Source organism: Lepidochelys kempii, chromosome 21, assembly GCF_965140265.1.
Source record: "Lepidochelys kempii isolate rLepKem1 chromosome 21, rLepKem1.hap2, whole genome shotgun sequence".
NCBI classification, from domain to species: Eukaryota; Metazoa; Chordata; order Testudines; family Cheloniidae; genus Lepidochelys; species Lepidochelys kempii.
Window position 1 is genome coordinate 3,707,233 of NC_133276.1, and position 144,179 is coordinate 3,851,411.

General features: G+C 44.4%; 3 protein-coding genes across 9 annotated transcripts; 1 reads left to right on the forward strand and 2 right to left on the reverse strand.

Moving 5' to 3' along the window:
• Positions 1-1,257: 1,257 nt before the first annotated feature.
• Positions 1,258-52,657, forward strand: LAMB3 (laminin subunit beta 3). 4 transcript variants are annotated; one of them, XM_073319942.1, is made up of 24 exons: positions 1,258-1,324; positions 3,535-3,604; positions 4,525-4,589; positions 5,426-5,580; positions 24,146-24,260; positions 25,190-25,263; positions 25,964-26,155; positions 27,305-27,368; positions 27,893-28,074; positions 29,337-29,457; positions 32,847-33,035; positions 33,153-33,308; positions 34,555-34,751; positions 37,662-37,773; positions 38,165-38,537; positions 39,247-39,407; positions 41,135-41,343; positions 43,128-43,331; positions 44,180-44,324; positions 46,949-47,156; positions 48,471-48,612; positions 49,055-49,231; positions 50,210-50,363; positions 51,843-52,657. In XM_073319942.1, exons 3-24 carry the CDS (start codon positions 4,541-4,543, stop codon positions 51,974-51,976), a joined length of 3,513 nt encoding a protein of 1,170 aa, XP_073176043.1. In that variant the 5' UTR covers positions 1,258-1,324; positions 3,535-3,604; positions 4,525-4,540; the 3' UTR covers positions 51,977-52,657. The 4 variants fall into 4 exon arrangements, with proteins under 4 accessions (XP_073176043.1, XP_073176045.1, XP_073176042.1 ...); XM_073319944.1 differs by lacking the exon at positions 1,258-1,324 and having other exon boundaries at positions 3,478-3,550; XM_073319941.1 differs by lacking the exon at positions 1,258-1,324 and having other exon boundaries at positions 3,522-3,604.
• CAMK1G (calcium/calmodulin dependent protein kinase IG) lies at positions 52,626-119,454 on the reverse strand. Of its 4 annotated transcripts, none has more exons than XM_073319948.1 (14): positions 119,365-119,454; positions 85,744-85,838; positions 75,853-75,970; positions 63,674-63,802; positions 62,372-62,446; positions 60,579-60,717; positions 59,095-59,218; positions 57,867-57,942; positions 57,257-57,369; positions 56,647-56,725; positions 56,170-56,257; positions 55,033-55,448; positions 54,372-54,500; positions 52,626-53,247 (listed from the first exon to the last, which is right to left on the reverse strand). In XM_073319948.1, exons 3-13 carry the CDS (start codon positions 75,942-75,944, stop codon positions 54,410-54,412), a joined length of 1,422 nt encoding a protein of 473 aa, XP_073176049.1. In that variant the 5' UTR covers positions 75,945-75,970; positions 85,744-85,838; positions 119,365-119,454; the 3' UTR covers positions 52,626-53,247; positions 54,372-54,409. The 4 variants fall into 4 exon arrangements, with proteins under 4 accessions (XP_073176049.1, XP_073176050.1, XP_073176048.1 ...); XM_073319949.1 differs by having other exon boundaries at positions 75,853-75,993; XM_073319947.1 differs by lacking the exon at positions 119,365-119,454 and adding an exon at positions 79,952-80,067 and having other exon boundaries at positions 52,626-53,214; positions 85,744-85,813.
• LOC140901204 (olfactory receptor class A-like protein 1) lies at positions 101,436-102,389 on the reverse strand. Its single transcript, XM_073319618.1, has one exon. It carries the CDS (start codon positions 102,387-102,389, stop codon positions 101,436-101,438), a length of 954 nt encoding a protein of 317 aa, XP_073175719.1.
• Positions 119,455-144,179: the final 24,725 nt, after the last annotated feature.

A 144,179-nucleotide genomic window follows, 5' to 3' on the forward strand; every position in this document is an offset into this window, starting at 1 on the left:
CCAATCCCCTCCTATGCCCATGGATGCTCCCTCTTAATTAATAAATAAATAAAAACTGCACTACTGTGCTGCAATTCTGTCTGTTTTAGGTACTTTTATGCTCCCCCAATCTTTAATATGTTTTATTCCCTGCTATGGAAGATTATTTGCAGTGTTGTGCAAGGAGGGTTGGCCCCAGGATATGAGAAAGACAAGGCAGGTGAGGTAGTATCTTTATATAGGACCAACTCTGTTGGTGACAGAGCCAAGCTTTCGAGCTACAAAGCTTGTCTCTTTCACCAACAGCAGTTAGTCCAATAAAAGGTATCATCTCACCCACCTTATTTCACGAGTATTTAACAGGCAGGCCTGTTATTCCCCTTTTACAGATGAGGGCACAGCGAGTAAGTGACTTCTTCCACATTGCACACGTCTGCGGTAGAGCGGGGAGTTGAACTCCGTTCTCCTGACTCCCAGGTTGGATCTCTCATCCCTGGACCATCCTACACCTGAAACCCTAGTTCTGTTACACTGGCAGATGATGTTCTACCTTCCTGAAATCAGGCTATTCCTCACTTTTGCTCCTGCTTCAGCCTGTAGAGCCTGACTAACCAGGTGATTGTTTACTTCCTGTCTGTGTTCTCCAGGGGCAGAAGGTGGAGAGTGGAATAAAACATTTTTTGGGTAGACTTTGAGCTGCTTTTGGGTCTGTCTACGTTTCTCTGCTCCACCCTGTCTGTGCCACAGAATTGCGACACTGCCTTTTATGGTAGGCTGGGATTTCGCATCCTCTTATCAGATTGTGAATCACCCTGGTATGTGGCATCTAATGCTCAGGATCCCCGGATGTAATGGGGAGAGCACACAGGACACTTGGACGCTTTTTGAGCAGTGCTGTCCAAGCTGTCTAGTGAGTTGCCACCGAGGTAACCAATCTGGCTTTGGAAGGGGCCGTTAGAGGAAACCCCTAGGAAAATGAGTACAAGACTTAGATTGCAAGCTCCTTGGGGCAGGGACTGTCTTTTTGTTCTGTGTTTGTACAGTGCTTAGCACAATGGGATTCGGGTGCTATGATAACACAAATAATAATAATAACTTCTGTCACAATTTACTTGGGAGATTAAGGCCCGGATCCAGCTCCCACCAAAACAGATCAGAACAGGCCCAAAGTACTTCACATCAGTGGTGCTCAGACATATGTGGTTCCCTGGCATCTCAAATGTTAATGAATTTATTTTCAGAACTTCCCTGTGATAGACTATTATCCCCATTCCATGGATGGAAAACTGAGGCAAAAGAAGATTCAGTGACTTGCCACAGGTCACGCGGGCAGTGTGTGGCACAGGTAGGAGTTGAACCCACCTGTCTCAAGTACAGTGCCTTGACCACAAGACCACCTTTTGATATATGGGCTAGGCATTCAGAATGAGGGGCATTGCATTTTGTCACAGGCACGGGCAGCCAGACTGGTTCTATCATATGCAGTGGTTGTCCGGGGCAGTGACAGATTTGGAGTCAGATCGGATGCAGTCTTCCTCAAGGTTTGCAGTGTTCAGCTCTACAGTTTGGACCAGTCTCTGATTTCTAAGCCTCCTTTCGGTCCATTAGTCAGTGTTGGCCCTGACGCACACGGTACTGCTTTTATTTAGGTACCGATGCTCTGAAGTCCTGTCTCAGCTTAGTTGTGGGGGCATTTATCACCAGGAGACACGGGGACACAGTTGGTACTTTGCGTTGTCAGGCCCCTGTTATCATCTGGGGCCTGCTGAAGGGTGTTATATGAGTGCAAAGTGTTGTTATTACCATGGATGGATTTGCTTGGGAGGGTTTGGATCTGGAGTTTGGGGGTTGGTCCCACGGCTAGGCGAGGCCGCTCCACATGCAGTGTTCCACAAAGCTGCCAGTGTTCAGATGCTGAGTTTACACCTGGGAGGAATGTTTAGTCACTTGGTTTTGACATGCTGTGAACTGCTGGCTGCGGGGTGAGGCTTTGCTGGGTGAAGATTCCAGAGTGGAAAATGTGGCATTACACCATTGTTAATCGGCCTCTGAACAGCCCGTCCAATGCAGGCACGCCCAGGGCTGCTGCCTGCCCACACAGCATACTTGGCACACCTAAATCTCTGAGCTAAGGTTTCAGATGTTGTAGCCTTAGGGGACAGATTCTCCTTCATTGTTCCCTCTACACTGAGGGCAAACTCCTCAGCCAGAGCAAACTGGTATAGCCGCAGCGAAGCCAATGGAGCGACGCCAGCATACACCAGCTGAGGATCTGGATCTAAGAGTCAAAATAATTTTTTAACAGCTAGTGTTCTGGTGCAACAGCTTTAGCAGCTGGAGACCAGGTGTTTATTGGGGTGGTTGTTTCAGTGAGGTTAAGGGCCTCATCTGAGTTCCATCAATATTCATGGGGCTTGGCTCTCACCCTAAAAGGAGGGTGTCAGAAGAGAGAATTCAGAGGAACAGCCGTGTTAGTCTGTATTCGCAAAAAGAAAAGGAGTACTTGTGGCACCTTAGAGACTAACCAATTTATTTGAGCATGAGCTTTCGTGAGCTACAGCTCACTTCATCATCTGATGAAGTGAGCTGTAGCTCACGAAAGCTCATGCTCAAATAAATTGGTTAGTCTCTAAGGTGCCACAAGTACTCCTTTTCTTTTTGAGAAGAGAGAATGACATGGCTCTGGGGGATTGGCAAACCAACACACAGCTTTCTGCCTCTCTGCATCTGTTCAAATGCAGCATGCAGAGGCAGTGCCTGAAAGCGGCTACTCTCCAAGCAGCAGGGTGGCTTCTTGTGTGCAATGAGTTGGTGAGTCTCAATCCAACTCTGATTGAATTAGTATTTGTGCAACACTGGGCAGTGTTATCAGAGCAGCTCAGAACTAAATGAGGCCTTCGGTGCTATCCCACACCCTTCAACAGCAATTTGAAAATCAAAGGCTGTGATACTGGTATCAGTGTAAATCAGGAGTGACTCTGCTCATCTAAATCTGGTGTAAATGAGACCAGAATTGGATCCAAAACAGGGAAGGATGTGGTTGAGGGACTAGACTGGGCTTTGGGAGATCTGGGTTCTAATCCTGGTGTGTTAGATGCTGAGCTCCTTTGGAAATCTGGCCACTTATTTAGGTGGCTAAATGGGAACTGAGCTACTTTGAAAACATGGCCCTTAATTACTCTGTGCCTCAAATCCTCATCTGTAAAATGGGGCTGACGATGATAACCCCCAAACTCTTGTCAGGATATGTGCCCTCCAGGTAAACATCCAAGCTGCTCAGAATCATTCTGGATTATAGTTATCTACATGAACATTAGTTGTGAAACTGTGTCACTGTCCTCAGATGTTCCTAAAGCTGAAGTGTATATTCATAGATCTGAGTCCACTTGCTGGCTAAGTGTAGGGCTTTTCACATGCATTACAGTACAGAAGGACTTCTGTCTCAGGCTGTGCATGCTGTCTAGGGAGTGTGTAATGAGTTACACAGTAAATGGGTGTGTACGTCTGAAGATTCCTGAATCACCTCCCTTTATCATTGCTGCACCCATCCCACAGGAACTTCCTTCCTCAGGTGAGGCTGCATTTAAAAGCAGAGAGTGAAAGGAGACAGCCCATGAGGATTCAGGTGAGAATTCATATCAGCTGCTCAATAACGGGGGAAGAGGAAAGAAAAGTCTAGTCCCTGAACCAGGTATGTACAGCACTGCACAGTGAGCCCTACCAGTGCTGTGTGTTACACAGGGAAAATGGCAGCACAGGGAGGGGATTTCTTGTCGAGATCGGAGGGCTGGCAGGCATTTCCTGCAGGCACCGAGAACATTTATGTGATTAAGTTACACAAATGGAAAGTGTTTGTATAGTGCATGTACTTTGCTGCACTTTTTAAACGTTGCAAAACCTGTAGAAGACTTTGAACCTCCAGCAACGAGGGTAAGTTCTGAGCTGGAATAAAGCCTGAAAAGGAAGGGACAAAGGGTGGGACTTCAAACATAACTACATTGTAGGCAGGTGAAGAAGTGTCCTTGCTCGAGTATATTCATTGGTTAAAATGTGTCTACTTGCTGTGTATTTGGGACCTGATTTTCAGAGGTGCTGTGCACAAACAACTCGCATTAAAGTCCATCAGACAGCGGGTTCTTGGCACCTCTGAAAAAGCAGGCTGTTAGACATGAAAGCAGAATCCTAGCAGAGTAAATTGTTCTGTTCTATACCTATTGGTCACTTTAGAGAATAAAATAAAGATGCAAACATACAGCCAGTTACTTCATTGAAGAGCTTTTCACCTGTTGTTCATGAACAGGTATTGATACTAAAAGGTTAAAAACAAAAGTGGGGGCTTGTCCATTTGTTTTAAATGTTAAATATACACTCTAGACAATCCAGAGAGCTGATTCTCCTCTCTCACTTGCGCTTGTTGAACTCTGTTGAAGTGAAGGAAGTTATCTTATCATAAAACGGGAAGGGAGGGAGATAAAAAGATGGTGATTTGTGCTTTAGTGTGTCGTTTTCTGTACCGTTTCATTCATGCTGCAAATTCTGTCTCAGGTGAGTCCTCAGAAGTATGGAATCTCCCCCCCGGCCCATTGTATGGACATGTTTCATTCTCCTGGGTAAGCTTTACCATCCTATCTGTGCCTCTAAAGGGGCCTTGAGGAGACCTCAGTTAATATCTGCCCTTGTGTATTAGTGGTTTTGCTGTGCTTTAGTGAAAGTGGCCAGGAAATTTGGATGGGGCATGAGCCACGTTACCCTTAGCTCCTATAAAAACTGTTGTACAGTCAAGTGGGTTGTAAATGCTACCTGCATTTCCTGCAAAGGTAATTAGTACAGAGGGTGATCCATGGGGTCTTCTGTGAGAAATGATTTTAGTCTTTCACGAGCGGCTAAAACTTTAGTGTACTTGCCTCTGAGAGTCATGAGATGCTGTTAGGTTATGAACTATGTATTTTCTGTTATTACTTGCATTGCCTTAGCACCTAGGAGCTCTGGTCATGGACCAAGAATCTCACGGTGCAAGGTGCTGTACAAACACAGAACAAAAAGACAGACCTGTCCCAAAGAGTTAGCGATAATAGCTAGAGCACAAGGAAACGATGAGACTCCATTGGTCAGCATGACAGGCAGGGGTCTCGGCACACCAGCAGCCGAACCGATGTCAAGTTTTTTGGAGACATCTTGGCAAAGGAGAGCTCTAAGGAGGGATTGTTACTAAGGACCAATTATTTAAAACCCATTTTCCTTATGTACAACTCAGAGTTTTCACCACTTGGGCTGAGTGTTTTCATCTTACCTTTACACTCAGCTTGGACTCATGTAGTTCATCCATTCATTCCTCTCCCTTACCTCGGAGGATGCCACTTAGCCAGGCCAGTTACTGCCACCAGCAATGGTGATTTTGTGGGATAGCATATAACATTATTAAAGGCTTGTTCTTGTGTTGTTTTAGCTTTGCCACGACTCCTGGATGCACAGGGCTCCTGTTCCTATGGTGCCTGCTACCCACCTGCGGGAGACCTGCTGGTAGGAAGAATCCATCACTTGAAAGCCTCGTCGACATGTGGCCTTGTGAAGCCTGAGACCTACTGCACATCGTATGAGGAAGTACGTTCAATTCAGATATCTCTGCATTCACAGATATTCCCTAGGGAAGCTAACTATACTCCTGTTTTCCCCCCTCTGAGCATTGCTGCATTCTGTCTAGCTTAGGTGCTACTTAAATGCTGCCCGAGCATCTCATATTCTTTAATGTATTTATCCTTCCAGGCAGGGCAGTGCTAATATCCCTGTTTTAGAAGCTGGGGATCAGAGGCACGGAGAGACTATGGGTTGCCGAAAGTCACACAGGGAGTCTGACAGAGCTGAGAGCTGAGCACAGGTCTCCCAAGTCCAAGGCCACTGTTCTAATCCTGCCTTGAGGTGATTGCCCTTGGAAAGTTCTGAGCAGCGACAGGTGCCGGGAAAGAGGGCCTTTCATAACAGGGTGAAGCACAGTCCAGCTAGCGCTAAGAGGCATCCTGAACTAAACAGTATTTTATTTCATGGGCACTTTAAAAACGGTACAGTGAGGCCAGTTCCCCAGCCATCTGGACAAATGCTGGGATAATAAACCCCCAAAACAACTCTAGCTGCTAACTCTAGCTAACAGCACAGAATGTGACATTTCCCCACTAAAAGCCAGAGCTGAGTCAGCCCTTTCAACCATTTAAGTCTGGTCTACACACAGTCTTTGTACTGGTATAACCATTTCAGTTTGGAGTGTGATGTTTTTACTGATATGTTCTGTACACCCCCTAGGATGGATGCAGCTATCCCGGTGAAAGGGTGTCTTATACGTGTATATCCTACTTCCCTTCCTGTATGGGAACTAGACCAGGATAAGCACTTTTATATGGGTATAACTGTGTCCAAAATAGGGGCGTTGGGCCGAGTTGGCTGTGCAGTATAGTTACAGCAGTACAACTTGTATGTGTAGGCAAGGCCCGGTACAGCGGGTTTGATTCATATAAGGTATATTTGAACTTCTGGATTTGTTAGAACCCAAAAGCTCAAAGTGAAATTCAAAGTAGAAATTGTCCTAAGCAGCAATTGTCCTACAGAAAACCCACTGAGTTTCAAACCACTGAGTTTCCTTGGGGTTTTACATGGCACTGAATCAGCTCAGACTTACTCAAAGATTGTCAGCTCTCTATCCTAGGTCAACTCAAAGATATCTCCCTCGGCTCAGCTGAATTCAGCTCAGCCATGATGGACCAAAGAACTTCACTAACCTAGACTAAGTTTGGGTTTTTTAACAATCTCCCAAACCAAGTGAGTTGCTGGTTTCTTTGTGGGGTTAATTTCCTTAGCACAGCCATTTCCTAGATCCTTGTAGTGATTTCTAATCTCAATAACTGCCATCTATGGAAGCGCAGATAGGAGCGGGTTTAGCTGAGGCGTGGAAATTGAGGTCTGTGAAAGAAGGTGTGGCTCATAAAGGAGGGATGCTTAAGAGGTAATGATGGACCTTTATTGGCCAGTATTTTGCACACTACTTTTACAGCTCCACTGAGTCAGATTTATACTGGCATTAATTTCTGGAAAATGACAGGAAATGCATGGGTGTTACTGGTTAGCAACCATGTTTGTGTGTGCAAAGATCTACACACTTCTGTGGGTGTTTGAAATTATCCAACTACTTTCCATAGTTTGGACGTAATAGAGCCTGGATCTGAACTCCTCTTGTCTATAATCTAGCCTAATCTCTGACCTGAACACTTGTACCTGGTGCAGTATCTAAAGCTTTAAACAGATCTTTTTGCGGGACTGATGGGTTTTTGTGTGTGTCCCGATACCTTTACACCGAATTGCTTTGCTGCTGTGAATGAAGCAGACTTCTTTACTTAAAAAACCCTACTGTCTGTCACCTTGACTCTCGGACAATACAAATAGTGCATTTTTTTCTGGTTTTGTCTTACAGGGTTTATTTTTCCCAATTCCCATTAATACACAGTGGATGCATTGTGTACCTCACACCAGTCCAGGTTATTAACTATAAATGTCATGTTCTCAGCTGTGTCATTGTTGACTGCAGTCTGATTCCACAATATTAGGGTGAAGCCCCATACAAGCCTCCTACCCTTGTGCTCTTCTCGTGGCATTTGGGGGCCCAGAGGGAACAGGAAGTATCTAAAATCTTATGATCTGACCGACCCGGGAAGTCCAGAATGAGCATCTAAGCTATGGATGCTCATCTGACCAAACCCAACTACCATTTGACAGATTCAGGTTGGTGTCTGAGGCTCATCCTCAGTGGAGGCTCTTAGGGCCAGATAGCTGGGCAGACGGTCCCAACAAGATGCTCTTGTAAAAGGGACGTTTTCTTTGGGGAGGAATGGGGCAACAGTTAGCTGTGGGCATTTCTGCCTGAACTCTATCTCGGACAATGATGTTACTGTGGAAGAGACAGCATGGGCTCATGGTGCCTCTCCTCATGTAACCGAGACCACTGACTTAAAGTAAACAGAAGAGATGGGTGAGGCCTTGGGAATTCAAGGCTTTGCAAAGATTGCAAACTTTGTCATGAGATTTAATCCCCTGGTTTTAATAAATGAGGGGGAAATGTTCAAAAGCAGAAATGGGAGTTAAGGGGCCAACTCTCATTGGCTGTCAGTGGCATCTAACTGCCCTTGTGCCTTTGAAACCTCCCCCTGAATACACAGTGTGTTCTTTTAGCTCAAGAGAAGCCTGTCTTTTCTACTAGGGAATAAGGATCCTCCGAAAGCTAAGCTAATTGGGCCCAAGTTGGTGATCTGCATATGGTAGATATAATGGGCTTAATCTCTCACTTAAACCAGTATAACAACATTGACTTATCTAGGGATGTGGTACATTTTCCATTGCCTGCAGTTTTTAAGTCTTTCTGAAAGATATGCTGTAGTTCAAACAGAAGATATGGGCTTGATGCAAAGATTATTGGGTGAGATTCTTTTCCGACTAGATGACCCTTGTGGCCATTTATGAATCTATTATTTCAATCCCTATGTTCCCTCATCCCACCTGGTTTAAAAGAGAGCAGAATCAGACCCATGGTACAATAACAATAATCTGAACAGTACAGTTCTCTGCTGTCTGGAACTGCAGTTCAAACTGAGCCAGCCCTAGGACCCTATTCCATGAAGCCCTGAGTGGCCTTAGCTCTTGTGGAAATGTAGAGATGGCCAGGACGCACCCAGCACCATGTAGAATCAAGTCCTTGGTTTGGGACAACTGAGGTGGAGGTACAGTTTAGAGGAGAGTCCATCTGTTTTGTGTCTGTGATTCTGTTTTCCTGTCATCTGCACATGCTTGATCCTTTCCCTTACTGAATGGATAGGCTCATTGTCACCTAAAATACACTCCTGCTCCTTTTTCTTAACTGTAGTGACCAATGAGTGTTATGAATTATTCAGCTTTTGCTAGAAGGACCACTCTCCATTCACTCTTTATTCCCTAATCTTTCCCCTCTTGAAATGCCTCTACAGTCAGAGTATCCTGAGATAAGATGAATCTATGCAGTGAATTCCCCCCGAAGTACAAAAGCTTGTTTTATTTATTCCCATTTTATTCCCTTGCACGCTCTTTAGACTGTGCTACGTGACTTGTTCCGTGCCAAATAGCTGCAGATTTAGAGTCCATTTTGCAACCTCAGCAGTGGTCATGTAATGAGGGGTTACTCTCATTCTGTCTCTCCTGAGCCTGCCTTCTGGCCAGTGTGTACTGTCTGATTTTGGTGCCAGTTTGAATTGTCCCAAAGTGCGCTCTTTTGCAATCCCAGTTGATCTCTTGATGCTGGCGTTACCCCAACCCCCTGGTCCACGGTCTGCTTCCAGTGCTCTGAGTGTGATTCCCTCTAACCTTTATACTTCATACCCACTGGCTGTTAGGCAGGGCCTGAAACTCAGGCATAGAGCAAAATCCAGTAGGGATGATGCCATATATAGCAAAGAAGGGTCAATAGCTTTTAGAAAAGTGAGACAGGAGGGAAATCTGACAAAACACAGAGTTCACTGGAAAAATACTTACAATTTGGGAGAGTTTAGTCGACAGAGGAAGTAAAAGCGAGAGAGAATGAATTCAAACAAATCATTGTTAAGGGAAGGTTGGTGTTGGTGAAAGGAGACCAGGGTGTGATGCAGTAGCCATTGATGTCCATGGGAAGAATCCTATTGACTTGCTTGGGATTTGGATTAGGTCCCTATATCGTTTATTTATTTAAATATCCAGCACAGTATTTCACAGGGGGGAAAGGGTGTGTCCTCGACTCGTGTTAGCTAACATGTGGTAACTAACATGAGGTAAACTCCTGGTGAAGACAGCAGATCGTATTTTAACTTGTGCCAGCAAATCGTGGTAAAGACTAAGGGGGAGCTGAGGGTTTGCCTTGAACTGCCAACGTGTCCAAACTACCAGTTGCCTTGTCTTCACTAGGAAAAAAGGTGTGTTCTTACTGTATGTTTGCTAAAACAAAGTAAAATCCTAGCGGAGATAAGAGGTCTCTCTCTAACACCCTCCCCCTCTCCCAGCCTCACTTAGATGCCTGCTCCTCACCTGGGACACCACTTCTGTGAGTGATGCAGGGAGGGCAGTCTCCATGGTGCATTCACTCCTTGGCCTGTGTGCACAGAGCCAGTTCTGATTCAAACACCTGGTGGAAATTGTGGCCCTCTTGAAATCCATGGTAGTTTTGCCATCGATTTTCAATAGGGCCCAGATTTCACCCCTGTTGACAAGGGCTCTCATCCAGCCATGTGGCTAAGCACATGAATAGTCCCATTGACCTCAACAGGCTTAAGAACATAAGAACATCGACACTGGCTCAGACCCAAGTCCATCTAGCCCAGTATCCTGTCTTCTGATAGTGGCCAGTGCCAGGTGCCCTGGAGGGAATGAATAGCACAGTGATCACCAAGTGATCCATCCCCTGTTGCCCATTCCCAGCTTCTGGCAAACAGAGGCTAGGGACACCATCGCTGTCCATCCTGGCTAATAGCCACTGATGGACCTATCCTCCATGAACTTATCTCGTTCTTTTTTGAACCCCGTTATAGTTTTGGCCTTCACAACATCTTCTGGCAAGAGGTTCCACAGATTGACTCTGCGTTGTCACGGGGTGGTCCCCTGAGGGGCCTTTCCAGCCTTGGCAACTCATCACAACAAAGCCAGGTCTCCTTCCCCACCACTGTATTTTACTGCATTCTTACTACATGTGTGGGTGGGGAGGGGAGGAGGGCTGGTGGGTTCTGTACGTATGTTTGCCTGTTGTTCAGTTGGTAGTCAGTTCATGTAATCTGGGGGGGATTTGAGTGACGGGGGGCTCAGTTAGCTCCTGAGTCCACATACCCTGTTACAAGGCTTTAGATCCTTTCCCAGAGTCATGTATTCCTATGAAAATTGGCTGAGCAAAAATGGCTAGCTTGGCTCAACAGCATGTGTTGATGATATATTTGCCCTACGTTCCCTGTGTCTTCAGTTCTCTCCCTTTCTGGTCACAGAACCTACATACCATATTAAGTCCAAAATCTCAATTCCCCCCCCTCCAAATAGCCTTTATTTATATTTGTTATTTGTAGTTGGTGGCAGCAAGAGGCCTCAGTCAAATCAGGGCCCCATAGTGAGAGACAGTCCTTGCCCCTAAGAGCTTGCCGTCTAACTAAACAGGACGGGCAAAGCGTCACACAAAGGAAGTAGTACCTGAGACACAGAGAGATCGTGACGTGTCTCAGGCCTGTGGTCACACGGTGAGTCAATGGCAGAGGCAGATGTTGAACTCAGACCTTTCAGAGTTGTACACAAATAGCAGGTAGGTACCTAATTCCCAGTGATTTTGAATGGGAGTTAGGTGCCTAGCTAGTTTCTTTTTTGTCTTTGAAAATCTCCCCCTTAATCATGAGATCACCCATTCTTGGGAGCCTGGGGCAGTGCGGCAGGCACCTTGCTGCATCCTTTGATATGAAAGCAGAGGCAGAGCTGGTGGGGCACTGGGCTCCCGGTGCTCCGCTTGAAATCGTTGGGACTTTCCTGAATGGCAACAGAGTACGCTAGGCCCCAAAGCATAGCCTGGGTTTAGCCATAGCTCTGAGTTTGCTGCTCGCTCTGTGTTAGCTGGTTACTGCAGCACCCCAAGTGCCTTGCCCATCATTGCAAAAGCCTTTTGAAATGCACCCAAAGTCTGATTGAAACAAATTACGCTTCCACGTTCGTGAGGCGCTGTGCGGGGTCTCAGCTTTTCACAGCGAGGCAGCTAATCTGTGAGGATTACAGGTGACCCTGCCACCCTAACTTTCTCAAGAGGTTTATCGTATGAAAGACCTTGAATATTAAAACCTTGTTTGCATAAGGTCAAGGATAGTTCTTTCATTATCTCACTGGACAGTCAGTACGTAACGGCCACGAAGAGTGAGAAGGCATCTTTATCATCCTGAGATACGGAGTGATAACAGGACTGTGTAATGTGGGCACGGCAGGTGAGGAGGTGTGAAGTGATATCTGTGATGAGATACACCTAATCCCCAAAATGCAGGGCGAGGGGACTGTAATACAGGGGAGAATCCTTGAATGACAAATGAGAGCTCTACATTGGCAATCTGGTGAGATGCTGCTGCACCTCGTCCACCAGTCTTTGGTTTATTCATAGCACCTATCATGTTAGTATCTAGGCACTGGAACATTTTGCCTCCTGCCAAATAGACAGAAGAATATCAGTAAAAGGGAATGTCCCACTGATCCCCATGCTGGTCATCTTGTTGTTACCATCTGATGGCTGCTCAAGTATGCAGGCTTGCATATCTGAACTGAGTGTAGATCTCAGTACAGTTTCTGTATCACAGGAACCCCAATTAGCCAAGGACTGAATGGGGTGTAGAAAGTACACTCCTCTGTCTCACCCCAACAGCTCACTTCCCAGAGGCCACCAAACAGCCATCTGATGGTACTATAACCCTTGGACAAATTAGAACGAGCAACCTCATGGGGAAAGACTCAGCATCCCTTTCCCAGTCCCAGGAGTCACCAAGCTCCTTTTCATTTGTGACCCAAAGCAGGATTAAACTCAGCTCTTCTCTGGGGAAAGGTCATTTCTAAGGCATTGCTTTGTAATGCCTTGGACATAGAAGGTGTCTATAGCCATCACTGCATTCTTATTTCTGTCCTTCTGAGGGTAAAAACCTAGCATTGTGGGATTGGTTTGCCAGAAAACATTGCTATGGGAATTGCAGTGGCTAACCTTTTCTTATTCTTCCACTGATTCACACTGTGTTTGGTTCCGTCCTACAAAGGATACATCTCAACCTGTATGGGTCACGCAATGGGAAAACGCATTCCTATTGGTTTTCTCTGTTCTCTGTTTATGCTCACCTTAGCTGTGCTGAGCTGCAGAAAAGCTAACCATTACATATGCTTCTAGACAGCACAGCACCCTGCTTTATGAACTAATTACAGCAGAGTACCATACATCAGCTTAACACCCTAACAAGATACTTTGGCGTGTGCGGATAAACAGCACCGTATGGTTCCTCCAGATTGTTGTGCTAGCAGATTTTAAATCATGTCTTGCTGAGGGGACTGAACTGACTCTAAGCAAGCAAAACAGGGGCCCACATGTTTGCTTTTCAGAAAGGCTGATGAACTGAGTGTTGCCTAACTAGGCCCAGGCACTTCTTATACCTATGAGATACCTGTCCAGCAGGTGCCCCTGGTAGTTTGCAGAGTATTTTACCTTTGATTCCAGTCATGCAATGTCTACCTGCTGACCTCCAACAGAGAGCAGGAAAGGGGCCAGAAGTTCATTAGCAGGCCTTTAGCATTGTTTAGTCAAGGATTGCCAACAGTTGCCCCAGGGCAGTGAGGCAGGAGAATCAGGGGCATTTACTGATTATGGTAGAAATGAAAATTTATTGCAATAAGAGATGAGAAATGAGCATCTTACTAGGGGCCTTGTTGGAGAGGTAACATGGTCCTGGTGGTTAGAGCACGAGCCTAGGACCTGAGTTCAGGTCCCTGCTATACCACAGATTTCTGTGAGACCTTAGGCACATCACTTAGCCTCTCTGTCTTACTTCCCAACCCTGGCCTACCTCACAGGGGAATTGCTCAGATACTAGTGATGGGCCCATGTAAATACCTAAGGTGGATAGACAGTGGCCTCTCCCTTCATTATTGAAACTTATTGGAAAGTATGTGAGTGTTACACACCCAGATCGTGGGGTGAATATATCCTGCCACTTTAGTGTTTTGCACATGCATTTTCAATTATATCTAGCTACTCTTTATAACCAAAGACGTGAGCCTCTGTTTATCATAGTTAGTGTAACTGTAGGAGCTAATCTCATCCTGATTTATTCACACTTTTGCCTTGTTAGCATCCAGTTAAGTTCCAGTTTCACAGGTTAAGGTTTCACAAACAGATATCTCCTTCTGCCTGTTTTAAATGTGCTTCCCTTTTAAATGGAAATGATTCCCTTGGTTAGTTTTGATACCTGTTTGAAGGGAAACCTCATGGGTGTTCTTACTTGATTTTCGTTTATTTACTCCACCCCGCTTTCATCCTTGAAACCAATGGAAGGAATCATTCCTGGGGTAAAGTGTTATTCCCTAGGAAGAAGGGTATCAGGTCTGGCATGAGGTGATTAGAAATGTATGCATCACATGTCTGTTCTTGCTGCGAACAGGCTTCATGCTGTCCCCAGATACCGCATGGGTGTTTGCCATTAGACATGTTTCTTGATTAGAAATGGTTATGATAAACCTCCACTGTGGAGCTGTGTGTTTACTGTGAGAAAGCAGGAAGGAAGTCATGCTAAAATATATAGAGATGATTAAGCTCCCAGGAGGAATGTATAACCCATTTCCTGAAATGATTGTGCTCTTGTCCTTGAGTGACATCTGGTTAAACTGCCAAACCCTCACTATGACAATGAATCAGATCCCAAATGAAATCGGCTCAGAGCAGCCTAACACTCTTGTCACAGCAGCGGGAGCCACGGTCTTATTGGCATATTTATTTGGGGAAAGGCACAGTGAAATACCTTTAGACAACACCGAGGCAAGGGTGGTTCCACTGGGAACGAGCAAAGCAGATTCCTTGATTTAAGTGGTACCTTGGTCTGAATTATTGTCCAGCAGTGGAATCAGCTTATCCACAAACTACGTGGAGCACAAGAAGCAGTAGTGCAAGTTTCCTGCACTATCCCGGAAAGCCTGCCTCAGGTGTGACACTGATGGGGAAAGACTAGGCATCAGAGAGGAGTTTAGTGTCTATGGCCCATTCCATCCCTGGCCTCTGCTTTGGTTGCCAACAAAGAAGAAGAGCTCTGTGTAAGCTCGAAAGCTGGTCTCTCTCGCCAACAGAAGTTGGTCTAATAAAAGTTAACTTACCAGTCCCACCTTGCCAACAAAGAATCAATCACAAGCTCCCTAATGGATTTGACTCAGGTTACCAGACAGCAATGATTTTTAGCCAGTACCAGCCTCAGAAGACAAATGACTTAGCTCAACTCAGTAGCTCCGTATAGAATAACAAAACTCTTTTCTCTTGTTCAGGTTACTAGGGAAACTCCATAAGGAGTGAGAGTGAGTGTTGCTTGGTTTCGGGTGTCATTACAGAGCCCAGAGTTTGTCAGGTTTGCTGGAAAGCTTGCCAAAACCTCGGCAAATGTAAGCCTAATTTGTAACAAGCCTGGGCAGAATTATGGCTTCAGATGGAATCATGGGGCAGGTTGGTCTTTTTTGCAAGGGACTGACCAAAAGCACAGCCTGGTATCCAGTTGTTCCAAACTTTGGGGTTTGGATAAAACAGGTCCCAGATCTGATTCGCCCTGGATTTTGATGTCACTTTGCCTATTTAGAGATAGGGCAAAGCTGAAATCCTTTATAGATTCATAGAATCATAGAAGATTAGGGTTGGCAGAGACCTCAGGAGGTCATCTAGTCCAACTCCCTGCTCAAAGCAAGACCAACCCCAACTAAATCATCCCAGTCAGGTGTTTGTCAAGTTGGGCCTTAAAAACCTCGAAGGATGGAGATTCCACCACCTCCCTAGGTAACCTATTCCGGTGCTTCACCACCCTTCTAGTAAAATAGTTTTTCCTAATATCCAACCTAGACCTCCCCCACTGCAACTTGAGACCATTGCTCCTTGTTCTGTCATCTGTGTTCTCCATCCTCTTTGGAACCCCCTTCAGGTAGCTGAAGGCTGCTATCAAATCCCCACTCACTCTTCTCTTCTGCAGATTAAATAAGCCCAGTTCCCTCAGCCTCTCCTCATAAGTCATGTGCTCCAGCCCCCTAATCATTTTCATTGCCCTCTGTTGTACTCTCTGCAATTTGTCCACATCCCTTCTGTAGTCAGGGGCCCAAAACTGGACACAATACTCCAGGTGTGGCCTCACCAGTGCTGAATAGAGGGGAATAATCACTTCCCTCGATCTGCTGCCAGTGCTCCTACTAACACAGCCCAATATGTCGTTAGCCTTCTTGGCAACAAGGGCACACTGCTGACTCATATGCAGCTTCTTGTCCTCTGTAATGCCCAGGTCTTTTCTGCAGAACTGCTGCTTAGCCAGTTGGTCCCCAGCCTGTAGCGGTGCCTGGGATTCTTCCATCCTAAGTGCAGGACTCTGCACTTGTCCTTGTTGAACTTCATCAGATTTCTTTTGGCCCAATCCTCCAATTTGTCTCGGTCACTCTGGACCCTATCCCTACCCTCCAGCATATCTACCTCTCCCCCCAGCTTAGTGTCATCTGTGAACTTGCTGAGGGTGCAATCCATCCCATTATCCAGATCATTAATGAAGATGTTGAACAAAACCGGCCCCAGAACAGACCCTTGGGCACCCCCTTGATAACGGCTGCCAACTAGATAGTGAGCCGTTGATCACTACCCATTGAGCCTGACGATCTAGTCAGCTTTCCATCCACCTTATAGTCCATTCATCCAGCCCATACCTCTTTAACTTGCTTACAAGAATACTGTGGGAGACCATATCAAAAGCTTTGCTAAAGTCAAGATATATCACATCCTCGCTTTCCCCATATCCACAGAGCCAGTTATCTCATCATAGAAGGCAATCAGGTTGGTCAGGCATTCCTCTCCCCCTATCCCTTTTCAGACTTTGGGGCCTAGATAAAATCAAACTGGGATCTAAATCACCTGTGGTTTTGCTAAACCCGACCCTATTCACCTTGCCTTACCTCTGGTTCTCACTTGAAATGATGTGAAATGTAACAATTTGGGTTGAGTTTCACGTTCAGCTGCCTATTTGAATCCTTGGAGCTGGAACACGGACAGCATATCGGCCAATATTTCTTCAGTGCTTTTTGTTGAAAAGCTTAGGTCATCTGTGGTTTGATGGGGTGCTTTATAGGTGTAATGAGACTGTCCAGCCTGGCATAATTTATCCATATATTTGTTGTTAATGGGGAATTAAAGTACATTGACCTAATATATTATGTAACCCAGCTTTACTGGCAGCCCTTGTCCTGACATGATTTATTCTGGCTACTGCTATTGTTCCTGACAGGCCTACACGTTTTAAAAAAAAATCACTTCAATCTTTCAGCTTCTCCCCAGATAAAGCTCAGAGCGGCTGTTCCCATAATAGACCTCCTGCAAGGCCTCAATGGGGGAAGAGGGGAAGCTGGATTTTGGCAGCCAAACTGACAATGATGTCTCTAGAAATGGAGTCAAAAACGTGACCATAAAGTCAAGAGGAATCATGGGCCTCCATACTATGGCCAGAGGGGGCTGGCGGGGGAGGAAGTTTTCCCTTTTTGCTGAGAGATTGTTTCATGATTTCTGTGTGTATATAAAGTCTGCTGCAGTTTCCACGGTAAACATCTGATGAAGTGAGCTGTAGCTCACGAAAGCTCATGCTCAAATAAATTGGTTAGTCTCTAAGGTGCCACAAGTACTCCTTTTCTTTTTGCGAATACAGACTAACACGGCTGTTCCTCTGAAAGCTGAGAGATCAGTAATTCTAGTTTATATTGGTTACTGCACCAGGAGGTTCTATTTTTAGGGGCTGTAAGCCAGTCTTACATTGGCAGCTGGAGCTATTTAAAATATTTCTGGTTGGTCCGTCAGCTTACAATTCTCTAAGTGATAACCTCTCCTCACCCCGACCCCACAGCGCGAGGATAAGCAGCAGCTGGTTTGCAAGGTCACTGGAGAATGAGACCAAAGTGGAGGTGGGCGAGGATTGCAACAGCTTAGTTTTGCCTCTGTATGAAGGAGTTACTGCTTTGGACACTCTCACAAAGCACAAAAGCATGGAAATACTTATACTCACTTATAACATGTGCAAACCAGCCACACACACCCAATCTCTGACACCTGGCTCCCCAACTCTATGTTCTTACTTGAGTGCATACAATCTATCTACAGGTATCTAATCTCTCATCTAATGTCGGGCAAATTTTCCCTTGGTCTCCTTTTGTGAGCATAACTTGTGCCTACATTTGTATGCTCCCAATTCAGTTGTAATTATGAATCTGAGAACCTGCCCAATTTTAACTTAGAGGTGCAACTTCTCAGATTCAAACCCTCAGTTCAACTTTTGCCTGCATCCACAAGCCTGGTTATGTCCCAACACCACTTTGTGCCTAAGGTCTCATCTGTGAAATGTGATATTATTATTTGCCTACCTGAAATTGCTTTTTGGGGAGGTTAAATTAATTAATGTTTATAAAGGGGTTTGAATTTCTAAAGCACTTTTTAGCCCAGGATCGCAAAGCACTTTTTAGCCCAGGATCGCACTGTTATATAGTCTAGAACCTACTTGTTATATTACATTAGCACATAGTGGTTGTAACTAAGATTGGGGCCTCCGGTGTTGGAGACTGTACATGCACAAAGCAGAAGACAGTTTCTGTCACAAAGAGCTTGCAATCTGAGTAGACAGAACAGAAAGTTAGGAAGGTGAAGTGACTTGTCCAAGATCACACGGCAGGTCGCTGGCAGAGCTTGGAACAGAATCTTTATCTCCTTCTTCCAGTCTAGTTCCCTATCCAGTTGACCACACAGCGTGGGAAAATGCACCCTAAATGAATCTATATTGAAAGCCATGACAGTGCAGTGAAAGAGAAGTAGACAGAAAAAGAAGGATTTTTCTTGGTAAACCTCCTTTTAATCAACAGTTCTATTGTGGTATCTGGTAATTCCGTCTATCCTGGGGAACTTTGAGACACATAGTTTCTGCTTTCAGCCCAAGTCTCTATAATGGCAAAATGCTCTTCTTGTGCAATGCAAAAGTTTCCCAATTTGTCCCGAGCCAGTGAAATGTGGTCTCGCTTCCAAAGTTAATTTTAGCTTTCCAAAAAAATAGTTTTTTTTAAAAAAGGCGAGTGAGATTTCAACACTCCTGGCTGCTGCTTCATGTAATGGTTATTTCAGTCTCCAAGTGCGGACGTGTTCAGTCTGGCTGGGAGGCACGGGGCACTCAGCCAAAGTGGCTTGATGTTGCTTTCAGCCAATGCCAGCCTCCACTAGGATTGCAGCAGGCAGACCTTTCACACAGTAACAGAGTCATGTTGAGCAAAAACAGGTGGGATTTAAAGAGCTCAGGTCACTGGAGCACCAAGGGAAGGGCTGGGGGAGTCTTTGCCAGTAAATGGAAACAGAAGCTTTGCTTAGGAAACAGCTTCCAGATGATTCCTGACCTGAGCTTCAGTGGTTTCAGTCTGACCCAGACATTTTTATCACAGCTTGCTGTGGAGCTGTGTTTTAAAAAACAATTAAAGTTTGATTCCCAAAACCGGGCACTGTGTTTTAGCTGCTAGGAGTTACTTGTGCCTAAGTCTGTGTGACACAGTCTTAACAGAGCTGAGTGCATCATTCCCAATGAATAGTTTATCTGATGAATTTCCCCTCCCTTTCCCCTCGGACTCTCTGTGATCACATCAGAAATGTTCTCACATTGAATCTTGATTGGAAATCGTTCACTAATTTTTGCAGATATCCCTGGTCTGTAGGTTCTTGGTGAGAAGTACGTTATGAGTAATCAGAATCTGAAAGCTGAATTCTTTTATTGGACACGTGGTATTTCTCTGTTCCCTGACTGGGTGAGCATAACTCTTACTACCAGGGAACTCTCATGATTATGCATTTTAAGGTTGCTTTACTCTTGTTAATTATGTTTATTAGGGTTGTGCCTGCTGACCAACCAAGACTGTCCTGTACAAAAACAGAATAGCACGGTCCCTGTTCCAAAGAGCATCTAATCCACATAGACCAGACAGACCTGGGGTGGGGGAAGGGGTATAACACACAAGTAGAGCAAACAATGGGATGGTGGCAAATGGCATCTCCAGTTCCACAACCTCTTTCAGGGTGAGTTTCACTAGGAGGAGATCGTCTAAATGGAAAGAAAAGTGAAGGGAGAGGGGATGCCGGGGGAGGTGGGTAAAGAGCACAGCACAGGGGAGAAGAGGGTCAAGTATGGAGAAAACTAATGGGAAAAGATTGTGAGGGAAATGGAGGGCGAGGGTTGGAGAAAACAGCCAATCGGAATCAGGCAGAGAGAGCTCCATCAAAACTGTAGAAACTTCTCCGAAGGTCCTTGCTTTGGCTGCTTCTGGCAGCTGCTCTGACGGACTGGCATCTCTGGCTGGTTCCACTGTGCTGTTTTCCCTTCAAGGTGTGAGGTAGGAGGGCAACAGCTGGGTCCCCATTTACCCAGAGCACGGGGCATCTCTCTGATACAGTTCTCGGTCAAGGGGTGCTGGGGACAAGGATGTCTCTGGCCGACCACCATTTTACTCCCTCCTTCCAGGGCAGCAGTCCCTGCTTTCACTGCTTCTGCAGCTGCTCTGAGTAGATGCACCTTTCTGTGCTGTTTTACAATATTAGTTTAAAATTGGCTGTTTCTACAAATATTCCTGCAAGCAAACTCCTGTGCTAGGATATTTGCAGAAAGTGAACACAAAGGATGCAAACACAGCTGAAGTGAATCCATTTAAAAATAGGAATGAATATTCACAGAACCATCTTTTGCAATATCCACGTAGCTCTCTTGTCTTAGTGGAACCCAGATCTACCTGCAACTCACTTGGTTTTGGACTTTATTACAAATTAAAATCAAGCCACATGCTATATTCAGATCTGGTGTAAGTGGCTACAGCTCCATTAATCTGGAGGTTCATTGTCTTCAGCAGAGTTGTGTCAGGTCTTAATTTGACCTCAGCTTTGTGAAACTTTCAAGCAAATCTGGGCCCAGTGTTGAATAAATCTAGGGCTGATTTCTGGTTTTTCATTCAAAACCATGCTAGGCTTCATGTGTTTCCTGATAAACTCAGGCAACGAATGACAGATTTGGGTAAGGATTTTCCTTTGAGTTTTGGGCGTTGTTTATACCCCAAACTTAGGGATAAGTCAAATCCCTCTATGGGATAGGGAGGAGAGGAAGGAAGGTCCAGCAGTTACGACACTAGCCTGGAACTTTTGCTGCCACAGACCCCATCGCTTCGTCTCTCTGGGCCTTGTTCCTCACCAGTAAAATGTAGACAATAGCATTGACCTACCACGGCGAGGCTCTATATGCAAAGATTCCAGGATTGTCAGTCGGTCTGTGTGTTACTCTGAAGCCGAGAATGTTTATTGAGTCAGTGTGAAGCAATGGACTAGCTACAAGCATAGCTGAGAGCTCTCTAATAGAAGAGTCTCATTTTGCCTGCTCCCTATCAGCTGTAATGCCTGCCAGCCATTGTCCCCTCCCTGCCACCAGGCCTGTCCATGATGCCCTTTCTACATCAGTCCTCGCACCTCTGTTAATCAAGGCATTTATACCATGCATGTTACCACAGTATCTCAGCCACATTCTGTCAACCACGTTAACATCCATCTCAGCTGGGATATCCACCTATAACTGTATTACCCCCTCTATAAAGTATTTCCTCCTGTGCAAACCGATTCCCCGCATCAGCCCTGCTGCTGCTCTTGTTATCCTATTTCCTGGTGCCCTATCACTCCCCTCCATCAAATTCTACTGCATGGATTACTCCACCAAATTCTACTGCATACACATACAACCAAGCCGAAGCGTGCTCCACCCAAAAGGCTTTCCAAAAGTAACGGCGTTAGCTCTGCCCGATCGCTCTTACCCTGCATATTTGTGTGCCCCCGAAAGTCCCTGTTTCTCCCCACCTCTAGAAACCAGCCTGTAATGGATCCTTTGTACATACCCCACATTGCCTGACTGCTGTGTCAGTTTGCTTCTTGAATTACACTCTCAAGGGATGAACTTTGCTCCGCTTGACTTTCCACCCAGTAACCTTTCACCCACTAAGCTGTTTGCACTCTGCTCCGCTGACAGGGAGAGGGAGAAGAAAGGCTGGGCTAAGCTGTAGCATTTTAGATAAAGGCCTTTCTGTTCACCCAGACAGACAGCCCCACTGGATGATGTGGAAAAGGCTCACTGACCCTGAGAGCTTGGGTCTAGAGTTGGTGGAATTTCTTGAACAACAAGTTTTGTAGTTGAAAAATGGGGTTTTGTTGCAAACAAAAGTTTTGCCACACACACAAAAAAGTTTTTAGTTAAAATATTTGGGATTTTGTCAAACCCAAAAAACTGGTTTTCAGTTACCAAAAAATCCCCACATTTGGGGGCGGGGGAGGGAAAATACATAGTTTCCTGACCAGCTTGAGTGACACACATTCATCACCAACATCATGACACCATTTAAATGCCCGCTGACACTCAGGCTAAGATTTGTGTTTGCATTTGCCACACACCAGAACCCAGAGGTGTTAAGTTGAGACTTGAACTACTGTTTCCTGGGTATAAAACATCAAAATAAACACCCTGCACCCCTCTCCTGCACATGCCTCAAATCTGTCAAAACAAATTCAAATCATGCCAGTCACAAGGAGGCCCAGTGGTGCTGTGGCAACATGCAGAATAGGATTCTGGAGTTTGTATGAGCCAAGGCTCCAGAGAGGGTTGCCAGTTTTGGTTGTATGTATTCCTGGAAATTTCATCACATGACATAATCTTTAATTAAAGCTTAATCTTTAATTCCTGGAGACTCCAGGAAAATCCTGGAGAGTTGGCAACGCTAACTCCAGAGCTTGCAGGACTGAATAGATCCGCGACATCTGTTCACCCGCAGTGTGCTTCATTCCTGTATTCCATTCCACAACATCCCCTCCACCACCCAGGCGGGTTGATTGTTCATGGAACGCGGAAAGCAGAGAGCAGGAGTATGACTAGTTGCTTTAGAGTGACCAGATGTCCCAATTTTATAGGGACAGTCTTGATATTTGGGGCCTTGTCTTATATGGGCACCTATTACACTTGTTCTGTGGTCACCCTGAGTTCCTTACTGAGAATTCTGCTTAACACACGGCACGTCCCTCAGACCATCCAGTGCAGCCATCAGCTATGGGCAAGGCCCAAAGGCTTCTATCGCCGTGGAAGACCACAGAACGGTCTCTTCTCTGTACTGAAGAGCTCATTGCTAAACAAGGACATACTGGGCTTCATTTCCTGGTGCGAAGCAGCTGCATTGCTTGTGTAGTTGCGCCCTAAATCCAGCTGACCCACTCCCAGGAAGATTGCCCTAAGTGGTGATTCTCTGGTGACACAGAGCTGCTGTAGGGATTCTTATGCTACTCTCCTTCCAGGCTGCAGGTGCGGCTGGAGGAAAGGAGTGGCTGGGACAGCCCAGTGCCATGCTGATGATTGTTGGCATTTTGTGCAAGTTAGAGCAACCTTTAGGCTCAGTGCAGGGGGAACAGCCCCCAAGATCAGGGGAGAGCCAGGTGAGCTTTAACCATCGGCCTCTCCAGATACAAATTCCATCAAAAAGCTGGCAAGCCACGAGGCAGGCATGACTAAGTGTAACTCGGGCTACTCAGGTTATAAACTCTTTGGGGCAGGGATTGTCATGTCTGCTGGTTTGTGTGTGTGTGTGTCTGTATAGTGGCCAGAACTATGGAGCCCTGGTCCCTGATTGGGGGTCTCCAGGCCCAACCACCATACAAATAAATAACTGGAAAAGTTGAGTCCCTTCCTCCCTCCTGACTTCATGGGATTTACAGTCTCATTTCTGGGCCGAACTCTTGGACGTATCGCCAGAGCAAACCTCCAACACCTTTTGGAGATGGCTGAGAACTGCCAGCCATTACAGAAGCCATTGCATCAACGTGCTGCACAGCTGCTCTGAAAATCAGGCCCAAGATGGGCTCCCAACAACAACAAACACACCCCAAATTAGCAGCTGCTTTTGAAAACTTTGGCCCAAATGTCCAAAAAATCACACAGGTTGTTTATTAAGTGTGCAGAAAGCTGTCTTCTTGAGTGTGGCCATTTATCGGAATCTTATGCACCAGTTTTCAAGCTTGGGTGGTTTGTTTGAGTCTCAGTGCAATAGCCTCATGGTGCAATGCTGGAAAACCCTGTGTTTTCCCTTAATGGTTTGGTGGTGGCCAGCAATCTGAGCAAAGAGATGGTGCTTATTCATTTATATTTTCTTAGTCCCTGATGTAATAGAACATATGGATTTATCTCATGTCTTCCTGCCAGTGCGGTTATAGGAATAGCCCAGAGTACTGCAAAATCCAGAGATTTTGCAACAGAATTGAGTTTCCACTTGCTACAGAGTTTGCGGGGCCGGGCCCATAGTCAGGATCTGATGTTTGCCCTCCTTTTCCTTTCAGTGGAGGATGAAATGCTGCCGATGCGATTCCCGACTGCCTCATGCTTACAACAGTCACCGGGTGGAGAACATGCTTTCCTCCAAAGGACACATGCGCTGGTGGCAGTCCCAGAATGGTAGGTATTGGATTCACTTCCAAGCTGCTAGGATCCATCCCAGAAGCTGCAGCTGGCTTTCACAGAGACCTTAAGGGTGTGATCACTGATATCCTGGGAAGATATAGCTAGCATTGCTCGCTTTATAAATGACAGGCAGTTTATTAGCATAATTACAAGTCTCCATTACGGATGCCTTAAAAGATTTCAGGGAATAAACCCTGGCATATGGTCTGCTAGGACCATATCTATAGCTCTCTATACAGCTGGTAAGAAAGTGGGGTTGGGAAACCAGCTTCAAGTCCCTGCTCTGGGGTATTGTCTGTTCTGGTGGGTCTCTGTGGCTCTCCACTCCTCTGAAATTACATCCTGCACCTGAGAAATCTTCCCAACAAAATGTTAATCCAAACTGATACATTTCTACAAAAAGTTTCTGTTTTGACAAATTGGCATCTGCTGATTAAAAAAAAATTAATCAGAAAATCCCCGACCAGCTCTAATCACAACAGTGAAACTCCTCACACTCACCTTTGGTATAAAGAATCCCAGTGAAATCCATGGATCTTTGTTGATTTTCACCAGCTGAGGATCTGGCTCCATGAAGTTCAGCTCTGGTTGTGGATTTGGATCTGGACCTGAACATTCCCAAAGTGGTGGTTTGGCTCTGGGCTCCAGTGGGAACCCATCGCTGATACAAACAGGACAAGAGCCATTTAGAAAGCACCAGCTTTTCACCAGAAGGATGCCAGTGGATTTCCCAGGGGCCCCCATGGTTAATAATGATGGAAATGACAGGGTGAGGATTGTGGATTCAGCAAACAGGGTTTTGGTTTTGGCAGGTTACAAGCAAAGAGGAAAATGAATGACTTGACTCTGATGGGTAAAGGTTTTGTTTTTCTAAACTTCCTGAGGTCTGCAGCTCTGAAAACTGGCCTTTTGTGTCTCCTCAGATGTGAATCAGGTCTCCTTGCAGCTGGATCTCGACAAAAAGTTCCAGCTCAGCAGCATCTTGCTGGACTTCAGGGTATGTGAGCAGCTTGCATTTTAGTTACTGGGTTGTAAACTGTGCTGGGAGGAGCCCATGGGCCCTTGCAAGCAGAGGAGAATGTAAACCTATAGCCCCCTCCAGGCTCCAGATGAGACAAACAGGCAAACAAATGTCTTCTCCTGGGCACGAAGGCACCAGTATATATTCTGCTCCTTTCAGAGCTCGGTTTATTATTGCTTTAAAAAGTGTATTTGGAAACGGAGTGTGAAAACACACAGATGTGCGCACACACCTCTCTTTCTCTCTCCTTTCTTCCACTGTATTTGTATGATTGGTTCCTTGATTCGTCCATAAAGAATTGGCTGTTTTCTAGAGGTGACTCAGTGATCTGCGGCCTGTGCATCCCTATTGGTTCCTGACCAGGACAGCCAACCAGCCAGGAGGGAGGCCAGGAGCACAGGGAGAGGGGTTGAGTTGGAGCAGGCTTCAGGGGAAGCAGGCTCTGGCTAGTGGCAGAGGATAGAGAGGGAGCTGGCCCACGTGGGGAAGGCTTTGTAGAAAGAAGTAGGGCTGTGAGGGGATGAGTTCTGTTGTGGGGAGGGAAAGGGAGATGCGTGGAGAATCGGGGCACTGCACGTAGGAGAGGGGTCTGAGGAATTAAAAATGGGCTTCTTGCTCTGTGTGTGCTCAGCACTTCTGCGATCTCATCCTCCCCCTGCCCCCCACCCCTTTCCAGGCGCCTCTGCCCGTGGGGATGCTTATTGAGCGCTCCACCAACTTTGGCGAGACCTGGACGATCTATCAGTACCTGGCCTCTGACTGCGCCGCTACCTTTCCACGGATCCCCCAAGGCTCCCCCCAGAGCTGGCAGGACGTGCGCTGTCAGGAACTGCAGAGCCACCAGGGGCACCCTCTGCATGGGGGGAAGGTACGTTGTCTGAGATACTCGCTGCCTTAGGCCCACGTGGAGGGCCATGTTAGCAACCTGCCAGGACCCAGAAGGCCATAAAATAGAGCAGACTGCAGCCACCTCATCCTGAATATGGAGGAGCTTCCCATGAAAACTAGTGCTCCCAGAATGTGATGCTCTGTCTTGGTCCAAGCAACAAGCCTTTGAGAGCACCGCATACTGGGAAGTGTAGATTCTCTGGGCTGCACCTTCATATTCAACATGAGCACAGTATGGGCTGATTATGGAAACCTCTGGTTGCTTATGGCCCATGGACTGGAATTGGCCACCCCGGCATTTCATAGATTCACAGGTCAGAAGGGGCCACCACGATCAGCTTGTCAGAGTGCCAGAATAGCACTGGCCATAGAATTTTCCCCAGTAATCCCTGCCGTGGAGGGAGTTGTTCTTCCCCGTTGGGTTAAGAGGAAAGCTGGGAGATCTGAAAAGGACGGGAGAAGCTAGGGAGGGACACAATGCCCATTGCAGGCTGTTGAACCAAATGCAGCTCTGTGATTAACAAACTGAAGAGCTCACCTCCACTTTCTATATCTTCTTCAGCCGTTAATAAAACACAGGAATGTTGTTGCCCTATTTACATGCTCTGGGGGTCTAGCCAAATGGTTGTTCAACTTTCTTATTGTGGAGACACAGAGCAAACTGAGCTGTGTGGCCATCTATTGTTTCAACACCTAGTTAGCTTCCCCATTTTTGCCTTCTCAACTGCCCAGTAGCACCCTTTTCTTCCCAGTAGCATTCTCAGCCCATAGTCTATAGTTTGATACTGGCATCACCCAGATGCAGCAAGAGAGACCTTTCTGCTGATGTTCTGCAGGGTGTGAGACTGGCTAGTGAGCGTAGGGAGTGTCCCATGGGAAGATTCATGTTCCTTCAAGTATAAAAGCACCAAATGACTTGTGAGCAGCTGGGCATTTTGGTGGAATTGTTGCTGATTCCTCAGCAATGTTAATCTGCCCTTCAGCATGGTGCTCAGGAACTGCTACTCTCCAGAGGAGGCAGCTCCAGAGCGGGCATTTCATTGTTTAGATGGTTGGGAGATGAAAAGAAAGACCCATATTTTTTTTCCTTTAACCATCTTAATTGTTGCTTCTCTGTTCTTCTCCTCAGGTCAAATTCAACCCCCTTGACCTGGCATCCGGCATCACCACATCTCACAGCCAAAGCATCAGTCGTATGCACATCTCCTCATTTATACCTGGAGGAGGGGGGTTTCCCAGGGTTGCTTGCGCATCTTCCAGCTACAGATTTGCAAAGGAGGAGATTGTAGGTGCTCAGCACCAGCTGGAGGCTGCTGGACCCTGGAGATGAGCCAGCCTTTGCAATGACATGGCACTGTGAGGTGCTTTGTTTCTGAAGCATCTTTTAATCCTAGTGGTAGGTGCTGTGTTGGCACCTCTAAACAATGAACCCACAGAGCAGGGACAGTCCCCACAGCAGCGGTCTCACTCTTCTTCCCACCCCCGCAATGTCCCACAGAAATGCTTCAGACCTGCCAAAGAGAGAGACGTACATCCCATGGGTGGGAGAATACTTCAGTCTTCTCTGCTCCTTGATCTCTATCCTGATGCTGCCAACAACGGGGCCCAGCTAATGCCGGTTGTGGCACTGGTTCTCTCTGCCACATGTGCTTCCCTGCCCTGCTGGCCTGTGACTTCATTGCTGCTTCCTCCTCATTTGTCCTCTTCTCCCGTACAGACCTGGGAGAATTCACCAACCTGAGAGTCAACTTCACCCAGCTACCTCGCCTCCCACAGCAGGGCTACCGCTCACCCAGTGCCTTCTATGCTGTGACAGAAATGCAAGTGCAGGGAAGCTGCTTCTGCCATGGACACGCAGACCGCTGTACTCCCTCCAGAGACCCCAATGCCGTGATGCAGGTGAGAGCACAAGGGAAAACCAGGGGACAAGTGCTTTGCTGTGTCAGTTCTCAGCACCATCCCTGAGTTCTAGCTTTAACACCAGGCTCCTGTCCCAGTCCTGGCCTCCTGTCCCTCCACTGGTACTAGGGACGGTCAGCGGTGCTTCAGCAGCACGATCAGCCCTTAGGAGGGAGGGAGCACTGCACGTTGCTTAACACAGGCCCCATGCCAATTGAGGGACAGTGCTGATCCATTTTGCCTGAGCTAGGAGGATGCGGGGAGTGATACAGGATCCAAGGAGAACAGAGCTCTTTTGCTTGCTCAGGTCTGGCAATCATCTTGGCTCAGTTTTCCCAGGGCAAAGCACACAGTGTGTAATGTTTTAATGCACAAAGAGGAAGGTGGAAATGTCTACGAAGTGGTGCTTGTTGATTGCACGGATTCTTACTCAGGGCAAATCCACGCTACAAAATTAAGTGGACCTAAGTTACATTGACTTACAGCCACCGCAGTAATTAAACTGATTTTGCATGTCCACACTATGCTCCTTGCATCGGCGATGCGCGTCCTCAACAGGAGCGCTTGCACTGATTTCACTGTCATTGTGGGGCATTGTCGGATGGCTTCTGAAAGGCAGCAAGTTGATGTAACAACCCAGCGTCTACACTGACACTGCATCGACCTAATGATGTCAACCTAAGCGCTACACCTCTCACAGAGGTGGAGATAAGTCGGGGTAGTGGGCGAGTTACATCGGCGGGAGCGACTTTTTAGTGTAGACACTTACAGAATGAGGTTGACGTAAACTGCCTTACATCAACCTAACTCTGTAATGTAGACCAGCGCTCAGGCTGCACATCACAGCGGTGAAGTGAGGGTGTAACTGCACCTTCTGCCACTGCAAGCCTTCACTTTCCCTGGCTCCAGGAGACCCAGAAGCTCCTAGCTGACTCTATTTCATACCTAGATGACATTCACCACTACAGGCTTCTGGCTTCTAGTGTACATACTCGTCCCCTGACATTAGATACCTTGTGTAGTTGCTGGGAATTCATGTTAACAGCATCAGGCCATATCTACATCTATTTCCTAGCAGCAGTTTGTTCCCACACTGCTCTGGTCCTCACAGACTGACAGGAAGAAGAGGTGACTCTCACCGGGGAATGAGCAGGGGGGCCAGAAGGAGTAGCTACTGCCAGTGAGGTAGGGGTGTGCGTGTGTGTCACAGTGAGCTAACAGATTGGCTGCGAATAGGCTGTGAAGTTTTCTCTCTGTTCCAGGTTCACGGACACTGTGTGTGTCAGCACAACACGGCTGGCCCACACTGTGATCACTGTGCAGCTTTCTACAATGACCAGCCTTGGAGGCCGGCAGAGGACCACAACCCCAATGAATGCCGGAGTATGTCTGTCCATTGTCCAGCCATTCTTTCCCTCTCTTACCCTCGCCAAACCCCTCAGACCAGTTGAAATCTGTCTGATGTAACTCTGGGGCTGTGGCTGGACAATGAATTTAATTCCCTTTATTTTTTATTATTTCCCATCACCATCTAAAAATGGGTGGTTCTCACCATTAGACCTGACCCACAGTGACTGGCTTTTTCTCTCCCACGCTGTCTGTGCTCAGCTTGGAAAAGCATGTCAAGTTTTTATGGCTAGAACTAACTTGGACACTGAGAATTTTCTGAATCTTCTTAAGAAGCTAATTGCATTGCAATGATTGGAGCGGGGCAAAAATCTGAATCCATTCATCTGAACAACTTGGGGGTTTAGAATAATAATAGACCTTGATCCAAACCATCCGAATATGGCTTTTGCAAAACCAGTCCCAGAAATATCTGCTCCTGTTATTTATTTTATATTATGCTATATTAGGATTGCTGTAGAGCATAGAGGACCCAATGAGGATCAGGGCCTTAACACGCTGGACAGCCCTCCCCCAGACTTAGTCCCTGTCCCAAGGAGCTTACAGCCTCAGCAACAGCCTCCCTCAAAGACACAACCTGGCAGGGCCAGCTTCCAAATGCTGCACTATAGTTAAGAGCTATTGTGAATGTGAAAAGAAAAGGAGTACTTGTGGCACCTTAGAGACTAACCAATTTATTAGAGCATAAGCTTTCGTGAGCTACAGCTCACTTCCTCAGATGCATATCGTGGAAACTGCAGCAGGCTTTATATATACACAGAGAATATGAACCAATACCTCCTCCCACCCCACTGTCCTGCTGGTAATAGCTTATCTAAAGTGATCATCAGGTGGGCCACTTCCAGCACAAATCCAGGTTTTCTCACCCTCCACCTCCCCACACAAATTCACTCTCCTGCTGGTGATAGCCCATCCAAAGTGACAACTCTTTACACAATGTGCATGACAATCAAGTTGGGCTATTTCCTGCACAAATCCAGGTTTTCTCACATCCCCCCCACCCCCATACACACACAAACTCACTCTCCTGCTGGTAATAGCTCATCCAAACTGACCACTCTTCAAGTTTAAATCCAAGTTAAACCAGAACATCTGGGGGGGGGGGGGGGTAGGAAAAAACAAGAGGAAACAGGCTACCTTGCATAATGACTTAGCCACTCCCAGTCTCTATTTAAGCCTAAATTAATAGTATCCAATTTGCAAATGAATTCCAATTCAGCAGTTTCTCGCTGGAGTCTGGATTTGAAGTTTTTTTGTTTTAAGATAGTGACCTTCATGTCTGTGATTGCGTGACCAGAGAGATTGAAGTGTTCTCCGACTGGTTTATGAATGTTATAATTCTTGACATCTGATTTGTGTCCATTTATTCTTTTACGTAGAGACTGTCCAGTTTGACCAATGTATATGGCAGAGGGGCATTGCTGGCACATGATGGCATATATCACATTGGTGGATGTGCAGGTGAACGAGCCTCTGATAGTGTGGCTGATGTTATTAGGCCCTGTGATGGTGTCCCCTGAATAGATATGTGGGCACAATTGGCAACGGGCTTTGTTGCAAGGATAAGTTCCTGGGTTAGTGGTTCTGTTGTGTGGTATGTGGTTGTTGGTGAGTATTTGCTTCAGGTTGCGGGGCTGTCTGTAGGCAAGGACTGGCCTGTCTCCCAAGATTTGTGAGAGTGTTGGGTCATCCTTTAGGATAGGTTGTAGATCCTTAATAATGCGTTGGAGGGGTTTTAGTTGGGGGCTGAAGGTGACGGCTAGTGGCATTCTGTTATTTTCTTTGTTAGGCCTGTCCTGTAGTAGGTAACTTCTGGGAACTCTTCTGGCTCTATCAATCTGTTTCTTTACTTCTGCAGGTGGGTATTGTAGTTGTAAGAAAGCTTGACAGAGATGTTGTGGGTGTTTGTCTCTGTCTGAGGGGTTGGAGCAAATGCGGTTGTATCGCAGAGCTTGGCTGTAGACGATGGATCGTGTGGTGTGGTCAGGGTGAAAGCTGGAGGCATGCAGGTAGGAATAGCGGTCAGTAGGTTTCCGGTATAGGGTGGTGTTTATGTGACCATTGTTTATTAGCACTGTAGTGTCCAGGAAGTGGATCTCTTGTGTGGACTGGACCAGGCTGAGGTTGGTGGTGGGATGGAAATTGTTGAAATCATGGTGGAATTCCTCAAGGGCTTCTTTTCCATGGGTCCAGATGATGAAGATGTCATCAATATAGCGCAAGAAGAGTAGGGGCTTTAGGGGACGAGAGCTGAGGAAGCGTTGTTCTAAATCAGCCATAAAAATGTTGGCATACTGTGGGGCCATGCGGGTACCCATAGCAGTGCCGCTGATCTGAAGGTATACATTGTCCCCAAATGTAAAATAGTTATGGGTAAGGACAAAGTCACAAAGTTCAGCCACCAGGTTTGCCGTGACATTATCGGGAATAGTGTTCTTGACGGCTTGTAGTCCATCTTTGTGTGGAATGTTGGTGTAGAGGGCTTCTACATCCATAGTGGCCAGGATGGTGTTATCAGGAAGATCACCGATGGATTGAAGTTTCCTTAGGAAGTCAGTGGTGTCTCGAAGGTAGCTGGGAGTGCTGGTAGCGTAGGGCCTGAGGAGGCAGTCTACACAGCCAGACAATCCTGCTGTCAGGGTGCCAATGCCTGAGATGATGGGGCGCCCAGGATTTCCAGGTTTATGGATCTTGGGTAGTAGATAGAATATCCCAGGTCGGGGTTCCAGGGGTGTGTCTGTGCGGATTTGATCTTGTGCTTTTTCAGGAAGTTTCTTGAGCAAATGCTGTAGTTGCTTTTGGTAACTCTATCACCAGCAGGAGAGTGAATTTGTGTGGGGGGGTGGGGGGGTGAGAAAACCTGGATTTGTGCAGGAAATAGCCCAACTTGATTGTCATGCACATTGTGTAAAGAGTTGTCACTTTGGATGGGCTATCACCAGCAGGAGAGTGAATTTGTGTGGGGGGGTGGAGGGTGAGAAAACCTGGATTTGTGCTGGAAATGGCCCAACTTGATGATCACTTTAGATAAGCTATTACCAGCAGGACAGTGGGGTGGGAATAGGTATTGTTTCATATTCTCTGTGTGTATATAAAGTCTGCTGCAGTTTCCACGGTATGCATCCGATGAAGTGAGCTGTAGCTCACGAAAGCTCATGCTCAAATAAATTGGTTAGTCTCTAAGGTGCCACAAGTCCTCCTTTTCTTTTTGCGAATACAGACTAACCCGGCTGTTACTCTGAAACCTGTCATTGTGAATGTGATGCACGAGGATAGAGTGCCATCTAGTGTCGAGCTGGAAGAACTCCAGCTGCTGGTGGTTTCTGAATGATCAGCGTTTAAACGGGGTGTTCCTCATTTTCTAGGGTGCAATTGCAACGGTCACTCGGAGACGTGCCATTTTGACCCAGCTGCGTACCAAGCCAGCGGTGGGGTGAGTGGAGGTGTGTGCGACGACTGTCAGCACAACACAGCGGGGAGGAACTGCGAAAGCTGCCAGGCCTACTTTTTCCGCAACCAGCGGCAAGATGTCACCCATCCGGAAGCCTGTCTGCGTAAGTGGCATTCCCTGGGCACTGGCCATCTCCTTGGGAGACCTGCCCCTTCCACTCCCAGCGACTTCTCCGTGGTCTCCTTGTCGCTGTTCTTTATGTAATGTGTGTATTTTTCAGCTTGCGAGTGTGACCCGGACGGCACGGTGCCTGGGTCCAGCTGTGACCCTCTGACCGGACGCTGCGTTTGCAAGGAGAACGTGCAAGGGGACCGCTGCCATCTCTGCAAGCCTGGGTTCACCCAGCTCACCAATGCCAACCCCCTGGGATGCCACAGTGCGTGAGCACAGAAACTACCGCCACTTTCTGGAAGATGCTTTAGTCAGACACAAATTACTGGGCTCAGTATAGGGGCAACAGGGAATTCTCTGGCCTGGGTTATGCAGGAGGCCAGACTATGTGATCAAAGGGTCCTTTCTGGCCTTGAAATGAATGAGTCTTGGAAAGCAGATGCACACATTGGCTTTAGGAGAGGTGGGTTTTTAAGGTGGTGGGGGAACATAGTTGTCTGGGTAAAATCAGAATTACCCTGAGCTTTCTGTCAGTGCTTGAACCTGGAGCAGAGGCCTCTTCATGGTGCGTCCTGGCTGCCTGGTTCCAGGGCATAACAGAAAGGTGGGTCCAACCCAGCCCTTTTACGTGGCTTCCCGGAGAGCTTTGAATGGGATCAGCTTCCAAGCCAGCCTCGGGGTGGGGCTTGCAGACCCGGCCAGCGAAGATTTGCAAAACCCAGCCCCTGCAGTGGCTGTGTCCCAGTCTTGAGGAAGAGAACTGGTTTTCAGCTTGGCAACAAGCCGGGCCCTCTGGGGCCAGGTGAGAAAACCTGTTCTGATGAGCCTCGCCGGCTGGTGGTTCGGAGCGTGGGGGGTGTGATGCACTCTCACCCTTGCGTGCTCGTTTGAACAGAACCAGGACCTCCAGGTCCACATTCGCGCCCGGCTAGTCCTGTGCATCTCACACTGGATTCTGCAAATGCCTCAGCAGCTGTGAAAGACAGTGCCGTGCTGCAGCGAGGCGGTTTCCCTGCTACAGCAGGTGGCAGCATGGGCTCAGGTTCAGTCATTGGCATGGGGAACAAGCTCAGCAAAAACTGGATGCAATGATCTCCGTGCATTTGTCATGCCCTGGATAGGGCTGGAGGAGGGGGGACCCCAGGGTCACAGAGACTTTGGAGTCATAACCTCAATGTCATGGTGCATTGTCTGACAGGACACTACTGTATTAAACCGGATACGTAGCACCGATGTCACCAGGCTCTGGCACAGGGGCAGTGGTATAGAAGCTGCCTCCTTTTGACTCTGAATATTGGGAGAAAGGCCTGCTTTGTCCCTGTGCTGCCGTCCTGTGGTCCTCTGAACTCACCCCACTCTTGCACCTTTCCTGCATGCTCATTTCCCCTTTAAAGCAGACATCCCTTCAGGAATCTGGTCCCCCAAGCAGCCCGACTAACCCCCAGGCCTTGGAGTGGTCATCGCCCAGTTCTAACGACAGAGCTGGCTGAACAAGCCCCCTTGCCTTTCAGAATGTGCCTGCAGCACCCTGGGGACCCGCCAGGACGCACCCTGCGACGACGAAACAGGGAGGTGCTTCTGCCTGCCCAACGTGATGGGAGCCAATTGCGATCAGTGCTCTGCCAATCATTGGAAGATCGCCAGCGGCCAAGGCTGTCAGCCGTGCAACTGCGACCCTCGCAACTCCTTCAGCCCACAGTGTAACCAGGTACGGACCCCAGATTTCATCCTAGGGAGCTAGTTGGCAGCAGCAGTGTGGGAATCCTGGGCGTGGACAGACACTATGCTACAGGGCACAGTTTGCAACCCTTGGGGTCATTGTATCTCACGTAACGCTGCCGGGGAGCACTTTGCACTCCGTCTGCCCCGTCAGTAGCCACTAACGCCCTGTGTCAAACGGCACCTAGACCATTAGTGACCATGGCTGTGTAACAGCACAATTAGCTTGGTGCCGTGGGTGGGATGCTGGGTCAGGATACTAGGTTAGAACTTGAAAGACCTGGGTTCAGTTCCCTGCTGTGCCACCAATATCCTGTGTGTCCTTGGGCAAGTCACTGTGTCTCTCTGTGCTGCAGTTCTCCATCTGTAAAATAGGGATTACAGCTCTCACAGAGGTGCCATGAGGATGAATACATTAACAATTGCAAGGATCTCAGATATTATAGTAATGGGGACCATATAAATACCATAGACAAGTGCGGGGAAATGATATTAATTAGAACTGGCTGAAATTCCATGAATTTCAAAATTTTGATGAACTTTCTATTTTGAAAAAAAGGAGGAAAAAAATTCAGCGCACTTTTTACAGTTTTCCCTCTTTCCCCACTGTTTTTCAATCACCTCTAAAAATAATCCTGTTAATGCTGCTGGCACTGCTCTTGGCTTGAATGGATCTTTCTGAGACTGGAACTGGTCCGGCTGGTTTATTAGAACAGCTGAGGATGTCACCAGCAGCAGCGCACGCGAGGGCCCCTGCTGTGTGGGGCGGTGACATGGTATTGTGCCACCGAGTGATCACAGAGTTGAGACCACTTATTAGATGGTCTCATCTTGCCACTTTTCTATGGAACCTGCCTCTCTCCTTTAGGAAAGGGCTGCATCACGTGTCCCTAAAGCACCCGGCAATTGTCTGTAGTCCATCATGCCCTTCATGCAGTGCAGGAAGGCAAACCGGTAATTACAAAGACAAGGCTAAGCCATTTTAAAGGTCTGCTCTTTAGCAAAGAAATCCTAATAGGAGCTCTTAAGCTGTGGGAGAAGGGGGACTAATTATCCTCATTAATCAGTGAGAGGAGAACAAGGAAAATTCAGGTTATATATTAGGAAAAATATGCCAATTGTAACAATCAGAGGTGGGTCCTAAAATCAAACAACTGGGGATTCAGAATCGACTCCAGATCCAGTTTTTGTGGTTGATTCCTCTGTCCTACATAGAACCAAAACCTGAGGTCTGAACATCTCGAACATGGGGCTGTTTGAAATCTGGAATCAACATTATTTGTTTATTATTTGTGTTGCAAACATGCCTAGGGGCTAGCTCAGACTGGCGTCTCACTGCGCTAGGAGATGCACAGACACGTAATAAGACACAGTCCCTGCCTGAAAGAGCTTACAGTCAACACAGAGGATACTGACAAAGGGAGGATTATTATCCCCATTTTACAGATGGGGAACTGAGGCACAGGGAACCTAAGTGACTTGTGCAGGGGTCACAGCAAGTCTGTGGCAGAGCAGGGATTTGAGTCCCAGTCTCTTGAGTCACAATCCAGTCTCAGCTAGGTTGTATTTTTACATTAGAGCCGTCCCTGAGAACTGGGTGTCAGTTGATTCTTTTCCCCTGTAAAAGAAAGAGGGTGTTTCTCTCCAAGGACTGTACATTGGAGTTTTCTTTGGGATGGCTCATTGCAGACTGACCCTAGCCCTTGTATGGGGCAGGATAAGGGGCAGCATGCGCCTGCAAAATCATCTGCTTTTAAAGCAGAGCAGGCCGGTATTTCATCCTTAATTACCGTCCCCTTGTTGGGAGAGTGGAACATGCAATGGATCCACTGGCTGCAGAGGACTGGCAGCTGATACAAGCATTGGAAAGGGGCCTTTTTGAGTTGGGCATGCACAGTGGAGACTGAGGGAAATGAAAGTCAGTATTTCTGCATTCCCCTGGGCACTGCAGGGGTCTGAGATACTGAGGGTGATTCAGAGGCTGTGGGGGCCCCTAGAATGGTTCAAGCTATGGTCACCAGTCAGAGCAGTGTGGGGACACGTGTCTAAGGACTCGCATCTCCCTCCTTAAAGTCAGCTGATGATCTCTCCCCAATTCCCTCCCCCCGCCCCGATACTGTCAATCTGAGATATGGTAATATCCTTGCATTTGCATTGTCTACAGTCTGTAAGGTCAGCATCTTCCAATGGCAGAAACATCAAATCCTGTGCTACATTCTTTGTTTCTCGCCCTTGGCCTAGTAAAGATTCGGAGCCGATGTGTCGGAGCAGAAGGGCTTGGGTAATGGAGAGAGAGAGCTCTTTGCGTGCAGGAGATGCAGCGGGGAGGAGAACTCTCATCACAGCTAGCATGGGACTTGGGCCAACGTTTTCAAACACTGGTGATGTGGGTTGTCAAAAGTGCTCAAGCCAACAGGGGCTGGAAGGATTCAGGCCTCGTAAGGTGTCTGTGCTCTGAGCTGGGAGTGTGATTCCCAACGCCAGGACACATACTCCCACTAGCTTGATGAGAGCTAGCGCGGGGCTGTCTCCTCGAGCTCAGAGCCCAGACATACCCTTATGGAGGCACTTCGGTGTGGAGGTAGGGGTGTAACTTCAGGCACTCAGGGGTGACTAAGTTCAGCATTGGGCCCTGCAGCAGAAGGGCGTCACTAAGAGAGACGTGAAATGGAAGTGAGAGGGGGAAAAACTTGGGCTGAATAAGTAGCTGAGTCTCCCCCGGGAAAGAATGGGATTGCCACTCCTGGGGACTCTGCACACTAGTCCTGTTACCAAGGGACATTGCTACGAGGGGGTGTGATTTGCTGGTTCAAGAACAAGCGAGGGAGGGCTTTCCCCCTGTCCCCCTGCAGACATAGTTCAAAGCTGTTTCCCCGCTGATGTGCCTCTCTTGGTGTAGTTCACAGGGCAGTGTCAGTGCCGGGAAGGCTTCGTGGGGCGTACCTGCTCCGCTGCCCAGCTGCGGGTTTGTCCAGATGGGTCCTATGGTGACGTCAGGACAGGATGCAGAGGTCCGTACGATAGTTGTTTATCACTGTTTTTCAGTACCGGGGAATTATTGTTTCTAAAAATGTCTCCTGGCCCTTGTCCTGCCACTTCAAAACCTTATTGCTTTTGGTAGACGAGACCATTCCCCTCTGGAACAGCCCCCCTGTGTGTCTCTGTTCCTCTTCCCATCCCTCCGTGTGTCTAGTACTGCCTCCTGCTGGGTCCTTTCCTGCCACCTTCCATGCCAGAGCCTTCCCCCCTGCATCCTGGATAAGGTGTGAGATGTTGGGGCTCACCACTCTAATTCCTTTCCACAGAGGGTCCATGCAGGGGAAGTGGGATACAATGGGGATCTGATTTAGCAGCACTGCCTTGCCTGTCACAGGCTTTCACCTCCCCCTCTCCACCCAACAGAGTGTGACTGCAATTTCCAGGGCACGGAGGGGATGGGGTGTGACAAGACCACAGGCAGCTGTCTCTGCCGCCCTGGCTTTACCGGGCCTCGCTGCGACCAGTGCCAGCGGGGTTACTGCAGCAACTACCCCCGTTGCGAGACATGCCACCCCTGCTTCCAGGCCTACGACAGCGACATTCGCCGGTTCGGCCTGCGCCAAGTCAGCCTGAGAAACTCCACCTCACGACTGCAGCTGGGAACAGGGGGCGCTGGCTTCAGCACTCGCGTCTTGGAAGCAGAAGGCAATGTTCAGCAGATTCAGGGGATCCTCGGCAACCCCCTAGTGACGCAGCAGGGCCTGGGTCAGGTGTCCAGCATGCTCACTGCAATCAGGTAAAGGACTCCTCCTCACTTGTACAGATGATCTGTTCACAGTGCCCAGAACCCCATACCGGCCTCTACCACTTGAGCGAAAGGAAGAACTCCCTGGGCTGGCTGCAGTAGGAGGCTCTTATCCTGTGTGGACCTGATACTAGAGAGGGGCTCAATATACACACTTAGCGTGTTACACATTTAATCCCACTAACATTTTTGCCTCTTCTTCAGTTTAAAATACGTCTGCTTGGCTCAGTGATCGCACAATTTGGAGGTCCTGCCATAAGTGCTCGTCCTGCCAACCTATCTGTCCTCCTAATCCACAGACTGGGTAGAACAAACTGTGAGCCCCTCATTCCCATTGTTTGCACAGGTCATCCTAGGGAAATTATTGCCCCAGATGATTAGACAGACAGATAAGGCAGAGAGGCAGTGCTGGCCTTGGATTGAGGATGCATTCCTGGCTCTTCCACCAACCTCCTCTATGATCGGGAGAAATCCTTTCCCCTGCCTAAGCCTCTTTTTCCCCTCACATCTTTTGTCTGGTATCTATTCGGATGCAAAAGTTTTGGGGCAGGAACTCTCAGCTCTCTCTTGCTGTGTGTATACAGCGCCTAGCACAATGGGACCCTGATCTCAGCTGGGCTCTCTGCACGCAATACACATAAGACGGACAGACGGTGCTCTCTAATATGGTTCATTTTCTTTTCTCCTTTCTCGATTTCAGACAGCAGGTCCAGGGCATAAATCCTGACCTACCCTTTGTGAATGACACCTTCTCTCTAGCCAATGATCTTGAAGCCCTGGACAAGAGCCTGCTTTTCGTTAACGGGCAGTACCAGATTAAGAAGACCCAGTTTGAAGCCAGCCGCCACACAGACCTTTCAGGTAGGCAGTTTTGGCTCAATGCAGTTGTACTCTACCATCCATGGTGACTGCAATTCTGGCTACTTTTCCACCAGTCGGATGGGTGAGGAGCATCACTGTATTGATGGGCAATTTAGGATCAGCAAATAGTTATGCAGGTTAGGGGTACTCTTTCCACTGAACTTCAAAGCTTTCATCAGCAATTTTGCACCTATAGCTGGTAGAATTTGTCTCCAAAGCTTTGGCATCAGAAAGGTTAGCCACAGGCAGTGTTGCTACTAGTATCCCAGCAGTCCAGCTGATTTCCCTCCCAGACAGCACACACTTCCTTCTGGATGTTACAGAAGCACCTCTCCTAAAACACAGCCTGAGCTTAATTGAAAAAGGGAAATAAAAGCCCCTCTGAGAATCTGTCACCAGGACTGGAAGGAAGCAGAACGAATGAAGCTTTTGCACAGATGGAAAAAGTGATGGGGTAGAAGAGGAAGCCAAGTGGTTGTCAGACCCTGTTGGGAAGAGCTAATTAAGTCTTGTGATGATGATATTGGTGGATTGCCTCCACATCCCTGCTACAGCTAGTTCCCTAAAGATTTCTTATTCTTTCTTATTGTTTTCGGCTTTCCCTCATTGACTCATTGCACAGTGTACTTCTGTTTGGATTTTCTGGCAAAGCACTGATCTGAAGCGCTAGAGAATGACCTCGGAGGCTTATGGTAGATTCCATCTTTCTTCTCTGCAGTTCCATTTACTTCTCTCAATCTCTGGCTGTCTGAGCAAAGGTTAGGCCCTGATTGCTCCCATTGAGGGCTGAGGTGTGTGTGTCTGTGCTTCTGTTGAGCAGTAGAGAGGAAGCAGGACTTCCTTGCCGTGATTCCAAAGGGGTTCTGCATTCAGCAAGCCAGCTGGGCGGATTGGTGGGTTCAGATGGAGAACTTGAGAATCGTAGTAGCTTCAGCAGGAAACTAAGAAAAGCCTGGCGGTTTGTAGTGAGCTTCCCTTTGAGATGTTGGGTTCAACTGAAATCTAGAATCCCATCCAGAATCCTCCGCATTTTTCAACCCAAGGTTTTACCAGTGGTTTGTTTTACTTTAAAGTGAGTTCACTCTTTCATTGTCCTGTACGGGTCACTCCTCTCCTTCCATCTGTGAGGTCACATCCTTGGTCCTCCTATGGCCACTTTACACTGCTCTGCTCCAGCAAAGGAGAATAACCACAGCGGGGTACGAAGGTCCTGCAGCCGTGCCTACGCCACCCCCTCCTCTGGCTCCCAGTGGAGGGTTTCTGGCTAGGAGAACGTGGGAATGGCCGGGGCATCATGTGATCCCATGCTGTCAGGACAGTCCCTCTTAGATGGGTGTGAGAGAGAGCAGCCCCCCCATGGACTACTCCAGGCCCTGTCAGTCCCCAGGCCTGGCGTGGGAAAGCCATAGACGTGCCATAAAGCCACCTTTGCCACCTGCTTCTGGGCAGCCCAGGATCGAGACCTGTATGTATTTTGTTCTCGTTTTGTTTACAGCCATTAGCTCAAAGACAGAATTAGACACACAAGGGAGGCTGCAGTTCACAGTGAAGCAATCAATAAAAGGACCGTTAATCTCTACCCTTGTGACTAACCAGTCTCGCAGCTTCCTCCCCCTTCCCCACCACACATTCTCTAGCAGGCTAAAATCAATCCCATGGTTTAGGTCGCACTGCTGCATGGATGAGTCATGGAGCCATTCACGTTGCACATGGTTTTATTCCTGCAGGAGCCTTCAAGACTGTCAGCTCTGCGTACCAGAGCTCCACCAACGCCAGCTACCGCATAGCGGGCACTTCCAGCCTGCTGGCTCAATCCAGAGAGAACCGGAGAATGACTGAGGGGCTGGAAAGCAGCTTTACAGACCACCCCTCCAGGCTGGAGGCCCTCCAGGGCGAGATGGCCTCCTCCCCCAACTTGACACCAACTATAAATAAGGTGAAACAGACATGGATCCTGTCGCAGGCTGAAATGGGGTGGTCAAAGCATGCCTGGCCAAGGATACGTCTACGTGCGGCCAGAGGTGTGACGGCAGCATGTGTGTACAAACCAGGGCTAGCTTTGATCTCGTTAGCTTGAGTACCAATAGCACTGAAACTGTATCAGCACAGGCTATTCAAGACCACCCAGGACCCTAGGTATATACTTAAGGGCCTAGTCTTGAGGCCACAGTTTCATTGCTGTTGGTATTTGAGCTGGCTAGATCAAAGCTAGCTTGAGCGTGTCTACCCATGCTGTAGTTGCACCTCTGCTGGCAGTGCAGGTCCATGTTTTGTCTCGGAGACGGTCTCATTTTTAAGACATGGCTGCAGGGCACAGAGGGTAGAGATCTCAGCCTGCACTGCTCCACCTAGACCCAAGCAGCCCAGCATGGTATGTTGGGATCTCTAGCATCCACAGGTTGCATCCCTCTGCCCCATTTTATGTACCGAAGGGGTGTGGTCTTGGGGCTCTTGGCAGGTGCTATTCAGCTGAGCCAAGGTTGAGCATTGCTTAGAATCCTAGAATATCAGGGTTGGAAGGGACCTCAGGAGGTCATCTAGTCCAACCCCCTGCTCAAAGCAGGACCAATCCCCAATTAAATCATCCCAGCCAGGGCTTTGTCATGCCTGATCTTTGTCAAGCCTGATCTGCCTGGTAACAGCAGATACGAAGGCACGGGATGGTCTCCCCACTAGTGAAACTTTTCCCCAGCAGTTCTCACTGCATTATGTCCCCAAGAGCTGTCTGGTTTCGGCTCAAGGTCTCCTTTTCTTTTTCTTCCCTATGCTGCTCTGCTATTGCCATGGAGACACATTTCAGCGTCTCCTGATGTATGTTGCTGTGGAGACCATCACTCATTCATCTCGCTGCTTTTCACAGCATCAGAGCCACCCCCATGTGAAAGATCCCTGCCTGTGACAGGAAGGGGGTAAATGACAGTCCCTGCACCATTTCTGAACCCTCACAGGCTGCTCCTCTTGGCCGCCTCACTAAATAGACCACACTGATACTGTTAGATGGCGACGTGCAATCCAAAACCTTTGCCATTCATGCAGAAGTACCCCCTAGGATTTCTCAGCCTATGGCCATCTGTACAAGCAAACCCTGTGGGTTACAGGGTATTTGTGGGCATCACGTATAACCTGGAGACCAGGTGTGCCCTGGCCCTTTGAAGTGTATTCGTTTATTTCTAGACACCCTGATGTGTTGTACGGAGCTTCTTCTGTTGCTCACAGACCTGATAACTGGAGCGCAGGAGTCGATACCATTTGTTCCTTGCCACTGACGGCTGCCAAATAGCGAGTGTGTACCTGCCTCCAAAAATATATACTCCTTCTACGGTACCCAGGGATGCTCTCCCTGAGTTACATACAGCTGTCTATGCATATCCTCCACTGCTCTGTATAAACTCTTCCCCGCACAATGCATTTGCTCCGTACTGCAAGACATTACCTTTCACTACGCTCCATGAACTGTTCTTGGGTGCATCTTCTGTTACACTCCTGCACGACACTCATATATAGCCCCGCCTGCATGTACTCTCCTCTAAGCCCATGCTGAATGCGACACCAGAAATCGTCCTAAAAGAACTGTGCACCCATGGATATGCAGATACCCCTGTTCTCTTGTGTCTCTCTTGGAAGGTTCATCTCCACTCTAGTCTTTGTGCCATTGATGGTGAAGTAGCACCAGTACCATCAGAGCCTTCTCACCAGCATGCAGCTTCTCTCTGTGTTTAGATTTGCAGTGGCGTCAGATCCAAGGCCTGCACCCCTGGGCACTGTGACGGGGAGCTGTGTCCACAGGACAGCACAACGGGGTGCGGAAGGGGCCTCAGCTGCAGAGGGATCATTCCACTGTCAAGTGGTGCAGTCAGAACTGCTGAGAAGACCACCAGAGAGCTGGATGGCATAAAGACTCAGCTCCAGCGGACCATGCAGATGGTAGGTACAGGGAATGAGGAGCTCAGGGGTGTCTGCTTCCACAGGTAACGGCAAGGAGGGGCTGATTAGCATACACGCTGTGTGTTCACCTGCTCCCAGGATACACTGCAATGGAGATGTCACCTTCATTAAGCAGAGAGGGGGATGGCAGGCATGTTTACCCAGGCAGGGCTCAAATAATTCACCTCAAACTTCACCCAAAACTGAATTTCCTGGGTGGCTTGGAAATGTTAGTAGAACTTCTTTTAAAAAGTGGTCATTTTTTGTGCTGACTCTGCATGTCCTGGCTCCCTCTGAGAGTGGAAGCCAAAGGTCTGAAATACCCAGGGAACAGCTCTTCTCCAGGTGTTTCCAGCACTCAGGGAAGGTCACCAGGAGCTTGTTCTCACTGAATTTCCTGGGCAGCAATGCAAGATGGAGAGCGGGTTTAGAAAGCTTAAACTTCTCAAGTCTTTTGATGCTGCTCTGATGCTCCAGTCTCTCTGCACCATCCTTAGTTAGGACCCAGCATGTACACGTTAGCCACATTAGTCCCTTCCTACAGACTTTCATTTGAGTATCTCAGAGCACTTTGCACATGCTAAGGGCAGAATTTTCCAAGGCGACTCATGACTTAGAAGCCCAAGTCCCATTGAAAGTCTGTTTTGAAAATCCTATCTTAAAGCTTTATCCCTCAAGCCTCTCCTCCAATCTGTTGACAATGGGGCAACCAAGACAGAGAGTGGTGGAGTGACTTGCCCAACGTCACCTACGGAGTTGGTGGCAGAGCCCAGACAGGGCTGGTGAGCTTTCTAGGCTGTCTTGTGCCAAGTAGAACCTGACTTTACTGGGGGCACTGTTGTTGGCAGATCGGGGCAGCAGAAACAGCTTCAAACCAAATCCAAAGCAATGCACGACGTCTCGGGGACCAAGTGAGTGTAACCAGGACCCAGATAGAAGGAGACGTCCGACGCATCCAGCAATTCATCCAGCAAGTCCGCAACTTCCTGTCAGGTAAATCCATTAGTCTCCATGCATGTGAGGGCAGGACACTGAGGGGAAACCTCTAAGGGACTCCTTAACTAAGCCCACAGCATGCCCATGCTTGTCCCTTTGTGGATGGAAAACCTTAGCCACAAGAACAGGGAGAGGTGAGAACAGGTCAGGGAATCACTCCCCCAACCTGACTTACACCTGTTCACCTGGACAAGGGTTTGTTGGCTGGTTACAGTGGATGTGCCAGTTCTGAGTACAGTTAAAGAAGCCTTTGAAGATCTGGCCTTGTATTCTCTGCTAAGTCTTTAAATCTCATGAGAGGAATTCTTGGTTGCATTGAGAAAGGGAATCCCGGCAGAAGAATTACATAATCACTAGGCCATTGGGATCCCCATCAGCTCTAGCTCCTTAGATGTGTTTTCTGAAGAGCCGGGGAAATAATAACCCAGGGGTTTGTCTCATGGTACAAATATTTGCTTTGGTTTTGATCCATGTACGTTAAACACCTCCAAGGTTTGCTTTGTACTTAAAGCTCAAAGGAAGCCCAAAACTCAGTGAAAAGGTCTCAGTTTCACCTAATTCGTGTTGCAAGGAAAAAATAAATTGGCATCAGATTTGCTGGAAAAAAGGCCCAGGAGCTTTCAAAAGGTTTGCAAATATTTGAATTGCAGTCCGAGTTTCAATGAGACCTGAGAACAAGCAAGTTCTGATTGGCGTTGGGCCTTTTTGTGGACAGTTCTCTTAGTTCTAATAATATTTTGCAATACCCACTATCATCCTTGCATCAGTTCACACTGCACTGTCTGGGGAATCAGACGTGGTTAATATTCTTAGTCTAACACTAAGACAACCATTTTTAAAGGGAGTGCTGCTTTTGCTTTGCCTAAGAGTGTAAATGTCACTAATGCACCATGAGCCCCGGACAGCAGACTTGTATTCAAAAATGGACTAACATTGATATAAGTTGAATGTCGTCAGCTCTGGTATTTGACTATATCTAGAATGGTTTGGGTATTTGACTATATCTAGAAAGGTTTGGGCCTTCAGCACCTGAAACTTAAATTAGTTCTCCCCTGGGGAGTGAAAGTACAGTCTGACCATGACCACCATCTTCAGAGTCAAGCTTTGATTGTGCCATTCTCACAGAACTAGATTAACTACTGGTGGTATAACCCTGGTGACCTCCATGGAGTTACACCTGGGACAGATTTAGCCCATTGCCTTAATGGCCTCCAAATGCCATCTGTGAAGTTACCGTAAGTGGCTGTAGGGAGGGCAGAAGTTGCTAGCCCTCGGCCTTCTGTACTGTAGAACTTAATGAGAAATCTAGCCACGCTTCCCACAGCTGTTCAGGAACCACTCTCCTTTTCCAAGGTGGAAAAAAACCAGTTAAAAACAAATCAACTGAATTTAGCAGAGGTGAAAAGAGCTGGAGTGACAGTCCTGGGGCACCAAGCACTCCATCTGCAGAGCAGGTACAGTACAGCGACAGCAGGGAGAGATTTCGTCACGTGTCTTCCACTGCCATTACACCTCTATCCTAGCATCTGAGAGCAGAGTACATTCTTCTTCACCTCGATGCTGAGGCAGCCTTTGAGGGCCCTAAGTTAGCATCAGTTATGATGGTGGCTTTTGCACAGCACTCAGACCTAGACCAGCTTTCCAGCAGCACTCAAGCAAATCTTCTATGGTGCAGACTATTAACCAGGCTAAAGAATTTATTGTGCCCCACAGCCAGTGGGATGACCTATAATTCATAAGCAGATTTTAATAACGGATCAACCTTATGAGAATTAGGTGAAGAAGAAAATCAGCACTGTCAGGTATTACAGAGATTACCAAGCCCCAGCTAATCCCTAACGCAGCGTCCTTTGGGATGTGCACGGCTCTTCTCTCTTCAGTGGTGATCGAGGAAGAGGCTTGTCCTGGAATACACATGCTGCTCAGTCTGTTGCTAGTGTCAGACTGTACTCCACATTTAGAGGCACAGATTTCTTTGTCAAATCAAAGGTATTGTTTTAGTACTCTGGCTGGAAGCTTGGCTGAAGTGTTTTGCAGTGTCCTTAGTTAAATCTCAACCAGTTCTTATTTTATTCCAGGCCATGGGTCAAGCTTATGCCTAGCGTTAGCTGGTGCAGCAACCTGCACTGACTTGTGCAAAGCTGAATCTGGCCCATTGTCTCTCTGCTCAACTGATCTGACTCCCCTGAGCTCAGAGGGTTCAGTTGTCAAAGAGTCACCTCCTGGATTTTGTCCCACGGTTGAAACCCTGCCTGCATGGTGGGATCCACAAAGACTGATTTACAGCTGGGACATACAGAACATCTTATCTGCGTAGCGAGTGGCTCTGGCTGAAGTACTGCCTAGGGTCCCTTAGGAGGGACTGTAAAATGGGGGATACACTAATGGACTAAGTTAGCGGTAATCTGGCCGCATGTTGGCAGACACATGCAACTCTTTGAATGAGGAGGTAGTGGGAGCTAGAGGAGCTGGGACTTCGTAACCCCTGAACCTGGTGTTTATAGTCACTTGCTGCATTGCCTGTCCCCTGGACTTCTGGCTCCCCATGCTGTGCTCCCAGACCTGCCCGCACGCTATTCTTGCAGCTCTACCTGACTTTTGTTTGTTTGTAAACTCTCTAGACCCAGCCACCGACCCTGCCACCATCCAGGAGGTCAGCGACTATGTGCTCTCGCTCCGCCTCCCAACGGACACTGCTGCCGTCCTGAGGAAAATGACTGAGATCCGAAACCTGGCTGCTAAGCTGCAGTGTCCTGAGAGCATCCTCACCCAAACAGCTGGTGATATCGCTAAGGCCAAGAGGCTTCAGCAAGAGGCTGAACAGGCAAGGTAAACTGGGCTTTAAGCTAATAGGATGAGAGTCTATGGGCCTGACCCAGAGTCCTTGGAAATGGATGGAAGTGGCCGTATATTTGCGTTTCTCAAGTCCCTCCAGAAGAGAGAGACTCCCCATTTCAATCCTGCTTCTCGCTGTCCATGTGGCCTTCCAGCAACTCCCACTCCCAGATTCACCTTGGTTGTGCCTGAGTCACGTTACACAGCATGGTTGGGATAATGTTGCCAGAATTACTGGAGCCAAATTGCATTTGACTGCTGGCCAGATCCTTAGCTTGTGTAAATCTGCATTGACTTCAGTGGAGATGTGCTGATTTATATCAGCTGAGATTCTAGCCCCATAGCTTGTGTGTCTGTACAGTACCTAGAGACATGGGACTCCAGTCTTGACTGGTGCCTCCAGCTGATACTGCAATGCAGATAATAAACCCTGCCTCTAATAACAATAGTCTGACATCCCTTCATTATAGATATTGGGGTGGGGATCTTTCCCTGACCAATGGGAACCTTTTTTGCTTCTTTGAGCTCCTATCATGAGAGATGATAGAGCTGAACTGGATTTCCAGGGACTCAGTAATGGGATCTTATAATCGCACAGTTACTAAGGGAGAGGACACGAGCATTAAATGGCCTATTTACTATCCTGATGGAAGTTGGGAGGCTTGTCCCTTTGAAAACAAAACAAAAAAACAAAACAGAGCACCCTTGTGGAGCTGGAATGGGTTTATTTTATGATCATTCCATCATAGCAATATTCTGGAGAGAAGGTTAATGCGATAAGAGTGTAAACCCACTGAGAGCATCTGACACCAGCTGAGTATGATGAGTTAGGGGAGTCTGGCTTTGCATGCAGACATTCCAGGGGAAAGTAAAAAGTCTCACTTCAAACTGGCAGCCAGTGTAACTGATGTAAAGCTTTAAGCAACTAATTGGGCACTTTCTTCCCCCTTAAATAATTCGTCTTTCCCCACTTTACCAAGTATTAGAAGCAGTTGTGCTTCTAATGGAGGCTTTGGTTTCTTTTCCCATCTTGCCTCCTCGTCCGAGTGGTAGGAAGTACAGCACTGCTTTTCTTCTTGGAAGGCAGCATGGTCAAGTACAGTGGCTTCAGGACTTCTGGCTTCTATTACAAGCTTTTCACATCTTCTCTTTGCAAGATGTTCCACTTGTCCAGCTTATCTCCCCTCTGCCGGTTTTTAACTTTTGAGCCACAAAGCAATACCTCATCATGTGTTGTCATTATAATTACATTATAAAGATAACGATACATTTTTGATTTAATTATGCTTCCCTACTGCATTCCCCCAGGAACCGAGCAAATGCTGTAGAGGGCAACGTGGAAGAAGTGGTGGAGAATTTGAGACAAGCAAACACAGTGCTCCAGGAAGCCCAGGATGCTATTAGTGGCTCCAGCTATTCCCTTCAGCTCATCCAACTCCGCATTGATGAGGTGAGTGATGTGCGCTGCATTCCTAGCATTATAATGCTGCGTGGCCTGCACGCTGCTCCTTTGAAACTCTTGTGGAACTCCCTGCAAAGTGCCTTGCCACTGAGGGTAAGTTACTAATCACATCCTTGCCCCTCCCGCCCATTTTCATCCTACCCTGCTGGTGCAATGATGCCCCACAATTGTGGCAAAGAGGCAGGATCCTAGCAAAATTGGCTTGCTGTAAAAATCGGACTGTTTTTCTCCTTGTGCCCTACCCCATCTTTGTTCTGTTGAGCTAAACAGAGCCTATCATGGTGGAACCCTGGTTTGGGGGCTGTACTCACTACTGAGTCTGTATTACAGACCAATAATAAATCATAAGAGTGCCTGTGAGGATGATATATCATTAATGATGTTCTGGGAGGAGCTTTTCTTTAAAATACCAAACACCTTTGGCTTTCAGATCCAGGCTGTCCTTGGTCCAACGGAGAAGAGTATGAGAGACATTACTGATCAGCTGGACAACTTCACCGAGAGAATCAGCCAACTGCGGCACAGGGCGGAGCAGAATCAGTTGCAGGCCACCGATGCTCAGCAGAGAGCAAAAGAAGCCATTGAGCAAGCAAGGAGCACTCAGCAGGTACAAGGGAGGTCTCGTAGGAGCCTAGGAATGACTCTGCCCATAATCTGTTACTAGCTTCTTCTTCTCATGCAGGAACAAAGCCACAAAAGTGCAGAACATACTTGAATGCTGCATGGAAAGTGAATTACTCTGTTTTTAGGAACATAGGAATTACCAGACTGGTTCAGACCTAAGGTCCATCTAGTCAATTTATCTCACCTCTGCCAATTGCCAGCACCCGGTCGCTTAGAGGAAGGTGTAAGAACCCTGCAGTAGCAGAAGTAGGATATCTGCCCCCACATTAGGTCTCATCCTGGTCTAACAATTAGTTTGACTTCAGCCCTGAAGCACGAGGTTTAATATCCCTGCCAAAAATTGTTAGCATTGACTATTATAACTCTGCATTTTCTTTTTATCCATAGAAATATCCAATCCTTTTTTGAATCTAGCTAATTTTGTGGCCTCAATGACTTCCTGAGGCAATGAGTCCCACAATTGAATTACACATGTGAGAAGGAATTTTCTTTTATCAGTTTTGAATGTCCCCTTCTTCCTGTGTTATGAAACAGGGAGAACAGAAGTTCCTGATCTCTCTCTCTCTCTCTCTCAACTCTAAACTATTCATTATTTGATATGCTATTATTTTGTCCCTCTTCTTCATCTCCTTTCTATAGTGAACAATGCCAATCTTTTCAACGTCTCTTTATATGAGAATTTTCCAGGCCCTTGATTATTCTTATTGCTATTTCTGCAACATTCTTTTTGAGATGGGGTGACCAGAACGCAACATGTTAATCCAGATGATGCTGAATTATTGGTTTCTATGAAGGCATTGGAAACCAGTATGTAAATGTATTATGGTCTTTAATATCTCTATAATAGTAATAATGGCCATTTATAACACAGAGCTCCAATGCAGTGTCTAGAGGTCATTCATCACTTGGACCTCATTTATTTGCTTGAGTTCACCTGCACTGCTCATTCGCTTTCCCACAGGGATTTGAACGGGTAAAACAAAAATACGATGAGCTAAAGAGGCGGATGGGACAGAGTTCGACACTGGGAGTGCAGGGCAGCAGGATCCAAAGTATCGACAGGGAGGCAAAAGCGCTCTTTGAAGAAACCTGGGCTATGATACTCAGGATGGAAAGTAAGTAAATCTGTGCAGGCTTTGTCAGGGCATAATGCCAGGTGATGAGGGAATGAAACTAGAAGAGGAACAGAAGACTGAGAGGGAGTGGTGCAGAATTAGATGGCTGAAGCCCTCTCTATATTAGGTTCCTCATCCTCCTCCCTCTACATTGATCCAAAGCCCTAGTGTAGGTGTAAACCAGCAGGGTGAGTTACTCTTATATAAACCCTGTTTGGCCCCAGGAATGTAATGTAATTATGCGAATACAAATTCCCTTAATCTAGCCAAGCCCTGAATGAGTGATTCTGCTTGTAGATACAAGAAACACCCTCCTAAGTAAAGAACTTGGAGGACAAATGTGTTAGCCACAGAAACCCAGACAACTGGATTCTGCTTTGTGGCTTTCATGACAAATGGATTGATTAATGTGCCCACCATTTGTCACATCTCTTCACTGAACCTCACAGCACTTTGCACAGCTCTGGTCGCTGCTTCTGTTGCTGCTAGATAATGTTGCAGTGCAACATTATGGGGTTGAGTAATAGAAATCTCATGCCATGCCCCTCCCTGGCCTCACCAGGATGAATTTGGACCCTGCTGTGTACCTTTCCCCTCCATGCCAGTGGTGTAGGTGTTTTGTGAGAGGCATGCAAGGGGAACTGAGGCTGAGACTCCACCAAATCCCTTGTGGCCCATGCAGGGATCGGAACTTGCAGCTGGAGAGCAAAAGCCGATGTACCAACTCCACCGTACCACTCAACCCCCTATGGACTAGCTTCAAGAACCTGCTTCTCTATTTCCTCTCCTATACACTGGTGCACCATGCATTCATTTCCAGCCCTCATGTCTAAGGGCCTCATTCAGTGTGCTTTGGGTACCAGCCACGCTGCAGATTAAGTGCCCTGGCCAGAAGGCTTGAGCCTTTCAAGTTGGAGAATGGCACTGAGCCCAAGTAGTTATCACGCCAGAGCTGTGGCACTGATTTCAGTGATAAAGCAGTGGCTCTAGTGAACATCATTCACCAAAGGTGCCTCTCCGTGTCAGGGATTTGATTGGATGCTGCTGCTAGTCACTTAATGCTGTTTGTAGACTGCTGAACTCAGCAAGGAGTCTTGATGTTGCTATATAGGTTAGTGTGCAATTTCCCTTCTAAAACACAAGGTGCATACAGTATGGGCTTGTTTCTGCTCAGCCATTGATGTCAGTAATGGAATTTCCATTGACTTCAATGGTCACTGTCTGGAGTGGCTTTATTGGAAAGAAACATTGACTGATGTTATGGGGTGCCCTGGACAGTGGCTTTCTGATGTACTTACTGACTGGTTTGGACATGTCCTAGGCAGGGCTAGTGGGTTTGGCTGTTCTGGTGGGTTCTCATATTGCTCTCCTGACTTAGATTGAGAGGGTGTAGATTTTCAGAAGGGTGATGAAGGCCTTAGGGCACAATATCATTTTCCTGGACTATCTTCCCCTAATCCTGACTTGCTCTCTCCTCAGGTATAGAAATGGAAATTCAGAAAAGCAACAATGCATTAATCATCAAGTCAGCCAGCCTTGCAGGCCTGGAGGAGCAAGTGGAAAAGATCAGCAGTCATATCCATGAAAGAATCACCTACTACACCGGTTGCTAATCAATCAATGAGCTGCTGGGACTCCATCTTGCCCTGTAATTGCAGAGTCTGCCTTCTGTTCAAACACTGACTGGGGTAGTTAGTCCCCTCTCATAGAATTTTCTTGTTCTCACACTTAGTGTCTTTGGTAACAGAACTGCTGTAGCTTTAGAAAATGCTAGCATGGAGCCCAAAAGGACAAAAATGCCTCTGGAGAGAATGAATGTTATATGGCCTGGCTGAAGCAACCCTGGGGGGCTCTAGGAAAGGGGGAAGATATAACTAATGAAAAAAGCCTTTTGGAAGGAGTTATTTCTGTATGAGGTTTGTTAATGTGACCGGGGATGTTTGTTTTAGCACCTGGATTTTACCTTTTGAATGACTAAGACCAGAGTTGAGGTTTAACTTTTCTGGTACAGTGCATTTAGTTCTTCTAAGGGAGTCATAAGAGGAGTAGAACTAAGGCTACAGATAAATATAGGACCAGGCCCAGGAGCAGATAACTGAATAAGCCCTATTTATACAAACGTAAGAGCAGTTGTGCTCTCAGGTGGAGTTAGATACCATCCAGTTGGACTTAGACAATATGTTGCAAACTGAAGCCTGTAGGGAACAGGTCTGCATTTGCAGTGGGAGGTTTAAGAGACCACTTCCTTGTCTAACCACCAGGTACTTTACAAAATAAAAGTCAGCTTTATTAAGCATAGTGTTTATTACACAATTACAGATGTGGAAGCAGGTAATTCAGACCTCACTTTGATCAGACAGGTGGAGGATGGGTAGCAAGTTCTCTCTTTTCACAGCTTGAGGAAAACTGCACACCCAAGAGAGGCAATTGATATTGGACTTCAACATGCTGGAGCTCAGGAGTAAGCAGCAAACCTAGCAGAGAGGTATAGACTAAACAAATACCATTGGCTTTGCTTTAAAAGAATTATACTGTGCAGCATGTTTGTTACACATTGAACAACTACACAATCTCTACAAAGAACGAAGATACAGCCTTGTGCAAGGACATATGTGTCATATAGATGGAAGGTGCTAGCAGAAGCCTCATGTGCTTACACCTCCTTTCTCTCAAGCAACTGCTCCATGTTCTCATGAGACAGGTACTCTTCAAGGTTGTTGCTTTGAAGGATTACTTCGGAGTTAAAAAGTGTGCAGCTCTCCACCACATGGCTGCTCTCCTCTGAGAAAATGGCTCCCTGTCTGGCTTCTGCCAGGATTCAGTCTCCCCTCCTCGTGCTAGTGCTTTCTGGCTGTGAAGTGCAGAAATCAGTAAATCAGCCCTTCTGGAATGGGAGAGAGTTCAATGTCACTGTTAGAATTGTTTCAGTGGACAGTTCCTGCAGCCTGTGTTTCTTTAGCTTACAGCACCAGGGCTAGCTTGGTTCCATTAATCTGCAGCTTATAAAGGATTACTAAGTGATTAATCAATTGGAATGGACTCCAACAGGTTGATAACTTTCTGCTGATGTGCATAAAGCTACTGGTAACATATTGCTCATGTCTGTATATCTATTAGCCTTTTACAGAGAATTTGGAACTGTACTATAAAGCAAGACTGACTTCTCCCAAGTAGATGTTGAGAACTGAGCTAACATCCTCACCTTAGTTTGGGGGAATATTTTCCTTCATGCAATGTCTAATCCTAATACTTCTTAGTGCTTACTTACAGTAGTACAAATCCATCTCATCTGCAGTCAAAAAAAAAGCCACTTCCATGCTCACACAGACGTCCCTGTGCCTCTGGTAGGTGATCTCTTTCCAATCAAGAGCAGAGCTTTGGGTAGCAGTGCAGGCTTCCTGAGGCTGTGGGGCCACTACGTTTCAGACCTGACTTGGGTGAATCACAGCTAAGGATGGGAAAGTAGTTCAGGTTTCATGGCCCCATCAGTCCTTGATGTCTGCTGAGAATGCCTAAGGAGCCAGTCAGTGCTGACTGGGCTGGTGGTTTGAGAGATATGGACACTTGCCTCCTCTGAGCTGGATTGTGACTCCCTCAATCACATTTTATATAGGCCACCATGGAGCAGTTATGTGGCAACAGCTTACAGTCACTGACATTGTCCAGTTTGTGGTTGCTCTGATTTAATAACTCCCAATTGTTTATAGTTCAGAATGGCAGGGCTATGTGCTACCTCTCTTCTATAGGTTAGAGGCCAGAGGGGCCCTATTCTCATGCAACAGGATGTGAGCAACTCCTATGGAAACCAATCTGGACCCTGGATTCACAGAACTGGTCTCAACAGAAGTTGAAAGATGCTTCAGTTTTTCAGACTCTTGCTGCCATGACATTGCTCAGCCTTGATTACAACCAAAACAAAAGCTTATTCCACCCAGAAAACTCTATAATCCATAGACATTTTGCTTCATCACTTTAAAGCAATAATCCTTTTGATCTTGGTGCACTTACCGTTAAAGATGTGTTGGTTCAAGTGGATGACTTGCCAATCACATGACCAAACACACACCAGTTTGCCCAGTGCCACGGTATGAATTGTTACTGGTTTTCATGGGTACGATCACCTCTGATTTGAAGTGACTGGTTTTGAGGTGGTGGAAAGAGAAAAATGCAAAATGTGAAGAGAGACTAGGTACATTCTTCAGTTGAGCAGAAATATAACAGTAGGCTAATATAAACAGTAGGCTAGCTACTCAAATGGCATAACTGTGCAATTAATGCCAGCTAAGGAGCAGGACCACTATTTTTAGCAACTGCAAAACAAAACCAAAAAATAGGCCCTTCCAAATTGTGGACAGGCACCAGATTGAGGATGCTGGGGAACTGAAGCCCTCTGGTATATCAGTACATTGAGGACTCTGCCATGTCACCTGGCCAATGTGTCTCAACCTGATGCCCAAGGCCCTCCTCCAAGGGAGTGGGAGGGAGTTTGGCCAGCCACACCTATCCAAAATTCCATCTGCCCCTCCCCCCCGTTTCCCACCTACAGCTGGTGCTTGGAATGCAACTCATCTGCCATGTTTCCACAAAGCCCAGTGCCACTTGGTTGCAGGGACTGTGCTGTGAAGATAAATCTGGCTCAATATTTAGAATGGACAATGTGGCTACCTACTGGTTTTTGGCAGCTTTTTTAAGTAGTGCTGACTCCGAACAGAAGACAGTCTTCACCTTCTCGGGCCCTCCAGAAGCTGAACTGCAACTGCAAGAAGTTCTAGTTGGAGGGCTTGGATTGTCTGGATGGATCAAGCACTTGTCAACTGAGAGCGACCCATTAACCAAGTGATCTAATGGGTTGCTCAGTGTCATCTGGGTGTTTTGGTCAAGCTGGCTGGGAGGAATTTGACATGCTAACATGGGGATTAGCAGCGTCTTGTCTTGAGTGGGCACCTCTTGGCTGGTGACCATAGGGCTGTTGAGTCTGGATACTTCTGACACTTGTATGACCGGGAGGCTGACGTCAGCCTGTGCATGGCAGTTCATGTGGAGTTTCTTCATGTGGCGCACAACAGCTGCAGCATTGAAGGCTTGCTGAGGAAGAGGACATAAAACCACCATGACCATCTCCCAAGCTGCTGAGTGAATGGAGGATATCTCCTGATTAGCAATTTACTAATTAGTGCCATGCTGCTCTGAAGATGGGCCATGTTCAACCCCAGCATAAGGAAATGCAGGGGAAAATTTCACCCACCCTTTTTGATAAGGCAGCTGTGGAATTTACTGTTACTTACAGACTGGTCAGAGCAGCAAGATTTGTTCAAAAATAGGGTTCAGTTTTGAGCTAGAGTAATTAAAATGCCATGGAAGAGTCTGTTCTTGCAGCATTGCCAACCTCACTGCAACCAGGAAGCAGTCCAATCTCACAAGATTAGCTGACAGAGGAAGGACAGGTGTGAGGGTAAGACATAAGAAACCTGGGTTCAATTCCCACAGGTAAGTCAGTTGCTTGGTGCCCCAGTTCCCCCCCCCCCATGTAATATGGGACTAATCCTTCCTAATCCACCCTTTGTCTAGATTTTAAGATCTGTGTCGTATTGTTTTTGTATCATATTCAGCCCTATGGAGGGGCTCTAATTTTAGCTGAGACCTCTTGGTCCTACCATAATATAAATAATGGTTATGCAAGATGTCCAAATTGATTTCTGGGGAAGGGGTCCCATTTGTGGTGTTGAAGGTGTGCTCATGGCTAGATTGCAGCAACTGGAATTGCTTTGGAAATAATTCTAGAGCACCCAATGGCAACACAACCTACCCTCCATTTGCTCTTTGCAAAGTTTTTCTGGATCTGAGCACTGACAGATGGGTATATGTCCCGGTGAAGGGCTGTATTTCCATCAATCCTGCAGTTGGGGAAAGAAGAAACAGGCTTGTAGGCAGATGGTATTTGAGAGGCATTCCATATTCTGGAGGCAGATAACTACTTTGTACATTCAATCAAGAGTAATTAAACCCAAAAGGGAAAAACAGCAACAAAACATAATACAAACACTTCAGAGTTGAGAAAATATCAGTGGGATTGTTTCCCCTCCATCTTAAAGGTGAACCATGCACAAATAGCCACTTTCTTCACAAAAAAAATGAAAGAAGACAGAACATTCCAAGTCAGATTGCAAAGAAAAAACTAGAGAATAGTAACATCACCATTCTGTAGGCTACAGATAGCACTCCAGTACTAAATGTGGAGACCAGCAATGTTAGGTGCACATGTTAGGGGATACGTTGCTCTCACCAGGGGTGCCTCAGGGCTTTCTCACAGGTGAACCTCTCATTTGGATCCTTCTCCAGTAAGCGACAGATGAAATCCTTGGCTGTTTGTGGGGAACAGAGATAGAATCATGTCTTAGCACTTACAGGAAGTAATCCTAAAGCTGACAGCAAACACTGGCAGATAAAACATGCTGTTTAAGCATCAAATATTCTATGTCTAAACCCACAGTATTGTAACACTGTCCCAAAGGTAAAATGGATATGTGTTCAGGAGATACACATTGCTTAAGGGGCCCATGTTAACTGAAGATGGGTCAAGTTTTATTGCTGAAATGTAGGGATTGCCAGAGTGGATCAAACCTGTGGCCTACCCAGTGCAGTATCCCATCTCTGATCCTGGCCTGCACCAGATGCTTCAGAGAAAGGTGCATGGAAACCCTTACTGTGGCCAGGAAGTAAAGAAAATAACTTGCTGTGGAAAATGTGAGGATGCAATTCACTAAAGTCTCCTTCACTTGCACTCCCTTGTAGAGTTCAGCCCATCCAGGATCCAAAGAGTTCTGGATTGCAGATGTTGCATGCCTGAGAGGGACAGGGTGCTAATAAAGCGCTGCCCAATGGGTGAGATTTACCTGACTCAGAGATAGCATCCCAAAATGGAGACTCAAACTCATAGTAGCCTTCTTTAATCTTTTCAAACAGTTTGGATTCTGTCTCTTCGTAGAAAGGAGGGTATCCACATAGCCTGGAGCAGAACAGGAAGTTGATTACCTCCTCTCTCCATGCACACAAGCTTTTTTAACTCTACCAGGGTCAGCTGGTGCGTATCCCAGGGATAAGTGAAGAATGGAGAAGGTGGTATGTATCCACCACACAGCGCAGTCTGGGTGTATGAATTCAGAAAAAGGTTAAAAGCTCCAGTGCAGCAATGTCAGGACAGCCACAGCTGGTGTGCAGCTAATGGGATGCAGCTGAACCTAGAAAGCACAGAGGGGATGCTGGATAATAGTGATGGTACTGAAGGAATAGTGCACAGGGTGGGCTCTATAGTGAATTGGGCTGCAGTCTTTATTACACTGACTCTTCACTGCCTTTCACCTTGTGAACAAATGAGGGAACAAACCGGTGGCATGTCACACTCATTTTGCACAAGCATGTGGGGGGATCACATAAGGGGCCACACCAGTGAAGAATCCTGAGCACCTGTTGAAAAAAGCAAGGGTGCTGTTGGCTTATACTCACAAGATATAGGTAATGACTCCTATAGACCAGCAATCTACAGCTTTGCTATATGGTTTCTGTGCTAGGACCTCTGGAGCTACAGGAAATCAAAAGCAAATCAAAGTTAGGCAATATAAACCATTTCAGGATAGCAAGTGACTGGACATCCAATAACTGGCTTCTCATCGACCTGATCTGTGAGGCTTTCAGACTGGAGAGGGAGTTAGTGACTTTTGTGTACAAACAAAGTTCTGTGCATTTGCCACCCACCGAATCCCAAGCAGCAGCGAGGTGACAGACTCAGATTTTAAGATTAGAAAGAACAGGATAATCTAATGTGACCTGCATAACAACGGTCACTCTAATGTGTGAATCAAGCCTAACCTCTGGTTGAGCTATAGACCCCTTCTTTTTAGAAAACCATTGTGTTGATTTATAGACTTGAAGTGATGGAGACTCCACCTCAAATCTATAAATGTAAATTCTCAATGGTTATTACCCTCACTGTTAAAAATTTGCACCTTAGTCTGAATTTGTCTAGCTTAAGCTTCCAACCTTTGGATCTCAGTTCCTGTGTGTTCCAAGGAGCCAGGTTCGCGGTTTGATCTTTTATACCTGGTTGTTCTTACACAGAACTTTATAGCCTCAAAATGCTGTCTGACATACATTAGCTCTACCACCCCTTGTGATGAGTCATATTAATTTGTTTATTTTGTGATTTTCAATATATGGGTTGGGGTCCAGAGCCTAGGATGGGCTCCCTACTGTTACATTTTACAGATGGGGAACATGTAAAGACAGACCGATTGCACTCTAGCCTTCTGCAAGTCAATTTGGAGATGGGTTAGAACCCTGGAGCTCTCAAGCCATTGGTCAAGCTGTCTCAGACATGTTCTGCTAACCAGACACAAGGGAATCCCCAAAAATATTACTTACAGGCCAAATCCTGAAATCCTTACTCAAGCAAAACTCCCATACATTTTTTTATAATTAAAAAAAATAAACTTCAAGATTTGGCTGTAATTTAAAAAGTGTATATTGCACACCTTGTCTTTTAAGTCTGAGATTTGCTGTCCTTAAAAACCATGTCCCCAGTTGGATTTTTGTGCCACCTACACAGTGTATTAGCATGTTACTAATATGCATCAGCATGTTATTTCTTTGCTTTCTTCTGGAAAGTGCCTGGGAGGCTTACGTAGGCCTGTGTCATGTAGGTCAGTGAGAAAGTCCATCCTTGCCCCTTGCTCACCAACATATCCTGGAGTCCCACAAGCGGTGGACATGATGCCATTCTGCTCCATTTTAGACAAGCCAAAGTCTGTGATCATGATTTTGGAGTTTTCTTCAGGAGTCAGGTAAAGCAGGTTTTCAGGCTGGTGGTAGGAAATGGTTAGAATTTAAATGCTGCACCAACAATCAAAGAGGGACAACTACAATTGACAAATGATAGGGTCATTTGTGCTTCTGTTCATGCACAAATAAAAATGGTGGCCAGAGATAATGGCAACTTTGCTCTAAAAACCACATCAGTAACATGGTGAATACATTCCTAGGTTCTCCCCACAATGCCTGTTGTCTGCTCTACCAACTGGTTTCCTCTTATAGGGTTTGTTTTAGGTAGGAAGGATGCTCTAGGGGGTAGGGCACTGGGCTAGGACTTGAGACCCAAGTTAATTTCCTAGACACAGCCTGTGCGACCCTGGGCAAGCCATTTCATCTACCCTGTGCTTCAATTCCCTTTCTGTAAGGGTGAGTAATACTTCCCTATTGCACAGGGCTGTTGAAGATAAACCCATCAGTGAGAGCAAGGCATTCAGATACTGCAGAAATGAGCATCAGATAAGCACCCTTCTAGAACCTAAACTGTCAATTCCCTGGGACAGGGGTGGTCTTACTGCATGTAGGGCCCCTGGACCCTACCATAGTACAAATAGTTTTACTTCAATATTGGACCAGGTTTGACACTCAATCCAAAGGAGTTCTGTATTTTGCTGCTGATGCTGCAGCCTTATATGGGGAAAACCAGACAACCTTGACTGTTATTGTGAGCTGAAGTGACATTGTCTAAGGAATCTAGGCCAGAACAGGCCCATATCTATTCTCACCAGCAATGACTCCAGGTATGGACACCCTGTTATGTACCCATATGCTTGTAGACTTTGTTCCTATTGCTGGTGCCAGGGGACACTTGTATAAACAATGGATTATGCCACTGGCCTCTCTTTAGAGGCCCCTATGGCAAGAGAGCCATTGGAGTTAATTGGTTTGTAAACAGTTCACTTGCCACTTCACGAAGCTCTTTGACTTCTAGGCCAGCAGAACAAACAGTATGATGACTCACTAAAACCTCTAGAAAGTCACTGCACAGAATACAGAGTGAGGTTCCGATTCCAGGCAGTGGCTCTGTGGAATTCAGGAGCCAGGTTAACACTCACTGAGCACAACTTTATGGATAAGTGTGTTTGGTGCAACCTGCTACCGTTACCACCAAATGGAGTTGCCCCTGCACCTTACATAGGAGCCTTGTGTGCTTTTGGCAATGAAAGCATGAGGGTCAGTCTTGGGGGGGAGGGAGATGATCTACTGGGTGGTGATAGTGACATTAGCCTGATCTTAAAGCTGGTGAACATTAGCAGAATTTCACTGCATGCTAGTGAACTCTGCAGTGCTGCATTGCAGGCGTTGTTAATTTCACAGGGCAATGCTGTTTCCAAAGAGCCAGTGTCTACACACCTTTAAATCTCGATGAACTATTCCATTCTCATGGAGATATTTCACTGCTGCCAGGACCTGTTGGATCACTATACTCGCATCTTTCTCAGTATAAACTCCTCGTTCCAAAATTCGGTCAAACAACTCCCCGCCAGACACCCTGAGGGAAGATAGCGCACACCACCAGCTGAAGAGCATGGATATTAAAAACTAAAAGACAAGAGCAGGAAATTTTCCTTGATCTAGATATGGAAACTAGATCTTTATCTAGATCACACTCATCACTATGGTATCTGGGCTTTCCTTGCTCAAGTGCCAATGGATGCCTAAACACGGACAGGGTGTACGAGGCCCAAACTGGTTCAGTGGGGTTAATCCTACTCTGTGGGCCAAGGAGGCAACACCCCCTCAGCTCTGCTGGGCATGCTCCAGCTGGAACATGGATATAAAAGGGAGCAACTCAGCTCAGGTGGGACTGACCACCAAAGGGAAGGGACATGTGATGCAGGTTCTTGCAGAGGGACTGCCAGCACCTTAGGGCATGGAGGCCAGCCAGATTGTGATGACCCATGACCCCCAGACCTCTGACACCACAGGGGGAGGAGAGGCTGTTGGAATCCCAAGACAAGCCATGGAGGAACAAGTAGCAAGTGACTCAGAGAAACAGAGGGGAATTGGTCATAAAACCGGAGCTTAGCTTGGAGTGGTTTGGCAGAAGCCCTGCCGAACTGGTGGTGGGCAACACCGCCCCTGCCAGGGCCCTGGGTTGGGACCTGGTGGAGTAGGGAGGGCCCAGGTCTTCCTACCTTGGCTGCTGCCCACCCCTCCAACCAGCCTGGCTGCTAGGCTACACAGCCCTGACAGAGGGCAGCCCTATTGACTCTGGCCCTAAGATCATGCTGCTTGGACTAAGAGGGCAGCTATATGGACTTTGGCCATTAGGCCACACAGCCTGATGTAGGAGGACCACCTTGATGATCCCCAAACATTAAGTCATACTGCTTCAGGACTAGGAGTGGTCATTCAAACTCAGCTGTGGGGCCATAATGCCCCTTCACCCTTCCCCCAAAGGAGGATAGGGTGTACCAGCCCCATGACACATGCACATAGGAGGGTTTGGGGTTGTCCTGAAACCTATTGCCTTGATGCAACCAATTGGGCTCTTCAATCGGACACAAGCGTTTGAAATGCTCCATAAATAATTCACTAGTATAATTCCCATGGAGCCGTTAAGTACAACTGGAAAATTTCTTAAATCCAAATTGCCTTAGGCTGCTACTGGTTATCTGAACCCCAGGGCTCGGAGGGGTTTCCCTTCTAACTTTCAGCCTTGTGTGCTGAGCTGTCCACCACATGACCTGATTTATGGAGTTAATCTGAGTAAAACAATCCTTGTTAGAGGAATCCACACTTAATCCAGTCACAGCAGGGACACCTTCAGCTGTTCCTTACAGCTAGCTGCTTTCTTTACTGGTGACACATTTGCCCATTTTCCCTTTCACAGGCCCAGTACATAGCATAGCTTTAATTAGAAACTTGCCCTTTCCTGTCCTGCTAAACTGTGATGAGTTAGATCCTGATCTGAGTTTAGAAACATAATATAAAAGGTGGCCCATGCACAATGAAGAAATGTCAAGGGTAGTTGCATCTCAAACCCTGTTCACAGTTCATTGATGAACATGTCAGAGTGGATATTTTTTGTGCATTTGACTTTCAGATTTGAGTGCCTGAATCCTGCATGGGGATGCTGAAATGGACACTCAGCACCAGGAAAATGTTATGGTTGTTCCTATGCTGCATAGGAAGGTACTTACAGCTGCATGACTAGGTAAAAGTGGGTTGCACTTTCGTAAATGTCTTCCAGAGTCACAATGTTTTCATGCTTTATTCTGCAACCAGCAAAGACAAATTGGGGTTACAAACCTATTTGATGAGGATAATCATAGAAGTGTAGGACTGGAAGGGACCTAGATAGGTCATGTAGTTCAGTTCCCTGCACTCAAGGCAGGACTATGTCAAGAATGGTCTTATTACATTTGTCTAACCTGTCCTTAAAAAACCTCCAACAAAGATCCTGCAACCTCCCTAGGCAAATTGTTCCAGTGCTTAACTACACCCTGACAGTTAGGAAGTTTTTCCTAATGCCCAACCAAAACCTCCTTTGGTGCAATTTAAGCCCATTGGTTCTTGCCCTATCTTTAGAGGTTAACGAGAACAATTTTTCACCCTCCTCCTTGTAACAACTCTTGATGTACTTGAAAATTTAGGATGCATTGTCAAGCTGAAAGTCATGCACCTAATCTTCCTCTTGTTTCACACCAGTTTCTCTCTGGGCAAAATTCTACTAACTTCCAAAACAGGGACTCCTGATATATGCAGGAGTGAGAGGAGAATCAGGGCTTGTCTGCATGAACATTAATTTGTGGCAAGCTGGGGTGTGAATTGACCCTGCACTAGCCTGCTGAAGACTGTCCACATAGGACTGGATCAAAGTGCATTAACAAATGGTTAATGCATGTCAGCCTGGCAAGCTGGGGTGTGAATTGACCCTGCACTAGCCTGCTGAAGACTGTCCACATAGGACTGGATCAAAGTGCATTAACAAATGGTTAATGCATGTCAGCCAGGCCCATTTCAAAGAGGCCTCAGGCTCCTTTGTGGCTGATGCTTTCCTGCCCTGCAGTGTGTCGCCAATTACACCAGTTCAAAGTGGGTGTCAAACACTGTCAAAGCAAAATGGTAGCATTTTACACTCCTTTGGTGAGCAAAGGATAAGTCTCTATATTTTGTTATTTTTAGACTGTTAAATTTTCCTGTCACTCTTTATATTGTTTGGTTTTAGTTGGTTTCTTTTTCCAGTTCTACTGCAAAGCTGTTGGGCTTGGCAAGGGGCGTGTGTAAATAAAAACTTTACAAATATTCCCCTTTTCAGAGATTTTAAATAAATACCAAACATTGATCTTCCTTTCATCTTATTCTTCCCCCTTTAATGAGATGCAAATTTGTGCACCAGCAGCAACTGGCCCTTACACCTGGAGAGATTGAGGGTTTTGGTTCTAAAGTTGCAGGTCATGAAAAAGTAGTTGGCTCTGTTTCACATTTAAAATTATACTCACCTCTTCAGCACGGCTATTTCGTTCTCCAGGCTGCTGTCCTGGATGACAGGGGACTTCTTGATGCACTTTAGAGCAAAGAGCTTCCCGGTGGTTCTTTGCTTCACGAGGAAAACTTCCGAAAAAGCACCTCTGTGGAGAAAACACAGATGAAGGACGAAGGTGTTTCAATAGAGGGCATAGTTGTGAGCTGGAAGCAAATACATGTGGACAAGGAGCTGAAGTAAATAGCCGGCAAGTAATCTAATGATTAAAGCTTCCACTATAAGAGGATGGCATTTGTAATTAGCGTCCACATAGGATATTATTGTGCTGTATATATGGCTTCAAAATTCTATTAATTTCATGTTGCCCTTTGGAAATTTACAATTTAAGACTGCAAGGTGTCAGCAATATTTGGGAGACAAGAACCTCAGATGGATTAAAACCAAAGAAAATATTTGAATGAAGCTTGTTAACCAAGCCTGTAGAGTTTCACTTCAACTTTTAGTACTCAATTTATTTAATACGATGGATATAAAATGATCAGTACCTGTAGACACCTAATAAAGAATCTTTTCTGAAAGGGGCAGACAAAGGTGTGTCTAATAGTTAAAGTTAAAGCTGAAAAATATAGATCTGGATGTGAATGTCTAGCAGCGCAAATCTAGGGTGGGTTCTGATTCAGGATCATGGTTTGACCTAATGTCTAGAGAACCCACTTCAGTTCCAGAGTGTGAAGGTCCACAGTGTAGGGTCATTCTCGGAAAAGAAGGTAGTGACTAGGGAAAGGGCTAAATACACAGAACATCTAGCATGGAACCTTCCTGACAGATGGATAAAAGGAAGATAGATTAAATACACAATCGCAATAGCAACACTTAGGAGAACCCCACACCAGTAAAGACAATCAAGTAGCTACTTATGTAGATGCCAGCCCATGAGACCACTCCTGTAGTGTCAGATTTAGGATCCATCTCAGGAAAGGCAGCTGCCATATACCATTCGACAGCACAGGCGTTCAGTGATCAGTATCTTAACAGGAAGAAGGAGATAGGCAGGAAAATGCCATGCCCTTGGATCTCTCATAGCTTTGCACCATAATCTGTTGGGACACAGTCAGGATTTCCCCATGCTAAATGCTAGTGCAATCCCTGCTAGAAGAACATATTGGCAACTGTCTAATGAGGCACAGAACCAAAGATCGATCTCCTCGTTACCATTAAAGATCCCATGGCACTTTTTTGGCCAGGGCAGGGGGTATTCATGGAATCCCAGCCAAATTCTAATGTGAGTTGTTATATTCTGCCTCCTCAGCATCCCTCTGCTGTTTCAGAGAAGGCAGATACTCATTTTCTCAGCTCTGTGTCAGTGACATTTCAGAGCTGAACTGAATGACTGTGTCCTGCCCCAGAGGTGGCTGTATGTCTGTTAGGTGAGAGCTTTACTTTGCCTCTTGCTTGAAAAACAGTTTGGGTGCTTTGTGCATTAATCCAAGTTCTGCCAACCAAATGTGAAATATCTGGATAAACCAAGTTCACTACATAACATTTCCTTTTGGCATCTGATGGCTTCGGCCCTGGCTTCTCACACAACCAGCTTAGAACTGTATGCTCTGAATTAAAATGCAATGGATGAGTGTCCTACACATCCCTCATAGTAGAGTTCAACCCATTACAACGAAGGGTGAATATTTATAACATTGCCAAAGCCTACAATCTTGTTAAAGGTTTTTGCTTAGGCAGCTAAACATGTCAGGTGATGGTGCCATTGCACCAAGCTCGTCTCAAGTAATCCTCATCACCTGCACAGCTGATTAACTGACGGTGTTGACACCATTGCCAGTAGAGCGGGGAGCATTTAAGGGAGCTAGAGAAAAAAGGTAAGAGCAAAACGGTGTGAGAGGCAGCGTGATCCAGTAGCACTTGAGACCTGGGATCTGTTCCCAGCTCTTTGACCATGAGCAAGTCTCTTCCTCTGTCTGGAAGAATTTACAGTCTAAATACACAAGGCAGGGAGTGCCTGTTACCATGTGTTCATATAGCACCCAGCTCAACGGGGTCAGGTTCTCAGTTGGGACCTATAGACGCTACTATAATGAATATAACTAGCAAGAACAGAAAGCATGCCACTCTCATATCCCCACTCAATAAAGCACCCAGCATGTTGTGCAGATAGCCTGGCTAAGCACAGAGTGGTACCCATCTGGCATACAGCTGGTTGATTTTGTATTCAGTTGCTAGCCAGCGGCAGCAACTCATGGCACACACAAAAAAACACAAGACGAAAGCAGCTCCTGGCATGACTTGCCTGCAGTAGGGAGAAAGCAGATTCCCTGAGCCATGCTACTCACAGTCATGCCCATGTCCTTTTTGCCCTTCCCCACCGATGGGTGACTGCACTGGCTTAGCCTGGAGAGGTGCAGATCATAGAATAGTCAGCATCAGGGGGAGAGCCAACTGAGTTGGAGTAGAACCAGCCTGTGACTTTATTTGAGAAACAGAGTGAAACTTGAGATGCTTTGAGGTTCAAACATCATGGTCTCTCCTGCTATGGGTCCAGCAGGGTATGGAGGCAGAAAGCATAGATAGTGTGAGGGCCCAATTCTCAAATCAGACCATCCCTGATTTAAGCAACCTTGGTGCTCCCTGTATTTTGGGGCTGTGCAAGGGGCCTTTCATCAGACCCTGGAACAGGGATGGTCCAAGAGAATTTCTAGTTAGTCTGGAAGCAGAAATCAGGGAACGTTTATGAAGCGGCCAGTCCCCAGCAAGTCTAGGGAGTTAAAAGTTAAGGATACAACCTTTGTAGAGTTTCACACTGAATCAGAGGATTAACTGGCACTAAGGTGTGAGCATCTTACACTGAAGATAGTCCTCTCAGATCTTAGTGAGCTGTGGGGGTGGGAGGGGTGGGTGGGAGGAAGGGGACCTTCTCTTGATATCGTAACCATCACAATGTTGTTCAGTTTGTGCTCCCTGGACATCCCTTCCAGAAGGCAGCAGTCTGGGTGCAGAAAACTCCCCAAAGCCACATGCCCAATCCAGACTGGCATCAAAAAGAAGGTTTCCAAGGGAAAGACAGTTCACTCTCGAGACCAAATTCAGCATTGATGCCAGCAGGTCAGAGCCCATTGACTTCAATTGGTGCTGTGCCCAGGGTCAGTTTGGTGTCCTGTTCTCTCTCTCCCCCTACCCCACCATCTCTTTCTGTGGCTCTATAGAACAAATCACTATTTCCTCCACCTTGTCTTGCCCTCATCTCCCTGTGTTCCTGATTCCCAATCTTTAATTCACTGAACACCCTCATAGGCATAAGGCCACTTAAATGGCTTAAGCCACTTTGGTTTTCCATTGCACTTGGAATCCTTGGAACTTCCTCCTAGGATACTGGTGCCTCCATTTATTTCAGGTTTTTTACCGAGATCGCCATTTTACTCAACCCTCCACAGTGTTAATTAATGCTGCCCTGCTGAAACACCCACTGGCAGGTGGCACCACCCCTCATTTTGAACACCACCTTGGTAGGAAACGAACCACCTACAGATCAGATGCTAGAGCATCTGTTCCACATTTCATTCCTAAACAAATATTTATGCCCCCATATTAAAAATTCATGGATCAACAAATTGGCTAGAAGGGAACAAAGCTTCCCTTGAGCCTCACTCCCCTATAGGACAGTGCTGCTGGATAATTTAACTCAGTGGCTCTCAACCTTTCCAGACTACTTTACCCAGTTCAGGAGTCCAATTTGTCTTGCATACCCCTAACTTTCACTTCAACTACCTGCTTACCAAAAAAAAATCCAGACAAAATACAGCAGATTACTGAAAAATTTGATGATTTCCTCGATTTTTGCCATATAATTATAAAATAAATCAATTGGAATATAAATACCATACTTACAGTTCAGTGTATAAGCAAGTCACTATTTATAGGACATTTTAGTTTGTACGATTTCACTAGTGCTTTTTATGCAGCCTGTTGTAAAACTAGGCAAATCTAGGTGATTTGATGCACCCCCCTTGTCACAGGGCCAGTACACCCCATCACCCAGAGGGGTGGGGTGAGGCAGGGCAAGGGCATGGTAACCCACAGTTAGGTCAATATGGCTGCATTCAGCCCCAGGGACGCATGGCCCAGAGGCCACAGGGCTCCCCTCAGCAGCAGGGAAGCGCAACCCAGTGCCCCTGTGAGAGGAGTTCGGTGAGCTGTCCCACAAAGGGGGGAAGCCAGGTAGGGGGACCCAGGCCCTCCTTGCTCCACTGGATTCAAGCCCAGAGCCCTGGTAGCGGCAATGGGGTTCACCACAAAATCAGCAGAGAAGCCACCCACAATACCCCAACTGCTACAGGGACACTGGCTCATCCCTCCCTGGGCTGCTTCCTACCATGACTCCTGTAGTTTGAGTCAGGGTGTCATCAGGGTCTCAGGGCACCTCGGGAGGCAACTGCAATCTCCATAGGGCATCCACAGGTGCCTGAGCAGCTCCTGCTCCCTCAGTCCAGGTTCCTGGCTGCTCCTCAGCTGGAGCCAGCAAGATGCATCCATCCTCCCCAGCAGGCAGCCCAGACTGACCTAGGCTGTTCCCTTTTATACTGCAGCAGCAGTTGGATCATGCCCAGCAAGGTTCAGGGGGTGTAGCTTCTGCTGCTAAGAGTGCTGCCTTAATCCCTTCCACTCCAGTGCTGAGCCAGTACACACCTGGAAGACCTTTGCATACCCACACGTACTCTTGGTTGAGAACCACTGATTTAACTCATTTCTGGGGCTGACCATGGCCATGTGTGCAGTTCACAGCATCAGCTTAACTCTGGAGACAATGCCGAATTTCATGGAAGCTCAACTGCAGGTTCCTAGGTCACAGGAAAACTTCATCTTATAGAATTCCCTGCTCTGAAAAGCAGTTCAATTCGCACTCCACCGCCTTAAAGTTTTACCAACTTTGTACACACAAGAGAACTAGTCAAGCTGTTAACTTCCAAAGATGTAACATCCAGCATGGAACAGGTCAGTGGTAAAGTAGATGGAATATGATGGGGAGAGGAGAGAAAAAAGGAAGTTTCCAAGCAACTAAAATAAAAATTAGAATCATACATATTTGAGGTCTGCTTAGAAGCTTGTATCGTGAATGGAAAATGCATCTAAGTGCTTCTGAGCTCTGGGAAATTTCCATTCAAAATCCTAATTCAAGAAAACCCTTCTGTTATTGTATTATAGCATCAAAGGCTTCCAGTCAAGGAATCAGGGCTGTACTGCACTGGGCTGTCTTTTAAAGACGTGCTTGTACGGTGCCTGTGCCTCAGAGAATGTACAAACCAGGCTACGGCGGGCGGACAAGACAACCTAATGTGACAGGAAGGACAAGGGAAGGGGTAAAACCGCTTCTTTTCTGCTCACTGAGGATTAATCATGAGCACTGGCCACATCAATTCTTAGTAGAACTAGAGTTTGGATCTGAGCTTTTCCCATTAATCAGCAAGGGGGCTCAAATCCAGGTTGTTGTTTAGAATCAGGGGCAGCCACAACACTTGGATCGGGGCCTGTTGCTGGGGCCAGGTTCCGCGGTTAGTTCCAGGGGATTTTCAGGGGAACCAGGCCCTCAGATTTTAAACCGTTACAGTGCGAATGATAAACTGCACTTATTTATTGTAGTATTCCCAGAGAGCAGCCTGAGGGACCTTAATGAAGTAAGGGAACGTGCCCTTCTCACCAGAGCTGCTTTGCATTCATTGCAGCCCTTCTCATCCCTCCTAACATTGCCCTGTAGTAACGTGGTAGTGTCTGCAGACTGGAGCATAAACCAAGCAAATATTCTCTGTGTCTGGGTCATTCTCCTCGTTAAGCATGTGGTAAAACTGAGCAGTGGGCTTCCTTATTCTCTCTGCATCCCGCCTGGGCTGTTTGCAGGCTGTCTATGGCTACAGACATGTCATTTCGCCACCTCTCCTGATCTCCCCACCCCACCCCCCCGCCTTATCTCCCCCTCCCCCCATCTCACCCCACCTTATCTCCCCCCAGTGTATGATTCCAGAAGATTTGTTTGTTCAGGGTAGCAGCAGATGGATGGTTAAGGCAGAGTTGCTGCTCTTCATCCAAATGCAGAGATGGAATTATTTGCTGGTTCTGTTTACACTGCACAGTGGAATGAAGCCAGAGTCTGGGGACCTGAGCTACATATTTGCTGTTTACGTTCTGCCAGGGCCCTCCCTCCTCTTCACCCAGGGCATTGAAAGGACAGAGGGATCAGAGGGAGAAGGAGGATATGTGGGGAATCCTGTAATATTGCAATGCAGGGCTGAGTTGGGGGACTGGGGTGCATGCTCCCTGCAGTGATACATTGTAGGAATGAGCTGGAAAGCAGAGGACAGGTGAAAAACAGGAATCGAGTAATGCAGCTACACAGCTCTGAGCCCAGAAAGGAGACAGGAAAATAGGGGAGCACCCAAGACTAATTTAGGATATTCTAGAAATCTCCAGAGAGTCTGTTTTCCTGACTTTCAGATACCCAAAAGGGACTGACGGCACTGTGTACAGAAGATAGTGCAGACAGGACCAAATTGCTTTTAGTATCATTTCCGAAGCCATGGATGAGCCTCTGAGAGTGCAAGGCATCTCACCTGTGGCTGACTGAGAATGTGGATGTCAGCGTGAGCAAACTTAAGTAGCAGATTTGTAAATTTAAGAGAAAGTGACTAAACAGTTATGTCATTATAGCTGCTTGTGTCCCAAACAACCCATTACTCACAGAGCCAGTCCAGCTTTGGAGGGATAATTGGGGAGTGAGGCAACCTCCTAACTGGACTGGAGGTAAGGGAAGGGCCACTCACTGTGCAATGTTGGAGTCTGAGACATTGAGAGAGAATTAAATAGGATGCAGCATGGGAAGGAGAAATCTTTTGCTCACTCAACCTTGTAATCATAATCAAGCAACTGATGCTGAAGCCAGGCAGGTTCAGGGGCCTTTGGAAAACAAAGTGCTTTTGTTTGTCAAATAGAATGAAAGAATGACAAGGGGGGTGCTTAGGAAAAGAGATCCTATTTTCTCAGTGTAATTCAGCAGCTTGTGGTGGCTTTTCTGAAGTGTGAGCAAGATGAAACAATTTTCATCAAAGCAATTTAAGTTTCCATGCACCTCACTGGGTATTTAACCAATTCCTTATGGAGATGGGCAAGTGGTGTCACCCCCATTTTAAAGATGCAGGAACCAAGGCACAGAGAGGTGAAGCAACTTGCCCAGAATCATGCAAAGAGTCAGAAGCAGAATCAAGAAAGGAACCCAGATTTTCTGATTCCTGCTCCCGAACAATGGGCCATTCTGCTTCTCCAAATGTAAAGCCCATGCTTAAAGGCAGTGTAGACTCTAACCATATTCATGGCTGGGGCTCTAGGACAGGGGTTCTCAACCTCTCCTGATTACTGTACCCCTTTCAGGACTCTGATTTGTCTTGTGTACCCCAAGTTTCACCTCACTTAAAAACAACTTGCTTACAAAATCAGACATAAAAATACAGAAGTGTCACAGCACACTGTTACTGACAAATGGTTTACAGTCTCATTTTTACCATAGAATTATCATATAAATCAATTGGAATATAAATATTTGTAACACTGGGCCAGAGAGGTTTAAGCAACTAGCAGGCTAAACGACCCAAATCCAACCTTAAAGGACATCATAAAATAGTATCTGAATGGTAATTAGGGACATTCCTTATAAATACCTAACAAAGCCATGTTAGATAGACTAGAGCGTTGCAATGCAAATATGTATTGTTAGAGAATTGGAAGAAGACAGTGATTGCATTGGTCCGTGTTTACTTATATCTTAGATGTTAACCATGTAACCAAACAGTTCCTGTCTGTTACTATATTCTATTGATTCAGAGCTCAAAAGCTAATATTAACATTTAGATGAAACTTGGGTGTGATAATATCATTGTCTATATTTCTCTCTGAAGTTTGTAGTAAACTATCTGTGAACTGTGTAATGGATAATAACTTTATGTTATTGAATGCAACTAATTACCTGTGTATACATAGGAAATAGGAGGTTTTACTTCAAAGCCACACTGCTTCACCGAAGGAATATCTGCTATCAAGAATATCTGCTATCGGAATGCATCCGATGAAGTGAGCTGTAGCTCACGAAAGCTTATGCTCAAATAAATTTGTTAGTCTCTAAGGTGCCACAAGTCCTCCTTTTCTTTTTGCTATCAAGAGGCTAGCGAATCTGTAAAAGAACTCTAGAGCTCCAATCCTGTACCTCAGACCTGCTTAGGCTTTGTCAGAGGAAGCCTGAGTCACAAGACTGAGGTCTCCAGCTCCCGTTTGGATCACCCTGATATTGGATACTGGCTGCCTACTTGGACTGTAACTATGGCACTGATTCTGAAAGAACGTTTTGCAACTCAGCAGCTCACCATCTCTACGATGAAACTGACACCCCCCGCCCCCGGATCCTGGTCACATTCTTGTAGTTATATTTCAGTGTGATACCTATGCCTGTTGTTCACTTGTGAGCCTTGTCTGAAGCCCAAGCCCCGCTGCCCAGGACTGAAGCATGTAACAGCTTTGCGTGGCCACTTGTGGCATGGGGTCCCAGACAATTGCTCTCTTGCCACCCCTAATACCAGCCCTGCACTTGCAACCCCCCTAAACCTGTCCCATGACCCGCCCTGGGGGCTCTTTTGCCCCCCGCAGCCGGCTACCCGCCCAGGCAGTGGGAGATCCCAATTCCAATCCCCCCTCTGTGAGAGGGTTGGAACAGGGCTCTCCCACCTCCCAGGGACCGCCTCCCCACCCCCACCTGCCCGCTCGTCCCCTCTAGAGGTGAGAGACCTGTGTCTGAGACCCCTTCTTTTCCCAGGAAGACAAGGGCTCCCGCGAAGAAGAGGGGACCTAAACAGGAGTCTGCCACCTCCCCGGTCACCTGGGAGATGGGATTTCCCCATTCAAACCCCTTCTAAAGGGGCAGAGAAAGGATTTGAACCAGGAAATCCAAGGATCTCCCACTGCCTAAGCAGGCACCCAACTGCTGGACTAGAGAGTGATCCTAGCCCTTCACCTGCCCCAATTCATAGTTAAGTAAAGGGGAACAGCGCCAACAGGCAAGAATGATAGAGCTCCCTCTTTAAATGAGGGACCTTTGCTGCTACAGCAGGGACTTGAACCAAGCAGGCCAACATCCCAGGTAAATGCTGTAACCAACACACCACAGACAGCTTCTTAGACTGGAACCTTGCTTTGGCCCAATTAACAGATAATTAAAGTGGAACAGCATCAACAAGAAAGCTTCATGGTTGTCACTGTTCAGATTGCTTCTCATACAGCCCAGGGAAGAATTGAACTAGGGTTGCTAATCCTTGCAGGGTGTTTACCCTACCCACTATGCTACAGAGGGCTTCTAGGACTTAACTCTTGCTTTGCCCTCAATTAATAGTTAATTAAAGTGGAAGCGCTTCAACATGAAAGGCAGATTGCATTCCCTGTTCAAAGCCTTTTGTCCTAGCAGCCAGGAGACTTGAATCAGGGTATCTAACATCCTGGGTGAGTACCCTAGCCACCACCCTATAGAGGGCTTTCTACATTCAACTCTTGCTTTGGCCCAATTAACAGATAATTAAAGTGGAACATCTTCATCATGCAAGTCCTCAGAGTTGTCACTGTTGAGATCCCTTCTCATGAGGCCCAGGAAAGAATTGAATCAAGGTTTCTAATCACCTGAAAGAGTACTTTTGCCACTGGACTATAGAGCAGGGGGTCTCAACCTTTCCAGACTACTGTACCCCGTTCAGGAGTCTGATCTGTCTTGCATACTCCAAGTCTCACCTCACTTAAAAACTATTTGCTGACAAAATCAGACATAAAAATACAAGGGTCACAGCACACTACTACTGAAAAATTGCTGACTTTCTCATTTTTACCATAGAATTATAAAATACATTGATTGGCGTATAAATGTTGTACTTATATTTCAGTGTGATACTTGAGCCTGTTTTTCATTTGTGAGCCTTGTTTCAGCCCTGGGTCACAGGGGGCTTCGGACATGTAACTTAGGTTTGCGTGGCCTCCTAATGGTAGGGGGCCTGAGACCTGGGACAATTGCCCTCCTCACCACCCCTGAATGCCAGCCCTGCACTTGCAACCCCCCTAAACCTGTCCTGTGACTCCCATGGGAGCTGCAACCCCCAGGTTGAGAAACACTGATCTAGATGAGTTGATGTGCTTCCTGGAAGACCTCTGAGTACCCCCAAGGGTACATGTACCCCTGGTTGAGCACCACTGCTCTAGGACATCACCACCACCACTCTATTCATAGTCCAAGGAAATTGGTAAAACCCTATGGAGACAACAGGCACATATAAACTGCCTCCTTACATTTGCACAGCAAGGCGATGCCAGGAGTACACCCCAGGTGTCTTGTCTCCCATTCCCTTGCTCTAACTATTGGATAACAATCCCCTCTCAAGGCCAGGAACAGAACCCAAGTGTCCTGACTTCCAGTCTCCTGTTCTAAGCCTTAGAAACACTACCTCTCGCTAGCAGACAGAGTCGTGAATGAAGCGTGCACTCTTGTGTGCATCTAGAGGAAAGGTCCAGAATGATCAACACAGCTAACTCAGCAGGCTTCAAACTCTTCAATGGCTGATACAATGCCAAGATGCTGCAGTTCACAGGTTATTATAGCATGTTGGCCTTAAAGGAGCACAGGCATACAAAACAGAAGTGTGCAGAAAGAAGGTGTCACCCAGCACCACGTGGAAATGTGCAGGCAGGATTTTGTACAGATAATTTCCTAGCGCTAGCTGAGGCTGAGTTGCCATGCCTGCAGGCAGCTTCCATGTTACCTTTCACTCAGATGGAGCGGAGAGCTGGGAAGTGACACTTGTGCATTTGAGGCACTTTTGGAGGCACATTCCTGAGGAAGCTGCTCCAAGGAGACATAAACCACACGCTGCCTGAACCCCGGAGCCCTGGATACACTGGGGTTTGCACCAGTGCTAGAGCAGTGGGGGTTTTTTTCAAGAGGAAAGCTTCGTGCAGATACAGCCATTCAGTAACTGGCTTGGGCACCTGCTTTTTTCCTTACATGCAATTGGAAATGGGATTGCTCTTTGCAATGCAGGTACTGACTGCAGAGATACTGAACTATGAGTACTCTGATCTGTGCATCTCAAGTACAGTCTGCACTGAAATCCATGTGCCATGCAGAAGCACAACAGATCTAAGTATGTTTAGCTAAGAAAGGCATCCGTTTTCTTACTGCAGATTAGGACCAAGGTTTCAACATGGTTCCAAGCAAGGCTCCATGTTTACATGAGCATACTGGATTGACATCTTACTCCTCTGTGAAAATGTGAAAATGTGGGGGTAGCTGGAAACGTAAAGGCTGTCTTTCAGAATTTGATCCTTATGGGCGAGAAGGTGCTGGCAGCAAAAGAGCTCTGTGTGTGACCCGGTGTGGAGGCAGGAGATCTCACACACACAACAAAGACAATAGTCCCCTAGCAATATAATCAAATAACTATAAATAAAGATTCTTGCACTGCACATCTCCAGCACCTTTCATCAAAGTAGTTCAAAACATTTTACAAACATCAATTAATGAAAACATCATGAAATGCTTCGGGGTTGTACAACTGCCAGTGATTTTTTTGCCCTATTACCAAATGTTCTCACCCAGAATCAAGAGGGCACAACCTCCCTCCATCTCTCAGGAAAACAGGCAGAGAGATTAAGGGACTCATTCTACACCAGAGAGGTCATTCCTGTCAAGGCTGGGATTAGAATTCAGGACTTCCTGACTCTCAGACCTGTCCTCAGCTTTGGATGGCTCTCACGTGGTCACATGACTACACTATGGTCATAAGACTATAAACTGGCACATATAGAAATTAATGGGAGATGGAGAGACAGTGAAGCCTTGGAAAGGGAGAAGGAATCTCTCTGAGAGGCAGTTGAGAGGCAGGGATAAATAAATTTAAAACGTTTGGAGGAAATTGCCACACCCATCCTATTTCCCAAAGATTGTCCGAACCTTCCATTACTAAATAAACAGTTTTATTCTTCACTTCGTTTGAAGTGCATTTCTTTCTTCCTTAAGTAACATGTGCTTTATTCCTTCTACCACATGTTCTAGCTAGTAAAAGCCTTGCTTCCAATATGGGGGAGGCCAGAGATTAGCCATCATACTCAGGTACTTACGATCCTAGTGCCTCCATGAAGATAAATGTTTTTCGGATGTTGTTGGTCGGTTTCTTCCAGGAACGGGTGTCATCCACTTCCTTGTGGCCCATTTTCTCCAGAGCTGAAGCGGGGAATTCTGCCAGAGAGAGGGGAAGACCACTGGGTGAGTGGTCAGGTACACACAGTATCAAGAGCAGGAGCTAGTGGTGTGTAAAACTTTAAACCTCTGCATAGTATCCTGCAACGTACCCATTTGCATGGATTCTCCTTTGGAGGTTTTTGAACATTTCCTTTTGGTTCTGTCAAAGCCAAGATGCAAGGAAGACATTTTGCACCCACAAAATAAACTGTTGGTGCAAATCATGTGACTACCAGGTAGAATGATGAAAGAATTTTACCCACGATTGCCAGTACAAAAATGCAAGTGTAAATTGTATACTTTTAAAAGAAAAATTGTTTTTCTGAGAATTTGACACACAAATAATCACTCTCCTCGAAAACTGCCAGTGCACTCCACTCACAGCCACTAACAAAATGAGACTTCAAATTCTATTGGATCTTACATATCAAATTGCATCAGATTCCCAATATGCATTACCTACATACCACACACTCTCAAAGAAACTGCGGAACCACCTGATCAACATCCTCTACAGCAAACAGGGAAAGATTAAGAATGAGCTCTCAAAACTGGATACTCTCATAAAAAGCAACCTTCCACACAAACTTCCTCGTGGCTGGACTTTACAAAAACTAGACAAAGACAAGCCATTTACAACACACACTTTGCTTCTCTACAAAAGAAAACGGACACTAAACTATCTAAACTACTACATGCCACAAGGGGCCATGACAGTGGTTCCCTTAACCCACCCAGAAATATTGTTAATCTATCCAACTATACTCTTAGCCCAGCAGAAGAATCTGTCCTATCTCGGGGCCTCTCCTTCTGCCCCTCCACCCCCAAGAACACGATACAGTTCTGTGGTGACCTAGAATCCTATTTTCGACTTCTCCGAGTCAAGGAATATTTCCAACACACCTCTGAACAACATACTAACCCACAGAGACCTTCCTACCAACACTACAAAAAGAAGGATTCTGGGTGGACTCCTCCTGAAAGTCGAAACAACAGACTGGACTTCTACATAGAGTGCTTCCGCCGACGTGCACGGGCTGAAATTGTGGAAAAGCAGCATCACTTGCCCCATAACCTCAGCCGTGCAGAACACAATGCCATCCACAGCCTCAGAAACAACTCTGACATCATAATCAAAAAGGCTGACAAAGGAGGTGCTGTCATCATCATGAATAGGTCGGAATATGAACAAGAGGCTCCTAGGCAGCTCTCCAACACCACTTTCTACAAGCCATTACCCTCTGATCCCACTGAGGGTTACCAAAAGAAACTACACCATTTTCTCAAGAAACTCCCTGAAAAAGCACAAGAACAAATCCGCACAGACACACCCCTGGAACCCTGACCAGGGGTCTTCTATCTGCTACCCAGGATCCATAAACCTGGAAATCCTGGACACCCCATCATCTCAGGCATTGGCACCCTGACAGCAGGATTGTCTGGCTATGTAGACTCCCTCCTCAGGCCCTACGCTACCAGCACTCCCAGCTATCTTCGAGACACTACTGACTTCTTGAGGAAACTACAATCCATCAGTGATCTTCCTGAAAACACCATCCTGGCCACTATGGATGTAGAAGCCCTCTACACTAACAGTCCACACAAAGATGGACTACAAGCCGTCAGGAACAGTATACCCGATAGTGTCATGGCAAACCTGGTGGCTGAACTTTGTGACTTTGTCCTCACCCATAACTATTTTACATTTGGGGACAATGTATACCTTCAAATCAGCGGCACTGCTATGGGTACCCGCATGGCCCCACAGTATGCCAACATTTTTATGGCGGACTTAGAACAACGCTTCCTCAGCTCTTGTCCCATAATGCCCCTATTCTACTTGTGCTACATTGATGACATCTTCATCATCTGGACCCATGGAAAAGAAGCCCTTGAGGAATTCCACCATGATTTCAACAATTTCCATCCCACCATCAACCTCAGCCTGGACCAGTCCACACAAGAGATCCACTTCCTGGACACTACGGTGCTAATAAGCGATGGTCACATAAACACCACCCTATACCGGAAACCTACTGACCACTATGCCTACCTACATGCCTCCAGCTTTCATCCAGACCACACCGCACGATCCATCGTCTACAGCCAAGCTCTACGATACAACCGCATTTGCTCCAACCCCTCAGACAGAGACAAACACCTACAAGATCTCTATCAAGCATTCTTACAACTACAATACCCACCTGCTGAAGTGAAGAAACAGACCGACAGAGCCAGAAGAGTACCCAGAAGTTACCTACTACAGGACAGGCCCAACAAAGAAAATAAACAGAACGCCACTAGCCATCACCTTCAGCCCCCAAAACTAAGACCTCTCCAACGCATCATCAAGGATCTACAACCTATCCTGAAGGATGACCCATCACTTTCACAGATCTTGGGAGACAGGCCAGTCCTTGCTTACAGACAGCCCCCCAACCTGAAGCAAATACTCACCAGCAACCACACACCACACAACAGAACCACTAACCCAGGAACCTATCCTTGCAACAAAGCCCGTTGCCAACTGTGTCCACAAATCTATTCGGGGGACACCATCATAGGGCCTAATCACATCAGCCACACTATCAGAGGCTCGTTCACCTGCACATCTACCAATGTGATATATGCCATCATGTGCCAGCAATGCCCCTCTGCCATGTACATTGGCCAAACTGGACAATCTCGATGTAAAAGAATAAATGGACACAAATCAGACGTCAAGAACTATAACATTCAAAAACCAGTCAGAGAACACTTCAATCTCTTTGGTCACTCGATTACAGACCTAAAAGTTGCAATTCTTCAACAAAAAAATCTTCAAAAACAGACTCCAAGGAGAGACTGCTGAATTGGAATTAATTTGCAAACTGGATACAATTAACTTAGGCTTGAATAAAGACTGGGTGTGGATGGGTCATTACACAAAGTAAAACGATTTCCCCATGTTTATTTCCCCCCCCCAACTGTTCCTCAGATGTTCTTGTCAACTGCTGGAAATGGTCCACCTTGATTATCACTACAAAAGGTTTTTTTCTCTCCTGCTGGTAATAGCTCACCTTAAGTGATCACTCTCGTTACAGTGTGTATGGTAACACCCATTGTTTCATAAATCTCCCCACTTTATTTTCCACTGAATGCATCCGATGAAGTGAGCTGTAGCTCACGAAAGCTTATGCTCAAATAAATTTGTTAGTCTCTAAGGTGCCACAAGTCCTCCTTTTCTTTTAGCTAATATTAGCTGTCTTGGCACTTGGCAATCTAGCACTCATATGGTGGGACTTGTCATTTGGGGATATTCATTTAATGACAAATGTGAGAGATTGGCCATTACAAATGTTTATATTTTGCTGAATATATAATGGCTAAATCTGTGATTATGCTGCTGGGTGGCTGCTAACATACTAAAGCACCCTTGATATAATTGATTAAAGTTAGTTGCAACTGAAGATGCAGGCAGGTTATATTAGAGCTGCTTAATTGCTTGAATATTAAAATTGGTTAAAGAGCTGGTGCTAACTCAAAGAAAATTTACTAAAGATTTTGCTGATCTAGCTAGTATGCGCTGTATCTCTTCTCTTTTTTTTTTTTTTATTACTACAGATATTTGCATGGAAACTGGATTGTTACTTAAGAATCTCCACCTTTCCTTAGTGCTTATACCTTATGTGGAGTCTCAAGCTTGTGACATCACAATGGTGGCCATAGAGAGAATTGTGATGTCACAAACAGAGGTGGGGTTTTGGTTTTGATCTTAATTTTGCTTCTGATGGAAGATGTCAGGTTGACTGTGCAGGAGGCTGGTAGCACAACCCAGGCCCAGCATGGGCAGCAGCTGTCATAGAGGTCAGTCTATTCCCATTCCACACAACCAGCACAGCAAACAAGCTTGCCTTAAAATGTAACGTCTACCCCTCGCTGCTCCCTTTGTTTTCTTTCCATGCTCCTTGGTGAATCAGCAGCTGCCTTAGGACTCACCACATAGAGGACTTCCATTCCATTGTTTCCAGCTCCATCCCAGCTCATGACAACAGTCACATGGGGGTCTCTTCATTATGGTGGCTGCCTGCACATTTGCATGCAAAGTGCAAGGCCTGGGGATGTGAGCACATGAGTTTAGATGACAATTACTGTAAATTTAGAGCAGTGATTCTCAACCAATTTACCACTGTGGACTACTTATGCAGCTCTCTGTGTTATGGGGGCTGCATCCGCAGAATATGTATACTACATGTATGGCCCTGAGGATGTCACATGGACCGCAGCTGTGTGCTGATTGGGCCGCAAGCAGCCCATGGGCTGCGAGTTGAGAACCACAGGTTTAGAGGGACGACAGAGCTGCAGCATCTCATCTTGGTTCTACTCATCTTATTTAATGAGCTGCAAAAGGGATCCAACTCGTCACAGAGCAAGTTAGTTAGGTCTCTATGACAATACCCTCTCCTCTTCTGTTGTTACTCTGCAGTGTGTCAGGAAGGTAGTGTTCTCTAATAGTCAGAGCACAGACTTAGGAGTCAGCAGCTCTTGAGTTCTAATCCCAGTTCTACCACTGACTTGCAGGACGGCTGTCACACAGTCACTTATACCATCATTTTTACACTTAGGTACCTGGATTTAGGCTAGTTAGCAAAGACTTCAGTGGGAGGCGTGGCCACTCAGCACATGGGAAAATCAGGCCACTTATTTAGGTGACACCCTGAAAATTTGGCCTGAGCCCATCTCTCTCTTCTCTGTCTCAATTTCCCCAGCTCACAGGACTGGGACTCAGGAAACCTAGTTCTTATCAGCCACTTGCTGGGCAAGTCACTTCTCCTTGTGCCTCTGTTTTGCCTCCCACCCTCTGTCTGCCCTTGTCTATTTAGACCATAAGATCTTCAGGGCAGAGACTTTGTATAGCGCTGCCATAATACAAATAAATAATACCACTATTCACTGGAGCATACTGATATGCTATGAGAATTAGTTAACATTTGTGAAAGGTCTGGAAGGTGTGACGTGCAGTATAAACTCTACCAGGAGTAGAGTTTGCAGAAAGAGACCTGGAGATTACAGTGGACAAGAAGCTGGATATGAGTCAGCAGTGTGCCCCTGTTGCCAAGAAGGCTAATGGCATATTAGGCTGTATTAGTAGGAGCATTGCCAGCAGATCGAGGGAAGTGATTATTCCCCTCTGTTCGGCACTGGTGAGACCACATCTGGAGTATTCCATCCAGTTTTGCCCCCCACCCCAGAAAGGATGTGGACAGATTGGAAAGAGTCCAGCGGAGGGCAACGAAAATGATGAGCGGGCTACAGCACATGACTTATTCTTTAGTCTGCAGAAGAGAAGAGTGAGGGGGGATTTGATAGCAGCCTTCAACTACCTGAAGGGGGGTTCCAAAAAGGATGGAGCTCAGCTGTTCTCAGTGGTGGCAGATGACAGAACAAGGAGCAATGGTCTCAAGTTGCAGTGGAGGAGGTCTAGGTTGGATATTAGGAAACACTATTTCACTAGGAGGATGGTGAAGCACCGGAATGGGTTACCTAGGGAGGTGGTGGAATCTCCATCCTTAGAGGTTTTTAAGGCTTGGCTTGACAAAGCCCTGGCTGGGATGATTTAGTTGGGGTTGGTCCTGCTTTGTGCAGGGGGTTGGACTAGATGACCTCCTGAGGTCTCTTCCAACCCTAATATTCTATGGTTCGGTGAGTATTCTTAATAAGATCAAATCTAAGAGTCCAGAGAGGGAAATACATTAGAGAATGATCAATGAGGCTTTCAGCTGAGTTGAGAAGAGACCTTTGGAACCAACATTGACCTTGGATACTGGAGGAGACTCCCCCATGCCAAGCGTACTAAGGAAATGCATTGAAAATTCTCCGTTTAGCAGAATCAGATTGCATGCTGAAAGCACTGCCTTTAAGACACTCCATTTCTCACTACTCAGGATCAATCACATCGTTCCATAAAAGACTGTAAGACATGGCTTAATCTTTGGGAGACAAAATGGAGTCTTTTGTTAAAGAAAAAATAAGTGTTCAGACGAGGCAGAGAGCACTAAAGCAAAAAAGAAGCTGGAAGCTAATGTCTCATGACATTTAACTTAGATTTTTGATTCCCGCCAAGCTGATTTTGTTACTTTAATTAACAGAGCTACAATGATTTCCAGATCCTTAACATGAGATTTCAAAGGTTAATTCAACTTTGTTGAAAGAGAAATTGACTCAGCTGCAAAAGAATAACACCTTCAGTCTATAAACTCTTTAAAGGCCAAATCAGACTTAGTTTTTATCCACTTTATAGATTCTGATGTGCACATGACAGTTCAATGCAAGTCCTGTGGACAGCAGCCCTATTTTGTTTATTTAATTAGTGCTGATGAAGAGTTCTTAGCGGCGTGGGGCAATTAGTGCAAAACATTGTCTGCATATACTTGTTTGAATTCATAAGCAAGTTTTCATTCAAGACCGTTCTTTCAACACTTTCACCTTTGCTCTCTGAAAAATCACTCACAGAAATGGATTTTAAGCATGAATGCTTAAAGATTGACTGAAAGTGAGTTTCATATGATGTATCCAAATGAAAAAGTTGCAAAGCTTGAATAAATCTGAATGATGGAGATCATTGCTTTGTATCCGGGGGGGAGGAAATTGGTCAAAATAATGATTGGTTATGAATTATTGGCCCAGTTCTAGCACTTAGATTAGCACCAGCAGCACAGGCTTCCTTGGGACCTTACCCTTCCGATATGCCTCCTCTCTTCCCTAAAGGGATGCACCCCATCTCACTGTGCTGCACAGGTGCCATTTGGTTCCAGCTCTAATGGTGATTTATGTGATGTCGCCACCTGTCCATGAGGAAATGGACTAACAGCCATTAATTCCTTTTCTCACAGGCCACTGCACAGCTGTCATCAGAGCAGCAAAGCTGTTGTAGGTACCACTGGAACAGAACTATGCCTGCCCCCATTCATGTGAGGAATGACATACTGACCAGCCAGTGTGTGGAAAGCTCCCAGCCGGGCATTCCCATGATATGGAGCAACCAGCCAACTCACATGGGCCCCAGCAGGAAGCTAAACTCCTGAGAGATGGCTGGACTAGGCCATGAAATGGAACATCTGAGAAGCAGCAGGGAAGCCGCTGGCCGGCAGTTCAAGCTTGCTTGTATTCAGCTTGTGAAAAAACTTGAAACCGGTATCCAAACGTCCGTGAGTTGCACAACAGAAAGGGAGCCTCCTCCCCAGGGACGTTTGGGACCCAGCTGTGTGCAACACTGAAGACGAATGAGACAGTCTCCAAGCCATAAACAAAAAGGAGATCCAACATGTGACATTCAAAAGAGCACTTGGGCTCAGTGCAATCCCTGGCTGAGTACTCATCTGAAACCTACCAGGCAACTGCAGAATTCTGACACGTGAAACCACCTCTGAGCTCATACCCTGCCCCTCTCCAGCATTACCTAGTCTCCCTGCTAACAGATCAAGTCAATATCTGTGTGCACAATGTACTCTCTCTATTGCTTACACCCTTTAGAATACTAGTTTTGTGTTGCCTGATGTTTGCTCATTCAGACTAGATCTTTGGGGGTGAAGGGGAAGCAGTTTATACTTAATTCTATTTGCAACAGGTTTTTTTTTTTAAACGTATACTGTTTTTAAATAAGGAATCATGTGTTTGTATATTCCTTTATCATTCATCTGATCATATGATTAGCTTCCCCTTCTACCCTCTCTATTTTTATGGGGCAGTTACTTTTTGCCTGTCTGTGCCTGTGGAAGGATGATCTTGTGCTTTAGGGATGGGTTGGGACAGGGACTCAGGAGATCCGGGTTCCATTTCATGCTTTGCCACAGGCCACCTTGTGTGTCTGAGCAAGTCACTTCCCATCCCAGTTCTCCTACCTGCCCCAGAGTGGGAGAGCAGTGACATAGGAGGCATTACTGTGAGGTAAATACACTGAATGTTTATGAGGTGCCAAGACATGGGAGCTGTGTAAGTACTTGACAAAGTGCCCATCTGCCTCGTCTTATGGCAGAACACAGAAACTTTCAAAATCCTTCCTCCCCCTGGCAGACATTTACTAAAGAACTAGTCTCACAAGGATATTGCACACAACACAGAAGCTTTGTAAAAATCCCTGGACTACTCTGACCTGCAGCTGGCGATTTATGCAATGCACCCATCTTTACAGTGACCTTGTCCTCCTCCCTTCCCTCATTGGTCTGTTTATGCACCTCTTGCAATTCGAGCTAATCCTAGAAAGTGGTGTAGGGTGGGACAGAGACTGTCTTTGTTTTACTTAGTTCATTCAGTGCTTAGCGCAAACCCTGACCTTTCCTGAGACCACTACCACAATACAAATAAATACTTACTAATTCTACTCGATTGTTTGTGTTAATTTTATTTTTCCATGGAGAAGTAAAATATCACGGTAAAAGTTGGGCAAGCAGATTTTGTGCTTGTCCTGTCATATTTTTCTAACAATTTTTCATATATGTGTTATATCTGTATACTTAACGTACACTTATATTACTTCTGTCAGTCTCGTCTTGACACTCTATTGGTATGTGTATTATCCTTTTGTTTCCTGTGTATCTTCCATTCACATCAATGGAAAACACACAGGGAAAGAAAGAACAGAAACAGAATAGACTCAATACGTGCTTGGAAAATGCATTCTTATAGAATCCTAGACGTCAGAGTGAGAAAAGACTTCTGTGTTCATCTTTTCCATACCCCTTTGGCAATGCAAGAACAATAGGCTTTCTCTTTATTTTCAGTATATTGAGTTTGCATAACAAAATGTAAATACTCGTTAAGTAGTTACTGCTTGTAAAGCCTTTTGAAGTGCTAAGTATTATTTTAATTTATTTAGCCACCACACAACAATGAATTAATTAACCATGCAGGACCGTATAATATTGATCCCTTCTACTACTCCAGGCTGACAAGTGTCTGTGCTGTAAATGACAAGTAATTTCAATTGTCATGCCTACCCTTTTTGCGCTTTCAGAGACTAGAGCAATAAACGGGACTATTGCTTTGTTCAGTCTGATCCAGGGAATGACGCATCACTGCTTAGAATTTAATGTGTTGTTATGATCTTGCTTAAATATTTCTCTGAGAAATTGGTTCAGCTTTCGTATCATACAGCAGCAGATCCATCTGCAGACATTCTTCTTCTGAATTTCCTTAGCAAAACTGCGGTAACACTCGATTCATAATCTTGCAACAACAATACATGAGAGGGGGAAAACGAAGAGCTGGTTTTATCTTTAGAACAAGAAGTACATACAAAAGGGGATGGGGTGGGAAATGCAACAAAATAAGTGTTCTGCATGTCACTGAATGAACAGACACAGACAGTGTTAGACATGTTTAGGGGACAGCATAATGAGGAAGTGAATGGCAGAGAGACCCAGTTGTTATGCATTAAAACCAAACCTACATTAAACATCTTTTATTCATCCAACTGTGCTACTGATACCAAAGCAAAGGGCTCTTTTGGAGTCAGGGATGAACTCCTGCTGAATCACATTTTCCAGTTAAACAGATTAGTTTAAATAGTTTAAAAGTAAAACTGTACCACCCCTATTACATGAGGGCACATGTGTAACATGTGAAAGCTGAGAAATATTAGTTTGACCACCTCTGCAAAGCTGTACTCCACTACTTTGTCATAACATCATAAAAGTGATCTTAAAACAGAAAATACTGTACAGGGCCTAAAGCCTTTTGCACAGAACAGGCAAGGAAGGCAAATGGTTATTAAGAAAATATGCTTTGCTTACCCAAATGATCACAGATGAAGCAGCTCCTGATCTGGCTCCTGTTCCACTCCTACAGGTCTGCGGGGATTAGAGACTGGTCTGGTGCTAGCAATAAACTAAGATTAAAGGGGAGGAATGCAGGAGATTTCTTTCATGAGATGGTAACCAGGCAGCACTTAAAGGGGAGTAAATTGACTATGCTTGTCTGTGGGTGCGCGCCTCTGCCTCTCTCTCCCCCCCCCGCCTTTGGCAAGAACAGTAATACCTGGCTCCTTTCATCTGAAGATCCCAAAGCACCTTACAGACAAGGATTTACCAAGTCTCACCCCCATCTGTGAGCTAGGGATTGGATTTCGTTGGTTTTGATAACAGCAACAATGCCCTTTCTCAAGGAAAGCAATTCATATCAAACCATTTTTGCACAGAATGCAAAGTAATTTGATTTTCTTAAATACTCGGCTTCTCAGTATACAAAATTGCCAGACTTTCTTTTGCATTACGTTGGAAATGTTCAGAGACCTAGTGGACAGAGCACTGCATTGGGATTTAGGTGACCTCTGTTCTGTTGCTGGCTCTGCCACTGATCTGCGGGGTGAATTTGGACAAGCGTCTCTGCACCTCAGTTTCCCCATCTCTAAAACTGGGATAGTGATGCTTACTTCCTTTATAGCGCACTGAGGTCTCTGGCTATTAGTGCTATCAAAGGAGCTAGGTATTATTATTGTCAGGGACTCTGGGCTCCTTTAAACCAGCCAATGTTTTTGTCTATAGCTGCTGTTTGAGTGTTTTAAGATAGTTTAGAATATTTTGGGATGGCTGTAAAAATAGTATTGGCTGAACTGCCAGCTGAGTTATACCCTCATATAAGATACTAGGCTTGCATGAACAAACTGGGTATGAATCAGTGCAGAATTTGATTCAGTATCAGGAATAAAGCAACACTTAGTCAATACAGGATAATCACATTATTTTCCTTGCTTTACTATTAATTGTTTAGTTCAAAGATGAACAGGGAGACCTCAGTTTAACATTCTGCATTTCACCTGCAATGACTATTTGTATTCCAGTAGCATCTGTGTGCCCGACACAGAATCAAAGCTCCATTGTGCTGCCTGCTGCACAAAGACATATTAAGTTACAGACCCTGCCCTAAAAAGTTTAACGGTCTTCCCCTTACTTGATCATGCAATCTCCTGTCTGTTGCTTTTCCTGCCCCCTCAACATGAGTGTCACACTTGTTTTGCCCATGCACAAAATCAAACACACACACACAGAGAATGCTAGTGCAAGTTATACTATCCTTCCTCCATTTACATTAGGGTGACCAGACAGCAAGTGTAAAAAAATCGGGACATGGGGTGGGGGGTGGGGTAATAGGAGCCTATATAAGAAAAAGACACACAAATCGGGACTGTCCCTATAAAATCAGGACATCTGGTCACCCTAACCACCATTTGCTCTGCCACTCAGTCTGGGAGGAAGAGGTCAGTTCCGTTCATTGTGCCATACACGGAACACTGAGGGCCAATTCTTCAATGAGACCATGAATTCTATTGCTCTGGAAGCACATTTCAACTTTTTTCCCCACACTAGACAGAGCAAATATTTCATCAGCAGAAATTTTCATGTTAAAAAAATATGCTGTATTTATAAGAAAACAACCTTCCTAGCTCATAGCTCTGGACTATAGAAATGCCAGAGGATTCTCATTGGGCAGGACACCATCTCAGAAATTGGCATTCCAATCTAAAATAAATGGCACTTCAGCCCATTACTTCGCTTCACAGTGATAAGAAAGATGGATTTTAATAACAGAAATTTCCAGCCTGCCAGGGCATAAAGAGGCCGTCTATATTAGTCCCCTAAATGTGTGAGTATATGCTGCCCTCTAATGGCAGATGTTGGCCAAGTTCTGATCAGGTACATCTTCAGTTAAAAGCCAAGCACCAGAACTCTCAATTGTTTTAAATTAGCCTAGATTCATTTATTCCATGAACATCTGGCTCAAATGTACACTCCTTGATCATGCAAAACTCCCACTGAAACAAAAGAACTGCCAGTTTTCATATTCTGTTCCTATCCTTCACCTTAGTTTTAAGGAAAAAAATCATCTGTACTTTTTCATCATTATTAATGGTCATTTAGCTCTGTTGCATTCACTCCTCAGCTCTTCACCATAATTCCCATTCTGGTCTTATTATTTTTAAATCTGTTCATGCATTTAGTAGTTTAAAATTCATTTCCGTAAAGAAAAACAACAAAGCAGAGCTTACCCAGAAATTCTATAACAGCAAAGGAATGATAGTTTTCTAGTTAAGACACTGGATTGGGATTAAAGAAATGTGGACTAATTTCCCATCTTTTCTACAGGTTTCCTTTGTGCCCTTGGGCAAGTCACTTGTGTCTGGTCCTCAGTTTCCCACCTGTAAAATACTTCCTTTTTCTTGTTTGTTTAGATCACAAGTTCTTTGAGGCAGGGACTGTCTCTTATTAGGTGTGTGTACAGTGCCTCATACAATGGGATACCAGTCTTGGCTGGGGCCTCAACGAGCTACTAGCATATAAACAATTAATAATAAGCTTGCAGTATACATAAGATTTGTATGAAAGGGGGACATAGTCTAGCAGAGGGGCAAGTGTTCAGGATTCAGTTTATGTCTCTGCCCTGGAAACATTGCAGTCAGTTAATCTGGGCACCTCCCTTTAATTGTACTGCATTTTTCCTGCACAGATGGATAAAAAATACAATCTGCATGACACTGATCAATGCTTTAGCCCCAGTCCCACATCGGCCAACAAAATGCCCCATTCAGGAAACAGTCTTGTAAGCCAAGACCCTGATTAAGTAGGGGACAACCTGGGTGAAAGGGAATAGGACACTCAGATATCACAGTGATGAGCACCATACAAAATGCCTTAAGGAAGCTGGTGGGGCAATGCAGAAGAAATTGGACAGAGCAGCAAGGTCTTTTATCAGGAGCAACTCTTCATAACCGTAATTCAAAGCAAGCTACCATACACACAGGGAACATACCTCCCCAGCTTGGGTTTCAGCTCCCCTCCTCTCCCTGGCTTGGAGGAGCAGCTTCCCCTCTTTTTTCACTGGGGTGATAAGAGTTCCTCCTCTTGACTGAATCGATAACCACTCCCCTTGCTTGCTGGGGAATTGGCATTGATTCTACCCTGTCAGACTGATGGCTGGAGTGCCTCCATGCCTGGACATTAAGGCAGCCAGCATTTGGTTAATTTCATGACAATTAAATGTGAATAAAATGTTTTTAAAAGTTTACTGCTCAGAATGACTTGGTTGCCTTGTGAACATGGTTTAAAAGTAAGCAACTTGAGAAAAATAATCAGCACTTCCTGCACTGCGATCTTTAGCTTTTGTGTGGTATTTACTGTGTTCAGAATCGGAAACAATGCAAAGATCATGATAGCAGCGTTAGAAGGAGTACGAATATACTGAGGGAGTGTTAGAAATAGCCATCAAAGAAAGATGATCAAGCAAAGAAACAAGCAGAATGGCTCTATTTAAACACGGTAGACAAGAGCCATCGAGTTTCCCCTGCACCATCTGCATTCAGAGTTTGGCCTTCAGAGAAGTATTGAGAACAACATCAATAATCCGGGGTGGGGTGGGGTGGGGGAAAGAGGAATAGAAGTTTCCACATGTGCTTTCCTGTGAAATGAATTTATCAAGAAGGTGCCTCTTAACCCTGCACCTTAGAATACTGGGAAAATAGGCTATTCAATTCAGGGCCACTCACTGCATGGTAAATGGATTTGAATAAAACTAGCAGTTGTTAAAAGAAAACCAGTGGTTCTGAAGAGGCATGATTTAGAACATAACAGAGGCCATAGTGGGTCAAAACAGTGGTCCATCTAAACCAGTATCCTGTCTTCTGACAGTGGCCAGTGCCAGATGCTTCAGAGGGGATGAACAAAACAGGGCAATTTAATCAAGTGATCCATCCCCTGTCATCTAGTCCCAGTTTCTGGCAGTCTGAAGTTTAGGAACACCCAGAGCATGAAATTGCATCCCTGACCATCTTGGCTAATAGCCATTGATGGACCTATCTTACATGAACTTGTCTAATTTTTTTTTTAACCCTGTTATACTTTCAGGCTTCCCAACATCCCCTGGCAATGAATTCCACAGGTTGATTGCGTTGTGTGAAGAAGTGCTTCCTTACATTTATTTTAAATCTGCTGCTTATTCATTTCATTGCGTGACCCCCCTAGTCCTTGTGTTATGTGAAGGAGTAAATAACAGTTCCCTGTTCACTTTCTGCACGCCCGTCATGATTTTGTAGGCCTCTCTCATACCCCCTCTTGCTCATCTCTTTTCTAAGATGAACAGTCACAATCTTTTTAACCTCTCACCGCAGGGAAGCTGTTCCAGACCCCTTGTCATTTTTGTTGCTCTTCTCTGTACTTTTCCCAATTCTAATATACCTATTTTGAAATGAGGTAACCAGAACTGCCCGCAGTATTCAAAGTGTGAGTGTACCATGGATTTATATAGAACAAGGGTGGCCAACCTGTGGCTCCGGAGTCACATGCGGCTCTTCAGAAGTTAATATGCGGCTCCTTGTAAAGGCACCGACTCTGGGGCTGGATCTACAGGCGCCAAATTTCCAATGTGCCGTGGGGTGCTCAGTGCTCAACCCCTGGCTCTGCCACAGGCCCTGCCCCCACTCCACCCCCCCCCCCGAGCCTCCTGCACACCACGAAACAGGGGAGCGGGAGGTGCTGACCAGTGGGGCTGCTGGTGGGTGGGAGGCGCTGGGAGTGGGGCGGAGTTGATGAGGGACTGCTGACGTATTCCTGTGGCTCTTCAGCAATGTACACTGGTAAATTCTGGCTCCTTCTCAAGCTCAGGTTGGCCACCTCTAATAATAGAGACATTATGATATTTTCTGACTAATTATCTCTTCCTAATAGTATCTGACATTCTATTTGCATTTTTGACTGCCGCGGACATTGAGCAGATGTTTTCAGAGAACATTTCGCAAAGACTCCAAGGTCTCTTTCTTGAGGGGTAACAGATCATTTAAACCCCATCACTTGTATAGATAGTTGGGATCATGTTTTCTAGTGTGCAGCTCCTGCAAAGACAACAGAGCTATGCTGATTTACACCAGCTGAGGATCTGCCAGGAAACATTTCCGTGGATCTTGAGAGGAGGAAAGAAAACAGAGAAACACCTTCTACATGTTGCCAGGGAGACGAGCAACAGGGCAGCAAGATTTTTTGTCTTTGGGTGCAAAAGAAAAGAATTGAAATGAAGCTAGACGTCTCCAGAGCACAATCCCAGCACCATTACCCGTTAGTTGCTTTAAAACAAGCTAAACTCACTTTCCAGGAAAATAAGTGATTCAGGTCAACGCCTCAGCAGTTGCTAAGCACCTGCATCTACCACTGAAGCCAGTGAGACGGTCAGGAGGTTGGCATCTCTTAGGAATTGACCCAGTAATCTTAACGCTTTGCACTTCCACAGTCCCCGTGTTAGTGGATCTCCGAGTGCTTTACTTATCATTTATTTCTATTGCACTATTATTTCTGCGGCATCATGGGAACCACAAAGGGCAAACCTATCGGGAGAACACAAGAAATTCACCACAAACCCAGTTTTATACAGGCTAATTTATAGTGGGCTCAGAAGTTGTGTGCATATGTGGAATCACAACTACTGCATGCTCAAATGAAGAGTTAGACACAGGTAGTAATTTTACATGCACTGTGACCACAGCTGCAAGCCCAAATTATGATATTTGTGCTGCAAATGAGACACACAATTGTGAGCACAGTTTTATGGATGCATTTTCATGCCTAAACTTCTGCATATCAGGTCCAGACCCTAATAGAAAAGCTATACTATTACTCATTTAAAGTGATTAAGTGTTAAGTGCCCAAATGCAGAATGTGTGTGTCATATTAAATTCCCAAGTTGGAACACTGAATCCCCAGCAACAGGGCCCTCCAGTGATGAGACTGCAGGAAACAGGGTTTTATAGATTGCTGTGAGAATCATCCATCAACCATATTTAAAGCTTTGCAATTTTGCAACAAAAGAGACGCCACTCCAAAATTGTGTTTTCTTACAGCTGACTGATTTTCTAATCATCAGAATACAGAATTGTTTTTAATTAGTCTGATAATTAGGCCAAAGCCCCTTACAGCTTTGGCTATTATCAATATGTATGATGAATGCAGTAATTTGCTAGTAAGGAACCTCAGTGGAATTCTTATTTTGTTGTTGATGTCAGTTTCTCCTGGAAGCCAATCTGAATTTGAATTAGCAAAATGTGTAATTGGATGGCAGCATCAGTTAGCAAGAAATATCACCACTGATAAAACAACTGCTCTGTTTATCAAGAGGATTTCTACTAGGAACAGTCAAAGCCATCTGGAAAATAACTAGAACCCCTCTCCCACTAACCCACACTGGTGAATCTGTGCCAGAACTTGAATGAAGAACAAATTCCCACAGGAACTAAGGACCATCCCAAACCTCCCCACCCCATGCTCCAAGTGTCAGGTGCACATCTTTGACTTGTGTTCTCTTACATAAACACAGAGATGTGTGGACATTAAAAAAAAAAATCAAACGCTACACTGCTCACACAGTCCTCCCCCCAGGGAGAGGCTGAAAGAACGCACCGCACAGGACAGGTGTTAGTCACATTGTTCACTACACAACTGGAAGATACTCGATACCACACTGAGGAGAAGAACCTGTAGAGAACAGAATCGACCCCCAAAACTTTGAGGTTCACAAGAGTCTGGTTAAACGTCTAATTTTCTCTAACTTCAGACCCCCTATACTTTTTACACTTGTGGGTTGTGGATGGAAGTAGAAATACTGAAGGAAACACACAACCCTCTGCCCCATTGTACACAACTTGTGTGGCTTTATGTGTAATAGGAAAAAACATTTCTTTCCACACCCCAGGATCTATACAACACTCTGAAATGTGGAGAAATTCAGGTCTGGGTCTGAATGCTGTACCTGGGTCCCATCTTTAAGGGCAATGCTTTAGGCTCAGGCAGACACTACTTGCACGTGATCTCAAGCAAGCAGCAGGAAATATGGAGGCATTACAAGCACAGTCCAAGGGTCTCCATGTTTTGGAGCAACGAAGTCCAGCTTGACATGCAGGATGAAGACGTGATTTGGAAAGACGACAATGGACAGTGGCAGGCAGCTGAGCATTCCTGTTCCAATCATAGGTCCCCGAGACGCTAATAACAGGACTCAGGGAATCTTGCATATTAGGGAAAAATATTGTCATCTCAATCATCATTCTGAAATTGGGCACTGGTATAAATTACTCTCCTGGCCCTATAGATCCCCCTCCCCTGAGCAGTTTTTATTCCTGTACTCCCAACATGATGGCAGCTTACTCTAAACAATCTCTGTGTTTGGTTGTGTCTGTGTGTGTATGGTAGGGGGGTGCTTTCCTTAATTAAAATGGCTGGTGAAAGTTGCTGGTTTGATAGCCTTGAAGACTACAGTCCTTTGTCTATTCACAGCACCAGGTCCAATCCCTGCACACGCTGACCCTTGCCAGTGCCTGCAAACTTGAGCTGGAGAGGTATGTGCAGAGCACAGTCTCTCAGGGTTTATCTACGTTAAGGAGTTACATGGATGCAAGCTCCCACACTCATGTGACTTACCCTGACTTCAAAGTGGGTAAGTTACTTCAGTGCTGCACATTACACTGGATATTACACATTGCACATCTGTGTAGTGATGTGGTTGCAAAAATCTCTAATGTAGAAAAATCCTAAATCATTTCAGTATTTGGAGACCAATAGAAATAGCAGCCAGCGTACAAGAGAGCAAGTCCACAGGAGTTTCTGGGGGATTGTTGACCTGGAGCTAAAGGAAGATATTTTAAAACAGGAAAATTGTAGGTAGGGAATTTGGAATGTTCAATGTGCTATGGGATATTTAGAAACCACCAGAAACCAGGATCAGAGTTTTACATTTCAGCTGAGAAACATTTACTGCTCGGATGGAAGACCAACAAAATTATAGTAAAGCATGTTTACCAAATAATTCCGCTATACAGTCAGTGATCAGATGGTGCTGTGATAAGATTGCCAAGGACAGATATAGAGTGAACATCCAGCCATACTGTCTTAAGGACCTAGCTAGAAATCAATCTCCGGGGACACGCTCGATCTGCAAGGAGGCTACGTCGCTTTGGGATTTGCCTTAAAGATGCAGCTGCTGCTGCTACAGCTAAACAGCACCCTGAACAACAAGAGAATGGCCTCTACCTGCTAAGATGAAGGCACCTTGAATCAGCTAAAGAGAGTGGACAGACAGTGCCCTTACCATCAGGCTGGGGGGTTGCTTTAGTGCTAACCCAGACTGACGAATCACCAACATGGTTGCTAACCCTGATATTTTTATGAGTGGTACAATATCTGGAGTCGTGCCGAGTGAGAATCTCCACTTTCATGGAAACAGAGGACGTTTCTAGCCCTTCTGCTTGCAGCGAAGAGCTTGAATATGTGGCCACCTAAATGCTCAAAAAACAAAAGGCAAATAAAAAGCACCCACAAATTTATTCTTTTTAAAAAGCTCAGCCCTTTTGGGAGCCTGACTCTGAAACAAGTAATAACCCTTCCTGCAGTGCTCTATTGTATCTACACATCTGACTACCAACCAGCACACCCTGCTGGGCTAGTGAGAATCGGTGGGATCAAGGCTGCGGGTCATTATCATTATTTAGCTGTAATATTACAGAAACTCCCAGCATGGTGCCAGCAGAGAGCAGTGTAGCACAACAATGAAAGGATCATTTTGATTGAGGCAAAACATTTTTTAAAAAATGGACCTTTAAAAGCAGTACATATGGGATTTCTAAGGAGTTGGCAGAGGGATTTAAATGTCTGGATTAATTCCTCTGAGCTAAATTTAATTTAATTATGTGCTTCTGGCAGAATAAAATTTTGTAAGTGTTTTTTATTTTCCTTAATGGTTGGCTTTTTCTAATAGTGAAACTTACATTGCAAATACACACATCTTATTATTCTCAGAGATCAGTGAAATAGTTTGTAAAACTAGGAATGTGTCTAGTTACTAGCCATCCTTTAGAGGGACTAAAAAGCTTCATTTAAAAATATTTTTTTATTATATACATAGAAGCATCTGTAGACTGCATTATGTGATCAGATCCTCAGCTGGTCTGTATCCACACTGATTTTCTCAAGCTCAATATCTGTCCCTGTAATTTTCAAGGTGCTGTTAAGCAGTTAATCCTTCCCACAGAACTAAGAGGCAGGGTGGTAGGCATTACTGTACCCATTTTACACTTGGGGAAACTGAAGTAAAGAGTTGCCAATGCAAAATGCCAGGGTCAGGATGAGTTCCTGTTCAAATTCAAGGCCCCAAAAATCCCTCTACCAGCAATAACAACAATGCACAAGAGCTTAAAAGAAGAGAAGAATCCATATATGGAAAACTGCAGGAGGAATTTAGAGGCAGAATGTAACCTCCAGAAGCAGACACCAGCTAAGGCACATTGGATATTGTCATGACAGTTGTGAAAAGTGCTTTGAGATCATGTATTTGTTACGGGTGATAAAAGCCCTTAGATGTGACACCGCTTCTGAAAGACTGCACTTCCCATTGCAGAGAAGGGCACCCTAAGCAGTGGGGACACTGATACTTCACAGGGGTCCATCCTGCTGATGGAGTCATCTACACCCATCTCCTGTTGCAGCAGAGTTTCCGCTTTAAAGTCAGACATGCATCAGAGGGTGATATTGATAAAGACACCGTGTGCCTCTGAGAATTGTATTTGGATGTATTATAAGCAGCAGGATGTCTACTTCAGTGCCCAGTGGATACACATATGGGATCTTCTGGGAAATCTGATCCCTGCAAGGTTCAATCACAATTGCAAATCCTTTGCAGAGTGTGAAATACAGCAGAGTCCCCGCAGGAGCCCAAAGCTAATTGTGAGTGATAACGTAAGAGTCAAATAGATACTTATGAGGTTTATGAATTAATTACTATTGCTAGAAAACTGCTAGTGCTCCAGGATCAAGGGGAAGCAACGGGGGACCTGTTGCTCCCAGAGGTATCTCTGGAGTCTGCTATATCTATATCTGCTATAGCACAGGAACAAATCCGCACAGACACACCCCTAGAGCCCCGAGCAGGGGTCTTCTATCTGCTACCCAAGATCCATAAACCTGGGCGCCCCATCATCTCAGGCATTGGCATCCTGACAGCAGGATTATCTGGCTATTTGGACTCTCTCCTCAGGCCCTATGCTACCAGCACTCCCAGCTATCTTCAAGACACCATCAACTTACCGAGGAAACTACAATGCATCGGTGATCTTCCTGATAACACCATCCTGGCCACCATGGATGTAGAAACCCTCTACACCAATATGCCACACAAGGATGGACTACAAGCTGTCAGGAACAGTATCGCTGATGAGGCCACGGCACACCTGGTGCCATTTCCATCCCACCATCAATCTCAGCCTGGACCAGTCCACACAAGAGATCCACTTCTTGGACACTACAGTGCAAATAAGCGATAGTCACACAAACACCACCCTATATTGGAAACTTACTGACTGCTATACTTACCTACATGCCTCCAGCTTCCATCCAGGACACATCACCCGATCCATTGTCTACAGCCAAGCCCTAAGATATAACCAAATTTGCTCCAATCCCTCAGACAGAGACAAACACCTACAAGATCTTTATCAAGAATTCTTAAAACTACAATACTCACCTGGGGAAGTGAGGAAACAGATTGACAGAGCGAGACGGGTACTCCTACTACAGGACAGGCCCAACAAGGAAAATAACAGAACACCACTGGCCATCACATACAGCCCCCAGCTAAAACCTCTCCAGCGCATCATCAATGATCTACAACCTATCCTGGAAAATGATCCCTCACTCTCACAGACTTTGGGAGGCAGGCCAGTCCTTGCTTACAGACAGCTCCCCAACCTGAAGCAAATACTCACCAGCAACCACACACCACACAACAGAACCACTAACCCAGGAACTTATCCTTGCAACAAAGCCCGTTGCCTACTTTGTCCCCATATCTATTCTAGTGACACCATCAGAGGACCCAACCACATGAGTCACACCATCAGGGGCTCATTCACCTGCACATCTACCAATGTGATAGATGCCATCATGTGCCAACAATGCCCCTCTGTCATGTACATTGGCCAAACTGGACAGTCTCGATGTAAAAGAATAAATGGACACAAATCAGACATCAGGAATGGTAACATACAAAAGCCACTAGGAGAATACTTCAATCTCCCTAGGCATTCTATAACAGATTTAAAAGTAGTCATACTTCAACAAAAAAACTTCAGAAACAGAATTCAAAGAGAAACTGCAGAGCTACAATTCATTTTGCAAATTTAATACCATTAATTTGGGCTTGAATAGGGACTGGGAGCGGCTGGCTCACTACACAAGCAATTTTCCCTCTTTTGGTATTGATACCACCTCATCAATTATTGGGAGTGGCTCACATCCACCCTGATCGAATTGGCCCTGTCAACACTGGTTCTCCACTTGTAAGGTAACTCCCTCCTCTTCATGTGTCAGTATATTTATGCCCGCAGCTGTAATTCTCACTCCATGCATCTGAAGAAGTGGGTTTTTTACCCATGAAAGCTTATGCCCAAATAAATCTGTTAGTCTTTAAGGTGCTACCAGACTCCTTGTTGTTTTTGTGGATACAGACTAACACAGCTACCCCAATACTTGGAGTCACACTGCCTTCCAGGCTGCCACTGGAACAGCATGGCTCATGTTCCATTCAGTGCTCAGGGCTGTGCCTAAAAGCACAATTTAGTCTTAAAGAGACAAGGTGGGTGAGGTAATATCTTGTATTGGACCAACTTCTGTTGGTCAGAGAGACAAGCTTTTGATCTTACACTGAGCTCTTCTTCAGGTTTGGGAAAAGTCCTGAGTGTCACAGATAAATACAAGATGGAACAGATTGTTTAGCATAAGTAGTTATGTAAGTCATGTCGTAAGAGACCATTCAAGGTGAAGTGGCCTGTTAACATCTCTGCAATCGTAGGACAGCAAAGGGAGGGTTAATGGGTTACAGATTATTGTAATAAGCCATAAATTCAATGTTGTTGTTAAGACCATTATTTTTAGTGTTTAACAAAGTTATGAACTTAAAGCTCCCAGACTCATCTTTTGAAACTTGTGCAGGTTTCCTTTGAGAATGAAGACTGATAAGTCAGCCACAGAGTGATTGTTATGTGAAAAGTTTTTGCCCATGGGTGAGATGGTGCTTTTGTCTTTTATTGATTTCCTGTGTGAGTTCATTAGAGAGCACAGGGATTGTCTGGTTTCACCTGTATTGTTATTATTGGGCTATTTAGTGCACTGGATGAGGTACACCAGATGTTGGATCTTGAAAGGTGTGTTGTGGAGGGTATTGATCATCACAAAACCTGAAAACATATCTCCACTGCTGTATCTGTTCTGGCAGGATCTGGCACCTCTTTGAGTAGGTGGGTCCTGGTCTTCAGGGAGCTTGCTTCTGGAATTGAGCTTGGTGAGGCTGGGGTGTAGTTTGAAAAGGGGGTTCAGGAGAGATTTCTTTCAGGATGTGGACCCCATCGAATACGAGAAACACAAGGACATTGTGTTCAATACTCTAGGCAGTCACTGTGGTTAATGCTACTTTGCCCATAACACTTCTCACTCTCTCTCACCTCAGTCTGCTATTCTCCAGTTCTTTGGTGGGGTCGTGATTGGATTCATCTAGAACCCTACAAAAAAAAGTGGGTTGGATGAACCTTCAGTGAAGATCCTTCTACACTGCAAAATGTGCTGTTCATCTTACATGCCTCAGATTCTGATGAGTTCAATTGAGAATTGTTCCAAGGAGGTGCATGCAGAGGAAAGGAAGCCAATTTTCACCACAACAGACTATTCCTCCGATTACTAAAACCCAAAGCAACTTCAGTGAGGCCCATAACAGGTATGCAATCTATTAGGGTCTGATTTTTGATGATATATTAAGAAAAGTCATTAAATTATCTTTTTTAATCTTTCATAGCTCCCTGACCTACACGTTCAGCTCAGTTCCCTTCTGGACTTGTTCCCAAGTGAACCATTAATCTTTTCTAATGAACTTTATCAATTCCAGGTCTTTGAATATCTATACACTTGGCAGACAACAAGGAGCAGAAGATGTATTGTGTCTCTCTGATTTAACAGTCAGACGAAGTGGGTATTCACCCACGAAAGCTCATGCTCCAATATGTCTGTTAGTCTATAAGGTGCCACAGGACTCTGCTGCTTTTACAGATCCAGACTAACACGGCTACCCCTCTGATACTTTGATTTAACAGTTGGTCTTGCTTGGCTGTCTATGCTTAAAAAGCCTGACTTATTAGTAAGTGAGATACCAGACCTAGTGAAATGCAGCCAGAATGGGAGGCTGCTTAGGAACAGTTTAAATTCTGGATCTAGCCATCATGCTTCAGACATTTCTACAGATTTATGAATATGCCATAGGCAGAAAGCTTCTCAAATGTCACTGTTTATTTTCTAAAGTTTGATCCAACTCCTACAAATTATTTTCTAGCCATATAAATAAAACCTACCCGGAATAATCTTCTGTATACAAATCTTGCATTCCAAAATCTGTGAAAAACTTTTTTTCATATAAGTGGCACTTATACACAAGCTATTTTATGATGGATTTTCCCTAGGGGACTTTAAATTTCACCTTTAAAATATCGGCCATGCAATTAGGGCTCTGTTCTTGATGTAGAACAATAGTATGTAAGCAGATGATCTTAGAGGATATGCCTTAGGTTAGGGGCAATGGTGTTTATTCTACACCATCCCTTCAGGGTTGTGGCCAAGGAGATACTGCACCACAAGGTGGCAAGAAACTCCATTTTTCAAAGTTTAAATTACCACCTTCACTTGAGCAATAAGCATGATCAGGACAAGTATAGAGAGACACTAGTAGCAGCCTTCAAATATTGCACTATGAATTTAATAAGGGAGGTTAGTAATGATCCTAGTGGCACTGAGATGCAAGGCAATTAGTTACAACTACTCAGAGAAGAATTGTGTAGATATGTGTGTCAGTATCATCAGGAAGGCGAAATGAGCTCAAAATCTTTTGCACTGAATGTAAGTGGAAGTTGGTAACAGAAGAACAGACAAGGGGGTTGTTTATTAAATTTTAATAAACAGAATCTTTCCCACTGATAGAAATTCAAATAAAAATGTTATATGATGTCTCGCTTGATCCACAAGTGCAATGATTTTCAGTGTCCAGGATAGACAGCATTATTAACAACCACAGCAGCTTGAAAAAGATCCCTGTCGTGGTGGTTCAGGCACATGGAAAACAGTGGCATTTTTCAGAATGGTTTTTATAACATTTAGAAGAGCACAAACTTCCTGCACAAATTTGAAATAACTTTGAAACATGATACTATGTTAACAAGCTACTGGACCAATCTCTTACAGCTCAGTGTCAGGTGACAGAGTTGCATCATTAGTAGTAGTGTCTCAACCAACCATCTTTAAGCTAACTAGTTTACTTGTGTTCTGCAACCCTATTGGTTAACATGCTGTAAAAGTTGCTGGGGAATTCTCACACATTTTAAATAGGCATAGGTCATAGTTTTGACGTGCAGCCTGCCAAAGACTGATTTTGCATTGTGCTGAGAATCCACATATCCACCTGGACTCAAGGAGACCTGCAGATACTGAGCACTTCTGAAACCAAGGCCACAGAACCATGGGATAAAACCTAGTTTTTACTATCTGAAAGTGAGATTTGTGTCGTGGACATTAAATATTACAGTGCTGTATATGTCTACCACTGGTTTTGGCTCTGAGGTGCTTTCATCTTTTGCTTGGTAGACATCAAAAATGCATAAGTGACATACATTACATTTAAATATGCCTATTAAGCTTGTGACACCTTCTTTGGGGTTTAAACATGTAATATGAAGATTAAATGCACATTTACAAAGCATCAAGGAACAATATAATTCTGGAAGTTACTTTACAACAAAGTTATTGGCATGCATCACTTTCCAATTTGAAAAGGAGTATTTGTGGCACCTTAGAGGCTAACAAATTTATTTGAGCGTAAGTTTTTGTGAGCTACAGCTCACTTCATTGGATGCTGTAGCTCACGAAAGCTTATGCTCAAATGAATTTGTTAGTCTCTAAGGGGCCACCAGTACTCCTGTTCTTTTTGCAGATACAGACTAATATGGCTGCTACCCTGAAACCTTTCCAATTTGACTATTTCAGAAAATGTACCCCAGTTTTTACTGAATATATTCAGTATATTTAGTGAAACTTCGGTACTTATTTAGATGGAAGGAAACTAGTTTATTTCTCTACTCACACTGGAAGTCTATGGCTCAAGTAGGAATCAAACCAGGTTTCCCCAACTTGTGCTTTAATCACAAGACCATCCTTCCTCTCTTGTTATTGCCTGGGTGTACAGTCAAATACAAGATTTTTTTTTTTACCCTGTGTTTTCACTCTGTCTCATGGAGAATTTACTTTTGTTTTGTTGTTCTGAGATACTTGATGTATAAATTGCTCTGTGTGCACACACACACACACACAATATTAAAAACAAAGCTGAATAAGCCTTAAGCCTGAAAGTTGCTACCTGGCCCATTTGTTTCTCATTGGATGTACTTTGAGATACTTTCTGCACCTGATAACGGTCTCCTCCTGGTTGCACATTTCAAACCTGTCTGTACCTTCTTGTTGGTCAGGATAATCACCAGTGGGCTGATGGCTGAGTAGCAGGAATCAAGGAACTTCCGTGCATCAATGAGCCACAGTGAGACTGGGTCCGCACAGAGGGTATAGATCCAGAAGAGGGTGTCCAGCCCAAAACAGAGAAGGTACATAATTAACAGAGCCACCACGGCTTTGGCTGCCTGGATCTCTGCATGCTTTGTGTGCAGCCCCAGCAGATGTTTTGCCTGCTTCCTGTGCTGATAAAACATGGAGAGAAGGTAGCAGCTGGAAAGAGTCATGATTCCCAGGAAGAACAAGTCCCGAATGATGGACACTGCCCCGTTTCCTAAGTACAAAAGGCGGCTGGGGAACACCACGCAGCAGAAGTTGTACACCACTGTGTGGCTTTTGATGATGGAGGAGTTTGCAACAGCCTGGGAGGAGGAATAAGTCAGGTGAGTGCTGCACACAAAGAGGTTGAAGCACCATAAGGAAATCATAACTGAGGAGAGATTTTTCAGCAGATTCTCTCTCAAGCGCAACCATTTGCAAGGAGATGGGACAATGAGGAGACACTGGAAACAGCCCAGCAGGGAGGTGATGCAAATGGTCATGGCTCTGCCCACACAGTAAATATGGAGGGTAATTTTGCAGAGCAGGTCATTGTACATGTTCTGAAGCCTAAAGGTTTTGAGGGTGATGGGGATCCCCTGAGTCAGGATAACCAGGAGGTTGGAAAGCGCGAGCTTGCTCAGGATAATTTCAGAGGATGTGACTTTTCTATGGCACATTAACATGTGGGTGAAGGCATAGAGGATGACTAGGTTCCCTGGGATCCCCACCATGTCCAATAAAATGAAGCCAACCATGTCAAAGATGAACCAGGCTCCCATAACTGATCCTGGAAATGGAGGAGGGTAACTGGATCTGTATATTCTGCAAAGCAAGGACATCGTGCATAAGAAATGGTATGTACATTAGAAACTGGGGAGTTTCAAGTCATATAATGTACTTGCAAAGTGTGTGCCTTTAATACCCTCTAACATTTGGTCCAATATAAGAAAACAACCTACTAATGCTACCAGTTAGTGAAGTTACTCCTTTAGCTCAGCAAAAAAAAAAACAACAACAAAAAACGAGGAGTCCTTGTTGCACCTTAGAGACTAACACGGCTACCACTGAAACCTGTCCTTTAGCTTGGGTGTTAAAAGCTTGCATTGCGGTACTGAAGGTTCTGGATTCAAACCCTAATTCTGATCTTCAGAAGTGTCATTACATACAGAGAGTTAGGACAGATTTTGACCTTCTTAAAGATCCTCATCCAATAATGGGCTCAGGTATCACTAGCCATGTCGAAGTTGTGAGGGAAAGAGCACTAAGGACTATCCTGCAAAAGCAAACATATAAAGCTTAGTCACAAACTTGTGCTCCTTTGATAGGCTGTTCAAGAGCCATGTGAAAATTGTTGGTGTCTGAGGCTTTTTGTTAATGAATAGGTGTTGGTATTGTGACCAGCAAAAATTAACACTATCTATATGTAGGTCTTTACAGAGTGCTAATCAGTACAGTGTTTATGCACTGAATTAGCTGATGTAATTATCAATAAGTAGCATTTCTATAGCACTTTACAAGCTAAATTCACATAACACCCCTAAAAGAGGCAGGTAAATATTATTGTCCTTATCTTACATATGGGGAACTGAAGCAGAGGGCTGAAATGACTTGTCCATAACTATAAAGCGAGTCTGGGATAGAGGCAGGGAAACCTTCCCACTCTGACACTTTCGCTCATTCCTCCAGACCATGCTGAATCATGCTGACAAGAATTTCTGCATAAAGGAGAGTTTTCATTCAAGCCAATAGCAAGTTGGTTTGTACAGCTGCCGAAGATTTTGCATCCATGTAAGCCTTCTCTCCATAACAAAACATTTTCAGAAGTGGGGGATCAATTAGATTCTGCAAGATCTAAAAAAGTGTAAGACAATGTCTGAAATTGATAGTATTTATGGATTAAGATATAGTGCCTGACGAGTAAGGTAAAAAGTTCCAGAGCAGATATGGAGAAGAATGCACTCTCGGTTAAAATCATTGCAATGAAAGCCTGCTTTCTGTTCAGTTTCACTGAGACATAAAAAACTGTAAATCAGAAAAACAAAAATCCCCAGATTGTTCCAATGCTCCCAGTCCAGTTTCAGCATGAAATGCGCTATTTTAATACATCTCCAGCAACGTCAATTTAGAAAAGGTTAATTCCGGAGATGGAGCAACTACAGCAGAGATAGCATACCATCTGCTAAGGGTGTTCAGATCCCTAGGGGCAATCGATTTTGTAACAGTGATTTTCAGTTAATTCAACAGATTGCAAAAAAGTAAAAAATAGAATTTGTAAAAAAATGGCATTTGAAAAATACTTCAAAAGTTTGCATACACACAGCCCTTGTGTGTTTGGGTCATTGGCTATTTAGAAGCAGGTACCTTGCAGCACACAGATGAATGTACGGAAAAACCATATGCCAGGGGTGGTGTTCTTTATGTCCATGAATACTTCTAATGCTTCCTGTTTCTCCATAAAGAAGATATATTTAGGACCTTATCTGGAGACTCCCACTATATTAACAAAGTAATATTTTATAATTACAAGGGGGTAGGGGGAGCTGTCACCAGATGACTGGGTCCGATTATTGATATTTAATCTTTGGCATTGCTTTACCTTCAGAGCCCAGGTTCCTTTCCATCAAAGTGCACTTTACAGATTATTGGTAAAGAAATAATGAGACAGAGCAGTTATTTTACCATTATTGGAAAGATGAATACACATCTCTTAATTGCTGGATCTGTTTTTGAACTTCCAAGAAGTGCAGACCTGGTTTGCTTATTTTGGTGAAAGGAATTATTGCCCTCCCACAAGAAAGTGGATATGGATATATATATTTTCTTATCTTAGGTCTGCTTTTAAAGGCCCAATCAAAAAGTGCTTGAATTTCCTCACCTTGTGTTAAAGTCAGTGAGAACTGAGGGTACTTACCACCCAAGCATGATCAGGCACCAATTTTTTTTTTTTTATAAAAATAAGCCAATAAAATATTCCCTATGTAAAAATATCATTCAAAATGGCCAATGCCCTTTAAATTAAAATAGACCACTAAGGGGAAATAGACACTGAAAACAAAGCCGGGGCAATAGTTACCAGTCAAGCACGATGTTCAAATGAAAAAGGCAATATTTAAAATTGTTCTACAATACCTGGGTGTCTAGGAAATGATTCGAGACTTCTTGTTGCAGCCTTGTTCCTTCCTTCTCATGAGTTTAAGCAGTGAGACTGAAGCTGGAACCAGACAGATTTCTCTTTATATTTTCCAACCCGCTACTGGCATATAATTCAGCTGGGAGTCGACGTGCCCGAGATTAATCCCATACGTTCTACTAGACATGCATGGGCTGTGGGATGCCCAGCACGGGATTGCAGAAGTCTGCTCTTCTTGAAACATCATAATACAGTCAGACAGTCTAAGTTATAATATGAAAGCATCAAACACCACATGTAAGTCTTCAGCATATTGGCAAAAGCCCAGGCATAGTGGAGAGATGTAGTGTTTGGGAGTTATAGCAATAGATCCAAAGGTCTCTTAGTCTTTACATAGCTACTTTTGATTCCATGCCTTTGTGCTCTTGCTTATTCATATATCACAATTCTGTGCACCAGCATAGACTGGCGTGATGAGAATCAGAGGTATGGACATTTCAAGATTCCCCCTCATGTACGGCGTGAAATCATAGAACATAGTACAGAACAGGGAGGAGACTGAATGACACCACGTTCTTCAGCAGGAACATAAAAGGAGATTCTGCAAGCTATCACGGGCATGGAAATCTTGTTTAAACTGCTAATAGATGTTAGTCAAAGGGCTAGCAGGAGAAGTGGTGTTAGAATTAGAAGGGACAGCACCTAAAAAAGGAATCTTCCTGTGGCTTTTGATGTTACACACAAAAATAATTCAAACCACCCTGAGACTTAGTCCAGACGCTTGGGTTCCATTTTAGGGATTAAAAACAGATTATGTTTTGGAAGAATTAATAGGAAAATTAGGCATTACTTTCATTCTTACATCACACCTGTCCATACCCATAGTGTCTCAGCATTAATGCATTGTGTTATCTTATGGGAGATCAGAAGATTTAAACATGGATGTGGCCTTTGGATTCCTAGGTGAGAAGGTGCAATGGCACAAAGACTTTATTCTTCAGTGTGCAGACGCAAAATGATGAAAGCGAGGAGAAAGTTACTTGATCTGAATGGGTTTGTCTATTGCTTCCATATGGTATGAATTGGAGGACATTTTTCCTTCCCAGGGACATCTCTGTGTATATGTGGGATGCAACTGTGAATTTCTGTTGGGATAAGCAGCACTGTCTAGGTCCCTGTTTGTACAAGGAAAGTAACAGTAAATGATTAACTCTATTAGCAAAAGGACTCTGCAACAGATTTTGCCTGTTCTCCTCAACCTTGGTCAATTAGATTCTGTGGGCTAAGTGGCAATCATTAATTTTCAAAAATGCTAAGGAATTATGTAATTAGCTCCTAATAAACATATTGCTAATTAAGCTGTTCAGTGGTACATTTACTCTAGAGCTTAATTAGGTCTCTAAATAACTCTAGACAGAGTCTCTTCTGGTGCAAGTCTGTTTTCACAGAGAGGCCCATCTTCCTGGAGCATGCCCTTACATGCAAGAGACATTTTGTCTCTAAAGAACAGTCAAAGCTTGCACAGGTTGTTGGTCTGTTTTTTGCAAAATACCTTTGTAATATGAATCAGTGCATTTAAGATTCATTGAAGCTTGATGAAAATCTCCAAGCTGTTCAATGAGAATATTTAATTTAGAATGATTCAGAATGATCCTTGCTGGAGAAATTTTAACATTCATTCACATGTTCAAACTCTTGTGCAATATGCCAAAATAGTTTTCAGTGTGTGCATTTGCATCCATCAGAAATCCATACCACACTCTGCCCTGAAACACTAGGGATACTGAATATGGGAAAGTTTGTTTTTCTCTAGTACCTTTAAAGCTCCAGGCATCTCAAAGTGCTTTATAAAGTAGGGTGTTAAAGGTGTGGGGCATAGAGATTATGTAGCTGATCAGGTAGTGTTCTCTACAGTCACAGGGAATGTCAGTTAGGTCTCAGGATTTTCGAGTATTTTAAAAAGAAGTGCCATAAGGAACCATTAACTTTCACCTGCTCAGTGACCCAACAGAGACAGAAATGGGTGAGCATTATACATGTTCGTGTCAATTTTGAATTAAAAAAAATACTTTTAAGCTTGTCAGTTATCACTGCATCTTATTTGTTGGTATAAATGGAAAGCCAAAGGCTGTGTCTCCTCGGATGGCTGCATGTCCAATGATAACCGTTAGAGCTGATCAAAACTTTTTCCCCTCCCCCAGTTTGGTCAATCTTTTTGCAGTAAAAATGTTGATATATCTCAGTTTCTTACAAAATATATTTTTTGCAGGACTTTTTTTAAAAACCCAAATACTCAAGATTTCCTATGGATAGTAACTGGTAGTTGTCAACCATCTCTTGTATGTGTCTTCTCTGAGGCTAGTAGATGGGAGACAGGACCATAACTTTGTGCTGAGAACCATGTTATGGGGGGACAACTTGGCAAGACAAGACGGAGGCCTGAGGATCAGTATGGGCCCTCAGTGCCTCACTCCATTAGTATTTAGAGGTTCATGGGTCTGCTCCTACCTCTGGGCCTGGTCCTTCACCTCAAATGGGAAAGACTCATGATATTACATCTGGAGGCCTCACCTATGGACCTAGCCAGGGACATCATTAAAAATGACACTGGCATGATACAAATGCCTGCCACATGGAGCTTACAGTACTCAGAGGGTGCCCTGCACCCTGAACACAGCTGGTGTGGGTTTGTGCCTAGACTGTTCCAACTCAAGTGAGACCTGGCAACAGATTTAGTTTACATTCCACAGCTGCTACATGGGTGAAACATATTTGACCAGCAGTCCAAGATACCATACCATCCCACTTCTGGGTTGATAAGCTGCTCACATCCCCAGCCACTGCATTACTCCTGTGAAAGTAACTTATTTCCCAAGTTGGTAATTCGTGCTCAAAGTGAATGCTAACAGGAAGTAGCAGCCAATTAGGAACCTAAAAGGGCCTTTCACTAGCTTTAGAGAAATTAAGTACTAATTATGGAGGTTTAAGTAGATGCCTTCTCCAGGGGCTAATTATGGCTCCATAATAAATCAGAACTTGATGCTGTGCATCTGGGGAGGGAGAAGCTCATGAAGTCTGAATGTTGTCTGCACTAGGGTAAGAAGTGAAGAATGAGGAGCTTAAAAAATTACTTCTTTAACTTTCTTCATGAAAGCTCCCCCACTGCCTTGGAGAGCAGCAGAGCTGGGGGAAGCATCTCAGTGAACAGGAAGACGTAAATGACGTCAACCCACAGGCAAGGACAATTCAGGTCAGTCAATGCTGTATTCCTAACAGAGGCTCATGTGAGCTACTTGAAACATGGCTCTTAGCAGCACTCTCACTAGCTGTATATGAAAGTCCAAGCAGGAGGGCCAGAGAGAGGAACTGTTGCATGAGCTCCAGAAAGCCAGTGGAGGCAGAATCCAAAACATTTGGGGGTAGATTGTACCTTTAGGCACAACCCTGAGCAACTGGTGGTCTAGGAGTTGCACCACCCCAGCAGTAGCCAGAGAAGGCATTGTACCACCAATGCTGCTCTGAGGTACGATTCCCTCCACCTCTCTTCCTGCTCGGGGGGGGGGGGGGGAATCTTTTTGATGCAGGATTAAAGTTTAAGTCTGAAAACTTATGTAAAAATTTAGACCAGTGTCTATTTCAGTTTCCAATCCATGATAGAGGTGAACTGCCATTATGCTCACTTTGAACATACCTGCATACCGTACACACAACATAGCAAACCTTTTTATCATTACATGTCTCCCTTCTTTCTCACTGAGAATCACTTTACATTTTATCACGAAGGCAAAGGCAATGGCAAGTCAAAACAGGCACATATTAAATAATATTTTACTTGTCAACCTCACCTACCAAAACCTCTTGGTTTGCTAGAATGTGTCTTCTGGAGAGTTATCCAGACTATATAAAATACAACACTGTATCAAGTGCAATCTGTTTATAATGTACATTGATGGATTGGAGCACCATCAGTAAGTAGTGGCACTGGAATCCTAAAAATTAGAGATGGAAAAGACCTAAAAGGGTCCATGTAGCCACCTCCATGTTATGGGCAAGGGTCAAACAAAGATGCATAATTTAGTAAACTTTTACTTATAGGCTACATAATAGGTCTGAAGGGGCTAATTTGAGGCTAATATCCATCTACAAAAGGACAGTGTATAAACTCCATGTCAATTGAAAGGTTTTAATCCCTCACTTTTTGAAAGTTAGGAATTTTAAATAGCTCAGGAGTCTGGAATATGTGATCGGCTGAGATTGGGATAATTTATATGTTCTTCCCCCTCTAGGGATGAGAACACATTCCAAATTTAACACTGTAATACAGAGCACACCCAGCAATACACAAGAGCCTACAATTATAATACATTTATATGAAAGAGTCACCCGTCAACTTGCATTCATTCAAACCACCACTAACAATTATATGGATTAGTGCCTAGTTTAACAAAAGGAAGATGTGTCAAAGTGGTTTAAGGGGAATCTGCAGACATTTTGCTAAATGCAGCATGTAGATCAGCACCTGTGAAGAGACAGCATATGCCTTTGAAGACAGAAATTACCTGACAGCCATATTTCAATGTCACCAAGCCTATTTATTTCTTCTCCTTCCCCACGGGAGAGCAACCCTCCAACCCACTATTTGAAAGTGACCTCTGCCCTTATCACATTGATATCAGCAAGATGATACCTCTCAACATTATGATTACAATACTAGCATTCAGACACAGTACTGGTTTTTGCAATTTATTGAAGTGTCAGAAACATAGTTAGGATTTGAGTTATATTCCTGACTCTGCTATTGAATGTAATATTGGGAGAGTCACTTCTCCTATCTGATTTTTTTTTAAAAAGGGATAACACATAGATGATGCAAAACCTAACGATCAGACATTTTGGAATCCCTGTAGGAAAGGTTGCACTGAAGTGCAAACTACTATTGTCTGGTCAAGAGACTGTTGTGAATTATGTTGTGGCCTTATACATGACTGGATGCTCTGTAAGCAGGAGGACTCGGTATCTGCCTCTCAGGATATTCTCTTTTTTTCCTTTGCTGATTCAGAACAAATTTATCCTGCTAGATGCTGCATGCTCCATTGACAAAAATTTTAAATAATAAAAACCCTTAAAAACCAAAACAACCCCATCCTCACCTGCAACATTTCATTGTTTCCTTAGGGTGACCGGTTCTTCTCACTTCATGAAGTTTTAGATAGAGCAGTGAATCCATAGTTTCTTTCTACAATATCTCACTTTAAAACTTCAGAAAACACAAAAACTTGTATGTAACGTTAGTGGTAGCTGTATGCAACAGATGACTTAGTCTTTAGAGCCCTGGCCCAGATCACGTGGCTGGAGCCAGGAAATGAGTTTTCAGACCCCAACTCACTATTTCCCTGCATCTTTATACCAATGGAAAGTGGAGGGAGAGTGGATTTTAAAGGTAGCATTCAGATTTGGTAGCACGTTGAACTGGTGTAAATGATAACACAAGGTGCAAGGCAGTCGCGAATCAGGCCCTCTCAATTTCTTGTTAGCACTGTACGTCAGATACTTATTACACAGGGCATCTTAAATTTCAAGGGCTTCCCTGAAAACAAATATCCCTGTAACATTATCAGCTCCAAATAAAAAGGAAAGGAGTACTTGTGGCACCTTAGAGACTAACAAATTTATCTGAGCATAAGCTTTTGTGAGCTACAGCTCACTTCATTGGATGCATACAGTGGAAAAATACAGTGGGGAGATATATATACACACACAGAGAACATGAAACAATGTGGGTTAGCTCACCTTACCTGATCACTCTCGTTACAGTATGTATGGTGAGCTATTACCAGCAGGAGAGCAGGGGAGGGGGGAGAAACCTTTTGTAGTGACAATCAAAGTGGGCCATTTCCAGCAGTTGACAAGAACGTCTGAGGAACGGGGGGGGGGCAATAAACATGGGGAAATATAGTTTTACTTTGCGTAATGACCCATCCACTCCCAGTCTTTATTCAAGCCTAAGTTAATTATATCCAGTTTGCAAATTAATTCCAATTCAGCAGTCTCTTGTTGGAGTCTGTTTCTGAAGATTTTTTACTGAAGAATTGCCACTTTTTAGGTCTGTAATTGAGTGACCAAAGAGATTGAAGTGTTCTCTGACGGGTTCTTGAACATTATAATTCTTGACGTCTGATTTGTGTCCATTTATTATTCTTGTACATAGAAACTGTCCAATTTGGCCAATGTACATGGCAGATGGGCACTGCTGGCACATGATGGCATATATCACATTGGTAGATGTGCAGGTGAACAAGCCTCTGATAATGTGGCTGATGTTATTAGGTCCTGTGATGGTGTCCCCTGAATAGATATGTGGGCACAATTGGCATTCAAAAACCAGTTGGAGAACGCTCTTGTTACAGTGTGTATGGTAACACCCATTGTTTCATGTTCTCTGTGTATATAAATCTCCCCACTGTATTTTCCACTGAATGCATCTGATGAAGTGAGCTGTAGCTCACGAAAGCTTATGCTCAAATAAATTTGTTAGCTTCTAAGGTGCCACAAGTCCTCCTTTTCTTTTGGTGAATACAGACTAACACGGCTGCTACTCTGAAAACAGCTCCAAATAAGACAACATAAAAGGGGACCAATAAGAATAAGCAACTGATACAATTGCTAGCACAACAGAAACAAAATAGGCTACGCCTGATCCTATGCAAATCCTTTTTTACCTTTCTGCCAAAGTACATTCAAGAAAAGAACGGGTGGGGGGAAGGTACAGCTGTTTTCTAGTATTTATGTTGAACTGTGGCCACAGAGTCTCCCACTGGGAGCAGCAGGGTGTTGATTAAGAAACAAGCAGGAATTACATTGAGACCGTTAGAACTTTTCCATGACGGCTCCAGATAGGTTGTGGCAGCAAATTCACTCAAGAACGTGTGCTGCTGTATTTGGGTTTTGCAATCTCAATCAGGATGATGGGAATTAGGGGTTAACAAAGTGCAGCTGATCATATGGCTGTACCCACAGCATTTACTCTGAAGGACACATGGTTTGGGCTGCAAACTGTACTGGCCTCTGTCAACATGTGGAATTTTCATTGTTGTCATGGCTAGTCTAACGATGATTATTATACTTGCTACTGCTATGCTCTTTGCAAGAGGCTGTTATAATGTTCTGGCTGCTAACAAATGGACAGGCTCTGGTTTGCAAGAGTAACATGACCGAATGAAATTATTCTTGTTATCCCTTACCCAAGAGGGAGATATTAATAAGAGACGTTCAGATACAAGATTAAAAATGTGAACCATTAGCGAGAGAGAACAAGACTGGTCTGATGGTTATGGTATTGGACTCCGATTCAGGTGAGACAGATTCTGTTCCCAGCTCTGCAAGACATTTACTCTGAGATTTCACAAATTGGGATGCTGATAACACTTCTGTCGTACACAGGAGTGTTGGGAGGATGATCTTGTTTATGGGATATTTACATATTTGTGAGCTGCAATAGTGGGAAATTATTAAAAAACAAAACCCACACACCATTATAAGGTCAAGTGTAGGTAAAGCTGTAGATAAAAGTGAAGAGTAGCAAAAGGAAAACTGACTCAGCTACAGTTGGATGAACCCCCGACAACAGAATACAAACTGAGTCAGAAAGCCAAAGATAAAAATACAGACACAAATCTGTATTTGGCTAACAATGCATTCTATTACCTGGACAAAGCTACAGGCTGTTGAAAAGTAAATAACTTTAGTCTTGGTTCAAGTCTAAACACACACAGTGTTGCACATCTTTCCCTATGATTTTTCTCAGATTCTTTCAATGGGTGTAGGATTAATTAATTCTTAAAACAGATGTCCTCAAAGCTTGTGAAGTGGCTCTGAATCCAATTGCAAGCTACATTCATCTATCAAATCCAGTCAGTAGTGTAATGATTTCTTAGCAGTTTGGTATACCCATGACCTTCCTACCGGTGAGATTGCTTGGTCTGTTGCTCCCCGACATGGATGCATGAGAAATTTCAACCCAGTTGTCATTCTGAAAGGAGTTTATTCTGAGAAAAATTAAATATTAGAGCCTAATCCACACATGCCTTTGAATATGGCGTTTACACAGAAGAATATTTCAGTCCAGAGACTAGTTCTGTCAGCTTGTTCTACAATTCAGCAGGAAAGTTACAGATCAGCAATCTGACCTCCAGTATAATATAGACCACAGAATGTCTCCAACATAATTCCTTTTGAACTAGAACATATCTTTTATTTAAAAAACCATCAAATATTGATTTAAAAATTGCCAGTGATGGAGAACCCACCACGACCCTGTTCCAGTGGTTAATTGCCATCACCATTAAAAAACTACACCTTACGTTGCAATTATAACTATTTTTACCTTTATATGTAGTCTTGGAAGGATGAGATTTTTAATCAGTAGATGCTAGTAAACATAATTTCATGACAAACATATTTCCATTGATAATTACTGAAATTTACAGATCGGTAAATGTAAGAAAAATGCTGCTTGTGAAATTATACTTGGTTTAAGAATATTTACTTGGTATATTTTGACATGCAATGGTGACAATTTGTATTTTGACAATTATAAAGCTTTAATTTTTTGAATCTCAACATCTACTGTCATTAAATAATTACCCTACCCCCTCTATTGTCTGATCCCACCCCATAATTTCCAGCAACTGAAAATTTAAATAGATAAAAATTGGAAAAAAGTTTAAAAATAACCAAGATTATCCAACTAAATTATAAAAATTAAATAAAAATTTAATTCTCCCAAGCCAATGTATATGGCCTCCTACATTCCAAGGGAGCCTAAAGTCCCTTGATGCATCACATATGCTACCATGACAGAAACACCTTGCTTGCTTCTGAAATGCAGCCACCTCTGGGGCAGGTCACAGAAGCTACTTAAGAATGCACTGCAACATTACAAAATAGTTTAACTTTTAAGTTATTCTTCACATCCTTTCCTAAACTGTACAAGGAATTTAAAAGGAGGTAGAAAATATTTAGCCAACTTGGAATTTTGGCAGGACCCAGGGATTAAAACCATTAACACTTGTGAGATCAGGGAAAGGGCTTTGGTTTTTTTTAGCTTTTTTGTTTAGTGATCACAAGTAAACAAATTCTCGGTTTTATATCAGCTCTGGGAGACTTCTATCATTCAGTATAAGTAGCCAAAAAATCCCAACAGGTGGTGAGACAACTCACCTGATGAGTTTGTTTGTTTTTCAGTGGCTTGCTGAAAACTAGAAGATACATAACAAAATATTTCATAAGCAACTACAGAATCCATCAGTCTGCATGTGAGATTGCTGATGAAACCCATTTCTGCCTGTAATTACAAACTGGACTTTAGTACCCTGGACTTAAAGCTCTGGGAACTTTACCACTGCATCTAGTTGACCATCAGCTCTTGTGAGTCCCTCACTTTATTTGGCTCCCAGGTGAGCCAAGAACATAGACATACAGGAATATTTTCCAAGGTAGCATCTTACACAATAATTCATTGGGCAGTTTTGGGGCTCAGATAATCCTGTCTCCATAGTTATTAGAGAGACAAGGTGGGTGAGGTAATATCTTTTATTGGACCAACTTCTGTTGGTCACCAACCTTGTCTCTGTAGTATCTCTAATATCTAGTACTGTATCCTGGGACCAACATGGCTACATCAATACTGCATGCATCAATAGTTATTGATAGAAGTAAGTAATAATTCAGAATCTCTCTTCTCTAACTATTTGGGGATTGTTATATTATACTTGCTGACAGTTAATACATCCACTAGAGCTTAAGGAGTACATCCCAGTCTGTTTAAATTATCTTTTCACCATACTGTTTAAATAGAATGTTATCCTTAAGAGCAGTGAGTCAGCTTTAGACAAACTATACAGTTACTTATAGCATCCTTAAATCAACACCTCTTACCTTCCTGCAATAAGCTTCCTTCCTATAAAATTTGATAACATACAAGACAGATAACTGTACACGTTAAGGTGACCTGACAGCCCCTTAAATTACATTGTCTAAGAGGATAATGGAGACTGACATCTTAAATATTTTTCCCTTTGAAAACGCAGGCTTTGTAAGCAGCTTAGAAAAATATGGATAGAACAACTGAATGTGGACAGGAGAAATGATAAAAGCAGGTGCTGAATGTCACTGGGATTTCTATACACAGGGAAGTGAAACATCAGAACTTAATGTTGTTGGCTAGAGAATATAAACCACAATGCACAAGAGCATTGCAGTACAATGGAAAAATAGTTCATTTAAATGATGGATTTCAGCTGTTATTTAGAATAGTTAAAGGAGGACACTGGTGGTAAGTTGCTTTTCATTGTGGCTAAAGACGCTGTAACAGACAAGATCCACTTAAGAACATAGTTGTCGTATCTGGTGTTGCCCGTGAACTCAGCAACGCTGAGTACAGATTGTCCTGCTTTTCTAACAGCAGAGGATCCTCCCACTTGATCTCAAGGGAGAATCTCCATTAGCTTTCAGTAGTATAAAGCTTCTGACACACAGCTGATCAGTTAGAGGATAATAGTACTCCACCACCCCCACTAGCCAATACATGACATCTATTTAGATGCAGTTTAACTGTTAGGATCATGCGGCACACACAAGATTTCAGTTCCATTTTCACATCAGTGTAACAAATCCATGGACTATCTAGAACTTTTCCATTGTCACTTTACTGCACAAACCGTGGGCAAATGGGGCTGCAGATTGGCAGCGAATCCTCTCCTCCTGCTGCTAAAAGCACAGACCCCTTTGTCCTGTGATGAAGGAGAATCCCTGTGACACACAGCTGAACAATTCTGAATCTAGAGGGCAGTAGCAGAGGACACACAGCTCACATACTACATGCAATAGGTGCAAGAGCAATGCTTTTAGAATCTGGAACTCACTCAGTTTACCAATCAAGTGTACAAAGGCGGCTTGAGGCTTAGTTCTAAAACTAAGCAGATGCTCCCACTGATGAAGTGGGCATGGAGATATTTCAGAACCAGTTTTCCACTCCCCAGTATCCTGAGGTTTACCAGAACTTTCTTTTGGCAAGGCTAGCAGTAAGCAAATTACACCGCCTTTAATTTAATTTACAAGTATGAAAATAAAAAAACAAGAGTTAGGGTGGTTCACGGAAGTTGATAAATCCATCCTCTTTCCTGCAACTTTTCATGCTCAAGGCCTGAATTTCAACAAGGCCTGCTAACAGCATTGCCAAGTGCTATAACTTCTGAGTAGCTGAGATTTATACGGATAGGTTTCCTAAGAGGGTCACCTCCTTCCTCATAAAAGCTGCACATCAGTGCTGAGATGCCAAATTCTGCCTTATTCTGATTTATTATTGGAGTCATTTCTTGCCACTGAATTCTACCCAGAATAAAATCAGTTTATTATTTATATTGCAAAAGTATAGGAATCACTTTCAAGTGTCCATTCTCAGAAGGTTGGCATTGGGGAAGAGAGGCAATATATGCCGAGCCTCCTTATCAAGGTGCAAGATACAAAAAGAGGGGGACCGTCTGTGATGCCACCTTCGAGGGAGAAAAATCAGAAGCGGGTGTATTATTTATAGCCAAGAAGTTGCTTAGGATTCTGATCCTTGTGGACGGAATAAAAAAAGCCAGAGATATACCCTATTCACTGCAAATACTCTCAATATAAAAAGTGTTCTCAGAACATAGTGAAAAATTTAGTATATTTTTTTCTGTAATATTAAAGTCAATTTCTGTGTTTTGAGTTCCACAAGTTGCAACAGGTTCCTCCTACTCACACAACTAAAAGCAAAACAAGGCCGAAACCACAATCTCTTACTCAGATTTGTTCTAAAATCATGCAGAAGTAAAAATTTTGCCCGAGTCTGATCCAAACCTTAACCTGACTTAGGTTCAAACAACCTTTAGCCAATTTTAATGGTAAGGTTCACGAACCTTGACAACCTGGGTCGGAGTGTTTATGCAAGTGAGTCGCATGTGGTTTTAATGTGAACATTTTGCACCACTCCAACCCATTTATTTATTTTTATGACTCAGTCCTCTCCTTTTGGAGTATATTGTAAAAATAAACCTTGATAGAGACTCAAAGATTATTGTAACTGGAGATAGGTATGGGATTCAGGGCTTGATAACGCAGAAGACTCTGGTTGGGTTTGTTGGGCAAAGATAGTATAGAATGGAAAAGGAAGGCCTCTGAAGGGTTAACTTGATATGAACTAATGAATTTTAGAGAGGATACTTAGTGTAACATTCACATTTTATTTCAATATACAATCATGAATAGTCAAGAACAGAATGACAAACACAACACACTGAAATGTCAGACTCTACCTTTACTTGGGAGTTTCTCATTTCATATTACTTGTCTATCCTTGTTCTATATTTTTAAAAAAATCCACAACCCACAAAGCAAAAAACCCACTGCCAGTATAATAATCCAAACAAACAACATTCAGGCATATTTCACATTGACAAGGAAGATCGCAGGCTACCTACTGGGTGAACAAATGAGGATCAGCTCCTACAGATGAACCTTTAGAGACTTCCGCAAATGAAATTTCCACGTCTCTCATGAGACTGAAATCTCTTTCCCTATCACATTACTAGTTTATCCTCTGGCTCTAGTGCTTCCTATTTATTTTTTTCTAATAAAATAAATTTATGTTTTATTGAGTTGTCTTTTCATCCAACAGAACCTCTTTCATCACCTCTGCTTAAATTATTGCCAAATATTCTTCCTCATCATCTGCAGTGAGTTGTAGAAATTTAGATTCTAATAAATAAAGAGCTCATTATTTATTACATATAATTTGCCCATTCTTCATAAAGCTGAGATTGGATATGGCATTAGTCATACTTAACATACAAACTTGGGCAGATGCATCATTTATGCAGAAGAATATTTTCTCTTAGCACTATGATTAGTTAACCTTGCTAGAAGTAGTGTACATCAGATTATAAAATTCATTGATATGAAAGATGGTTTTTAATATGTTCTTGTTAAAGGAATGACACATGAAATGGCATGTCACTAATCAAAGTGCTCTAATGGGATGGAGTTCAGGCTGTCTAGGATGTCAAAGTGACTAGAATTGTGGTATGCTTTGTGGTTATTGCTGTATTATAATGTTATATCAAATGATAGCTTCTGCTGTGATCAGTGTTCGGGCCGGATACAAAACCCCATTTGCAGTGGATGGAAAGATTCTCTTTAATTTCAGTGAGGTTTGGCTCAGACCCTAAGCTCTTAAATAAATTAAGCAGGATCAGACTAGGTCAATACTTGAATCAAAGACCTTTAAAGGAATGTTTAAATGCAAAAGGAAGTGCTCTGTGTACACTAGATGGTATTCTTTCCTCTGATTCAGTATTAGATCTGGAACCTTGCAAGGTGTTAAGGAGCACTACGTTTCTGAAGGCAACCCCATCTTTCAGGTGACATATCATCCTTGAAAGATGTATTGATACTGTATATTAGTTAAAAGAACAGGCGTACTTGTGGCACCATTAGTTGAGTTTGGCCAGGGCATTGACTCAAGTAATTATCTTCTGCCTACCAAAACGGTCTTCTCCTGTTATGGATGTGTCTACACAGACAAGAGAAACCTGTGGCTGTTTCAATGCGGTCTAGATTTCCAAGCTCAGGCTGCAGCTGGAGCTTTGGGACCCTCCCACTTCAGAGGGTCCTACAGCCCAGGCTCCAGCCTGAGTTGGAAGTCTACACCACAATTAAATAGCCTCGCAGCCCAAGCCCAAGCCCCACAAGCCTGAGTTAGCTGACCCAGGCCAGCTACGGGTGTCTAGTTGCTGTGTAGGCATACCCTGGTATTCTTCACTTCCTGTCCCAAACCAGTGTGTAATGTTGTTGTGCTTTGCTAACACACTTTTTTTTTTCCCCCCCAGAGACCACTTGAAAATTGCTAAGGGTCAAGGCAGACCTCAATGATCTTTCCAAATATTGTTTGTACCATTAGCGGAGGATTCTAAGTGCTTTGGATAAGAACGCTTAATAAAAAAACTTTTAAAAACCCATTGGGGTGTGGGGTCTGGCAAGGAGTTAGGGTGTGGGAGGGGGCTCAGGGTTGGGGTGTGGGAGGGAGTTGGGGTCTAGGAGGGAGTTAGGGTGTAGGAGTGGGCAGGGGGTTGGGGTGCAGGGTCTGTCCAGGAGTTAGGGTGCGGGAGGGGGCTCAGAGTTGGGGTGTGGGGTCTAGGAGGGAGTTAGGGTGCAGGAGTGGGCAGGGGGTTGGGGTGTGGGGTCTGGCCAGGAGTTATGGTGCAGGAGCGGACTCAGGGCTGGGGCAGAGGTTTGGGGTGTGGAGCGCTTACCTGGGGCAGCTTCTGTTTGGTGCGAGGGGTGCAGGTGGGAATGGGGGGGGGGGTGCAGGAGCTCCTGTTTGGTGCTCAGGGCAGGGGTGGGGGGTTGCAGAAGTCAGGGAGGTCAGGGGGCTAGGGTGCGTGGGGGGGATGCAGAGTCAGGGCTGGGGTTGTTTGGGGGTGCAGGAGTGAGGGCAGGGGGCGGCTCAGGGCAGGGGACTGGGGTGCGTGTCTGTGTAGGGGGCAGTGCATGGGAGCGGGGGAGCTGGGGCCGTCCCGGCCGCTGGGCTACCTTACCTGGCTGGCGGATGCGTCCGTGGCCTTTTACCTGCGCTGCCCGGCGCCCCCAGCCGGCCCCCCACCTGGCCGCCAGCGCCAGCCAGCAGCCGGAGCCCGGCTCACCGCCCGGGACAGCGCAGCGCACGCGGCGCCTCCAGCCCGCGGCTCCCTCCCTGCTCTCCCCCGCGGCGGGTGCTGGGCTGCCCGGCCCGGGGTCCTCTGTAGCTGGGGAGGCCCGTGCTAGGGCCCTGTGTTTCACTGTAGATCCGCCTCTGGTTACAAAATATGTTCCCCCCCCCCCTCCCGGGCCAACACTTCGCCTTAGAACTGTTACTACCGTCAGACAAGAGAAGAAGAAAGGGTGGAGGTTCTCATTTTGCCATGGGAATATGGTTGATCCATGGCACCAGCTGTTCTCCCCTGATACAGTCCCTCTGCCTATATAACCGGCTAGTCTGGCTTGCAAGGCATTCAGATCGGACTCCCACAAGTATTTAAACCTTCAAACACCACCAGGTTTATCTGCTATAGCTCATTTGTAAATTATTTTTGTTTCAAGATTCATTCTTTGCCTTCCCACACCATCAAGAACGCTCTCTTAGGAAAGAGCCTTTTCCACCATCTGACAGAAAAAAAAACAGACTCCTTTTCTCAAGCCACAGAATTTCTAGGTGTTTATTACCAACCTTTCATTCCTTCTGAATGATCCTTTCCCAGCAAAAGATGAGATGCCAATTTATTTTTAGCATTTTGTTTGTTTTGACTGAGCCTTAAAGCAAGTGTCCTGCATTTAAGCTCTATGACTACCTTGGAGCCTAAGAAGTTAGGCTCAGAGCTCTGCACAAGCATCTTCATGAGTGATTAAGTAAGGAAGTAAGCGTGTGTTGGGTAGTGAGAGAGTAACAATAAATATCCTTGGCAAAGTGCAATTGAGGCAGACTACTCCTGGTACTTAGCAATAGTTATATTATACTGCTGCTATTCTGCACTTCTATAGCACCTTCCTCCAGGAATCTGAAATGTTAACTGACATCTCTGTGAATTAGTTATTATCCTGTTTTACAGGAGGGAAAACAACAACAAAGAGGGGACGGGACTTGACTGCTACCACAAAGCAACTCACAGAGGAAGCCTGAATGCCTGACTTCTGGTCCAGAGTCTAACTGCTAGGCAACACTCCTTCCCACTAACCAGTGGAAAATGACAACTCATGGGAACTAGGAAAGGATGCATACTCTGTGCATGAATGGAACGTTGTGGTAAGTTTTCCTCACATTACAAGTTCCCTGCAGCTTGTGGGTGTTCAGACCCAGGCTTTTTGTTCAGATTAATGTCAAGGTAAAATAAAATTCTTCCTGAACTAAACAAGAACCTTGAGTTGCTCTTGTTAATTTGAGCAAGACATCCAGAAATGATTTTGAGTAACAAGTCAGTCTGCCTCTCATGGTACTTTCCTGGGACTCAGTTTTTAGTTGGAAAAGCAGTTTGCACATGGTGACAGTTTTTTACTCTGAAACGCTGAGCCCCTGTGGAGCTTCCACATGTCAGCTGTCAAACACACGCGCTTGTGCAAATGGAAAATAAAGTTCAATTAACTTTTATTTTAAATTCTCACTCATCTCTTCATTTCCCGCTTTGCCCTTTCAGATTCCGATATATTTGTATGGGGACGATACACATGCTTATAGCTGTTCAGACACTTGGCTAGGCCTACCCTAACAAACCTGTATTTTCTCCTTGCTCCTTCCTGATTTAAAATGTTGCTTTCATGATTAGCTCCCTTTTCAAACCCAGCTGTGAATCTGTCTGAGCTCTCACTTATTATGACTGAGCTATCCAGATTCATTCAGGTTTTGGCTTTAACTCATAGGTACCAAATAAGAAACATTAATTTGCATCACATTTAGTACACCCCATTGTGCATGGCCCTATTAAATGTTTGGAAAGTGTTGTTCTTGTTAAATATATTATGACTTGAAAATAGAAGAAATGTTCTCCTCAGCTTTATGCCATCCATGGAAGGCCTAGGGCAAGGCAGAGCTGTGCTAAGGGAAGAGGTTTTGCTACTAAAAGTCTACATTTTACAAACACTTCAGATGAAACAAAAAAAAAAAACCCACCTTTCCCAGTATTTGGCATTATATTTCTAATATATCTGACTTACAATAACTAAGACTAAAGCAGCAGAAACAGGTCAAACTTTTTACTATACACTATCATGAGCACTAAACAGGAAGGCCTTCCCCAGAAAGAAAATGTATGCAGGTGAATTCCTTCTTAATTAGCAGGAGTCCTTTTATTCCTCCCTAAATTGACTCATGGATCACCTGAGCCATCAGCTATAAGCCTGCACTGCTACTTTCACCTATTCTGAACAGGGTGTCTTTTAGCCATTCCACCTAAAGTATCCAGTGAAGTTCTACCCACCTTCTACTTTTTATTCAGTTCTGAGCATGACTGTATTCCATCTTAACAATAAAGGGAACAAAACCTCTGGGTTAGGGGGATTGGCTAGTAACTGAGGCTAGATTTGTAAGGGAATTTTAGTGCAACTTTTCTACTTTACATAAATACTTAAATAGTCCCTGGTCCAGAGAGTGTGTGAGATTGACCTTATAGTTGGGTGGTTAGGTAGGGTGACCAGATAGCAAGTGTGAAAAACTGGGACACTTTTTGTTTGTGGGGACAGGGGAGAGTCTGGTTGCATATATAAGACAAAGCCCCTAGTATTAGGACCTTCCCCATAATATTGAGATGTCTGGTCATCCTATGACAAGGGCACTCACATGAAAAGTGGAAGGTTTCGGTTCCTGTCCACCTTCCCAAGTAATAGTTAATTAATTGTCCATAGTGGGGCAGCTTCAATAGGAGAGACTAAGAAATACCCCTCCAGAATACCTTATAGCCCAGTGGTTAAGGCACTTGCATAGGAAATGGGAGGCCTAGTCCCACCTCTGTTGGGTCAGGGAGGAAAGAGAGCATCTGAGAATGACTTCGCAGTCTAGAAGTTTGAGCCCCCATCTTGGGGCTGGGAGACCCAGGGTCCAGTCCCACAGCTCTTTCGTTATACAGCCACCGAGGAACACTTTCAACAGGAGAGACTGTGGGAGTCCCACATGAGACTAAGCCAGAGCTCCATAGTTAATGTACTCACCCTTGTTGAAATTCTTTCTCCTCACCAATGAAAGGAAGGAATTGAACCTGAATCTCCCAGCACTGCAGGTAAGTGGTTCAACCATTGGGCTTAAAGTTATAAGATAGGCTCCTCCTCCAGCTGTTTTTTACGGAGTGGGGCGGGACCTAACTCATTCCCTTAAGAAGTGGCTTATGCACCTAGGACACCTGACTCCAGCAGATGAGCTTCTATTTGTGGATAGCTAAAACAGAACTAGGGGCCTCCCTGCAGTCAGCCTATCACTAAGAGAGGAACAGGGCCTAGCAACCTCTCCTATAGCTAGTGTCTCCTATTGGCTAGCTTAGGTGGTTAGCGTTGTTAGGCGTCTATCTCTCCCCATTCATCATACAGAGAGCCTGAGCATGGAACAAGGCTCTCTGGATAGTAGTGTTGTTCCTGTGATTTTCTAGGCACCTAGAAGGTAGGTGTTGTGACACTCAGTATTGTAATGTTTAAGTCATCTTTGTGAATGCTAGGAAAGCCTAAATATTAGGCTTGGGGAATAAAATGGCAGTTAAGTATATAAGTACCGCTTGTGAATTTAGCCCTGAGTCACCTTTTTCAGTCTGTTATAATAATAATTAATTAATTAATAATATTTTCCCCTCCAGTTCTTTTACCTATTTAGTCTGTTCAGTTCTATGTCAGAATGGTGCTTTGGAGATATAAACATGTACAGCTCTTTGTGGCACATTAGTCAGCACACACAAACTTTTCCCTCTTTAATGGCTTTTAATAATTAATCTAATGGAGAAGCTTTGATTGGATTCTTCACTCAGAGGGTTAATTAGGTAATTCTAAATAAGTTACAAAATTGGGTTTTTTGGACTCAATTCCTTTTTCTTTACCCCAACTATAATACTCAGTTCTCTGGAAAGCTCTTGTTTGAGAATTGACTGGAGGTAATTATTCCAGACAATTAAGAGCACTAAGCAAAGTAATTTAATTTTCTTTCCCTCCCATCTCTTCCCCTCCCCCCCAAGAAACGTGAAAGTCTGTGTACCACACTATTGATAAACCCCCCTTTTAAAAGGTTAAGTTGGTGAAGTATTCTATAAAATTAGGAGTGGCGAGAATCAAGTGAAATCCAGTAAAGACATCTAGCAGAGTAATGAAGTCACCCAGTGAATGAATGGCTCTTTGTTCCAAAAGCTTCCTTGTATTCTGCATACTTAACAAGGGGAGAAGCAGAGACAGCAAGTACAAAGACATAAACCCACTGAGCCAAATTCATCCTGTTGAAATCAGTGTTGCTACAATAGGGTTGTGCTTGGCTACTGTTAAGCAGGTGCACAAGATTTAAACTCAGCAGGACTAAATTCAACTCCATTCAAGTCATTGGGGCTGCACCTGTGACATATTTGGCTAACATTGTTTAACAAGGAAGCCTGCATGCGTATGGAGAAAAGAAAAAGCATGAAACCAGTCAGGGCTTTGAGATGTTAAAGTAAGAGCTTGTGATTTATGTTTTGATAGCTGATTCCTAGTTTCCCTAACATCCTTTTGTGGAGGGCAGCAAAGGGGTAGAGCATTAACAGAAGTATCTGTGGTTTATAAGTAGCAATGGGCCAGGCTCAGAAGTTCTGTGTGGTTCAGGAATTTACCTTAACTGCTGGAAACCCTTGAGTCTGATCAAACAGGGTTTGAAATTCTAAGAGAACAATGTTGCTTGCAGCATTTCAGTATTTTTTTTTTCTGCCAGTTCTTGCTAGAGTCAGGGAGCCAGTAAAAATGGAAAATAAAGTGGGCTGAACATTCTTTTTGACCTTCACATAATTCTTGGGTTTCAGAGTAACAGCCGTGTTAGTCTGTATTCGCAAAAAGAAAAGGAGTACTTGTGGCACCTTAGAGACTAACCAATTTATTAGAGCATAAGCTTTCGTGAGCTACAGCTCGTGAGCTGTAGCTCATGAAAGCTTATGCTCTAATAAATTGGTTAGTCTCTAAGGTGCCACAAGTACTCCTTTTCTTTTTGATAATTCTTGGGCTGGCTCTTATTTTGTCAGGAACCACGGTCCTTGTCCTCTAGCAAAAGACAGGGGATCAAGCAAACAAAGCTCCAAACTTCCTCAGGGTTTCAGGGCCCTCAGGTTTGACCCATTGTAACAGAGAAAGGACACTCTTGGAGTTTAAAACTAGATTGCAATCCAGATCTCAATTTTCCTAGTGTTCAGGGGTGTTTTGGGAATTAAAGGCCAGATTTTTAAAAGCATCTAGGGGCCAAGTGGTATTTTCAAATGGGAGTTAGGCACCAATCTGTGTTAAATACCTTTTTAAGATTCAAGCATCTGATTCAGTGACACTTTTGTTTGTAAGACCTGCAAAGAGTGGCAGGCAACTCCCAGCTCATTGTATTTCCTACCCACTCAGACAGGGATAATTTAGTAGAGCTTTTGTCTAGAAAAGAGTAGGGCTCAAGTTTCAGGTGCCCTTAGTGTGCGCGTGCGTGTGTGCAGACACACACACACACAGCGCCACCTCTTGGGACAGCTTCAGTGAATATCCACTAGTGATAGTGAACTTTCACTCTGTGCATCTGAAGAAGTGGGTTTTTACCCACGAAAGCTTATGCTCAAATAAATCTGTTAGTCTTTAAGGTGCCACTGGACTCCTTGTTGGTTTTATGGATACAGACTAACACGGCTATCCCCTGATACTTGACACTAGTGATAGAGAACTTGAGTACCTCATGGGGCTTTATGCTCACATTTCATACCACAAACCATTTCATAGGGCAGATTAAGGAAATGCCATATGAGGCAGTCTGGGGAAGTTTAGGAGTTCCCACGGTTTTCTACCACAGCTCCTTCGAGCCAATACAGCTATTCCTTTGCTCTGAAACTGTTTATTACACCAGAGGAAGTGTCTTTTACTGATCTAATCTTTGCTACCTTAAGAAAACCCATGAGGTTAGCATTGTTTTGCTCAGTGTGGTTGAGCAATTCTGTTCATTCATTCATTAATGTTCCATGGTATAAATTAAAGTGAATTAATGCTTCAGATAGTTTTTTTGTTGAAAAAGGATAACAAGAAAGTAAGGGTATGGACTGTTGAGAATAAACGGAGCATAAATGTCCAGTGCTAATTTGAAAGCTTCTGGACTTTTTGCCTTTGTAGAGATTTAGTGCTAGTTGGGAAATATTTGCAGGTTTTTCCCCTGTTTAAAAAAAAATGTTTATGAAAACAAGTTTTGTTTTGTTTTGGTCAAAATTTTTCTTTTACATTCGTCAGGTATTTATCAAAAAAAGTTTTGGTTTTATGTTTTTGGTTTTCATTTTTTAATGAAAACCTGAAAAACGTTGATGAAAATAGATACGTCCTGTGGAAATTTCTATTTTGACAGAAAAGCCACTTGCCACTGAAAAGTCTTTTTGATAAAAAAATTTTGACCAGCCCCAGAAAAGTAGAGCCTCGCACTCAGTTTTGGTGAGAGGATTCTCCCAGCCCCAAACCCACGGTGGTGATTTTGGGTCCAATTCAGTTGCAAAGCTTAAAGGGATCTTCCCCTCACCAGATCTGTTTCCTGTGTGGCTCAGGATGGCAGTAATCTCACAATGACCTGGCTTCCACTTTTCAAGGAGATTCTGGACTTATGGTCCAAATCTCCCTTGTTGTCCCCACCTCTAGTCAACCAACGTTCCCACTTTCTCCTGTTTGTTGGTTTCTCACAGAATTGCCTCTCTACCTTCTTCTGTGTGGCTCTCTGACTAATTAGACTTCTCTCAACACACCCAGTCCACTTTTTCATCCCTGCTTTGCTGTTTATAGCGATTGTAGTGGATTTGTATAAGAAACAGTTTTTACTGTTCTCTTTCCCTGACCTCTGTCTACTTGTCTGAGTTCTTAAACTGTGAGGTCCTCAGACTAGTGACCATACTTTCTCGTATGCCTGGAAAGTGCTTAGCATGTTATGGCCCTACTGCAAACAAGTAGTAAATAGCAATAATAAAGCTGAAGCAGCTTACAAGATTTGGATGTCACTCAACCCCCATGTCCTAGCCTGGATTAAGCCTTGAGCCCAAACCTAATCTATATCTGGATCAAAGCTCTGTGACCCGGTTAGAGAACAGTCTGAACCAAAACACTGGATCATGTTGGGAAATGTAGATTCAGATTAGAACCCCTTGTAGATTAGTTCCTTTTCTATTCATAAAAGCAAATGGAGCCACAAAAGCAGCAGAGCAAAGCATGCTGCTGAGATAGACAAATTTTACGTGATTACAAAAAGTCTTGGCTGAACACACTATGGAAGAGAGGGATTTGTCATGGCTGGACCTTCAGAATGCCACAAAGCACATTAAAAATCTTTAATTATTTGAGCTCAGAAAGGGGACAGGCTCACAGCTCCCACATTAATTTTAAAACAAACAGCTTTGGCTTTGCTTTTGAGAGTCTAGTGGAAGCCACTATGGTTTTAGGGAACATTTATAATCTGATGTATGTCTTGGTCCTCCAGAGCAGCAATAGATCTTGGACAATTGTAAATGTGGTTTCCCAAGGGAGGGCAGGCCAAGCAAAGACAAAATGATCTTGGAACACTTTCCCACCTCCACGCCCAGATGCAGAGCAGCCTACAGGTGGGTGGCAAGCTACTAATGCAGAAATCAGATCCATGCTCAGCAACTGGTGAGAGCACTGAAAAAGCCAATCCTGGGAGGCAACGTGGTGAAATGGACAGCACAGCAAGTCTTGGACTGCATTCGTGGGACTACCCCAGCCCTCCTTGTTATGGTTGAGGGACTTCTGAGAGCCTCAGTTTCCACATCTGCAAAAAAGGGGCGGGGGGTGTGGGGGGTAATTCTCCCTAATCATCTTTGTAAGCATTTGGGCATGATTCAAAACACACTGAAGTCAAAGGAAAGACTCCAACTGACTTCAGTGGGTTTTGGATCCAGCTGTCTGAGACTTATGAATTGTAACTGCTCAATGTTATTACTTATTGTTGAAATTTTGCTTCCTTAGTCTGATTTATGCTCATTACTCCCATAAAAAGAAGCAAATCTAAAAACCTCTAAGTAGCATTGCATGCTTTTAAATATTCCATTACATTCTATATGTATTATTCACAGAACACATGACCCAGACAGTGTACACTAAACAGAATCCATTAAATAGTTCTACCTCTCAGTTAATTAAACATAGCACAATGTTTAGAAATGGTGAAGTTCACTTTCCACAATAGCTCATATTCCCTCCCTTCAATGTCCATCGTTTTGCTCAGTTTTAGCCATATAATAACTTCCTACATCTCTTTGAAAATTTTCCACCATATGTTCATTATTCTTTTTCCTTTGCAAAGGCGGATCTTTTCATATGCACACGCACAGTTTAGCAAACTGTCAGTGTTCGGCTTGAGACCAATGCAGAGGAAAATAAACATAGATCTACTGTCTGAATTAGAGTAGATATAGAGATGTTAGGACTTAATCCTTACAGTGCTGTCTCCCATGAGGAAAGGTTGTGGGATCAGGCCCTTCAGTAATAGAATGTTTGTCTGCACTCAAGTTTTTTAACAGATTAGCCTTGAGTCAAGTGACAAGACATTTGTTCATGCAGGTCTGGGCATTCCACAAACATTTGTTCCAGTGCTCAAAACTGCACACGGTGAACCTGAAGTAACAGCCCTCAGAACACTCTGCCTTCATTCATCTCAACTGTGATGTCTGTTGACCCTGAAGCCTACTGACAACAGTTTGAGTCAGTTTTGTTAACAACTTCTACTAATTTTAATACAACATACTGCTACTATGCTTATCCCTTGAGCTCAGGTCAAAAATATAGCGAAATTTATATGGTTAACAAGAATAGCCAGAGTTATAATAGTTAATGTTAACAATTTTTGGAAGAGAGATTCAGACTCTTTCTTCAGGCCATAAGTCAGTCTCTGACTGCTAGGAATAAGGAGGTTTCTTTTTCCTTCCTCTGAATTATCTGATGCTGGTGATTGTCAGAGTCCATGGGTCTGATCCAGTGTGGTATGTCCTATGTTCCCGTGCATGGGGTATCATAGATGTCAGAGAAACGACACATTAGGTCAAATCTAATCTATTCCCTGGCCAGTTCTGGAATGCTCCCAACATGATATTCTGCAGTGTTTTGTCCAGTCCACTTTTAAATGGCTCATGGTACATAGCTCCCAACAAATCCTTTGGGAGACTACTACAGAGTTCCATAGTTCTTATTGACTCTGTCTTCCCTGATTGTTCCAGCCTAAACTTCAGTTTCTTTCTTTTACTCTGTGACTCCCAGTTATATCCCATCATCCAAAATGAGTCAGAGAGAAGTAGCCATTGGGGGAGAAGGGCATGGGGGTTGGGTGAAGAGAGGGTGTTGAAGCAGAGGTGCCCTCAAAGCAGGGGCCTGGTGATGGAGACCCGCCACCTTCTCTTCACGTTGACCCCTGTCTAACACGTTTCACTGACTGTAGCAAACTCATTTAGAACAAGCCCTGCCAAATTGCCAAGCTAAAAACAAATAGCAGCACCTTTAAGCAGTGCTGTATCATTTGTCACTCCATGCACCTTGTTTGCTTCCAGCTTTTTCAATGTCAATGAGCAGCAAATGAGGCAAGAGGGGCACATTGGCTACACTGCCCATCAACATGTAACCTCCATCCGCTATTCTCTGTGGTTGTATGGCTTTCCTCTGCCAGGGCTTCTGATGCTGCTTTCTGTGCTTTAAAGAGAAGGAATCAGCAGGAGCTTTGTAATATCCATAAGTAGTAGCACCCATAATTATTGTTAATTAATTCTGATTTGTATTATGGTAGCACCTAGAGGCCTTAATCAGAACCCCATAGTGTTAGGTGCTATACAGACATCAAATAATAATAATACCTAGATTCTTTTCATTCATAGATCTCAAAGCACTTTTAAACAGATAACTGTTGTTATCCCTATTTTGCAGATAGGGAAACAGTCTCTAAGAAGTAAAATGACTTGCCCAAGATCACCCAGCAGGCCTGTGCCAGAGCCAGGAATAAACTCCAGCTCTCCCAACTCCCAGTACAGTGCCTGGGTCACACAGTCTCAATACCGAGATGGTCCCTGCACTGAAAAGTTTACAATTGTGGTCCCTGATCCCGCAATAAGCTCTGCGTGGGCAGGCTCCTGCTCCCACACAGAGCCCTAGTGAATACAGCAGGGTCTGGGCAGGTATAGGGGTGAGTTCTGCCTTCATGGAATAAGTTGGGGTTTAAGCTAGTAATCAGATACAATGGGTGCATGAAATAAATAGGTGCAGGTGGGGAGAGGTGGAGATAGTAGTAATATGAGCATATTTTCACATAGATTAGTTAGCTGAACAAAGTAACTCGCCACCTGCCTAACTTCTGTCAATCGGCAGCATTCTGTAGGCATGCTGACAGAAGGAAGTCTTAAGGAGGGATCTGAATGAGAATGAATTAGTGGCTGTGTGGATTTCTTCCAGGGAGTTTGTGCTACTCATCAAGTCAGGTACTGCTCAGTGTGTGTAAGGGTGGCAAAACTGAGCCTTAATTAATTATCTTGTTTTTTTATTGTGGTGTTTGGTGAGCCTTCTTGGCAGCCGGGGATCTCATCTCTTTGATCCAGAAGTGGTAATTTATTGGTAAATTATTCATCCAGGCACCATCAGTTACACTGGAAAGGGGCATTATGATCTCATCAGTCTAAGTAAAAGTGACACGGAAGGATTTTATCAAGTGAAAGGGGAGCTGATGGATGGCGAACTTTACTAAGTCAGGGAAATATTGATTCAAGCCGATATATTCTCTCCTCCATTAATATTGCGCCGGCAGTAGCACGTAGAGACGCTGCAGTATTGTTAGTGTTTTTTACACGATGAAGAATTGCCTTTCTGTGCAGCATCATTTCAATGAGGAGTGATGCACTGGGACATTAACTGGTTTCTTCTGAACATGTTAGTATGCTCTCCCTCTCGTTGTAATAAGAAACAGGCAAAATGCACAATTACATTCCTAACTTTTCCAAGAGAGAAATGGAATGAGATTGCTCCTCCTATAAGGAGAAACGCTACAATACAGGATAAAGGGTGGTTTGTTTGTTTGTTTAAAGATATAGTAGTCCCTCATGGGCAGATCTTATCAGAAGGGGACACGCTGTAAGCAACATCATGTATGGGAATATCAGGATTCCATCTGAGTTTTCAGGAACAATATCAACACACGGTATTTTAAGGTATCACAAGAACAAGATGCTGGAGGAGATGTAGTATGTCATCTTGTGTTAATTCTGCATTATAAATGGATCCCACTGAGTAAAGGAACTGTTTGCACAAGTAATATCAGCAGGTCCTGATAGTATAAGCAACAGCATAGCTTCTTTAAATACAAAGGAGAAGCACTGGCATTCCTAATAGTGGAAGGGCTCATTCACAGAGGTGATGGGTACGTTCATCTAATTCAGAGGTTCCCCCTTCTCTGAACTAAATCGCAATGCCTAACCAAACCGAAGTCTGCAATGGACACTGGATAAAAGACTTCAGTGGAGATTGGATCAGGCGCTATCTGAACTTGTGGGAGCCACAAATCTCACAGGAATAGGATCTCTTCTGATATTTTGGACTCTCAGCTTCCGGTCCTGGGAGGACCCCAGAAGCGCAGAGAATACAATGATGGGAAAATGATGATGGGGTGGCGGCAACTGCACCTAGAGCTATTGGAGTGGCTGCGTTTTATAAAAATGAGACAGTCAAAAAAATAAATCTACATTTTCCAGAAATCATAAAAGGTTCTGATTTCATTCTGGAGACCATTCAGTGGTTCCAGAAAGCCATTTATTTACTCCAAAATAGTTCATCTACCCCTAAATTGTTTTTATATTACTATCCTCTCACTTCTAAGGCTTCCATCACCATAACTGCTAACGATCAATCCATCTGTCTAACTGTATTTCAAGCTCTTTCCCCAATTATGCCCACCCAGAGCTGGAGGCCATAACATTTCAGATTCTTAACAAAATATAGACCAAGGCATCAGCAGCGCAATCAAGCGAAATGAGAGCTGAAGAAAGTACGCAGAGTTGCCTAACTCTGATCTATCACACAACATGTCGTTACCTGCTGCATGCTCTAGAGAGGTCTCTTTTGCCCTTGACATGCTCCCATTAGAATTAATGGGAGCATGGTGCACGCTCTCAGGGGCAAATACATCTCTCTAAGACCCCAGTTTTCAAAAACTCCTGCACAGGCTTTCCCCCAAGCCTCCAGACACTGACTTCAGTGGGGCTTTGAGATGGTGCAAGCTTCCGGGTGCCTGGATATCGTTGCAGAAGTGGGGCCTAAGTGTTGAATCAAGGGAGAGGCCCTGGTTCAGGAAAGCATTTAAACACGTGTTTAACTTTAAGCACATGCTGAAGTCTCACTGACTTTCCAAAGGGGAATTTTTCCCTCAATCAGGGCCAGAGCGTGCATTATGTGACCAAACTTCTTCCCTTCTGCTGCTGTTCGTCTGTTTAATTTGAAGGTCATTCCTGTGCATTTAGCTGAAGCTTTTGTGTTAATGACTGATACATCTTTCCTGCTATCTAACATCCTTTCCAGCACCAACGTTATTAATGTGTCAACAAAGTTCTCCTCCTATTCAGCAGCAGCAGATGGTGATAGTGAAGGCACTTCTGATTTTAAAATGATCTACCTTCCATAAAGAAAAGAAAGTGAGAAGACTAATCTTAGGCCAACAATGCCTCGAAGTCAACACCTGTCTCCAAAAGTCATTAATAAGATGACAACCAAATAACAAGGCGAGTGCAAAAGACCTTGATGTGTGTTAACAGAAGGCAGAGAACCACCATGCCATGTTTTTTTTAGGCTGCCTGGTGCAGGGTATAGCACAGCCTTTGAATTGCAAATACTGACTGAGAAGCCTTCAGTGTAGTAGACCACACATGTAAATGTAACGTTGCTACAAGTAATCAAATATAACTGAAAGATCAAGGGGGTGGCCCATTTTTTTTTTTTTTTTTTTTAAACCATCTCAGAGTCTGAAACAGGTGCAACGTTTTGCCAAGAATCAGGGCTGGATTTATGGGTAGGCAACTCAGGTGACTGCCTCGGGTGCCAGGCTTGGGGTACTGTTTTTGTTGCTCATGACAAAATGGAAAATTGAACGTTTGAGGTAAAATAGGTTTACCTTTGCTTCAGGTATTCCATATGTGGATTCATTTTTCACTAACCTCCTAGAATGTTCTGGACCTTTGTAGAACCTCCTGGAACCTTCCAGACTTTCTGAGAACTACTTTCTCCTCAAACCTCGTAGAATGTTGTTAGCTATGCCCTCAGTTGTATATAAGGGGCAGGGCATTGCCAGTCAGTTTTATATGACAGGGATAAATCATGTGTGCAGATTTTGCATCAAAGTAGTGAAATGGGCTACAAATATAATTAAAAATAAGGTATTCAAAAGTTTAACAAATGGAGGTAGGGGTAATGAAGATGCTCCTTGTCTGAGGTGCCATTTGATCTAGGGCTGGCCCTGCCCAGAATAGTTTGTATTTCAGTGGTGGCTGGAGTAATCCCTAGCACTTCGAGGTCACCTGAGATAGCAAGTACTATACATACGATGTCTTAGCTCTTGTACCCTATTAATGCATCATCAGTTACAACAACTGAAGGGAAATTGAAAAAAAAAAATGAAAACATCTGACTGAAAAAAGATTTCTTAGAGACAATTACGCAATTTTCATTCACCCTATACGCAGTCAAAATCCTCGAAACTTCCCTGGGAATTTGCCTGAGTAAGGACTAAATGAAAACTATATGAGGACTTCAGGATACCTTCCTCTAAGTTTGTTTCCAGTAAATGGGCCAGATATCCATAGCCTAGAACTCTCCCTAGCTGGACTAGATGTTTCTGAACTGCCAGGTGTCCTCCCATGCCCACAAATGCACAAAGTTGCTGATTTTTTTTTAACATGGGCACAAAGGCAAGACGAGATGTCATTGCATCAAAGACCTTGTCTACCTTACAGCAGCAGCCTCATTGCTCCTGTCCATCATAGAAATGTCTTGTGCAAACAGCCTCCTGGATTCTGTTTGTGTTCTTGCTGTCATTGCTGTAGAAGGTAATGGCCTGAGATCATTTACACCATTAGTTTTAATATATTATAACAGCATCATCTAAGCTAATCACAGGTGTAACTTCATTTGCAGTGCTCACATCTGCTGAAATGTCGTTGCTCCATGTTACTGGGAACGAAAAGCTCTTCATTACCTTAAAGAATGGGATGGATGTATTCCCCCCATGTCTCCACTGGAGGTCAGTGCTACATTGTTTACTTTTGTCTTTTAGAACAAAGGAATTGCAAAATGGTGACATTTTAAGGACGATGAGTGTTTATATTTTCAAAGATTTTATCAGTTTTACATATAAAAATAAATCTCCAAATTATTCCAAATCCCTAGGTATAAAGGTCATCCTTAAAAACATTTCTGTTGTAAGTGACATTACCTCAGTATTTATTTAATTATGTATTTAGAGACTGATGGGCTAAGAAATATCCACTAGGTGCCCTTGCCATAGTTTAACAAATGCATGCTAAGTGCAGCAACGCACTTTAAGATACCGCCATCATCAGTAAGGAACCAATAAGCTCAAATCTCTCTGCAACTCTGTAATGTGCCTTGAAGGTCGCCAGAACTGGGCTGTTTCAGAGCGGGGCCTGCGGGGGGAGTGAATTGCAGCAAGACAAGGCCCTGTCAGCAATGCCTCCCATTCCCAGTTTAAACTTAATGGAGCTCCAGCTCAAACACCTGTGCTGATCCCAGCTGTATATCTCCTAGCACATGCTAGGAATTCCCGATATTTAGTGTAGGAAGCACGGCAAATATTGAGATAACATGGCCTAATTATCAACAGGAAGGCAAGTTTGGAAAGTTTGTATATATACATGTATGTATGCATTAACTACAAATATTGTAACAATGATATAGCCTAACTGGTCTATACTATAATCCTGTTCACTTATTCTAAGGATCCCATAACTCCTTGTATATGATAAAGTAAGTGTTTGGCATAAGCAAATAAATCAAAATCACAATACATTTGTTCTGTGTCTTAGCACAAACTAGAAAAGTACCTTCACAGACCAGTACCTGAAATGCGAGTATCCAAAACAAAAATAAAAAACCCTCCCCGAAACAGCAAGTTCAAAAACTAAAACTAATAGGTTACATTTTAGGAACATGTAAAAATGTGTAACCTCTAAAGTCCTATCAATAATACCAGTTAAAATGTGTAACTTAGAAAGCACATCTTCTGAGTAAGGTAAACGTAACATTGCTTCACGAAACTGCTCTTCAAAAACTAGCATTTTCCAAACCTTTTTCCTGTACCATATTAACAAACCTAACTAGCATTGGTTATTTGGTCTCTTAAATTTATTTCATTGTGAACCAAAGTGGGGTCAAGCAATTAACTATGCCATTTATCAACAGTCCCCTCCTGCTTAAAACCTCACTAATAAGAAAATTATGCATAGAACAGATTCTGCTGCCAGTTACATCAAGTAAATGTGGAGCGACTCCATTAGAGTCAGTGGTCTTACTCCAGATTTACACTAGTGTAAACTGAGAGCAGAATGTGGCCCAGCATATTTAGAGTGTGTAGGGAACAGACCTCTTGCAGATGATTAAACACTTGATGGATTCCAAAGGACAGGACGTGTTGTGAGTTTGTCATTATTATTGTTATTATCTAATGAAGAACTCTCTATTATTTCAGCTGAATTATTCCCAGCATCACTGGTAATTCTAGTGCTCCATTTATTAGCTCTTTGGTTTGAGATGCTGCTTTCAGTAATTTGATTAAGTTCTGGTCTTCCTCCGTGGTCATATGAGTAATCACACTGACTGCAGTGGGCACCCACTTGTAGTGGGGCTTTTTACCTGAGTTAGAGCTGCCCCATTGGACCGTTTGCTATGAAAAGCTAAACAGAGACAATTTAGAAAAAGAGCATCAGGAAATGCACTATTCTCACATGCCCTGAAAGATAGGCACAGGGCTCTGTCCTGAACTTTTACCATTGAGTTCTTTGGGAGCAGGAGTAGGGATCATACAGTCCAGTGCACTGGTATGAGGATCATCTTTGTCTATGGCACTGTATGAATGACTTAGTACATAATAATTATGTTAAGAGGTTCTGTGCTCACTCACTCATGCATGGCTCAATCCTGGTAGGTGCTGAGCAGTTTGGCTCCTTAACTTCAGTGGGACTATTTGTATGTTTCACATTTAATATGTGTTGAAGTGATTTGCTGCATGAGTACCAGAGCACTCAGAGCTGGGGTGTGCAATTTTCTCTTACAAAGGGTGCAGGTTTTAGCTGAATTTGTGGCTTCCCACTGAATGTCAGATTGTTTTTTGCCATATGATGTGTCCAATAACCAGCAATAAAGTATGGTTAGAGAAGATGTAAGATCCAGATCCGCTAGGAGCAAGAATACCAGCAATGTTCTCTCCGTTTATTCCATCTCTGTTACTGTCACAAATTACTGATAATTTGTGGCCTTGAACCTGCAAATCCTGGCGCAGTGCACAGAAAGTTGCATTAATCTGTAGCATGCCAGCATTAGTCTGTGGAGCTCATGCATGGTGCACGTAAGGTTAAATGGTAGGCATACGCTTCTGCACTGTCTAGTAGTAGTCTTCACGTCCCTACATACTCACTCCCTTGCTCTCACAGGGTAAAGAGGAGGTAGAGTGTGGATGGAGAAAGGGAATGTCTGAGGAATTTCCCATTGACTTCAATAATGGGGCCAGGATTTTACCCTTGATCTTAGTATGATCCTTCTGCTGCTAATGAGTTGCTTAGTCACATGCCTTAGGTTTTGTCCGTAGCGGAAAAGTTGCTCTAGTTTAACCGAATAGATTTAAAAACGATCTAGTTTTATCAGCGCAACACTTTAATATTGAGTTGCTAATTTACCAATGAAAACTAAATCCAATTTAAGTAACAATTAAGCTGGTTTAAGTGTGTCTACTTTAGGGGCCTGGATTGGTTTAAACACTTGTGATTTAAAATTGATTTACTTAAACCAATGCAACTTTTCCACTCTAGAAAATGCCTTAGTGGATCTTATTAATGCATTATTCTTAATGCTCATCTCCAGGGTAAGCACTCTCATTAATGCAGAAATGGGATCAGCTTTGCTTTATGTCGTTTCTTTATACACACAGTACTCCCTCCACACCCACACCCACGCTGTGCAGCATCCACGCTCGTGTGGTGATCAGATGGAGGGGGCCAGATCCCACAGAAGTGAATAGAACACCTACTGCCCGGTTCCTCTTAATGAAAATGTTAGTGTGGCAAAGAACTTTAGGAAAAAGAACTCTGGATTATGCTCGGTGGATAATTTTCTGAACCTGAATAATACGTTCATCTCAAATTGATGATGAAATGCAGGAACCTTAGTCTAATCCTGAACCATGAAGATTAGATCAATGCATTAAAATAATGAGCCACACGATCGGAATAAGAATGTATTTGCCTTTGAGTTCTCTGTGATATTCTATGCTCAAGGAACAGTCAGATGGCAGTTCTGCGAGCACAATGCTCCTTTAGTGACCTTTAGATTACATGCTGAATCATGGAGGTGGGTGATATCTGTTCCAGACATCTTACCATAAAGATTTAAACTACAATAGGGAAGATCTTCTGTTCTTTGTTGCACATTTTAGCAACCGGGGGAATGAAGACTCCTTCTCTGGACGAAAACAATTATCTCCCAAGCAGGAACAACCAAAATTATTGGTCTTTTAATGGAAAGCCTGCTTCAAGGATGTGAAATATTCTGATGCACCTTTGTTCCAATATGCTTTGTTTAAGTATTGCTAACCATGATTCTCATGTGTATTTAGGGTTAAACTTTCCTGGTCAAATATAGTTCCTATGTTCAAAGATCAAAGGGCTGGGAAGAGGAGGGGAAAGGTAGATGTCCCAATAGCTTCAAGCAGCTATTTGAGTAAAGTCAGTTGAGGAGAATGAAATAATGTAACATTTTACCTGGTGCACTACTGTGTATTACACACACTGTCTTAATGGGGTTGAATCCTAAAAAAAAACACCATGAAATACTACCTATCTAGCCCCTATTGCCGTAGTATTTTAGTGCTTTACAATCATTAATGGAAAGGTAAAGAAATACTACTCCCCTTTACACATGGGGAGCTGAGGCACAGGATAGATTAATGGACTCGCCAAAGGTTATGTAGAAAGTCTGTGACAGAGGCAGGAACTGAACCCCGAACACTTGAGTGCCAACACAGTGCCCTACTTTCTAGACATCCTTCCTACCCTATTTCCTCTACTGTGGCTAAAGCACATAACCTTTAATTTGCAAGTAGGGAAGATCATGTAGGTAGTGAGGGAGTCCAGTCTAACCATTACAGAAAGGGGATTGACAGTCAGAGACAGATCTGAAACTGATTTCTCTGTCCTCTTGACAGTGACTGGACCCATGTACTTCATTTCTTAGTGCCTCAGTTTTCCTGTCTGTAAGATGGGTGTTTTGATACCTTCCCCACAAGTGTGTCAGACAAGGTTTTGACCTAGTGATTTTGAAGACCTCAGTTTGGGTGCCCATATTGAGGCATCTGAAAAGAACACTCTCTGAAAAACCAGGCTCCTTTAGGGTGTCTCAGGTTGAGTGCCCCAAATCAGTGGTCACTTCTGAAAATCTCAGTCATTGTGTCTCTTAATTAATTGTTGCAAAGCTCCAGGAGATCCCTGAAGAGCCAAGTACTATTACTTATCTAACTGTTCTCTATTTAGCAGTCACTCTGAGAATCCATATTAAATACCCCTTGAACACACACAACTATACAGAGAATGGTATAGAGAATTTTTGCTGTAGCTTAAGAATGTTCAATAAAATATACCTCCTATCCACCACTAACCTTCAATAAGAACACACGCTATTACAGTTAATTGATCATTTCCATGTAGCAGAACATTATCAGGATTATCTCATTTATTCACATTTTTCTCTGACTTTTAAAAATAGAGTAACATCTATCAAAGGAAATTTCTTTATACAGTTTGATTTCTTTTCTTCCATTTAAAAGGATCTCCCCATCTATAGTGCATTTATTTGAAGGAAATACAAAGTAAATTCTAACATCAGCTCCTTCCTAATCTGCACCATTATCAAACAAGTCACATTTTGCCAATTAAAAGTCAAACTGTTAGCAAGGTCAGCTTGTTCTCATACATGACTCTTTTTTTTTTTTTTTTGTTAAATATATAGAAGGCATAGATGTCATTAAAATCATGTTCTTTCTCTGAAACATGTTTAAGCTGAAGACTCTGCATGGGCTTCAGTAAAGAGAATTCTTTCGATCAGGTATGAACTTTTATTTGTAATGATGGTGATGAGAACAGTATAAGAACCTGAAGAGAACAGAAGGGGATAGAACTGTGATACCTTCACTCACATGTGAGGTGTAATGTAGTATTCAACAGGAATAAGGGTACCCCAATCTGGCCCTTTAAAAATCATACAAGTGCTGGTAAACGTAAATTGTGCCTGCAACTCTGAAGTTTCTTGATTTAGAACTAAGGCTGTGCAAGATAGGTCCAGTAAAACTGGAAAACTTGCAACATTACATATATTATTTTGCTTGAAAATATATATATTTTGGAGTGAGCTTCCAACATGGAGGAGAGTCTTTTGCTGAAACCACCAGCTACCTACCACAGATACCCCATCCATAGTCTTGAAATATGCGTCAAATTATGGAGATCTTGAAATGTACTCTTTGAGTGATGATAAAAGAGATGACTAGCTTTTCTTCATGCAAGTATCTTACTGCATCCACTTAGAAATATATTAGAGTGACCAGAGAGCAAGTATGAAAAATCGGGGCAGGGGGTGGGTGAGTAATAGGCCTCTACATCAGAAAAAGCCCCAAATACCAGGACTGTCCCTATAAAATCGGGACATCTGGTAACCCTAAAATATATTTGCGTGTGTGTGTGAGTGAGAGAGTGTGCAAGCACAAAACTTAAATTTGGATTGAAATTATGTAAAATTCACTCTTCCTTCTTCTCTTCTTCCCCCCCCCCCCCCTTTAAAAATGATCCTTAAATGTTTGCCTTGATGCCCTGGAGTTCTAGGAAAGAAAATGCAAATAATGTGACTGTTTTCCCAAGAAAGCAATTAAGAAACTGGGTTAATAAGAAACCAAGTTGTTTGTAAATTCTTACTATTTAAAATATGCTCTGGGGAAATCACAATCAAATAGGACATTGGATTTCATGCAGACCTTTTCTAGCTGATCAGCTCTGCCTATGATGTAAATCAGATCAATTAAAAGTTAGCAAATTTTAAAATGTGTCATTTTCTCCTGATATGTTTAGCCAGAGAGATTTTGTAATGTAACAATTAGTAATGTTAACAAGATTACGCTTTGTTTGAGAAGATGCATCATGCTTTCTTGTGTTTCTATATCTTACTGGATAGATTAAAAGCAAAATCAGTGAGAAGGTATATGGTGGAGGTGAAAGTTACACTACACTGGGTGGTCAGAAAATGGGTGTGATTGAGTGCAAGTGGCAAAATAAAGTAATATGTTTTGATTGGACAATGAGGACTTATCTACACTGTAGATTTGCACCAATTATAGCCCTTGGTAGCCAGCCAGCCGGGTAGCTTCACCAGTCAAAGCACCAAGTGTACGCAAGCAAAGACATTATTTGCACTGGTGAAAGTTACCCTTTCCTGAAACCAAGATGTGTTTCACTGGTGAAAACCATAGTTTATGGCAATGGGGTTTGAAATGCTAAAACTGCACCGATGGTTAGCCATTAAAGGCTAAAAACGGCACAAATCTTCAGTATAGACAAGTCCTTGGTGTGGGCCTGATTCTCTTCTTGCTGACCCTGTTTTCACAAGACTGTAATTCCATGGAGTTATTCCTGATTTATGCCATGTACTGGAAAGGAGAAAATCGCTCAATGTGATGTCTGAGGGATCTCTGGGTGTGATGAAACATATTAAAAACCAGTGGGGTCTGCTTTATTTACACTTACCTGTTTGTTGGTTTTGTCCCGGGACATATTCCTCCCTGTTCACCTCTTTGGTGTGTAAGTTGCAGTCTTTTGTGCAAACACTGAATACCAAACGAGTGCAAGTTAGAGGCCTGTGCTGGGCCTGAGGCCTACAAAGCATCATCTGGGACTGAACCCAGGAACCTATCACTAGAGGGGGATGTGGCAAACTTAAGCAGAGTGTTACAGACTTCGCTGTGTTGCCAGCTCTTACAATATTTGGTGTTTCTTAAGCCGTGGCTTCCGTAGACCTGAGAGTATGTGAGAATTCCAGACTATTTAAAAATAAAATAAATTTTTAGTCCACATGGTTGTGGAGAATAATTTGAAAATATGCCCCCTAAAAGCTCAACAAATATTATTTTTTTTAAAAAAAGTTTCATGATTTTAAAGCCAGTTTCATGATTTCAGGGTTGCCTAACTCGTGATTTTTTGAACAGTTGGGCTTGGCAATAAGTGCTGTTGACTACTGCACCTGTTCTTTTGATAAGCTCATGCAAATATGTACTTGCAGCCTGTAGAGAAAAACCCAAACATCCGAGTGGTGCAGAATATTTACAACAAAAGGTGTCCGGGCTGAGATGTTGTTACAGACTAGATGGCTGAGGGGAAGTTATGGCAGAACGGGGACAGAGAATGGTGTGGCTTGAAGTAGAGTAATTGCATGGGAGGCAGATAGCTAGAAAACAAGGAGTTACTTGAGTAGGTGACTTAAATTTTGTATTGTTACTACAGTATGTGGTGTGTGTATATATAGACATAGCTATGGTTGTGTGTGTGTGTGTAGAGTTGCGTTAATTCTAACATATAAAAGGTTCATGATCCACACTCTTTTACATATGAAAAAGGTCTCTCTTACTACACACACACACACACACACACACACACACACACACACAAATCAACAGAAGATTGTATTATTGCCGGGATGCATTCCTTTCCTGTTGCTCCCTCCTGTAATTATTACAATTTGTTTCCTCTGAAATAGCCGTAAAGCTTGACAAACACTGAAGTTATGGTGAGCTACACAAAGGCCGCCTTTGCATGGTAAAGACATTTTATTATCACTTGACTAAATTTGGGGAAACATCTACCACTGTGAATGTCATTAGAGGTGAATTTCACTGCCTATTACTAGGGGATGGTGACAAATAAGTGCACGAATGGCTATGAAACTGTTGCAAGCTTCCTCCCAAGTCTTCTCTATGTTCATTTTACTCCTCCTTGTCTCCTTTTACCTGTCTTGATCCCTTGATAATCAATCCAGCCAAGTACATGAGTCACTCCCAGGTTGATTTCTCTCCACTGGAAGAAGTGATTCTTAAAATTAGATTTTCAATGTATTCATTGTTGAAAATTTTAAAGACTCCTCTTCAGCTCCCAGAAAAGCTGCTGGGTTAGAGACATTGGCTTCTATCTCAGTATCTCCTAATTTTTCTGTTTGTTCAGTGGTTACAGCAGGGGAATAGGGGACGGTTCTATGTTCTGATAAAACTCCCGTATATGGCTCTGGTGGCATAAAGGAGCTTCAAAAAAGCAGAAATAGCCCTGAGGGAACACGATTCAATAGTAAGAGAGCTAGTCTGGGTCTCTGTAGACCTGGGCTCAAGTTCTTGCTCTGTCACAGGCTTCCTGTATGACCTTGGGCAAGGCACTCTGTCTCTCTGTGGTTCAGTTTCCTGTCAGCAAAATGGGGATAATAGCACTTCCCTACTTAACCAGGAGTGTTGTGAGGATAAATATATTAGCTATAGTATGGTAATGGGGGCCACATGAGTACCATAACTAGACAAATAGATGCTCTGTGTAAACCAGTTACAAGTGTACTACAGAGCCAGCTCATAGTCTCCTGAAGGCAGAAAGGGGATATGGCTGGAATGTTCTGTATTTTAGCTCTTCCCTGAGTCCCAAAGTTCAACAGAAACAATCAGTGTTCAAAATGATCCTTCCTGTGGGATTTTCAAAGTGGCACTGAAATCCATCACCCCATTTCCATCAGGTGCAGTGGTCTGTGTCACCCACAGAGGTAAAAATAATGAGATGAGGAATAAAGAGAGAAAGATAACTTAGAACTTGAATCTGTTCTCTTTTGAATACTAAACACTGCCTTGATTTCCCCATGCATCCGAAAAACTTTATATTATGGGTCTGTTGGTGGCAGCAAGAGGAGAAACCTTGAAGGCCTTAAGTTAAATATGATTGGCGTTTACAGCCGAGTAAAGGGAGGATGATTAATAGGGTTGTCTTTCAGTAAGCAGTAAATCTGAAACTCTGGTGCTGGCTTTGATGGTAAATTTCAGGTAGAGGAGTTCTAGTTTCAGTGCTCTAAATATACTGGTTGGCATTACAAGGTTGGCACAAATAACTCTCTCACTACTAAAATCTCAACAATGGTGTGCTGAGACAACCATCGTCATCTCACTCTGACCTTGTGGACCCCACTTCTGTCTGTCTTCACCTCTTCTCTCTTATACTTAGTCCCTGTCCTCAAGTTCCCTGTCATTTTGTCATGTGTACATGGTGTTTAGCAGCATGGGGCTCTGATCCCTGATTGGGGTCCCTAGGTACTTCCACAGCACCAATAATAACCATTTTTACCGGTATCTATATGGAAGGAACTCAAGGATAAACCATAGACATAGGTTTTGCCTACAGTGAGGATCCTTTGCTGGTGCAGATGCACCACGCAGACCGCCACTGAAAGCAGGCAAGACTGCTGCTATTTGCACCACTGCAGGTTGCTCCGGTTTCAAGCAGGGGTTGGTTCCACCAGTGCAAATAATGGCTTTGTCCAGGAACGCGAGGGGTTTTGCACTGGTGTAGTGACACCCATGGCTGGTCACTGCTGCCTGAAATCAGGGCAATTCCCCACTGTTCAGCCATAGGCCCTGGTTTTGGTCTCAGTTATCCTGGTGTTGAACCACTGTATCTCCATTGACTAATGTGGATTCACCCCGTATTAATAGAAAGGGGAATCGTGGCACAGAGACTTGATCAAGTGATTTGTCCAAAGTCAGCTACTGAATCAGGTGGCAGGCAGGAGCAGAACTAGGGTGACCAGATGTCCCGATTTTATAGGGACAGTCCTGATATTCAGGGCTTTGTCTTATATAGGCACCTAGTACCCCCTACTCCTGTCCCGATTTTTCACACTTGCTGTCTGGTCACCCTAAGCAGAACCCAGAACTCCTGAATCCCTGCACAGACATTTCCCCTCTTCTGTTTGTGTACAGAACTATTCAAATCATGTATATTTATGGCAAAGTTTTCAGAAGTGGCTAGTGATTTGGGGTACCACATTTGAGAAACCTGAGGGGTCCTGATTTTTCAGAAAGTGTTGCCCCCCCCCACACACACCTTTTTGACGACCAGGCTCCTTTAAAGCATCTCCAGTTGCATTCCAGAAACCACGAGTCACTTTTGAAAATCTTTGCCAGAATAATGAAGAAATCTTCCCAGCAACCCAAGATGCTGCTATTTTGGCCCTTTGAAGCAGTTATTGAGTTGTCTTATGCACATTTTTTCGCATCCATTGCAGGACACCACTCTTGGGGGTGGAAGTAAAACGCCTGCCATATTTCATACTTGTATATAATTGTGTTTGATTCCAA

What these genes read in the sequence shown, in the direction of transcription:
- LAMB3 (XM_073319942.1), top strand. Translation starts at nt 4,541, where the DNA reads ATGGAATCTCCCCCCCGGCCCATTGTATGGACATGTTTCATTCTCCTG. An exon ending in ACTGCACATCGTATGAGGAA is followed by an intron (nt 5,581 to 24,145) that starts GTACGTTCAATT and finishes TTTTCCTTTCAG; the next exon opens with TGGAGGATGAAATGCTGCCG. An exon ending in TCCAACTCCGCATTGATGAG is followed by an intron (nt 48,613 to 49,054) that starts GTGAGTGATGTG and finishes TTTGGCTTTCAG; the next exon opens with ATCCAGGCTGTCCTTGGTCC.
- CAMK1G (XM_073319947.1), bottom strand. Translation starts at nt 80,027, where the DNA reads ATGAAGAGACCCCCATGTGACTGTTGTCATGAGCTGGGATGGAGCTGG. An exon ending in TTCATGGAGGCACTAGGATC is followed by an intron (nt 63,803 to 75,852) that starts GTAAGTACCTGA and finishes TTTTCTCCACAG; the next exon opens with AGGTGCTTTTTCGGAAGTTT. An exon ending in GAAATAGCCGTGCTGAAGAG is followed by an intron (nt 62,447 to 63,673) that starts GTGAGTATAATT and finishes TGCTGGTTGCAG; the next exon opens with AATAAAGCATGAAAACATTG.
- LOC140901204 (XM_073319618.1), bottom strand. Translation starts at nt 102,389, where the DNA reads ATGGGAGCCTGGTTCATCTTTGACATGGTTGGCTTCATTTTATTGGAC.